Raw genomic sequence first — 118,760 nt, 5'->3', positions numbered from 1 at the left:
CCCCAATGAATTTTTGTAATATCATAGTTTTTAACTTTGTATTAACGGCTCATTTTTGATCCTTTTTTCTTTTATTCACCATAGTGTTTCCTAATTGTAATGATTTTAAATAATCAAATAATAACCTTTTTTTAACTAATGCTTACCCCACCACTTCATTCCATTGTTTTTTATTTTTGTTTCATGCTTCTCTTCCATCCCCATCTCAACCCCACCTGTATCTCCCCCGCCCCTTCCCTAATCCCTGTTCTTCTCTCCTGTTGACTCTGCACTCGTTCCTCCATCGCTCCCTCGCTCCCCCTCTTGCAGTTTGGCATTCTTTTCAACAGTAATGTTTTTTTTTTTTTACTGTTGAGGAGTCCCGGCAGCTGCAAACATTGCTGCCAGGCCAGGTCAGGCCGCTCCTTTTTTAAACACACTTTCACCAACATTTATCTTTTTATTTGCCTCTTCAAGAGTGCCGTCTGCCATTCTGGAATGGTAAATAAAAGCAAAAGGGCCACCACGTTGGGCTGCCCGAGCGTCATGACGCACATGCGTGTGTGCGTCATCATGCATACACACACATACAAGTCATCGTGCTTCTTTCTTTCCATGTTTTCCCATTCACAAGTGAAGGGGAAACAAGCATTGGCAACGTCAGATGTTTTGTTTGCTGCCAGCTTTTTGGCTTTATCAATGCTTGTTTTTTTTTAATCATGGTTTATAGTTGTTGGAGAAGTTGTCAAGCTCTCGTCAATCTAACAAAAAATGACTACAAGTAAAAACAAATTTTTGGTTTCACAAAAGGAGATATTGACATGGTTTTCCCTAGCACCGAAGGGAACTACTTTGTGTGTTGATGCGCTCCTTGAGAAAGGGGAGAAAGGGCAGAATAGTCACTCACTGTGAAGTTAGCCAACGGCTGGATAGGGCTGACCACTTTCCCCATGATGTATGCTGCAGTGGGAGGGATTTATTTCTGACATTTATTGAGCGCGAACGAATACCCGTAGGCGTCTCGGCGCTAGACTATAGCAGCTATCTCTCCCAAGGAATGGAAACATCAGAGGATAATGGGCAATGTTACTGGTTAAACAGCCAGGTTTTCAGTTTCTTCCGAAAATGAGAAAGTGATGGGCTGGTTCTAATATGTTGTGGTAAAGTATTCCATATTTTAGGAGCCGAAACTGAAAAGCGGCGATCACCCCAGGAGACTGTTTTGGAGCGTGGAACCACTAGTTGGTTAAGAGTTATGGATCGAAGCTGTCTGGCCGGTCGATAGAGGGTAAGCTGGTCCTTAATAGGACGTGGTCCTTGATCGTGAATTGCCTTGTAGACTATACAAAGAGATTTAAACTTGATCCTGTTTTGGATCGTCAACCAGTGGTATGTCCTGCTGGTGTCAGAAATGGGGGCAAACTTGGGTGTTCTCGACAGCAGACGTGCTGCTGCGTTCTGTATTGTCTGCAGTTTTTTTGTTACTCTGATTTGGGCATTTAAAAAGAGTGCATTGCAGTAGTCTAAGGAAGAAAGTACTAAGGAAGTGACCAGTGTTTTAGCAGCAGCATCCGGTAGAAAAGGAATAATTTTCCTTATCATTCTAAGTTTATGATGGGCTGTGGCTGCTACTTTGTTAGCGTGTGCCATGAAATTAAGATGATCATCAAAAATTACTCCCAAATTCCTGACCTTAGGGGTCGGGCTAGGAGGGGTACCGAAGGCTGGTGGCCACCAGGATGCAGGCCAAATTGGAGAGAGGGATCCAAAGATGACCACCTCCGTTTTATCGGAGTTAAGCTTCAGGCAGTTGCCTGACATCCACTCGCCGATCGCCCTCATTCCATTTTGGAAGCGCTCTGCCACTTCCAGCCCGTCTCCTTTAATGGCCAACACCAGTTGCGTGTCATCAGCATATGAGGTTAGGCTCTTCCCGTATGCTTTGATTACACATGCAAGGTCCGACACATAGATGTTAAATAGTGTCGGACTAAGGGAGGAGCCTTGAGGAACCCCACACGGAAGTGACAGCTTGGTCGATTGATATGGCCCCAGTGAGACCACCTGCATTCTATCGGCCAGGAAGGAAGAGAGCAGGTCTCTTGCAGTGTGGTGAATGCCCATCCTTCCGACACGGTCCACCAAGATCTTGTGGGCGACCGTGTCGAAAGCTGCAGAGAGATCTAACAATACCAGTAATGCTGTCCCTCCTTGGTCCCGGATAATTCTGATGTCGTCTGCTGCCTTGATGAGGGCGGTTTCCGTACCGTGATTCTTACGGAAGCCAAACTGTGTGTCGTCCAGTAGCTGATGTTTCTCTATATGCTCTGATAGCTGCTGGTTCATGGCTTTTTCCGCCACTTTAGCTAGGAAAGGGAGGCTTGCTATGGGTCTATAATTCTTGAGTTCCTCCTTATCCAGACTAGGTTTCTTCAGCAGGGGTTTAACCAGTGTGTTTTTTAAGGAATCTGGATAAGTCCCAGAACTCAATATTATATTGCAAATATGAGTGATGACCGGAGCAGTTGTGTCCATCACCATAGAGAAGACTGAAGAAGGACACGGGTCCAGAGCCGATCCGGATTTAATAGACATAATGATGATTTTTGTTTGATCCATAGTAAGAGCTTTAAAACTGGACAAGATGTTTCCTGAGGACATGTGAGAGGGAGAGGTATCCAAGTTTGTACAGGGGTCGGTCCAACCAGGAGACAGTTGCTGGTATTACGGAAGCTATACGAGTATGGGAGTCTAAGCATCAATAAAGGGAGAAATAGTGGCTCACGTTATTAAACATTTGCAAGATTTTCAAAAGACATGATCCAAGGAAGTTCTGGGCTTATATAGACACAAAACATAATGGATACGCCTTTAAAACAAGGCAATAGTATGTAATTGTGCACCTGGGAAGCACACGTCTCAGCTCTCTACCGCCAAGTTCAGCAAACAAACACAGTCATCAAGTCTTGTAGAAAAACCCAGTTTTGTTGTGTGTGTCCCGGGTGCATTGTAATTCCGGCCGAATGGGTAATGACTCTGCTCTCTACGGGCCACATTACAACATTGGTAATTCTGATGCCCTAATGACGTGCCTAAAATGAGTGCATCCGCCAGCATGAGAAATTGGCGGGGATTTACAGAAGACGTTCTCTGCGTGCACTTGGTGGATATGTCGATACCATGACTGCACACTGTGTACTGCTTGAAGATGCACCATTTGGGCACTATTTTTTTCAAAATGTTCTGGAGGAGAGATCCCTGTCCCCCCTTTATGACAGTCGGGCTCGTTGGCTAAGTCACTCAACACCTGGCACAGACCACAAACATTTACGCCCTACTTCTTTCAAATGTCACCAGCCGCCACTGCACGCAAGGCTCCAGAAGAGGCCGGATTGATGCCCTTTCTGCTTCGGACCCCTGTCACACACAAGGCTTCAGAAGAGGCTGGATTGATGCCCTTTCTGCATCTGAGCGACACTTGTCACACACAAGGTTTCAGAAGAGGCCGGATTGATGCTCTTTCTGCATCAGAGCGACCCCTGTCACTCATAAGGCTTCAGAAGAGACAGGATTGATGCCCTTTCTGCTTCAGAGCGACCCCCGTCACACACAAGGCTCCTGAAGAGGCCAGATTGATGCTCTTTCTGCATCTGAGCGACCCCTGTCACTCACAAGGCTTCAGAAGAGGCAGGATTGATTCCCTTTCTGCATCTGAGCGACCCTTGTCACACACAACGTTTCAGAAGAGGCCGGGTTGATGCCCTTTCTGCATCTGAGCGACCCCTGTCACACGCGAGGCTTCGGAAGAGGCCGATTGATGCTCTTTCTGCATCTGAGCGACCCTTGTCACACACGAGGCTTCAGAAGAGGCCGGATTGATGCCCTTTCTGCTTCTGAGTGACCCCTGTCACTCACAATGATACAGAAGAGGCAGGATTTATGCCCTTTCTACATCTGAGTGACCCTTGTCACACACGAGGCTTCAGAAGAGGCCGGTTTGATGCCTTTTCTGCATCTGAGCGGCCCTTGTCACACATGATGCTTCAGAAGAGGCCGGATTCATGCCCTTTCTGCATCTGAGTGACCCCTGTCACACACAAGGCTTCGGAAGAGGCCGATTGATGCTCTTTCTGCATCTGAGCGACCCTTGTCACACACGATACTTCCGAAGAGGCAGGATTGATGCCCTTTCTGCTTCGGAGTGACCCCCGTCACACACAAGGCTTCTGAAGAGGCCAGATTGATGCCTATTCTGCATCTGAGCTGCTACCCTTGTCACACACAAGGCTTCAGAAGAGGCCGGATTGATGCCCTTTCTGCATCTTAGCAACCCTTGTCACACACGAGGCTTCAGACGAGGCCGGATTGATGCCCTTTCTGCATCTGAGCGACCCCTGTCACACACAAGGCTTCGGAAGAGGCCGGATTGATGCCCTATCTGCATCTGAGCGACCCCTGTCACACACAAGGCTTTGGAAGAGGCCGGATTGATGCCCTTTCTGCATCTGAGTGACCCCTGTCACTCACAAGGCTTCAGAAGAGGCTGGATTGATGCCCTTTGTGCATCTGAGCAACTCTTGTCACACACAAGGCTTCGGAAGAGGCCAGATTGATGCCATTTCTGCTTCGGAGCGACCCCTGTCACTCACAATGCTTCGGAAGAGGCAGGATTGATGCCCTTTCTGCATCTGAGCGACCCTTGTCACACACGAGGCTTCAGAAGAGGCCGGATTGATGCCCTTTCTGCATCTGAGCGACCCCTGTCACACACAAGGCTACGGAAGAGGCCGATTGATGCTCTTTCTGCATCTGAGCGACCCTTGTTACACACGAGGCTTCAGAAGAGTCCAAATTTATGCCCTTTCTGCATCTGAGCGACCCCTGTCACACACGAGGCTTCGGAAGAACGCGATTGATGCCCTTTCGGCATGTGAGCGACCCCTGTCACACACAAGGCTTTGGAAGAGGCCAGATTGATGCCCTTTCTGCATCTGAGCGACCCCTGTCACACACGAGGGTTCAGAAGAGGCCGATTGATGCCCTTTTTGCATGTGAGCGACCTCAGTCACTCACGAGGCTTTGGAAGAGCCCGATTGATGCCCTTTCTGCGTCTGAGTGACCCTTGTCACACACAAGGCTTCTGAAGAGGCCAGATTGATGCCCTTTCTGCAGTGGACTCATACTTCAGGACACTGTCAATGACCAGAACCCTGAATCACCAGGCCTAAGAGAGGACCCCTCATCAGGTTGCTCGGTCACAGAGACAGCAATGTTATTGTCATGCGACTAACGGGTAACATGGCCCCAAGTATGTACTATGATAACGCATCCTCTCTTCACCACTGACAATATATTGTACATGAATAGGACTTATATTTGAATTATAATAATGTCTTGATCAAGCTCACGGCCTATTATTCAGAGTGAAACGTGTGTCGACGGCAAGTGTACATTTTCAGTAAGTATAAAAGTACATTTATCACCACTAAAGTAGAACTGAATCGGATTATTGCATCTGAATGCAAACAATACTTGCAGGTGTGCGTGCCCCCAACAGAGACGTTGTTTACAGACCCCCACACCACGCTCCAGGATCTCATGATCCCACCTGGGATGCATCACAGGCCCCTGCAGACTCTGCGGTGCAGCGGAGGGGGGGGTTACCCTTCTAGGGCCATACATCCTTCTGGACCTCCTATTCAGCTCAAAGCCAATGAATATCTGTGAGACATGGAAGACGTAGGGGACCCTCAGTCCTGCAGGGGGCATTTTGCTTTACATTACACCACTGGCTCCCACAGGACTTCAAGATTCTTTCCAAGAACAGAGGCGCTAGCTCGGTGAAGGTGCAGCTCTGGCCCACACCAAGATGGCCTTCATGGGTCTGATCATGTCACGTGGGTCATGGTCAGGAGGAGATTAAAGAAACAGCCAAACATTCTAACTACCTCACCCATGCTCGTGATTGGGTCACCAAAGTGTTCGATGGCTCAAGCTCAACCAATCATAGAAAGAAAGCAAAAGACACACAATTGATGGACGGAATGCAGAACAAATCAAAACATTCACCCCCAGTCAAGAGATCTGGGTTAAATCCATGATTCTTTTGCTCACTATGCCACCCCAGTTTAGACCTGGCCATATGCAGATCAGTCTTGACCCTGTGCCTTATGGGAACAGTCCAGCCCGAACTGCCAAGCCAGGTCCTCCCTGGACCGGAAACAAGCTTCCTAGGACCAGTTTCGGGGTTTCACCTGTTGTTTTTGCATTAATCATAGAAAGAAAGCATGTTTATTGGCCAACATGGCACGGTCCAATGGAATCATCCATATATAGGAGTGACCTTTGACTCACTGGCATACACCAGGCCCCATCGGCCCTAATGCAAGCAAACTCTCCTGTTTTGGTGGCATTAAAACAGCTACTAATTCGGTGAAGTTAGCCCCCAGGGATTCTTCCACCCCAGTGCCAGTGCACCTGCTGCAGCGCGGACAACTATGCCATTACTTTGCTAGAACTAGGGACAGGTCTGCTATTTTTGGAGCCCCCGGTAAAATGGTGTATGAGAGGCCCCTCTAATTTGCATACAACCTGACACATTCAGATCTGTTTGCATCTCTATAGATGACCCTGCTCCTGCAGCTGCTTTATGCAGACCCCTCCTGGTCTGCAGCCCCTCCCTCTCAGCACCTCTTGTACAGCTCCTAAGGGGCTGAAGGTGGGAGGTTTGCTTGTAGGCTGAGAACGTGTCTGTGTGGGCAGCGGGCAGGAGGCTTGATTACAGGAGAAACCTGAAGAATGTGTCTGCTTCAACTAGGACCCTGGGGGATGGGAGGGGACTTTTATTTTGAAGAGAGTTTACCATATTTGACTTGATGTTTGATGTATGATTTACATAGCTCATGGTTCGGCTTGTGCATGAGCTCTAAGATCCGAGCCACACCCTTGGCTCGGCTCTGGCTCAAGTCTCCCTGTTAATTTGCTGGCTCGCCCACCTCCAGGCCCCCAGCAGCACCTTCTGCTGCTCAGTACAGGTGCGCCAGTGCTTGGTGTTCGTCACAGGATGGACGTTGTGCACTCACTGATACTTCCAAGTCCAGAGTCCTGCAACAGCATGTACACGGGCCTCCCAAAGGTACAATAGTAAGCACCACGTGTGACCTTGGGCAACACAAAAACACAGTGCATCACACCTGCTTTCCCTTCCTTACCATAGTGCCAATATTGGCAACAGTCCCCAATTTTCGTACAGCAAAATACATAAATAAACCACACGACACCTTGTTAGTGGAGAAAATTGCTGCAGGTTTATTTGCATAACAAATATGCCAACATTATGGGTTATCTTACGGGCGATCCAAGGGCAGGGAAGCCCCGCTACGCCGCCTGCCCGCCTGCAGAGCCAAATTACACCGTGGCCGTCACCAATCGGTGGTTACCAATTTTGGGAGGGGCCACCCCCCCAGCGGTGGACCGCCAGTTCACGCCCTTACTCACGCCCCAAAGGGGACGGAGCGTTCTAGGCAGCCCCCGGTTGCTCAGGCCCACAACCGCCCATAGGACTAACGGGGCGCCGTCGCTCTTCCAGGGGACAACGCCAGGACATCCCTGGGTACACTTGGCGTTGCACCCTTGTTGTGCTCCTGCATAGAGTACCCTTCTGTACCTTACAGTCTCTGGATCGCCCTGTAACTCCTCCTGCAACACAAAACAATAAGTTAGAATATTCGCCCCCCCCTCTACCATCCCTTGCCCGTCTGCAGGGTAAGCGGTAGGGCGGGAAACAGCGAGACGGGCAACAAACAAGAGGACGCACCGTGGGCGAGGGAAAGTATATATACTTCCTGCCCTCCCCCACCACTGCCGGAAGTGACGCAGCCCACTGGCCCTTCTGGCCACTAGACGGGGGAACCACTAGCAGATGACTCGTGTGCCCTCATGTGGCACTAACGAGGCCGCCCTCTGAGGAGGGTCCCCTTCGTGGACCACGGGCAGCCCACATGTCTGCTGGTGGGACAAGGTGTAACGTTCAGAATGTACTACAATAAACCCACTAGAGGTACCGATGCAACAAATCTGTCAGTAAGGCCTCACAGCACCTGAGATCAGGAAACCGAGTACCCCAGGAAGGATGCTGGCAGCCACCCTGGGAACATAGCGCCTGGAAACCTGGCAGCTGGCACTACTGGAAGCAGAGCAGAGGTAAAAGTAGGACCACAGCCGCTGCCGGAGGGACCTGGAGGCTGTCCTGTTCCACCAGGCCCTCCCTGACCTAACATCACAAACAAACTTTGGACAGGGCAAGTCTGTGGATGAGGAACCTGTACAGGATCGAGGGGCCTGACATTTTACTAACATATCCTGGGCAACCTCAGAGGGCACCACTGGCCACGTCTCCCTTAGTTGCCACATATGGCGCCCCATATGGCCTCACGAGGGGAGGAGGGACTGGCGTGTAATTAACTGAGAGCTGTGAAAGATGTTATATGTTGCTGTTTGAGCGCTCTTTTTGGATGTATCTCACAGTCTGACGTCCTTTTATGACTCTTTACGGCAGTGTCGTAAGTAGGCCTGGGCGAAGCGCTACGCTCGCGTAGTTTGCGAAGTTCACGCTACTTCGCACTACGCGAACTGCACGTAGCACAGTGCTTACACGCGTAGCGTAGTGTTGCGTAGTGCTGCGGTCATTTTTTGCTTGCTCGCGGTCCTCAACGTCAAGTTGGCGACCGCGAGCAAGCAAAATGACATCCCGGCGAGACTTTTTCCTTGTTCGCGATCAGCAACATCAAGTTGGCGATCGCGAGCATGGAAAATAAACCTCCTGGCGAGATTCCCAACGCGAGGAGGTCAGGTTTCTCATTGCGAGGGGTCGCGTATGCTCGCGACTGCTCGCGATGAGAAACTACCAGTTCGCGTTGAGAAAGCTGCCGCTCGAGTAAAAATCTACTCGAGCAGCAGAGAACTACAGCTCGCACTGTGCAAGATGCCATTTTCAATGATTGCACAGTGCCGGTTGCTTGTCCGCACTGTGCAATCATTGAAAACAACATCTTGCACAGTGCGAACATGTTACTACGCAGTTCGCGAAGTGCTACGCGTAGCTCGCGTAGTGCGAACTTCACTTTGCGTAGCTTCGCGAAGTGCTACTTCGCGAACTACGCCCACCCTTAGTCGTAAGGCGCGGAGGGGCCTACAGCAAAGCAGTGGAGGCAGCCAGAACTCAGAGCTGGCCGAGGGCAGGCTCAGTAACAAGGGTTAGCCAAAGGCTCTTTTCAGGGGGCTTACTTTATAAATGTCATGTTATATGAAACGGATGGAGCGCGCGTGGACCAACGAGTGTCTGACAGGCTCGAACTAGACGACATTTATTAGTACAATGAAGAGAAAGACTCTACAGGATTTTGCTCCTGAACGTTATTTTTCAAGCCCAGGTGTCAGAATGATTCGTGAAAACAATAAGCAACATAAAGCATTGGCAAAGCCAAACATCTCCCTCTTGACTTTGCCAATGAAGACCGGTTGCATTGCCTGTGCCGACGCTGTTCATCGACAGACAAGGCACACGTATGCTCACATTCATATGAGATATGGTGGCAGATTGATGCATTGACGTCATTCAGGGGTCGCAGCTACGACCCAGGTATAGCCCCTTGCGACCCCTGCGCTGCCTTTGTAACCCCTGGCCTCAATGGTGGCAAAGGAAGTGCCAAGGACAGAAGGCGCACAGTGCTGTGTCGTGCAGTGGCGCACAGTGCTGTGTCGTGCAGTGTGTACTGTCTGCAGCGCTTGGGGAGATGCGAAGCGTTACACACGCAGCAAAACAAATACACGGGACAGCGCAATGTGCGCTCTGCCGAGTAACATATACAAATACACATTTTTAAACAAGGTGTTGCTGGTTTTTATTATTGTGAGCACATGGAAAATGATGTCTCTGAATAAAAAACACGTAATACCCTCCAAGCCAAGGCAATCAAAATGTATTAAGAATGTGAAGGAACACGGCTCACATTCAATTAATAATCTCTATTAAATATTTTTTTCGTATTTCTATATTTTACCAATATTCTTTACGATTGGTATATACACTACGGAAGCCGTTAAATCATGACAATATGGTGTGTAAATAATGAGACTTCCCAGCGTTGTTATATATTTTTTATGGCACTATATTCTCATCTTCCAACAAAACATATTTTTTATGCAATAAAAAAGAGAAATCTGCAATGATTCTATTATGTACAGATCACTACTTAAAATGTAAGTGGTTTGCAAAAATGAACAGTTGTCTGTGTTAGTAATGTGTTTGTAAATAAGTGTGCACTTAAGAGGCACTTATCTGCAGCAATGTCTGTTATTATGATGTCATCAGGTTTTAGGTCATGTTATATCACTTTCTGAGAGGATTTAGTGTCAAAGATCGTATAATGCTACTGCTTGTGATGTCATTGGGTCAAAGGGTGATTATGTAAAGTTGCTTCCGCTTCCCCAGACATTTTGGTGAATAGACGCCTATTTACCCAGGGTGCTGCGCAGGGCCGGACTGGGAACCAAAACTGGCCCTGGCAAAGTGCTCGGCAGGCCCACCGTGGGTTTGGGCATGCCGCCGAGCTATTTGCCAGGGTCGATTTTCTGCCGATTTTGTTACAGGGACGAGCCCGGTGCCTGCTACGGCCAGTCCGGCCCTGGTGCTGCGTGATGAAATGTAAGTGTGTCTGCGTCAAAACACATTTACGCACATTTGTCGTGAATTAGTGGCCACTTTGGTTTTTGATTTACTGTTCCAAGATGGCAGACACTTGGTGTTAGACCTAGCTTCCTTGGTGTGCCTTTCCCTGTTTTTTTACTTCTGCCTCCTATTTTCTGACTGTGTGCTGGACTTTGTTTTTGCTGGTTCTAGTTCTCTGGGCACTTTACCATCGGTGATCAGTGCTAAAGTGCAAGTGCTCCATGCCTAATTTGTGATTATATTTGGTTCACCATGGTTGGCATATTTGATTTACTGGTAAGTCCCTAGTAAACTGTACTGTGTGTTCCCAGGGCCTGTAAATCAAATGCTACTAGTGGGCCTGGAGCACTGATTGTGCCACCCACATGAGTAGCCCTGCAACCATGCGTCAGTTCTGCCACTGCAGTGTGTATCTGTGTGCCGGATCTGGTGGCTCAGTGGACTAATACATCCATCGCAGGGGCCTGTGTTCGACCTCATGGTCACAGGTTCAGATCCCGGCGTGCCCACTCAGCCTTTCCTCCATCTGAGGTTGATAAAATGAGTACCATTGAGTTGGGTAACAATAAACATCTGTTATTCAGCGCCAAGATACCCTTGTGGGTGAATGTGCACTTTATAACTACACATGTTATGTTATGGGCAGTTTTAAACTGCCATACCGATCTGGCAAGTGAACCCACTTGCCAGGCCCAAACCTTCCCTTTTACCACATGTAAGGCGCCCCTAATGTAGGTCCAAGTTTGCCCCATGGGCAGAGAGCAGTGTATTTAAAAGGCAGGATATGTACTGGTGTGTTTTACATGCCCTGATAGTTCTGCTAATTTCGTTTTTCACTATTGCAAGGGCTGTCTCTCCCATAGGTTATCATTGGAACTGCCTTGCAACATCTTACAAGTGTACCTTTCAATTGGGAAGAGATGGAGATTTAGAGTTTAGGGTCCCTGAATTCAGAATTTCAAAATACATGTTTTATTGAAGTTGTTTTTTAAATTAAATGTTTGAAAATTTCACTTTTAGAAAGTGGGCATTTTTCTTGCTTTACCGTTCTGTGTCCCTGCCTGCCTGTGGAATCAGTGTCTTGTTTAGATGGACAGGGCCCGTTTGTGCATTCACTCCAGACAGTCACATAATGGGGGCTATGGTGTGCCCTGCATATCCTGATGGGCCATCACCAGGCTGATGGTTTTTCCTGAGCTAGAGCAGTGATAGGAGTTGTCATTGACACATGAATAGGGCTGTGCCTGTCTTCACACAAAACTGTCTCCACCCCCTGTAGTGTGTCTGGAGCCAGGTCAAGGAAGCCAGTGTCTTGTGCACTACAGAGACTTTCATTTGAAGTTTGCCTTCTTCAAAGGCAGAAACTAGTATAAGTACTGGAGCTGTGACACCATAACTTCAGAACACTTCTGGGCTGAGAGGACATTCTGCCAGGAAGAAGAGCAGCCACTGTAAGAGGGGAACTGCCACTCTGCTTCTTACTTTGCTGTGCTGGCCTACTACTTGCTGCTTCTGTCTTGGGCAGTGAAAGAACTGGACTTTGCTTTCCAGAATCCTGCTTTCCAAATTCTCCAAGCTCTTGTGTGTGCTTGCGTCCTGTTGAGCCATAAAATACTTCATCTACAGCACCTGGACTCTATTGCTGGAAGTCCTGAACCTGCCAAGTGGTGCCAATTCCAGTTCTGGGCCACTGGAGGTGTTTGCTGGGCTGTAACCTCAAGAAAATAATTCCCGACGCTGTCACCAACGCTACCACCTGCACCGAAGCTGTGGTCACCGCTCGCTGGGTGACCGCATCACTGACCTCGACGACACTGCAGGCCTGGTCTCACTGACGACGATGCTTTACATTGTCATTGACACCGCTGCCTGCACCGTGGCCATGGACACCAACTTCAACAACACCACAGCTTTGTACTTACCACCGCTGCTGTTCCACGCTGCCACCAACTCCACTGCTTGCACCATAGACGTGACCAACAGCCTCGACGACCCCACAACCTCTGATCTACTGACGACGGAGCCATCAACTTCACTATCGTCAACCGACATCGCTGCCTGCACCAAAGCCACAGGCACGTCTCGTGATGAACATGACACACCACTCACGACTACACCGGAGTCCCCGGTCTACCGATGACAGCACTTTGCGCTGCCTGCACGGAAGTCATGATACCGCATTGTGAAGTCCATGACGCATCGCCCATGACGACACTGCAGCCCCAGCACTGCCGACATCAGCGCTCGCACGGAGTTCGACCCGCACCACGTGTGACTTCAAGTACTCACTGACTCTGCACCGACCTTCGACACCGACACCTGTGACGCCCGCGACGCCAGCAACACCAGCGACTCCTCCCCACCGCACTTCACTGCAAGGTGTCTGAAGGTTTGAGAGGTGGAGGGGGGTATGAAGACTAAAAGAAAACAAGCACACCACTGCCTTTCTCCGAGGCGAAGCAGAAATGCCTCGGAGAAACGCAGCGGCGGTTTTCAGATTCGGGGGCGTGGCTAAAAAGTGGAAAGAAGAGCAGGGAACACGCCCTCGAATCTGAAAAAGACGGAGCCTATTTGGAGGGACGGCTCTCTCCTCCAATGGCTGGCCTCCGTTTAGGAGGCCAGCCAATGGAGGAGAAGCAAAAAGAGAGGCGGGCTAAATAGCCACTCTAAGAATCATTAAATCTCCGGACTTCCGGTTCTGCCTTCGGCAGACCGGATGGTCCCTCGACCTAAAAAGGGCAGCAAGAGAAACAAAGGTGTAACTATGCGGGAGTGGGAAGCATCACATTGAACAAGGGGGATTTGAGGCAGTTGTAGAAGATTGGTGAAGCACAAGTGTGCAAAAGGTGTAGAAAGAGTTTTATATTGCTTTATGACGTGTTTTGTTTAATAAATACATCAACATGCATTTGTTTAATCTCTAGTTCTGTATGTTCATACATCTTTCATAAACTGCAGTTTTGTGAATCCGGTTGCTGATTCCTGTTGAGCTTTTTCTGAACCCCTGACACTGTGAAACGTGAGCATCATAAGCCGGGCCATCTTGCTTGAAAAGGTCTCCCTGTTTATCTAACCCTATCCAATGTTCATGGGAGTCCATCGCTGGACACTGCCCATCTTCGGCTAAGGCAGTCTTTACAGGTGAGAAGACGATCTTGGAAGCCACACATTAGTGAAATTGGGCAAAGATTTACACCTTTGCACAGTTGTCCCACCCAAGGGGCATGCTAGAGGTGGTTAAGGGTGGGCAGGGACAGACCAAGTGCGGATGCTTGGACAGGGGACTTCTGCGGAGTAGCCAGTCCAGCTACAACTGCACTATCCATATGTTTATAAAGCAAATCTTGATTCCCAAAGTCTTTGGCCATCATACACTGTTTCCCACCAAATCGGGTCTTAAAACCCTGAGACATACTTTCATATTACATCAAGAAACACCACCACAGTCACCATTAAAAAAAAGCAGCCGCGAAGAAGTATTGTTAACAATTCTTTGAACTATACACAGGGCCACTGGAATTATGCGATTGTGCGGCCACTGCGGTTTTCATTTATGGATTTGCTGCCTTTGCCACATAAGCCATCAACTGCTGCATAATCTGCAGATTATAACAAAAGAAATTGTTTACAGCTCAAATGGTTCAAAAGTTACTAAAAGTGCAGTGAAATGTGTTGCTGTGCAGCAGAAGGCCCTTTTCAAATGTTGTTCATTGCTGTATTTGGGTATTAAATTGGTTCAAATGAGGCTCAACCAATGCCCAGACAGTGATTACCAAGTGTCAAAATGTTAAAATAATGAAGTAACACAATTACAAAATGTGCCCCATTATGCTGCATAATTAGCTTTTTCATGCTGCGTAATTTACTCAACCCTGCCACATAATGCGACCCTTTCCAGCCGCATAATTCCAGTGGCCCATAGAGTTGTCTTTGACTGCACGCAGGGACGTATTCCTTTCCCACCTCATGGCATTGGCTATCTGTGAAGGATTTCAATCTCCAGGAAGTACTTCCATTGAGAAGCAGGTGGGACTATTTTACTCCTGAAAAGTACTGTCAATTATCACGCTGGTTTTCACATTCCATTCTTTATCTTGTATTTACATTCTATAGAAAAATCCTTCAGTTTTGCCACTTTCTCCCCCAGCATTTCCAAAGGTAACAGGGGAGCCTTTAATGTGGTAAACAGCACTTGTGCATTCAGTACATGTAAACAGTATTAGTGCCTGTCCATGTTTACATGGGTTGGCACTTTAAAGACAGGCCTTTTGGCTTTGCCAGTGCTTGTTGCACTGGTTACTGCACCCATTTTAGCAGCAGTTTATAGTGGGGAGGAATAAAATAGGAGTAACAACTACGTAAAACATTTTTCACTTTCTTAGGCACAGGTGTAAGTGTAGGTAACAAACATTATTGTGTGTTTTTAGGTCAAGCCCACCAGACAGCGCATGTGTCTGGTTTGCTAACTCCATCTTGGGGACATTCAGAAAGCATCAGTGTGAACGCATTCCGCCCGTTGCTCACTATTTTGGTGGTTTACCACTCACATTTTCTGGCTTCCTGTTTGCTGGTTTTATATGTTTTAGGCTGTCCAGGGTGAGTTTGTCCCTCCCATGGAAGAAGGCCTTATCACACCACCCCTCCTTATATTCTTCCACGTGTGCTCCTTTCTGTAAACAGGTGGTTACATCCAACAGGGGCAGCCCTATTACCCGAACCTGGGGCAAATAAATATTGTGACTACTACAATGGTTCGAAGAAACAATTACATAAAAAACAAAAAACGATTACAGTTACACATAAATGCAGGAAAATTGAATTGTAAACAATATATTTATAAACTACAAAAATCATACAAGATTGACAAAATCATGAAAAGGTATCCATAATCAATAAAAAAGAAATTTTTATTGAAAAAACGTCCTTTACTAAAGATTCAACTACACAAAATGAGAATTGAACAATACACAAAAAGTGCTCACACAGTTATATACTATATAACAATGAAAACACCATATACAGTGTAAAGAGACAACCAATCTTAAATGTCCAACAGGTCACAGGAACAGCTATTGCAATGAATGCTTGCTCATCCAAGTATGCTAAGTACAGGCGTCAACAGCGTTTCAACCTATGTACTTTATAAGGTCATCATCAGGACAAACAACAACATGATTGAGCAACCAATCAAAATAATTTGTACAGTCTGAGCCAAACGTATTCAGACATAATTAGAACATGGAAGCCACAAAAACAATATTACAAGATCGAAAATCCAGTCGCAAAAGTTCAGGCGCACACGAATAAATGACCGTGCCCCCGGAGGACCAGGGGAAGTGTTAAAGCTGGCCTCCTCAAAATTCACAATGTACAAAGCTTAACGCTGCTGAATCAATCAAGCATGCAGGACCATCGATACGGTGTTGACTGGAATTGACGGGCCTGCATGCTTGATATATTTGTTAAGCTTTGTACATTGTGAATTTTGAGGCTGCCGGCTTTAAGACTGCGCCTGGTCCTCCAGGGGCATGCTGATTTGTTTGTGTTTCTACAGTAATAATTGCTTTTTGATTGATTATGGGTACCTTTTCATGATTTCGTCAATCTTGTATGATTTTTGTAGTTTACAATTGTATTGTTTTTTAATTCAATTTTCCTGTATTTACGCTAATAGTTTTTTGTTTTATATGTGTTTCTTCAAACCTTTCTGTAAACAGGCCTGTAAATATTGTTCTTATCTTGTCACATTTGCTGTGCATTCAAAGACAGAGGTCAAATGTCAGGCTCTGTCTTCCGAGGGAGCTTGGTGTTTACTTTTCTTTCTCTAACTTCAAAGAGAGAGGATATGTGTGACAATCTTGCTGGATACTGGTGTTAGAGGAAAGGGGCATTTTTTCTACCACACAACAACATTTAAAATAACTGCAAACATTTCAGAATATATCAGAATTAGGAACACAGAAATGAAGCACATTTTATTGTTATTTCTGAAGTCTGTTGGTAACAAACACTTTAATATGTTCAAAACAAATCAATACACTAGGGGATGCCGTTTCCACACATTATTTCTGTGCTGTACAGGTTTATTAGTAAAACTGTATGTCTGTGCAAACTAATGGTCATTTCAATTGAAAATGCATTGTCTGTAATGTCAAGTCAAGTCAAGTCAAGTCAAGTCAAAATCCACTTTATTCGATTAATTAAAATCATAAAAGTATTCTACAATAAATAACTTACAATTCATATAAAACAGTATTAAACAATTGGCAAATTTAAAAAGCAGGTTAAAAAAAAACATTTATACACAAAATTCATTACAGATTGCTCTCAACATAGCGATAAACGTGGAATCAGGTATCTGTCCTCATCTGTGCTTCCGATCTTAACCTTGTTCTCTTACATCTGACAGATGCGGCCAGAAAACTAGCAGTACAGTACATGATTATAGGGGAAAGCAACATCTGTAGGTAAAACAACGCAGGTTTGTACTGAATAAAACCCAGCTCCTTCAAAATTGGTTTAAGATATCTGGTACGAGGTTCATGATAAAAGGAACAAAAGAACAGAAAATGGGCATTATCCTGGATAGAGAAACCATCGCATTTACATGGAGACGATTCCTCAAGCTTGCACCAATCTTTCTCGTCCCACAGTACCATATACATTTGGTTAAACCGAAATTTGGATAGTAACCATCTATGAAAAGAATTGGTAACCACTGTTAGATAAGGAGCCAGCCCACAAAATGGGGTAATCAGTACATGAGCCCTCACAGAGGGTTTACATAAATCATCCGATTCACGCTCGGCCATACGTATTCTATAAAAATTGGTCTTCACCCACAGCAAGTCAGCTTTACACAGAGTTTCTGGGCTAGTAAAAATTTCAGGACGCCCCAGAAGTGCGGCCGTAGATTCAATATAAGACAGCCACTGAATTTCCCTCCTGTGATCTAGTGCAAGACAATCTTTAATGATCCGATGGTTAAGGCTAAGGTTCGGGTTAAGCCAGAGCTTAATCCACATCAAAAGTGGAGCTAAATTGATTACATCTAGAATGTAGCCCATACCCAACTCAAGATGTACAGAATAGGTGGCAGTAGACTGGGGTAGACCCAACAAGGAACGGAGAAATTTATTTTCCTCTATCTGGATGTTTTTAGAATTAACATAACCCCAGACGGCTGCCCCATATCTAGCGATCGCGACTGTCTTGGCTTTGTAGACAGCCAGGATAGCCTCCATGGGTTTCCCCCCCAATCTTTTGGAAAACCCCAGGATTGCAGAATATGAGCTTCTCACCGCATTCACTTTAGATGTTAGCTGTGGTATCCACGTTCCCCTTTGATCAAAAATCACACCCAGGTATGTAAAGACTTTCACGCTTTTAATCACCTCTCCCTCGCAAAAGAAAGTTTTTTCTTTACGGTTACCATATCCTACTGACATGGTGTGTGATTTATTTTTATTGATCACCAGATCGAGACTAGACATAAAATTACCAAAGGAGTCGAGTAACTTTTGTAGGGCGACTGGAGTCCTGGCTATTAGCACCGCATCATCGGCGTATAGGAGCACCGGAATTGGTGCACCCCCCATACTTGGGATATCCTTAGTTGCAGCCGTTAGGTCACCCTCCAAAGAGTTCACGTAAAGCGTGAACAACATTGGCGCCAGGATGCATCCCTGACGGACGCCTCTAGTTGATCTAAAGCTCTCGGTACACTTTCCGTCGGTGGACATTCTAATGCGGGCCCTCAGATCTTTGTGGAGCTCCGCCAGAAAGTGTACCAAGGAACTGTCGAGGCCCATCTTCAGGAGCATTGCCCACAGCTTGGACCTGTTGACAAGATCAAAAGCTGTGGACAAGTCCATGAAGCCAAGGAATAAACTACCCTCTTTTGCTCTGGTGTATTTAGAGAGTATGAGGTGGAGATTGAGGCATTGGTCCTCAGTACTCCTTCCTGACCTAAATCCAAATTGTGCCTCGGACAGGATGTTATTCCCCTTTGCCCACGTGGAAATTCTCGCCAGGACAGCTTTTCCTAGGATTTTTACCGAGGAGTCCAGCAGCGATATTGGTCTATAGCATTTTGGATCCCCTCTCTGCCCTTTTTTGAATATTGGCACAATTGTGGCTAAAGACCAGGTCTGAGGAAAACCCACTACAGCAGCGGCATTGAAAACTCTTGTTAGAATATTGGCCCAAAACAGCGGATTAGCCCTGAACATATCCGCTGGCACTCCGTCGGGGCCCGGGGCCTTGCGTCCTGCTGTCGCCTCTATAGCTCTAAGTACCTCACAAGTGTCAAAACTCACAGGCTCCAGGGGAATCTCATTAGTAGGGATAATGAAGGGTTCCGACTCCCTATTACTGTCATAGATTTTTCCAAAATGTTGAAGCCAGTCTTCCTCTGGTATGTTTAATTCCAGCACTGAGTTTTGGACACCTGAAAGTAATGGGGAATTAATTATTCTCCAAAACTCGGCACTGTTTTTTAGGGTGGCTTTGTCCCTTAAATCCTCCCAGGCTTTGCTTTTTAATTCATTTTTACGCTGAGAGGTGGCCATATTAAAATCTTTTCTACATCGCGCCACTAACGCCTTGTCTCTTGGTCGAATATTGAGGGCTTTTTTAAGGCGGTTATGAGCTTTACTACAATTATTGTCGAACCAGCCTTTAGCCGGTTTATGTTTACACCCCTGCCCTTTGGCTGTAAGACTAATAGACGCGAACCGGCATATCTCTTCGAACGATGATATAACCTCCTTACACCCAGCTGACGGATTGGCACACACGTTTAGCTCTTCAGCGACTGAGGAGGATAAAGTTAGGAAGAAATTGTCCGGTACGACCATCTCCCATTTAATTCTTCTCCCCTGATTCTTATCCTTGACAGGCAATATAATCCGGTGGGAAACAACTGATTTAGACAAGAAGGAGCTATTCGCTAGCTCCAAACCCACAGGATTATGGTCACTCATAGGCATAGCAATTGCATTATATGAAATCACATAATTGAGAAAACCTCTTGAAACAAAGATGAAATCAATTATCGAATCGCTAGCCCTTCCCGTATAAGTGGCGACCCGTGTGCTTATATCATAAAATTCTGATTCATATAGCTCGTGTTCCCGCAATACATTTTCAAGCACCCGGCCCTTCTGTGTATGTTCTAGGTGAGGGGGGGACACGCTATCTGGCCCGTCTTCTTCCGCTAAAACACAATGTGAGCACAGATGAACATTAAAATCACCCATTAAAACAAATCGACACAAAGTGGATTGCTTGTCTCTATAGAGATTTAAAAAGTCTGAAAGCCATGTAAAATGCATAGATTCTGGATGGCTGTTTGGGGCATTGTAACAGTTAACCAAAAGCAATTTACAACCATCCTCTAATGTTAGCTCCAGAATAATAAAACTATGGGAGGCACAGTCTATCTGGATAGTTTTGCCCTTTATGTTTACCGATACCAGCGTCATAAGACCTCCTTTGTTCCGGCCTGCGGGGGAAGGCAAAGCAGGTACAAAGTAAGATGAAAAACCATCTAACCAGTAATCACACTCCACATCCCAAGTCTCTTGCATAGCGATGATGTCGTAGCCCTTTATAAATTTTTCCCAAATAGGGTCTCCCTTCTTGGACCGCAACCCAGCAATGTTCCAGGATAACAGTCTAACCATGTCCCCTTTTTCAGTTATGATCTCTGTTAAACTGTTATTGATCACCTCAGAAGAAGGTACAAGGACCGTTGATGTTTGGTCCACTACGGTATTGTCCATTGTACCCTCTCCCTCACCCCGTCAATCGCAGAGGTCGAGGCCTGAGAGCGCATTAAATCTGTTGTAAGTTGAAATGGGGGGACCAAAGGTAAAGAGGTTATCACGACCCTGCGCCGAACTATGATGAGCCATTCTGGGCCCAACCGGGGTAAATGGATTTAGTCTTTGTCTGGGCAAAGGGGGTAAATTAAGATGGTTGTAGAAATACCCAAGCGGGCGCACTCGAATACCATTACTATCCTCCATCAAGGAAGCTGCCCGTAGGAGGACTGTGGCCACGTGATGAGGGTATTTAAAATTCACAACCACACAATCCCCTCTACATGTTTTCCTCGAGGGGCCAATCCAATACACTCTCCTCGTCGTGATAATGTCTCCAGCATGTTTAGTGGGGAAACCGCATTTAGCACCTAACCAAGCCACCACTTTATTTTTGAGGGAATCATGCGCTTCCTCTTGTGGCTCGGAAGTGCCTGGGTTATACATTGGAACATTGGCTAACACAACGACGTAGGGGGCGCAATCAGGGGGCAGATTAATAGAATTATTTCGCCTACCTTGTATGGCATTAATATTATATAAGTGATCAGATCTCTGATGGCACCCAACCTGATCGACATCCGAGGCTACTGCTGGGGGGCGGATGACTGGGGGGACAGTAAGGTTATTTACCGTACAATTTACCTGAGGAATCAAATGAGGTGGGTTGGGGGCTGTTGAGGTATTTGTCCCTATAACATCGGTACTCACTGAGCTAGTTGGAGGGAGTGGGGGGTTCGCCTTAGGTAGTGTGGCCAACTGTTGATCCAATAGACCTCCTAGTCTTTTGAGCTCCGCATTCGCGGTATCCAATTTGACTGCAAGACAGTCAATGGAAGCCTTAAGTTTTAGGTCAAAAGCTGCCTCTATACGTTTAATTAGCAAACCAAACTGCTCGGAGCTCAGTGTTATACTGGATTCCTTTGTATATGCTACTTTAGCTTTGGTTTTAGGGGAAATGTGACTATCAGGCAAGTGGCTATCCCCTCTTCTCTTGTGGATGATCTTACCCCCTCTCTTGCTTTGCTGCTGCTTTCTGCAAGTTCTTACTGGTCTCTTTCCTATACTTTCTTCGGATGCATCTACCTCTTCCTCAGAATCAGAACATACTTTATCAAGCATTGTAGGAACGGTCGTTATAATATCAGGGTCCCGATGGATCGAAGCTACTATTACGCTGGGTGAATGGCTAGCATCCTGATCTCCTAACCTACCAGCAACGCTATTTACGCCCTCTTGTGAAGCCTCCAAAGTAGCTGCTCTTGCTGGAAGGGGGTCATGGTCTAGAGAATCTACTTTGCCCAAGGATGCCCTTCTATCGTCATTAATTTTATTCACCCTTTTGACAAGGAAATTGTTCATGGAGCCTGCCCCCGTGACCACCTTGTCTTTCTTAGAGCCTGACATAGTAGAAAATTGAACGTAGTTGGTTATCAACTTTGACTAATACCTAGCTGCCAGCAGAATCAGATTACCAAGATACCAGGGTTTAAGCCTGTAAAGTCTCACAGCCTTTAGCCAACACTACTCCGGGTCATGAGGCACGGATTATCACTTACAGAGTCTTGGTGCAGTTGGCGTCACTGAGGATATATGGGAATTAACAACAGTCGGGCCAAATGGAAATCCCAACCGCCGGCAGACGAAAGGTGTGTCGTGGCAACCGCCAAACAGCATCCAGATTACGACCAATATGCACCAACACCGACCAAATCCACAGCAAAACGCAAGGAACAATATGAATAAATCAGCAACAGTACCTGGTATAGGGCAGATACCCTGGTGCCAGCTTTCAGAGGGGGGGCCCAGCCCTGCCTCCTCCTGCCCCGGACGGCCACAGACGGCCCGCCCTTTGCCCGGGCTTAGCCCGGCGCCCGCCCGCGCGCGTCCCGCGAAGCGGGAGGCGCGAGTTGCTTTTAAACAGCTGCCCGGTCACAGGGGGCGGTAACGCTGCTGCTGGGCCGGGCGCTTGGACTTCTGGAGCTAGTAGTGTGCTCCTGGCGGCTCCTGGCGGCTCCTTGTCGTCCCCGGTAATGGCGCTGCGTCTGTAATGTCAATGCTCTACCATACCATGCGTTCTCCACTCTGCTCTGCACCATTCCACACCACTGCACTCTACTCAACACCACTCCACTTTACACAACTCCATGCCACTGCACTCTGCACCACTGCACTCTACACCACAGCACTTAACTCTGCACCACTTAACTCTATGCCAATGCACTCTACGCCACTCTAGTCTACACCACTACACTCATTGCCACTGCACTCTACACCACAGCACTTAACTCTGCACCACTTAACTCTGTGCCAATGCACTCTACGCCACTCTAGTCTACACTACTACACTCTTTGCCACTGCACTCTACACCACTCCAGGCCCTTCCAGTCTACTCTACACACCTCCACTCTACGCCACTGTACTCTACGCCACACCCCTCTACCCCGTTCTGCAACTCTGCACTTGACGTCAATACACTCAATACCAATGCACTTTACTCTGTAACACTCAACTCTATGCCCCTGCACTCTACGCCAATTTACTTTATGCCACTCTAATCTACTCTGCACCACTGTACTCTGCCTCTGCACTCTACGTCACTATACACTATGCCAGTCCACTCTATGCCATTGCACTCTGCCCTGCACCACTCCACTCTATGCCACTTTACTCTACTCTGAAACATTTTACGCTGCACCACAGCACTCTACGCACTGCACTCTACTCCACTCTGCTCCACTCCATCTATGGCACTGCACTCTATCACTCTACTCTAAACCACTGCACTCTATGCCAATGCACTCTTCACAATTGCACTCTACATCAATGCATTCTACTCTGCACCACTGAACTCTACACCACTGCCTTGTACAGCACTCTACTCTATGCCACTGCACTCTACGTCACTCTACATCATTGCACTCTATGACACTCTACTCTGAACTACTACACTTCATGCCAATACACTTTACACCAGTCTACTCTGTATCACTGCACTCTATGCCACTGCACTCTACATCACTCGACTCTACACCATGTCTCACTGCACCACTGTACACCACTGCACTCTCTGCCACTCTACTCCTCTCTGCTCTACACCACGGCTGTCTATGCCACTGCACTCTATGCCACTTTACTCTGTGCTACTACACTCTGCACCACTGCATTCTACGATGCTGCATTGTACGCTGCTGAATTCTATGCTGCTGCACTAGACACCACTGCACTCTACACCACTGCACTCTGCAACACTCTACGTCAACGCGCTCTACACCATCCCACTGTACACCCCCCACTGTACTGCCACTCTGCCACTCTATTCGACTCCACTCTAACGCTACTCCATTACACGACACCCTATGCCCTTCCACTCTACAACACTCTACTGCACTCTTTGCCATGCCACCCTATAACACTCCACACCACTCTCCTCTATGCCACTGACTTTTAGCCGTGCTGAACAGCAGCCACACTGGTGTACAACATGGATAAAACAACCAATAGCTCTTGTATAGGTGAGACCTTTGGCTTTGCCAATGCTTGTTCCACTTTGAGTTGCGCTCTAAATGAGGCCTCCGGTGCAGCTGGGTGAGAGAGGGCAGAGTGAGAACCTATTCCTTAAAGAGGGGATGTTCGTGTGGGGGGGCGTCAAAGGGAGCCTTTAACGATTGCTTGGTCTTCAGGTGAGTTAGAAGATAGTCTTAATAGATAATAAAAGGAAGGCATGAGCCTTCCTTTGTATATCTCAATATTTCTGGCCGCACCCAGAATTCCTATTCACGTGCACGAGCTCAGATATGCAACGCCCAAGAGGAACGTGTAGGGGACTGTCAGAGATATCAACCTATGGTAAACAAAATAGGAAAAGGAGTGCATATTTTAAAAAAAAGCTTTACAAAAACAAAAATTGTGGTTGTAGAGGCAGAGTGGCCTAGAATCCGATGCCAGAAAGAATAATGTGCGCAGCCCAGGGTCCTTCCACGCGCGTGCACGTGCACACGTGAACAGCTCTACGTCACTGACAAGGCCCCACAAGGCTGGGACCAGCCTGAGATGCCTGTCTTCCCACTGAGAGGGGTCTGGACTGGCAGTGCCGGCTGTCCCTGCTGGAGCAGGACGCGCCGGATTGTACGTTGGTGGACCCTGACATTAGCGGCAGAGTGAGCTACAAAATGATGGACTGGAAGACAGTCCAGAGTAAGTGTATAACAACAGTATGTCATTCAAGCACCCCCAGTGGTTTGTTTTGTTTCAAGCACAACATTAAAATCTTAGTTTCCCCCAAAGCAGTGAGTTGCAAAAGCAAACGTCATCACTTGCCTTCTGAGGGGAGAAGTGGACACAGTTTGGAAAACACAAAGAACATCACAATGTATAACCATTTCAAAGTACATTTCCACCAGGTTTTACAAAACAAAAATATAAGCTAACTGTGCAACTTAGCGAGAGCTGTGGGTGCTTGGAGCCTCCAGGGGGCAGTCTTGAGTCACTGGGTGAATCCTGAGCTCACAAGGGTCCCCAGCACCACAGCAGGAACCCACAGCCACTGGTGGTTGGCCATGGAGTCCACCAGGGAGAAGCCACCACCACAGCAGGAACCCACAGCCACTGGTGGTTGGCCATGGAGTCCACCAGGGAGAAGCCACCACCACAGCAGGAACCCACAGCCACTGGTGCTTGGTCATGAAGTCCACCAGCGAGAAGCCACCACCACAACAGAACCCCACATTCACCAGTGCTGGGTCATGGAGTCCACCAGCGAGTTGCTGCCATCACAACAGAACCCCACAGCCATTGGTGGTTGGACATGGAGTCCACCAGCGAGGCGCCATGGCCCACTGGGTTGGGTTCCTCGATGTCATAGGTGTCCTGTTCGCCCTGTGTGTCCAACTCCGACAGCATCCCCAGCGTGGTGTGAGCCATGGGCTGCTCGGCCTCCGTGGTCACCTTCCGGATCCAGGCCAGGTAGTTTGAGACCAGGGTGTAGATGCCAGGACTCCTCTTCCGGCCACAGCCTTTGCCCCAGCTGACGATTCCCACCTGGTACCACGTCTTGTGCTGCAACCGCCTGCACATCAGGGGGCCCCCACTGTCCCCCTGCGAAGAAGAGCACACAAGTGTGAGTGACAAGAGGGCTACTGAACTGTAGCAAGGCGTTGGGAGGAACTTGGTAACAGTGGGAGGGGCCTGAGTGCCAGATATGGAAACTGCCCCCTCTTAAGGCAGACACATATATAGTATACTCACTAACAATGCAAGCCCCCCTGGACCCTCCATTTAATGCTATTGTATCCACAACCATTTCTCATAGGACAGCCTTACTAGGGTGGAGTACCAACAAGTCAGTGTCATACACTACGCAAATATGCAATATTAGCTGTGTAATATACACATTATCACTTTATGTGAAGAACTGGGGGACACGATGAATAAAGACGGAAGCAATTTCCTGAAATTTGCGCCGATTGTTAGAGAATTTATTGTATTAAAAGGAAACTCAAATCCTGGAAAACAGGCACCCTTTCAAGAAAGTTATCCTAACTTCCTTGATAGAAAAAAATACTTTCTACTTGTGCTCTGTGCTTGTCTTTACACCCCTCGTGTTTATTGTTTAGGACGGAACGTTCACCCTGCGCTCCCTCTTTGGACCGGTGAAACACCGACCAGTTGTCAAGCATTCCAGATCTACCGGAAATGGATCACCACGTGGAGGACGTGCTACGTCAGACGCATGGTATGGAAGAGGTAGAGCGTGAGAAGGTGCGTCGGGATTCAGAGGAACCGTGTCTGAAATGGAGGTGAAGACCTGTTCGGCTGCAAGAAAGGTCCATGAGATGAAGAGGTGTGACTGATGTGGAGTAGGAGTTCATGAGGTGGGGGTAAGTACCTGAGGTGAAGACAGGGATGTTTGAAGTGCAAGACTGGTTCATGAGATGCAGGAGACAGGAGATGAAGAGGACAGTGCCTGAAGTGGAGGAGGGACTCCAGGATAGAGGGGGAAGTACATGAGATGAAGGAAGTGTTTGAAGGATATTAGGGGCTTATGGGAAAGAGGGGTTCATGAGATGCAGGAGTAAATACATGAGATGAAGAATGTGTTTGAAGGATATCAGGGGCTTATGGGAAAGAGGGGTTCATGAGATGCAGGAGTAAATACATGAGATGAAGAATGTGTTTGAAGGATATTAGGGGCTTTTGGGAAAGAGGGATTCATGAGATGCAGGAGTAAATACATGAGATGAAGAATGTGTTTGAAGGATATTAGGGGCTTATGGGAAAGAGGGGTTCATGAGATGCAGGAGTAAATACATGAGATGAAGAATGTGTTTGAAGGGTTTTAGGGGCTTATGGGAAAGAGGGGTTCATGAGATGCAGGAGTAAATACATGAGATGAAGAATGTGTTTAAGGATATTAGGGGCTTATGGGAAAGAGGGGTTCATGAGATGCAGGAGTAAATACATGAGATGAAGAATGTGTTTGAAGGATATTAGGGGCTTATGGGAAAGAGGGGTTCATGAGGTGCAGGAGTAAATACATGAGATGAAGAATGTGTTTGAGGGATATTAGGGGCTTATGGGAAAGAGGGGTTCATGAGATGCAGGAGTAAATACATGAGATGAAGGAAGTGTTTGAAGGATATTAGGGGCTTATGGGAAAGAGGGGTTCATGAGGTGCAGGAGTAAATACATGAGATGAAGAATGTGTTTGAAGGATATTAGGGGCTTTTGGGAAAGAGGGATTAGTACATGAATATAAGGCAGTGTTGTAAGCGGAAGGGTGCTCCATGAGGTATAGGGGTAAGCACATTAGATGAAGAAGGCGGCATCTGAAGTGGAGTAGGGGCTCATGGGATGGAGAGGTAAATGCATGAGATGAAGATAGGGGTTTTCTGGTTCATGAGATACGGTAGTAAATCCATGAAATGAAGAAAGAAACAAATTAAGTAGAGAAGAGGTTCATGAGGTCCCTCACAGTCGCTCTGTGAATGATCGTCCATGCTGGTCATCAATGACCAATCAGCTGCTGAGGGGAGGTCCACACAGAGCTGAGGCAGCAGGGGACCCCCTAACACCTCCCTCCAGTGGGAGACAAGAGAGGGACCTCACAAGGGCAACAGGCAGATGACCACCATGTAAGGGTCAGGATGAACTATGCCATTGATGGTGGACTCCAGGCATCTGACCATGATGCTGGATCATGGACACCACACCTGTAACCATGATGATGGATCCTGGATTACAATCACTTGACCATGATGCTGGATCTTGAACTTAAAGCACGTGACCATGATGCTGGATCCTGGAATCCACGCATGTGATCCTGATGCTGGATCCTGGAATCCACGCATGTAACCATGATGATGGATCCTGCACTACACGCATGTGATCCTGATGCTGGATCCTGGAATCCATGCATGTAACCATGATGATGGATCCTGGATTACAATCACTTGACCATGATGCTGGATCTTGAACTTAAAGCACGTGACCATGATGCTGGATCCTGGACTCCACGCATGTGACCATGATGCTGGGTCCTGGAATCCACGCACATAACCATGATGATGGATCCTGGACTCCACGCATGTGACCATGATTATGGATCCTGGACTCCACGCATGTGACCATGATGCTGGGTCCTGGACTCCATGGCCGTGACCCTGATGCTGGATCCTGGACTCCAAGCATGTGATCATAATGCTGGATCCTAGACACCACACATGTAACCATGATGCTGGATCCTGGAATCCACGCATGTAACCATGATGATGGATCCTGCACTACACGCTGTGACCATGATGCTGGATCCTGGAATCCACGCATGTAACCATGATGATGGATCCTGCACTACACGCTTTGACCATGATGCTGGATCCTGGAATCCACGCATGTAACCATGAAGCTGGGTCCTGCACTCCACGCTGTGACCATGATGCTGGGTCCTGGACTCCACACCCGTGACCCTGATGCTGGATCCTGGACTCCAAGCATGTGATCATAATGCTGGATCCTAGACACCACACATGTAACCATGATGCTGGATCCTGGAATCCACGCATGTAACCATGATGCTGGATCCTGGAATCCACGCATGTAACCATGATGATGGATCCTGCACTACACGCTGTGACCATGATGCTGGATCCTGGAATCCACGCATGTAACCTTGATGATGGATCCTGCACTACACGCTGTGACCATGATGCTGGATCCTGGAATCCACGCATGTAACCATGATGATGGATCCTGCACTACACGCTGTGACCATGATGCTGGATCCTGGAATCCACGCATGTAACCTTGATGATGGATCCTGCACTACACGCTGTGACCATGATGCTGGATCCTGGAATCCACGCATGTAACCATGATGCCGGATCCTGCACTCCACGCTGTGACCATGATGCTGGGTCCTGGACTCCATGCCCGTGACCATGATGATGGATCCTGGACTCCACGCATGTGACTATGATGCTGGGTCCTGGACTCCATGCCCGTGACCATGATGCTGGGTCCTGGAATCCACGCATGTAACCATGATGATGGATCCTGCACTACACGCTGTGACCATGATGCTGGATCCTGGAATCCACGCATGTAACCATGATGCTGGCTCCTGCACTCCACGCCGTGACCATGATGCTGGGTCCTGGACTCCATGCCCGTGACCATGATGCTGGGTCCTGGAATCCACGCATGTAACCATGATGATGGATCCAGCACTACACGCTGTGACCATGATGCTGGATACTGGAATCCACGCATGTAACCATGATGATGGATCCTGCACTACACGCTGTGACCATGATGCTGGATCCTGGAATCCACGCATGTAACCTTGATGATGGATCCTGCACTACATGCTGTGACCATGATGCTGGGTCCTGGACTCCACACCCGTGACCCTGATGCTGGATCCTGGACTCCAAGCATGTGATCATAATGCTGGATCCTGGACACCACACATGTAACCATGATGCTGGATCCTGGAATCCACGCATGTAACCATGATGATGGATCCTGCACTACACGCTGTGACCATGATGCTGGATCCTAGAATCCATGCATGTAACCTTGATGATGGATCCTGCACTACACGCTGTGACCATGATGCTGGATCCTGGAATCCACGCATGTAACCTAGATGATGGATCCTGCACTACACGCTGTGACCATGATGCTGGATCCCGGAATCCACGCATGTAACCATGATGATGGATCCTGCACTACACGCTGTGACCATGATGCTGGATCCTGGAATCCATGCATGTAACCATGATGATGGATCCTGCACTACACGCTGTGACCATGATGCTGGATCCTGGAATCCACGCATGTAACCATGATGCTGGATCCTGCACTCCACACTGTGACCATGATGCTGGGTCCTGGACTCCATGCCCGTGACCATGATGCTGGATCCTGGAATCCACGCATGTGACTATGATGCTGGCTCCTGGCCTTCCTCGTAGACCAGATGAAGACAGTCACTGATGCAAGCGCGGCTGCAGAAGACACAGTCAGCCATTTCATTGAACACTGAGGGTAAAATATGAAAAATGTAACGAAGGAACTGATTGGAAATCAGATGTAGTTCTCTCAAGAGCCGACTTATCCTCGAGCAGGCAGGATGCCATGGATGGTGTCACTGCAGGAGGGGATAGCCAGGTGCATTCTGGGGGACATTTGCTGCAGGCGCCACTGGCACGGCTCTGCGTGGCCTACCTACACCAGTGATTCCAGCTACTGTGAGATTACTCTTGTGAAGGAAAGACTTCAGAGGCAAGACTCAGGAAGAACCAGCTCCATGGACAGGGCTGGCCAAGGTGTCTCCATGCCTAAAGCGATGACTCTTCCCACAAGGGGTGTCAGGAGTTAAAGGGCCTAAGGCACCCTGGAGCAGGGACCCCCTCGGCTACACCCTGCGTAAGATCTCAGGAACTGGGCCAGAGAGGAGACCACTGGAGACAAATCCATCTAGAACACGTGAAGATGTCTCAGGTGAGGAATCAGAGTGACTCTAGGTAAATGTGATCTCTGCATTAGTGGATCTGTGGTCTGCTGTACCTCTCCCCACTATAATGAAGGTAAGCCATCCAGCAGTGACAGCATCGGCCATCAAATTCCAGCTGACAACTAGGGAGGTGAAAAGTTTTTATGCTTTTTGCCAGTGTAGTTTTCGAAGTTCCTGTTTTTGCTGGCAGTGTGTGAAGTCACATAGTGGTTTACCAAAGAAGTGCACATACGTCTCACAAAAAGTGATAATTACCCCTGGTTATGCCTAAGGGATACTCCAAAGCGCTATCTGGGACTTTTGCAAGCATGTGGCACACAAGTGTCACTGGTGCTCAGTCAGGGGAAAAGCTAGCCATGGCTTGAACTTTCATTTAATGTTACTACAAGTTACCAGTGTTTTCAGAGTGCCCGTGAGCTAAGTGAGGTAAGTAATCAATCAGTCAGGGGGTTTATAGAGCACGCTACTCACCCATGAGGGTCTCAAGGCGCTGGGAGGGGCGGGGGGAGGCAGCTCCTACTCAGTTGAAGAGCCAGGTCTTGAGGTCCTTCCTGAAGGCGTGCAGGTTCGGGGAGCATCTGGTGCTGATTGGGAGCTCGTTCCAGGTCCTGGCTGCGATGTAGGCGAACGCCCTTCCTCCTGCTCTGCTTCTGCGGATGTGGGGGATTTCTGCTAGGGCGAGGTCAGCAGACCGGAGATTCCTTTTGGGTGCGTGGAAGCAGACTCTTTCGTTGAGGTATTTGGATCCAATGTTGTGGAGGGATTTGTAGGTGTGTGTGAGAAGCTTGAAGGTTATGCTCATCTCTACGGGAAGCCAGTGTAGGTCGCGGTGGGGTTGCGTCATGTGTTCGTGCCGAGGAGTCCTGAGCATGAGTCTGGCCGCGGAGTCTGGCCGTGGCGTTCTGGATGGTTTGGAGCTTGTGTAGGAGGGTCTTGTTGATGCCGGCGTAGAGGGCGTTTCTGTAGTCCAGTCTGCTGGTTATGAGTGCGTGGGTGATGGTTTTTCTGTGCTCAGGGGGATCCATTTGAAGGTCTTTCGGAGGATGCAGAGGCAGTTGCAGCTGTTGGAGGCGACCAGGGTGTAGATGCCAGGACTCCTCTTCCGGCCACAGCCTTTGCCCCAGCTGACGATTCCCACCTGGTACCACGTCTTGTGCTGCAACCGCCTGCACATCAGGGGGCCCCCACTGTCCCCCTGCGAAGAAGAGCACACAAGTGTGAGTGACAAGAGGGCTACTGAACTGTAGCAAGGCGTTGGGAGGAACTTGGTAACAGTGGGTGGGGCCTGAGTGCCAGATATGGAAACTGCCCCCTCTTAAGGCAGACACATATATAGTATACTCACTAACAATGCAAGCCCCCCTGGACCCTCCATTTAATGCTATTGTATCCACAACCATTTCTCATAGGACAGCCTTACTAGGGTGGAGTACCAACAAGTCAGTGTCATACACTACGCAAATATGCAATATTAGCTGTGTAATATACACATTATCACTTTATGTGAAGAACTGGGGGACACGATGAATAAAGACGGAAGCAATTTCCTGAAATTTGCGCCGATTGTTAGAGAATTTATTGTATTAAAAGGAAACTCAAATCCTGGAAAACAGGCACCCTTTCAAGAAAGTTATCCTAACTTCCTTGATAGAAAAAAATACTTTCTATTTGTGCTCTGTGCTTGTCTTTACACCCCTCGTGTTTATTGTTTAGGACGGAACGTTCACCCTGCGCTCCCTCTTTGGACCGGTGAAACACCGACCAGTTGTCAAGCATTCCAGATCTACCGGAAATGGATCACCACGTGGAGGACGTGCTACGTCAGACGCATGGTATGGAAGAGGTAGAGCGTGAGAAGGTGCGCCGGGATTCAGAGGAACCGTGTCTGAAATGGAGGTGAAGACCTGTTCGGCTGCAAGAAAGGTCCATGAGATGAAGAGGTGTGACTGATGTGGAGTAGGAGTTCATGAGGTGGGGGTAAGTACCTGAGGTGAAGACAGGGATGTTTGAAGTGCAAGACTGGTTCATGAGATGCAGGAGACAGGAGATGAAGAGGACAGTGCCTGAAGTGGAGGAGGGACTCCAGGATGGAGGGGGGAGTACATGAGATGAAGAATGTGTTTGAAGGATATTAGGGGCTTATGGGAAAGAGGGGTTCATGAGATGCAGGAGTAAATACATGAGATGAAGAATGTGTTTGAAGGATATTAGGGGCTTTTGGGAAAGAGGGATTAGTACATGAATATAAGGCAGTGTTGTAAGCGGAAGGGTGCTCCATGAGGTATAGGGGTAAGCACATTAGATGAAGAAGGCGGCATCTGAAGTGGAGTAGGGGCTCATGGGATGGAGAGGTAAATGCATGAGATGAAGATAGGGGTTTTCTGGTTCATGAGATACGGTAGTAAATCCATGAAATGAAGAAAGAAACAAATTAAGTAGAGAAGAGGTTCATGAGGTCCCTCACAGTCGCTCTGTGAATGATCGTCCATGCTGGTCATCAATGACCAATCAGCTGCTGAGGGGAGGTCCACACAGAGCTGAGGCAGCAGGGGACCCCCTAACACCTCCCTCCAGTGGGAGACAAGAGAGGGACCTCACAAGGGCAACAGGCAGATGACCACCATGTAAGGGTCAGGATGAACTATGCCATTGATGGTGGACTCCAGGCATCTGACCATGATGCTGGATCATGGACACCACACCTGTAACCATGATGATGGATCCTGGATTACAATCACTTGACCATGATGCTGGATCTTGAACTTAAAGCACGTGACCATGATGCTGGATCCTGGAATCCACGCATGTGATCCTGATGCTGGATCCTGGAATCCACGCATGTAACCATGATGATGGATCCTGCACTACACGCATGTGATCCTGATGCTGGATCCTGGAATCCATGCATGTAACCATGATGATGGATCCTGGATTACAATCACTTGACCATGATGCTGGATCTTGAACTTAAAGCACGTGACCATGATGCTGGATCCTGGAATCCACGCATGTGACCATGATGCTGGGTCCTGGAATCCACGCACATAACCATGATGATGGATCCTGGACTCCACGCATGTGACCATGATGATGGATCCTGGACTCCACGCATGTGACCATGATGCTGGGTCCTGGACTCCATGGCCGTGACCCTGATGCTGGATCCTGGACTCCAAGCATGTGATCATAATGCTGGATCCTAGACACCACACATGTAACCATGATGCTGGATCCTGGAATCCACGCATGTAACCATGATGATGGATCCTGCACTACACGCTGTGACCATGATGCTGGATCCTGGAATCCACGCATGTAACCATGATGATGGATCCTGCACTACACGCTGTGACCATGATGCTGGATCCTGGAATCCACGCATGTAACCATGAAGCTGGGTCCTGCACTCCACGCTGTGACAATGATGCTGGGTCCTGGACTCCACACCCGTGACCCTGATGCTGGATCCTGGACTCCAAGCATGTGATCATAATGCTGGATCCTAGACACCACACATGTAACCATGATGCTGGATCCTGGAATCCACACATGTAACCATGATGCTGGATCCTGGAATCCACGCATGTAACCATGATGATGGATCCTGCACTACACGCTGTGACCATGATGCTGGATCCTGGAATCCACGCATGTAACCTTGATGATGGATCCTGCACTACACGCTGTGACCATGATGCTGGATCCTGGAATCCACGCATGTAACCATGATGATGGATCCTGCACTACACGCTGTGACCATGATGCTGGATCCTGGAATCCACGCATGTAACCTTGATGATGGATCCTGCACTACACGCTGTGACCATGATGCTGGATCCTGGAATCCACGCATGTAACCATGATGCCGGATCCTGCACTCCACGCTGTGACCATGATGCTGGGTCCTGGACTCCATGCCCGTGACCATGATGATGGATCCTGGACTCCACGCATGTGACTATGATGCTGGGTCCTGGACTCCATGCCCGTGACCATGATGCTGGGTCCTGGAATCCACGCATGTAACCATGATGATGGATCCTGCACTACACGCTGTGACCATGATGCTGGATCCTGGAATCCACGCATGTAACCATGATGCTGGCTCCTGCACTCCACGCCGTGACCATGATGCTGGGTCCTGGACTCCATGCCCGTGACCATGATGCTGGGTCCTGGAATCCACGCATGTAACCATGATGATGGATCCTGCACTACATGCTGTGACCATGATGCTGGATCCTGGAATCCACGCATGTAACCTTGATGATGGATCCTGCACTACATGCTGTGACCATGATGCTGGGTCCTGGACTCCACACCCGTGACCCTGATGCTGGATCCTGGACTCCAAGCATGTGATCATAATACTGGATCCTGGACACCACACATGTAACCATGATGCTGGATCCTGGAATCCATGCATGTAACCATGATGATGGATCCTGCACTACACGCTGTGACCATGATGCTGGATCCTAGAATCCACGCATGTAACCTTGATGATGGATCCTGCACTACACGCTGTGACCATGATGCTGGATCCTGGAATCCACGCATGTAACCATGATGATGGATCCTGCACTACACGCTGTGACCATGATGCTGGATCCTGGAATCCACGCATGTAACCTTGATGATGGATCCTGCACTACATGCTGTGACCATGATGCTGGGTCCTGGACTCCACACCCGTGACCCTGATGCTGGATCCTGGACTCCAAGCATGTGATCATAATGCTGGATCCTGGACACCACACATGTAACCATGATGCTGGATCCTGGAATCCACGCATGTAACCATGATGATGGATCCTGCACTACACGCTGTGACCATGATGCTGGATCCTAGAATCCACGCATGTAACCTTGATGATGGATCCTGCACTACACGCTGTGACCATGATGCTGGATCCCGGAATCCACGCATGTAACCATGATGATGGATCCTGCACTACACGCTGTGACCATGATGCTGGATCCTGGAATCCATGCATGTAACCATGATGATGGATCCTGCACTACACGCTGTGACCATGATGCTGGATCCTGGAATCCACGCATGTAACCATGATGCTGGATCCTGCACTCCACACTGTGACCATGATGCTGGGTCCTGGACTCCATGCCCGTGACCATGATGCTGGATCCTGGAATCCACGCATGTGACTATGATGCTGGGTCCTGGCCTTCCTCGTAGGCCAGATGAAGACAGTCACTGATGCAAGCGCGGCTGCAGAAGACACAGGCAGCCATTTCATTGAACACTGAGGGTAAAATATGAAAAATGTAACGAAGGAACTGATTGGAAATCAGATGTAGTTCTCTCAAGAGCCGACTTATCCTCGAGCAGGCAGGATGCCATGGATGGTGTCACTGCAGGAGGGGATAGCCAGGTGCATTCTGGGGGACATTTGCTGCAGGCGCCACTGGCACGGCTCTGCGTGGCCTACCTACACCAGTGATTCCAGCTACTGTGAGATTACTCTTGTGAAGGAAAGACTTCAGAGGCAAGACTCAGGAAGAACCAGCTCCATGGACAGGGCTGGCCAAGGTGTCTCCATGCCTAAAGCGATGACTCTTCCCACAAGGGGTGTCAGGAGTTAAAGGGCCTAAGGCACCCTGGAGCAGGGACCCCCTCGGCTACACCCTGCGTAAGATCTCAGGTACTGGGCCAGAGAGGAGACCACTGGAGACAAATCCATCTAGAACACGTGAAGATGTCTCAGGTGAGGAATCAGAGTGACTCTAGGTAAATGTGATCTCTGCATTAGTGGATCTGTGGTCTGCTGTACCTCTCCCCACTATAATGAAGGTAAGCCATCCAGCAGTGACAGCATCGGCCATCAAATTCCAGCTGACAACTAGGGAGGTGAAAAGTTTTTATGCTTTTTGCCAGTGTAGTTTTCGAAGTTCCTGTTTTTGCTGGCAGTGTGTGAAGTCACATAGTGGTTTACCAAAGAAGTGCACATACGTCTCACAAAAAGTGATAATTACCCCTGGTTATGCCTAAGGGATACTCCAAAGCGCTATCTGGGACTTTTGCAAGCATGTGGCACACAAGTGTCACTGGTGCTCAGTCAGGGGAAAAGCTAGCCATGGCTTGAACTTTCATTTAATGTTACTACAAGTTACCAGTGTTTTCAGAGTGCCCGTGAGCTAAGTGAGGTAAGTAATCAATCAGTCAGGGGGTTTATAGAGCACGCTACTCACCCATGAGGGTCTCAAGGCGCTGGGAGGGGCGGGGGGAGGCAGCTCCTACTCAGTTGAAGAGCCAGGTCTTGAGGTCCTTCCTGAAGGCGTGCAGGTTCGGGGAGCATCTGGTGCTGATTGGGAGCTCGTTCCAGGTCCTGGCTGCGATGTAGGCGAACGCCCTTCCTCCTGCTCTGCTTCTGCGGATGTGGGGGATTTCTGCTAGGGCGAGGTCAGCAGACCGGAGATTCCTTTTGGGTGCGTGGAAGCAGACTCTTTCGTTGAGGTATTTGGATCCAATGTTGTGGAGGGATTTGTAGGTGTGTGTGAGAAGCTTGAAGGTTATGCTCATCTCTACGGGAAGCCAGTGTAGGTCGCGGTGGGGTTGCGTCATGTGTTCGTGCCGAGGAGTCCTGAGCATGAGTCTGGCCGCGGAGTCTGGCCGTGGCGTTCTGGATGGTTTGGAGCTTGTGTAGGAGGGTCTTGTTGATGCCGGCGTAGAGGGCGTTTCTGTAGTCCAGTCTGCTGGTTATGAGTGCGTGGGTGATGGTTTTTCTGTGCTCAGGGGGATCCATTTGAAGGTCTTTCGGAGGATGCAGAGGCAGTTGCAGCTGTTGGAGGCGACCAGGGTGTAGATGCCAGGACTCCTCTTCCGGCCACAGCCTTTGCCCCAGCTGACGATTCCCACCTGGTACCACGTCTTGTGCTGCAACCGCCTGCACATCAGGGGGCCCCCACTGTCCCCCTGCGAAGAAGAGCACACAAGTGTGAGTGACAAGAGGGCTACTGAACTGTAGCAAGGCGTTGGGAGGAACTTGGTAACAGTGGGTGGGGCCTGAGTGCCAGATATGGAAACTGCCCCCTCTTAAGGCAGACACATATATAGTATACTCACTAACAATGCAAGCCCCCCTGGACCCTCCATTTAATGCTATTGTATCCACAACCATTTCTCATAGGACAGCCTTACTAGGGTGGAGTACCAACAAGTCAGTGTCATACACTACGCAAATATGCAATATTAGCTGTGTAATATACACATTATCACTTTATGTGAAGAACTGGGGGACACGATGAATAAAGACGGAAGCAATTTCCTGAAATTTGCGCCGATTGTTAGAGAATTTATTGTATTAAAAGGAAACTCAAATCCTGGAAAACAGGCACCCTTTCAAGAAAGTTATCCTAACTTCCTTGATAGAAAAAAATACTTTCTATTTGTGCTCTGTGCTTGTCTTTACACCCCTCGTGTTTATTGTTTAGGACGGAACGTTCACCCTGCGCTCCCTCTTTGGACCGGTGAAACACCGACCAGTTGTCAAGCATTCCAGATCTACCGGAAATGGATCACCACGTGGAGGACGTGCTACGTCAGACGCATGGTATGGAAGAGGTAGAGCGTGAGAAGGTGCGCCGGGATTCAGAGGAACCGTGTCTGAAATGGAGGTGAAGACCTGTTCGGCTGCAAGAAAGGTCCATGAGATGAAGAGGTGTGACTGATGTGGAGTAGGAGTTCATGAGGTGGGGGTAAGTACCTGAGGTGAAGACAGGGATGTTTGAAGTGCAAGACTGGTTCATGAGATGCAGGAGACAGGAGATGAAGAGGACAGTGCCTGAAGTGGAGGAGGGACTCCAGGATGGAGGGGGGAGTACATGAGATGAAGAATGTGTTTGAAGGATATTAGGGGCTTATGGGAAAGAGGGGTTCATGAGATGCAGGAGTAAATACATGAGATGAAGAATGTGTTTGAAGGATATTAGGGGCTTTTGGGAAAGAGGGATTAGTACATGAATATAAGGCAGTGTTGTAAGCGGAAGGGTGCTCCATGAGGTATAGGGGTAAGCACATTAGATGAAGAAGGCGGCATCTGAAGTGGAGTAGGGGCTCATGGGATGGAGAGGTAAATGCATGAGATGAAGATAGGGGTTTTCTGGTTCATGAGATACGGTAGTAAATCCATGAAATGAAGAAAGAAACAAATTAAGTAGAGAAGAGGTTCATGAGGTCCCTCACAGTCGCTCTGTGAATGATCGTCCATGCTGGTCATCAATGACCAATCAGCTGCTGAGGGGAGGTCCACACAGAGCTGAGGCAGCAGGGGACCCCCTAACACCTCCCTCCAGTGGGAGACAAGAGAGGGACCTCACAAGGGCAACAGGCAGATGACCACCATGTAAGGGTCAGGATGAACTATGCCATTGATGGTGGACTCCAGGCATCTGACCATGATGCTGGATCATGGACACCACACCTGTAACCATGATGATGGATCCTGGATTACAATCACTTGACCATGATGCTGGATCTTGAACTTAAAGCACGTGACCATGATGCTGGATCCTGGAATCCACGCATGTGATCCTGATGCTGGATCCTGGAATCCACGCATGTAACCATGATGATGGATCCTGCACTACACGCATGTGATCCTGATGCTGGATCCTGGAATCCATGCATGTAACCATGATGATGGATCCTGGATTACAATCACTTGACCATGATGCTGGATCTTGAACTTAAAGCACGTGACCATGATGCTGGATCCTGGAATCCACGCATGTGACCATGATGCTGGGTCCTGGAATCCACGCACATAACCATGATGATGGATCCTGGACTCCACGCATGTGACCATGATGATGGATCCTGGACTCCACGCATGTGACCATGATGCTGGGTCCTGGACTCCATGGCCGTGACCCTGATGCTGGATCCTGGACTCCAAGCATGTGATCATAATGCTGGATCCTAGACACCACACATGTAACCATGATGCTGGATCCTGGAATCCACGCATGTAACCATGATGATGGATCCTGCACTACACGCTGTGACCATGATGCTGGATCCTGGAATCCACGCATGTAACCATGATGATGGATCCTGCACTACACGCTGTGACCATGATGCTGGATCCTGGAATCCACGCATGTAACCATGAAGCTGGGTCCTGCACTCCACGCTGTGACAATGATGCTGGGTCCTGGACTCCACACCCGTGACCCTGATGCTGGATCCTGGACTCCAAGCATGTGATCATAATGCTGGATCCTAGACACCACACATGTAACCATGATGCTGGATCCTGGAATCCACACATGTAACCATGATGCTGGATCCTGGAATCCACGCATGTAACCATGATGATGGATCCTGCACTACACGCTGTGACCATGATGCTGGATCCTGGAATCCACGCATGTAACCTTGATGATGGATCCTGCACTACACGCTGTGACCATGATGCTGGATCCTGGAATCCACGCATGTAACCATGATGATGGATCCTGCACTACACGCTGTGACCATGATGCTGGATCCTGGAATCCACGCATGTAACCTTGATGATGGATCCTGCACTACACGCTGTGACCATGATGCTGGATCCTGGAATCCACGCATGTAACCATGATGCCGGATCCTGCACTCCACGCTGTGACCATGATGCTGGGTCCTGGACTCCATGCCCGTGACCATGATGATGGATCCTGGACTCCACGCATGTGACTATGATGCTGGGTCCTGGACTCCATGCCCGTGACCATGATGCTGGGTCCTGGAATCCACGCATGTAACCATGATGATGGATCCTGCACTACACGCTGTGACCATGATGCTGGATCCTGGAATCCACGCATGTAACCATGATGCTGGCTCCTGCACTCCACGCCGTGACCATGATGCTGGGTCCTGGACTCCATGCCCGTGACCATGATGCTGGGTCCTGGAATCCACGCATGTAACCATGATGATGGATCCTGCACTACATGCTGTGACCATGATGCTGGATCCTGGAATCCACGCATGTAACCTTGATGATGGATCCTGCACTACATGCTGTGACCATGATGCTGGGTCCTGGACTCCACACCCGTGACCCTGATGCTGGATCCTGGACTCCAAGCATGTGATCATAATACTGGATCCTGGACACCACACATGTAACCATGATGCTGGATCCTGGAATCCACGCATGTAACCATGATGATGGATCCTGCACTACACGCTGTGACCATGATGCTGGATCCTAGAATCCACGCATGTAACCTTGATGATGGATCCTGCACTACACGCTGTGACCATGATGCTGGATCCTGGAATCCACGCATGTAACCATGATGATGGATCCTGCACTACACGCTGTGACCATGATGCTGGATCCTGGAATCCACGCATGTAACCTTGATGATGGATCCTGCACTACATGCTGTGACCATGATGCTGGGTCCTGGACTCCACACCCGTGACCCTGATGCTGGATCCTGGACTCCAAGCATGTGATCATAATGCTGGATCCTGGACACCACACATGTAACCATGATGCTGGATCCTGGAATCCACGCATGTAACCATGATGATGGATCCTGCACTACACGCTGTGACCATGATGCTGGATCCTAGAATCCACGCATGTAACCTTGATGATGGATCCTGCACTACACGCTGTGACCATGATGCTGGATCCCGGAATCCACGCATGTAACCATGATGATGGATCCTGCACTACACGCTGTGACCATGATGCTGGATCCTGGAATCCATGCATGTAACCATGATGATGGATCCTGCACTACACGCTGTGACCATGATGCTGGATCCTGGAATCCACGCATGTAACCATGATGCTGGATCCTGCACTCCACACTGTGACCATGATGCTGGGTCCTGGACTCCATGCCCGTGACCATGATGCTGGATCCTGGAATCCACGCATGTGACTATGATGCTGAGTCCTGGCCTTCCTCGTAGGCCAGATGAAGACAGTCACTGATGCAAGCGCGGCTGCAGAAGACACAGGCAGCCATTTCATTGAACACTGAGGGTAAAATATGAAAAATGTAACGAAGGAACTGATTGGAAATCAGATGTAGTTCTCTCAAGAGCCGACTTATCCTCGAGCAGGCAGGATGCCATGGATGGTGTCACTGCAGGAGGGGATAGCCAGGTGCATTCTGGGGGACATTTGCTGCAGGCGCCACTGGCACGGCTCTGCGTGGCCTACCTACACCAGTGATTCCAGCTACTGTGAGATTACTCTTGTGAAGGAAAGACTTCAGAGGCAAGACTCAGGAAGAACCAGCTCCATGGACAGGGCTGGCCAAGGTGTCTCCATGCCTAAAGCGATGACTCTTCCCACAAGGGGTGTCAGGAGTTAAAGGGCCTAAGGCACCCTGGAGCAGGGACCCCCTCGGCTACACCCTGCGTAAGATCTCAGGAACTGGGCCAGAGAGGAGACCACTGGAGACAAATCCATCTAGAACACGTGAAGATGTCTCAGGTGAGGAATCAGAGTGACTCTAGGTAAATGTGATCTCTGCATTAGTGGATCTGTGGTCTGCTGTACCTCTCCCCACTATAATGAAGGTAAGCCATCCAGCAGTGACAGCATCGGCCATCAAATTCCAGCTGACAACTAGGGAGTTGAAAAGTTTTTATGCTTTTTGCCAGTGTAGTTTTCGAAGTTCCTGTTTTTGCTGGCAGTGTGTGAAGTCACATAGTGGTTTACCAAAGAAGTGCACATACGTCTCACAAAAAGTGATAATTACCCCTGGTTATGCCTAAGGGATACTCCAAAGCGCTATCTGGGACTTTTGCAAGCATGTGGCACACAAGTGTCACTGGTGCTCAGTCAGGGGAAAAGCTAGCCATGGCTTGAACTTTCATTTAATGTTACTACAAGTTACCAGTGTTTTCAGAGTGCCCGTGAGCTAAGTGAGGTAAGTAATCAATCAGTCAGGGGGTTTATAGAGCACGCTACTCACCCATGAGGGTCTCAAGGCGCTGGGAGGGGCGGGGGGAGGCAGCTCCTACTCAGTTGAAGAGCCAGGTCTTGAGGTCCTTCCTGAAGGCGTGCAGGTTCGGGGAGCATCTGGTGCTGATTGGGAGCTCGTTCCAGGTCCTGGCTGCGATGTAGGCGAACGCCCTTCCTCCTGCTCTGCTTCTGCGGATGTGGGGGATTTCTGCTAGGGCGAGGTCAGCAGACCGGAGATTCCTTTTGGTGCGTGGAAGCAGACTCTTTCGTTGAGGTATTTGGATCCAATGTTGTGGAGGGATTTGTAGGTGTGTGTGAGAAGCTTGAAGGTTATGCTCATCTCTACGGGAAGCCAGTGTAGGTCGCGGTGGGGTTGCGTCATGTGTTCGTGCCGAGGAGTCCTGAGCATGAGTCTGGCCGCGGAGTCTGGCCGTGGCGTTCTGGATGGTTTGGAGCTTGTGTAGGAGGGTCTTGTTGATGCCGGCGTAGAGGGCGTTTCTGTAGTCCAGTCTGCTGGTTATGAGTGCGTGGGTGATGGTTTTTCTGTGCTCAGGGGGATCCATTTGAAGGTCTTTCGGAGGATGCAGAGGCAGTTGCAGCTGTTGGAGGCGACCAGGGTGTAGATGCCAGGACTCCTCTTCCGGCCACAGCCTTTGCCCCAGCTGACGATTCCCACCTGGTACCACGTCTTGTGCTGCAACCGCCTGCACATCAGGGGGCCCCCACTGTCCCCCTGCGAAGAAGAGCACACAAGTGTGAGTGACAAGAGGGCTACTGAACTGTAGCAAGGCGTTGGGAGGAACTTGGTAACAGTGGGTGGGGCCTGAGTGCCAGATATGGAAACTGCCCCCTCTTAAGGCAGACACATATATAGTATACTCACTAACAATGCAAGCCCCCCTGGACCCTCCATTTAATGCTATTGTATCCAAAACCATTTCTCATAGGACAGCCTTACTAGGGTGGAGTACCAACAAGTCAGTGTCATACACTACGCAAATATGCAATATTAGCTGTGTAATATACACATTATCACTTTATGTGAAGAACTGGGGGACACGATGAATAAAGACGGAAGCAATTTCCTGAAATTTGCGCCGATTGTTAGAGAATTTATTGTATTAAAAGGAAACTCAAATCCTGGAAAACAGGCACCCTTTCAAGAAAGTTATCCTAACTTCCTTGATAGAAAAAAATACTTTCTACTTGTGCTCTGTGCTTGTCTTTACACCCCTCGTGTTTATTGTTTAGGACGGAACGTTCACCCTGCGCTCCCTCTTTGGACCGGTGAAACACCGACCAGTTGTCAAGCATTCCAGATCTACCGGAAATGGATCACCACGTGGAGGACGTGCTACGTCAGACGCATGGTATGGAAGAGGTAGAGCGTGAGAAGGTGCGTCGGGATTCAGAGGAACCGTGTCTGAAATGGAGGTGAAGACCTGTTCGGCTGCAAGAAAGGTCCATGAGATGAAGAGGTGTGACTGATGTGGAGTAGGAGTTCATGAGGTGGGGGTAAGTACCTGAGGTGAAGACAGGGATGTTTGAAGTGCAAGACTGGTTCATGAGATGCAGGAGACAGGAGATGAAGAGGACAGTGCCTGAAGTGGAGGAGGGACTCCAGGATAGAGGGGGAAGTACATGAGATGAAGAATGTGTTTGAAGGATATTAGGGGCTTTTGGGAAAGAGGGGTTCATGAGATGCAGGAGTAAATACATGAGATGAAGAATGTGTTTGAAGGATATTAGAGGCTTATGGGAAAGAGGGGTTCATGAGATGCAGGAGTAAATACATGAGATGAAGAATGTGTTTGAAGGATATTAGGGGCTTTTGGGAAAGAGGGATTCATGAGATGCAGGAGTAAATACATGAGATGAAGAATGTGTTTGAAGGATATTAGGGGCTTATGGGAAAGAGGGGTTCATGAGATGCAGGAGTAAATACATGAGATGAAGAATGTGTTTGAAGGATATTAGGGGCTTATGGGAAAGAGGGGTTCATGAGATGCAGGAGTAAATACATGAGATGAAGAATGTGTTTGAAGGATATTAGGGGCTTATGCGAAAGAGGGGTTCATGAGATGCAGGAGTAAATACATGAGATGAAGAATGTGTTTGAAGGATATTAGGGGCTTTTGGGAAAGAGGGATTCATGAGATGCAGGAGTAAATACATGAGATGAAGAATGTGTTTGAAGGATATTAGGGGCTTTTGGGAAAGAGGGATTAGTACATGAATATAAGGAAGTGTTGTAAGCGGAAGGGTGCTCCATGAGGTGTAGGAGTAAGCACATTAGATGAAGAAGGCGGCATCTGGAGTGGAGTAGGGGCTCATGGGATGGAGAGGTAAATGCATGAGATGAAGATAGGGGTTTTCTGGTTCATGAGATACGGTAGTAAATCCATGAAATGAAGAAAGAAACAAATTAAGTAGAGAAGAGGTTCATGAGGTCCCTCACAGTCGCTCTGTGAATGATCGTCCATGCTGGTCATCAATGACCAATCAGCTGCTGAGGGGAGGTCCACACAGAGCTGAGGCAGCAGGGGACCCCCTAACACCTCCCTCCAGTGGGAGACAAGAGAGGGACCTCACAAGGGCAACAGGCAGATGACCACCATGTAAGGGTCAGGATGAACTATGCCATTGATGGTGGACTCCAGGCATCTGACCATGATGCTGGATCATGGACACCACACCTGTAACCATGATGATGGATCCTGGATTACAATCACTTGACCATGATGCTGGATCTTGAACTTAAAGCACGTGACCATGATGCTGGATCCTGGAATCCACGCATGTGATCCTGATGCTGGATCCTGGAATCCACGCATGTAACCATGATGATGGATCCTGCACTACACGCATGTGATCCTGATGCTGGATCCTGGAATCCATGCATGTAACCATGATGATGGATCCTGGATTACAATCACTTGACCATGATGCTGGATCTTGAACTTAAAGCACGTGACCATGATGCTGGATCCTGGAATCCACGCATGTGACCATGATGCTGGGTCCTGGAATCCACGCACATAACCATGATGATGGATCCTGGACTCCACGCATGTGACCATGATGATGGATCCTGGACTCCACGCATGTGACCATGATGCTGGGTCCTGGACTCCATGGCCGTGACCCTGATGCTGGATCCTGGACTCCAAGCATGTGATCATAATGCTGGATCCTAGACACCACACATGTAACCATGATGCTGGATCCTGGAATCCACGCATGTAACCATGATGATGGATCCTGCACTACACGCTGTGACCATGATGCTGGATCCTGGAATCCACGCATGTAACCATGATGATGGATCCTGCACTACACGCTTTGACCATGATGCTGGATCCTGGAATCCACGCATGTAACCATGAAGCTGGGTCCTGCACTCCACGCTGTGACCATGATGCTGGGTCCTGGACTCCACACCCGTGACCCTGATGCTGGATCCTGGACTCCAAGCATGTGATCATAATGCTGGATCCTAGACACCACACATGTAACCATGATGCTGGATCCTGGAATCCACGCATGTAACCATGATGCTGGATCCTGGAATCCACGCATGTAACCATGATGATGGATCCTGCACTACACGCTGTGACCATGATGCTGGATCCTGGAATCCACGCATGTAACCTTGATGATGGATCCTGCACTACACGCTGTGACCATGATGCTGGATCCTGGAATCCACGCATGTAACCATGATGATGGATCCTGCACTACACGCTGTGACCATGATGCTGGATCCTGGAATCCACGCATGTAACCTTGATGATGGATCCTGCACTACACGCTGTGTCCATGAAGCTGGATCCTGGAATCCACGCATGTAACCATGATGCCGGATCCTGCACTCCACGCTGTGACCATAATGCTGGGTCCTGGACTCCATGCCCGTGACCATGATGATGGATCCTGGACTCCACGCATGTGACTATGATGCTGGGTCCTGGACTCCATGCCCGTGACCATGATGCTGGGTCCTGGAATCCACGCATGTAACCATGATGATGGATCCTGCACTACACGCTGTGACCCTGATGCTGGATCCTGGACTCCAAGCATGTGATCATAATGCTGGATCCTAGACACCACACATGTAACCATGATGCTGGATCCTGGAATCCACGCATGTAACCATGATGATGGATCCTGCACTACACGCTGTGACCATGATGCTGGATCCTGGAATCCACGCATGTAACCTTGATGATGGATCCTGCACTACACGCTGTGACCATGATGCTGGATCCTGGAATCCACGCATGTAACCATGATGATGGATCCTGCACTACACGCTGTGACCATGATGCTGGATCCTGGAATCCACGCATGTAACCTTGATGATGGATCCTGCACTACACGCTGTGACCATGATGCTGGATCCTGGAATCCACGCATGTAACCATGATGCCGGATCCTGCACTCCACGCTGTGACCATGATGCTGGGTCCTGGACTCCATGCCCGTGACCATGATGATGGATCCTGGACTCCACGCATGTGACTATGATGCTGGGTCCTGGACTCCATGCCCGTGACCATGATGCTGGGTCCTGGAATCCACGCATGTAACCATGATGATGGATCCTGCACTACACGCTGTGACCATGATGCTGGATCCTGGAATCCACGCATGTAACCATGATGCTGGCTCCTGCACTCCACGCCGTGACCATGATGCTGGGTCCTGGACTCCATGCCCGTGACCATGATGCTGGGTCCTGGAATCCACGCATGTAACCATGATGATGGATCCAGCACTACACGCTGTGACCATGATGCTGGATACTGGAATCCACGCATGTAACCATGATGATGGATCCTGCACTACACGCTGTGACCATGATGCTGGATCCTGGAATCCACGCATGTAACCTTGATGATGGATCCTGCACTACATGCTGTGACCATGATGCTGGGTCCTGGACTCCACACCCGTGACCCTGATGCTGGATCCTGGACTCCAAGCATGTGATCATAATGCTGGATCCTGGACACCACACATGTAACCATGATGCTGGATCCTGGAATCCACGCATGTAACCATGATGATGGATCCTGCACTACACGCTGTGACCATGATGCTGGATCCTAGAATCCACGCATGTAACCTTGATGATGGATCCTGCACTACACGCTGTGACCATGATGCTGGATCCTGGAATCCACGCATGTAACCTAGATGATGGATCCTGCACTACACGCTGTGACCATGATGCTGGATCCCGGAATCCACGCATGTAACCATGATGATGGATCCTGCACTACACGCTGTGACCATGATGCTGGATCCTGGAATCCATGCATGTAACCATGATGATGGATCCTGTACTACACGCTGTGACCATGATGCTGGATCCTGGAATCCACGCATGTAACCATGATGCTGGATCCTGCACTCCACACTGTGATCATGATGCTGGGTCCTGGACTCCATGCCCGTGACCATGATGCTGGATCCTGGAATCCACGCATGTGACTATGATGCTGGCTCCTGGCCTTCCTCGTAGACCAGATGAAGACAGTCACTGATGCAAGCGCGGCTGCAGAAGACACAGGCAGCCATTTCATTGAACACTGAGGGTAAAATATGAAAAATGTAACGAAGGAACTGATTGGAAATCAGATGTAGTTCTCTCAAGAGCCGACTTATCCTCGAGCAGGCAGGATGCCATGGATGGTGTCACTGCAGGAGGGGATAGCCAGGTGCATTCTGGGGGACATTTGCTGCAGGCGCCACTGGCACAGCTCTGCGTGGCCTACCTACACCAGTGATTCCAGCTACTGTGAGATTACTCTTGTGAAGGAAAGACTTCAGAGGCAAGACTCAGGAAGAACCAGCTCCATGGACAGGGCTGGCCAAGGTGTCTCCATGCCTAAAGCGATGACTCTTCCCACAAGGGGTGTCAGGAGTTAAAGGGCCTAAGGCACCCTGGAGCAGGGACCCCCTCGGCTACACCCTGCGTAAGATCTCAGGAACTGGGCCAGAGAGGAGACCACTGGAGACAAATCCATCTAGAACACGTGAAGATGTCTCAGGTGAGGAATCAGAGTGACTCTAGGTAAATGTGATCTCTGCATTAGTGGATCTGTGGTCTGCTGTACCTCTCCCCACTATAATGAAGGTAAGCCATCCAGCAGTGACAGCATCGGCCATCAAATTCCAGCTGACAACTAGGGAGGTGAAAAGTTTTTATGCTTTTTGCCAGTGTAGTTTTCGAAGTTCCTGTTTTTGCTGGCAGTGTGTGAAGTCACATAGTGGTTTACCAAAGAAGTGCACATACGTCTCACAAAAAGTGATAATTACCCCTGGTTATGCCTAAGGGATACTCCAAAGCGCTATCTGGGACTTTTGCAAGCATGTGGCACACAAGTGTCACTGGTGCTCAGTCAGGGGAAAAGCTAGCCATGGCTTGAACTTTCATTTAATGTTACTACAAGTTACCAGTGTTTTCAGAGTGCCCGTGAGCTAAGTGAGGTAAGTAATCAATCAGTCAGGGGGTTTATAGAGCAAGCTACTCACCCATGAGGGTCTCAAGGCGCTGGGAGGGGCGGGGGGAGGCAGCTCCTACTCAGTTGAAGAGCCAGGTCTTGAGGTCCTTCCTGAAGGCGTGCAGGTTCGGGGAGCATCTGGTGCTGATTGGGAGCTCGTTCCAGGTCCTGGCTGCGATGTAGGCGAACGCCCTTCCTCCTGCTCTGCTTCTGCGGATGTGGGGGATTTCTGCTAGGGCGAGGTCAGCAGACCGGAGATTCCTTTTGGGTGCGTGGAAGCAGACTCTTTCGTTGAGGTATTTGGATCCAATGTTGTGGAGGGATTTGTAGGTGTGTGTGAGAAGCTTGAAGGTTATGCTCATCTCTACAGGAAGCCAGTGTAGGTCGCGGTGGGGTTGCGTCATGTGTTCGTGCCGAGGAGTCCTGAGCATGAGTCTGGCCGCGGAGTCTGGCCGTGGCGTTCTGGATGGTTTGGAGCTTGTGTAGGAGGGTCTTGTTGATGCCGGCGTAGAGGGCGTTTCTGTAGTCCAGTCTGCTGGTTATGAGTGCGTGGGTGATGGTTTTTCTGTGCTCAGGGGGATCCATTTGAAGGTCTTTCGGAGGATGCAGAGGCAGTTGCAGCTGTTGGAGGCGACAGCGTTGATCTGGTGGGTCATGGAGAGGGAGGAGTCCAGGATGATGCCAAAGTTCCATGCGTGGTCTGTCGGGGTGGGGGGCTCCCGAGGGCAGAGGGCCACCCTGTGTTGTCCCAGGCGGAGGTCGAGGGTCCCAGGATGAGGACCTATGTTTTCTCAGTGTTGAGCTTCAGGCAGCTGTCCTTCATCCAGGCCGCGACGTCCTTCATTCCTTCCTGGAAGCTAATCCTGGTGTCATCGGGATCCTTTGTGAGGGAGAGGATGAGCTGGGTGTCATTGGCTTAAGATACTATGTTAAGTCCGTGCTGTCTGACGATGGCGGCGAAGGGGCCATGTAGATGTTGAACCGTGTGGGGCTGAGCGATGATCCCTGTGGAACTCCGCAGTAGATCTGTGGATTCGGAGATGAAGGGGGGAGTCTGATCCTCTGGATTCTGCCAAGGAGAAAGGAACGGATCCGGTTGAGGGTGGTTCCCTGTATCCCGGTGTCGTGCAGTCTGGCTTTGAGGGTGGGGTGTGAGACGGTGTCGAACGCTGCGGAGAGGTCCAGTAGGATGAGGGCTGCGGTGTGTCCCTGGTCGAGTAGCATGCGGATGTCGTCGGTGGCGGCGAGGAGGGGGGTCTTGGTGCTGTGGTTGCTGGAGAATCCGGACTGGGAGGTGTCTAGGATGGCGTTTTCTTTGATGAACGCGGTCAGCTGGGCATTCATGAGTCTTTCGGTGACTGGCAGTGAAAGGAAGCAGGGAGATGGGCCGGCAGTTCTTTTGGTCCGTGGGGTCGGCTGTGGGTTTCTTGAGGAGGGGCTTGACTTCCACTTGCTTCCAAATGTCAGGGAAGATGCCGGATTGGAGGGAGGCGTTGATGGTCAGTTGTAGTTCAGGGGCGATGGTGGTGGCGGCCCACTGGTAGATGTGCGGTAAGCAGGAGTCCATTGGGACTCCAGACCGGGTTTTCATCATGGTCGTGGTGATGATTTCAACCGTGGCGGGAGACCAGGTGGTGATGGTTGGCTGGTGGTCATCGGCGGGGGTAGGGGTGGTGAAAATCGCCTGGTCGCTGAAATGGTTGTAGATGGCCCTGATTTTCTGATGGAAGTAGGAGCTGAGCTTGTTGCAGAGTTCCTGGGATGGTGTGATGTCTGTGGCCTCACTGGGGGGGTTTGGTGAATTGCTGTATGACGTTGAAGAGTTTCTTGGCGTTGGTTGCGTTGGCATCGATTTTGCTCTTAATGAAGGTCCGTTTGGTGTCCCTTATGACCTGGTGGTACTTCTTCAGGGCTCTCCTGTGGTTGTTAAAGTCTTCTGTGGTTTTCCGGCTTCGCCAGGTCTTCTTGAGGCGTCTGCAGGTGCGACTGGCGACTTTGAGTTTGGTGGTGAACCAGGCGGCCTTCGGGGGGCGTGGTTTGGCCAGGTGGCAGAGGGGGGCGATCTTGTTGGGGCATCTGGAGATCCAACTGTGGAGTTCAGTGGCTGCGGAGTTGGCGTCTGTTGGACAGGCCACCCGAAGGGCTTGCTCCCTCCCCGCATGGCAGGGCCCAAGCCCCGGCCCGCCAGGCGTGACCCACAAGAATCACCCGCACCCCGTCTCCCGACGGAACTCCTGCCCCCGGACCTCCATGTATCACGGGACCGAGCCACCACCGGCTCCCCCGGCCGGATCAAGCCGCCATCTTGGGCCCTGCGCCACGAGGCCGCGTGGCCTCCACCCGACCCTAACCCTGGGCCTGGCCGGCCCCGACATCCCGGCACCACCATCCACCCAGGAGGTGAGCGGACCACTTGGCAGGTCAATGGGAGAACGAAGCGTCAAGGGCTCTCCCCCGCCAGGTGCCGATCGCCTCCAGCTCCCCCATGCGCTGGCTCCACCCCCTGCTGGGTGTCTGGACACCTTCATCTCGGACCCTCCGACCTCCAAGTGCGAGGGTCCGGACATCAAAGGGCGCCAGACCTATAACTAGGGCAGCTCCGGAGCAGGACGGTAGTTGTATCCTGGAGTCGAGAGACACCGAGAGAACTCAGCCTTGACGGACTACTGGCGCTGCCGTAGCCCTACCTTGTGAACTATCGTCCTGCCTGCTGGCGCTGCCGCGGCCTTCTGCAACATCCATCCTCGTCGGGACCTGCTGGCGCTGCCGCGGTCCGTTGTAACGACCATCTTCACCGGGACCTGCTGGCGCTGCCGCGGACCGTGTATCGACCATCCTCACCGGGACCTGCTGGCGCTGCCGCGGCCCGTCCCAGCTAGAACACCGAGCTCGAGGATTGTGAGCTATCCACCATACCACCTCAACTACCAGACTGGTAACCAGACTGTCCCGCTACCCCCTTTTCCCCATCTTGAGAGACTTGAATCGAGGGGACCCCTGAGTCCAGACCTCCTTGTACCATTTCATCGTACCTTAAGAAACTGCCTATAAAGAACGCTGAATCTTCTCCTTGTGTGGTGTCTGTCTGTGGGGGGGGGGGAAGTTATTTATCTGTACGATCGCTGGAGACGGCTCTCCCCGGAGACCTCTCCCCTTGTCCTCGGCCGACCCTCCCGGTCCGTCTAACATTGGTGGCCAGCGGCGCGATCCGAATCAACGCGTAATCGTACAGAGAGTAGCTCACCCCACGACAAAACCACGATGTCAGCCAAAGATAGCGGTTCCACTGAAAAGTTCCAAATGGATAAGTTGGAAGAATATAGCCACCGCGAACTTAAACAATTCTGCATGGAACTAGGCATTGCTACCACCGGCCTGAGTACCAAAGACGATTTGAAGCACGCCCTTGAGTCGTGGGCAGAAACTGGGGTCACCGGATCCCCCGACCAAAACAGTGTCGCACCAGAGGGGAACGCCACGGCTCCCGAGGAGTGGAGAACGGGCCTCTCGCAGGAGGAGATCCAAGAAAGAGAAAGAACCAGATTACATGAGTTAGAAATGGCACGACTCAAGATGGACGGTGAACTAAAGTTAGCCGAGCAGAAACTAAATCTAGAACATCTGCGGCTCCGAGAAGAGCGAGAAGAAAAACAGAGACAAAGAGAGCTCGAGGAAAAAAGAATAACACTTGAACACGAGCGCAAACTGGCGGAAATAGAACTTCGGAAACAGAATAAAGAACCGGGGGTGCCTGAGCGACCGCACACCCCGGGAGCAACCGAGAAAAAAGTCCACATCCCCAAGGATGTTGTCCGAGAGTATGTCCGAGAAGACGACATACAACAGTGGTTCAAAGCCTACGAGATCGCCATGACCTCCCACCGGATCGACCGGAGTGATTGGGGAGCCGGACTATGGGGGAGGTTCGTCAACGAAGGCCGCGATGCCCTATTGCAGCTCCCAGATCACCAGATGTCGTCCTACGACCACATGAAGGCTGCCCTCCTCACCCGCTACGGCCTCACACCCGAGATGTACCGCCAGAGGTTCAGAGACTGCACCCGGATCCCGGGTACAACTTGGGTGGAGTACGTCAACTACTTCATCCGAGCCTTCGAGGGTTGGATCAAGGGGAGCCATGTAACGACCTACGAGCAACTCTTTAACCTTATGGTATGGGAGCACCTGTCGAACAACTGTTTCGTCGAGCTCAGGCAGCACCTCCTCGACAGTAAATTGACTGACCCCCGGCAACTCGCCGCCGAAGCTGACCGATGGGAAAGCACCCGAGTGGGCCGGAGAGGACCACACGAGCAAAACCGAAACAACCAAGGCCAGCACCGTCCCCGGGGAGGAGGAGGAGGCCAGGGGCGGGGGAGAGACACCATCCCGGCAACCCCCGTGGCCAGCGCCCCGCCCCCGGCCGGCCGGGGCAACCCCCCGATGCGCCCGGGGTTCCGAGCCAACGTCACGTGCCACCGATGCCAGCGAGTCGGCCACTACGCCAATGACCCGAGCTGCCCGCAGAACCAAACACCAAAGCCCCGCCAGGTAGCTGCCGCCGCCCTGGGGGAAGAACGACTATCAGAGGAACAGGAAGAATATGAGCCGGCCCAGCAAGAGTGGGAACCGGCCGCCATGGTTCTAGCGTGCCTAGGGGGAAAAGACATGGTCCCGCGGGCTCCCCTACCCGCCAACACCCGGAAATACGGCCAGTGGGTGACCATTAATGGGCGTCGGGCCGAGGCCTTACGTGACACAGGCGCCAGTGTGACGGCCGTCCGCTGTCACCTGGTGAAGCCCGAGCAGATCCTGCCGAACATTCTCTGCCCCGTCCGCTCAGCCGACAATTCCGAAAATCTGTGTCAAATGGCCTGCGTCCCCTTCGAATGGGGAGGGGTCTCCGGCCTGTTGAAAGTGACGGTCCGGGATGATGCCCCCGTGGACTGCCTCCTGGGGAATGACCTTGAGAGTTCCCCATGGGCCACCGTCGAAAGAAGAGAGCACCTGGGGATGCTGGGCCTCCCGGACTGGGCCTGCGTAACCACCCGGTCCATGGTCGCCCGTGCCGTCCCCCGATCAGAAGAACCAGAATGGCCAGCACCTCCACCCCCGGTCGCCCCAGTAGAGGACAACGACGAGGCCAACCCCCCAGAACCAACGGCCGAAGGGGTCGCGCAACCCCAGGACCTTCCCGGCCTGGCTCAGTGGCGTCAAGAAGGGGGGCCCACCCAAGAACAGTTCCGCCAGGAGCAAAAGACCTGCCCCTCCCTCGAGGGACTCCGCCAGCAAGCCAGCGCCCAGAGCGCAGGGGACTCCACCGGAACTCATTGGGTCTATTGGGATAACGACCTGCTATACAGCGAACAAAGAATCGCAGAGCTAGGGGCCAGTCGAGTGCTGGTGGTACCTCTCCGCTTCAGAGACTTCCTACTAACTCTGGCCCACGATGTCCCCCTGGCTGGACACCTGGGCCAGGACAAAACCTACAGTCGCCTAGTGACTCACTTTTTTTGGCCGAAGATGCGGAACGACGTCCTTAACCACTGCCGGTCCTGCCCCACGTGCCAGGCCAGTGGGAAGAGCGGCCGTAAGCTGAAAGCCCCTCTGCAACCCTTCCCAGTGGTCACCACCCCGTTCGAGAGGGTAGGAATAGACATTGTGGGGCCCCTGGACCCCCGCACGGCACAAGGACATAGGTTCATCCTGGTACTGGTGGACCACGCCACCCGCTACCCCGAGGCGGTACCCCTACGAACTGTAACAGCTCCGGTGGTTGGCCGGGCCCTAATGGGGATCTTCTCCCGGGTGGGCTTCCCCCGGGAAGTCGTCAGCGACCGAGGCACGAACTTTATCTCAAAATATATGAAGTCCCTCTGGCAACAGTGCGGGGTCACCTACCGATTCACGACCCCCTATCACCCCCAGGGGAACGGACTAGTGGAGCGATTCAACCGCACCCTCAAGGGGATGATTGGGGGATTAGAAGAACCCCTCCGTCGCCAGTGGGATGTACTACTCCCGTGCCTCCTCTTCGCCTATCGAGAAGTTCCCCAGAAGTCCCTCGGCTTTAGCCCTTTCGAACTCCTGTACGGGCACCCTGTGCGAGGGCCCCTCAGCCTCGTCAAAGAAGGTTGGGAGATGGCCCCCCTAAAGACCCCTCCAGACATCTTCAAGTACCTCCTGGCCCTACGCAATCAGACCCGGCGCTTCAGGGAGATGGCCAAGGCGAACCTCGAGGCCAGTCAGGAGGACATGAAAAAATGGTACGATCACAATGCCTCCTCCGTCGAGTTCGAACCTGGTCAACAAGTGTGGGTGATGTCCCCCACCGAACCATGTGCCTTGCAAGATAAGTGGACGGGGCCCTTCAAAGTGGTCGAGCGCAAAAGCCCCGTCACTTACCTCATCGACATGGGGACCCCCCGGAACCCCCTTCGGGTCCTCCACACCAACAGACTCAAACCACACTTTGTGCGCTCAGAACTCAGCCTCCTGATGGCTACGGACAGTGGGGCGGAGGAGGACTCCGAACCCCTCCCGGATCTCCTGAAGACTCAGGAGAACGACGGTTCCGTGGACGGGGTCCGGCTCTCCGATGCCCTCACCCCAGAGCAACGCCAGGGCTGCCGGGACCTCCTGCTGCGGTTCGCTACACTGTTCTCCCTCACCCCCGGGATCACCCCTTGGTGCTTGCACGACGTGGACACCGGGGACAGTCCCCCTATCCGACACCGGGCCTACCGCGTGCCAGATCGGGTACGGGCCTGCATCCAGGAGGAAGTGGCCAAAATGCTCACGATCGGGGTCATCGAGCCCTCGGACAGCCCCTGGGCCAGCCCGGTTGTACTGGTCCCCAAAACCGCTGCCCCCGGCACCACACCTGAACTGAGATTCTGCGTCGACTACCAGGGCTTGAACGCTGTCACCCGGACCGACGCTCATCCTATCCCCCGAGCGGATGAATTGATCGACCGGCTGGGGGCCGCCCGCTACCTCAGCATCTTCGACCTAACAGCAGGCTACTGGCAGATCGGTCTCACACCCCAGGCTCAGGAACGGTCCGCCTTCTCTACCCCCGATGGCCACTACCACTTCAAGGTCATGCCCTTCGGCATGAAGAATGCCCCCGCTACTTTTCAACGTCTAGTGAACCAGGTCTTGGCGGGGCTCGAAGAGTTCAGCGCCGCCTACCTGGACGATATCGCTGTGTACAGCCGCCACTGGTCCGACCACCTCCTCCACCTCCAAGAGGTCCTGCAGGCCCTCCAGCGGGCCGGCCTCACGATTAAGGCCGGCAAATGCCAAATTGGTCAAGGGTCCGTGACCTACCTCGGGCACCAGGTGGGAAGCGGGCTGGTGGCCCCGCTGCAACTTAAAATTGCTGCCATCCAGTCCTGGCAGCCCCCCGTCACCCAGACCGAGGTCCGAGCCTTCTTGGGGCTCACCGGCTACTACCGGCGGTTCGTGAGGGACTACGGCAGCATTGTGGGGCCCCTCACGGGTCTCACGTCCAAAAACCAGCCGAAGCGGATCAACTGAACCCCCGACTGTCAAGCGGCCTTCGAAAAGCTGAAGGCCGCCCTGTGCACCGCCCCTGTGCTCCAGGCCCCCGATTACAGTCGGGAATTCATTGTACAGACGGACGCCTCCGATCACGGCATCGGAGCGGTTCTTTCCCAACTGAACCCCGAGGGTCGTGACCAGCCGGTGGCCTTCATCAGCAGACGTCTCCTGGCCCGAGAACAGCGCTGGAGCACACTCGAGAGGGAGGCCTTCGCAGTGGTGTGGGCCCTCAAAAAGCTCCGGCCCTATCTCTTCGGTACCCACTTCCGGGTACAAACCGACCATCGACCCCTGCAGTGGCTGATGCAGATGCGGGGGGAGAACCCAAAACTATTGCGCTGGTCCATCTCCCTGCAGGGAATGGACTTCACCGTGGAACATCGACCGGGCCAAGACCACGCCAACGCAGATGGCCTGTCACGCTTTTTCCGCCTCGACGAGGAGAGTCCCCAGGAAGATGGGTGACTCTCCCCGCCTTCAGCTGGGGGGGACGCATGTTGGACAGGCCACCCGAAGGGCTTGCTCCCTCCCCGCATGGCAGGGCCCAAGCCCCGGCCCGCCAGGCGTGACCCACAAGAATCACCCGCACCCCGTCTCCCGACGGAACTCCTGCCCCCGGACCTCCATGTATCACGGGACCGAGCCACCACCGGCTCCCCCGGCCGGATCAAGCCGCCATCTTGGGCCCTGCACCACGAGGCCGTGTGGCCTCCACCCGACCCTAACCCTGGGCCTGGCCGGCCCCGACATCCCGGCACCACCATCCACCCAGGAGGTGAGCGGACCACTTGGCAGGTCAATGGGAGAACGAAGCGTCAAGGGCTCTCCCCCGCCAGGTGCCGATCGCCTCCAGCTCCCCCAGGCGCTGGCTCCACCCCCTGCTGGGTGTCTGGACACCTTCATCCCGGACCCTCCGACCTCCAAGTGCGAGGGTCCGGACATCAAAGGGTGCCAGACCGATAACTAGGGCAGCTCCGGAGCAGGACGGTAGTTGTATCCTGGAGTCGAGAGACACCGAGAGAACTCAGCCTTGACGGACTACTGGCGCTGCCGTAGCCCTACCTTGTGAACTATCGTCCTGCCTGCTGGCGCTGCCGCGGCCTTCTGCAACATCCATCCTCGTCGGGACCTGCTGGCGCTGCCGCGGTCCGTTGTAACGACCATCTTCACCGGGACCTGCTGGCGCTGCCGCGGACCGTGTATCGACCATCCTCACCGGGACCTGCTGGCGCTGCCGCGGCCCGTCCCAGCTAGAACACCGAGCTCGAGGATTGTGAGCTATCCACCATACCACCTAAACTACCAGACTGGTAACCAGACTGTCCCGCTACCCCCTTTTCCCCATCTTGAGAGACTTGAATCGAGGGGACCCCTGAGTCCAGACCTCCTTGTACCATTTCATCGTACCTTAAGAAACTGCCTATAAAGAACGCTGAATCTTCTCCTTGTGTGGTGTCTGTCTGTGGGGGGGGGAAGTTATTTATCTGTACGATCGCTGGAGACGGCTCTCCCCGGAGACCTCTCCCCTTGTCCTCGGCCGACCCTCCCGGTCCGTCTAACAGCGTCGGTCGCGGTGATGGGGGTGTCTAGGAGGAGAGTGGCGTTGAGGAGTTCTTCAGTGATTTTGCTTCAGTTCCTCTGTGGCGGGTGGGGGGCCAATGTGGGTGTGGCGGCGGTGTTGAAGGAGAAGTGCACGCAGTGGTCAGTCCAGGGAGGCTGCGTGGTGTGGTTGAAGTGGATGTTTGATCGATGAGTCGAGGGTGTGTCCTGCTCTGTGACGAGCTGCTTCAGTCCGAGGTTGGAGAGGTTGTCGAGGAGGGTGGTGGAGTCGGGATCGCTGAGGTTGTCGAGGTGGAAATTCAGGTCTCCGAGTAGGATGTAGTCCGTGGAGGTGATGGCATGGGGTTCGACAAGGTCGGTGATAGCTGTTGTTGCCGGGGAGCGGGGTCCCGGGGGTCTGTAGACGAGTGTGCCGCGTAGCATGGCCCTGGGGGAGATCTGGATCTGGAAGGGGAGGTGTTCTGTGTTGGAGTGGAGGTTGCTCGTGCTGGAGGTGGAGAGTCGGAGACAGGTCTTGTGTGCGATGGCAAGTCCTCCTCCTGGGCGGTCCTTTCTCTGGATTTTGTAGCCTTCGGGAATTGCGGTGGCGATGACGGGGCCGGAGGAGGTGGTAGTCCAGGTTTCCATGAAGAAGGTGACGTCGGGTGTCGATCAGGTCCCAAATCTCTACGGCGTGTCTGTGGAGAGAGCGCATGTTGAGGAGGATGTACGTCAGGGCTTCGGTGGCGTGGGCATCCCGTGAGCCTGCGGTGAACGTGGGGGTGTTGTAGGTGGAGCAGGAGTGTTGGCAGTATCTGCAGGAAAAAGGTCCGTGCGTGGTGTTTGGAGAGAAGCTCTGGCAGTCAGGGTGTCTTCCAGGGTTGAGAGCGAGGAGGGTGGTGGCGTCATATTGGCAGGGCCCTGGGGATCCAGGGTTCCTGGCGCTGGCCACGGTCGGGTCGCGCACGGGCACAGACAGGCTTGCCAAGGCGCACCAGTGACGCGACCGCACAGCGGTCATCATTACGGGACGTTCAGCTGGGAGGTGGGAAACGGGCAAGGGCAGGGGGGAGAAGCTGCGGCCCGGGTCAGCAGCAGCGGGAACGGCAAGGGGAAGAGAGAGGGGCAGGGATTTCTGTTGTTTAATTCCGCCCCGATTTCTGTTCTTTAATTCTGCCCCGATTTCTGTTGGTTCAATTGGGCCCCGATTTCTGTTTGTTCAATTGTGCCCCGATTCCTGTTGTTTAACTGTGCCCAGTTTCCTGTTGTTTAATTTGTGGCCCGCAGCACTTCTAAACAAAGTGCTCAGAAATAACCAGCATGACGTGGCTTCAGAGTAGTCAAGAGTAAAATATAAGTAAGTTACGTACTTCCATATAAAGTGCTCACAAGGAGCCAGAATTACATGGTTTCAGAGAACTCAAGAATAAAAGATAAGTAAGGTAAGAACTCCTATACAAAGGGCTCGCTAGGGACTACATGACACGGTTTCAGAGTACTAAAGAGTAAAAGATAGATGAGGTAAGTACTTCCACACAAAGTGCTCACAATGAACCAGCATGACACAGTTTCAGAGTCTCTGGGATAGGTTCGCTATTAGAACCACTGAGCAAATTCAGTGATTTTTTCCTCCGACCTATGGTACAAGCAACTCCGGCATACCTAAAAGACACCAGGGACGTCTTGAACCTGATTCAAGAGATCAACGAGAACAATACCGAGCCGATTGACCTCCTCCTAACTCTAGACGTAGAGGCATTATACACAAACATTCCACAAGATGCAACAATCGAAGTAGTGGAACAACTCCTACTCGAAACAGAATTACCTACCAACACCCCTGCGAGCTTCATCACGGAACTGATCATGCTGGCCCTGAAGAACAACTTCTTTATGTATAAAACCACCATTTACCATCAGATACAAGGGACCAGCATGGGGAGCACATTCGCGCCGAGCTTAGCAGGGCTGTACATGGCGCATTTTGAGGCTATGAACATCTTCACTGAGAATAACCCCTACAGAAAGAACATGATCACATGGAAACGTTACATCGATGACGTGCTCATCCTATGGAAGGGTGGTACGGAGACCTGCCAAGAATTCTATACATGGATTAACAACCTGAACCCTCACCTACGTTTTACCAAAACGGAGAGTATTAAGGAGATCCCTTTCCTGGATCTTCTCATCACCCTCGAGAGGGGTAAACTCAACACTACCATCTACAAAAAAATGACTGATTGCAACAGTCTTCTTGATTTTCACAGTCATCACCCCAAAGCACTGAGGGAAAACCTGCCCTTTGGACAGTTCCTGCGGATCCGCAGGAATTGCAGTGACACCCAGGAATATGACACTCAAGCTAACTCCCTCACATCAAATCTGAAAGAGAGACATTACCCAAACAGGGTCATACAACGTGCATACAAACGAGCCAGGAACAACAACCGCCAGGCACTCCTAGAAGAAAAGACCAAGGAAGCCGACAATACCATCACCTGTGTCACAACCTTCACGCCTCTATCAAACCAAATAAAGAACATCGTGAACCATAACTGGAGAATTCTGAATACAGGTAATCTCATGCTGGAGCGCCCCAGATTTGCTTTCAAGAGGACCACCAACCTACGGGACCAACTGATCAACACGAGACCACGCGTGAAGACCATACGGCAGGAACCCACCCTATGGTCCCTCCCTGCTGTTAAAGGCCACTATCCATGTGGCAATTGTAGTGCATGTCCCATGACAAAACATACTACACACTTGGAGCTGGACAAAATCAGGTGGGACCAACGGAACCACACGAATTGCAACACCAAAAACTGTGTGTACCTTATCACCTGCCCCTGTACACTGCGCTACGTGGGGATGACCACGAGACAGGTGAAACTAAGGATAGGCGAACATAGAAGCACGATCCGACGGGGGAGAACAGCAACCAGACTCACTAATCATTTCATGGAAAAAGGACATACATGTGACGACATCAAGTGGACAATATTGGAGAACAATCAACATTGGAACAATAACACCCTTCTACGTAGAGAACAACGCTGGGTACATCGCCTCCGGACCAATGAGGTGGGCCTGAACGACGATATACCATGGACTGAACTATAACCTAACATAAGGGTCTGACAGCGAAATCAGTATTATACACCCATGACTACCTTACTATGAGGTCCCACGGCACAACATCCATGTCCAGGGTCCCCCTCTCCTCTATGAGCATTGTTATGAGATGAGAGGATCAAGAGTAGTTTTCCCTGGACCACTTGCCACATAATAAAACTCCCCTCTGACCTCCGTTTCTCCCCACCTCCCCTGATCCCCACTTTAACTCAGGGAATCTATCATAAACTCTCTCCCGAGTCCACCATTGACTACACGTGGATGGTACCATGAGCCGCTTACAGTTATACGAGTCACTCATACTATTACCGCTCGTTTATCACACCAGATGGGTTTTTCCGATCCCCCCTAGACTCACGTATTCTATCGTAACTCTCTCTCGAGCTCACTATTGATTGCACGTCGATGGCCCCTTGAGACACTTACAATTATACGAGTCACTTATACAATTACCGCTCATTTATGACACTGGATGGGTCTTTTCGAAGCGTGGTTAATAGTTTACGAGCACTATTTAGCCGTTTATTAATAACTCTTAGTGCTTCACAGACACATAACCATGGCAACAACAAGACGTGAGCCGACACCACGTTTTCTAGATACACGCAGGCGCCTAGCTCAGCTGTCCACACTCTGCGCATGCGCGGCTGATAGACACGAGCGAGAACACAGCTGCTCCTCGTTTGAAGACCGGACACAGCGCCCGCCCTAATTAAGTCAACTCGGACAGTATTTAAGAAAAGCGGAGTTATCTTCGGCTCCATTCCAGGTAGGAGGACGACTGGGGTAGGTGATACAGAGGCCACGCCGGAGCAAAACTGTGAGTAATAACGCTCGTTTGAGCACTCAGGAAACTGTCTATTAATTTAAATACAGCGTACTAGACTGCCCAGACCAGCTTGGATTCAATAGGAGTTGGACTGACTAGCAGCTGCCTGTTATTTTTATTCCTTTGTTCACAGCACTAGAAGGTGTGTACGCTCATCCCCTAACCTTTGGAGCACTATTCTCCGTGCCTTTAGGTGAGTGCTTGGAACATTTAAAAATAAGAATCGTTATGAAAGACCCATAGAGTATATGCCACTTCAGTTTGTGGACGTTTGGTTCTACCTCTATCACGGTGAGTGCCTGCATATATGGGTGACTCCGGTCGGCGACGGACTGTCTTTTTCCCAGGCCCCCCCCTTTTTTCCTGGCCTAGGCACCTGTCAGCTTACCGTTGAGACCCCATTACGCCACCACCCGTGGGTGGAGGTGACATCCCCTTTTTTGTATATATCTTGTATATACTCTGATGCTGCACTCTTGTTCTGAATATCTTGAAAAGGTGAACATTCTTTAATAGGTAGGATGTTCTCCTTTCTTCTTTTTTCTTTGTTCTCCTAGGCTGTCTATCCCGGTGCGACCTGACTCTCACACAGAGAGCAGTGCTACTTCGGAGTGTTCGCCCGGATAGTAAACTGAGGGTAGTATCCCTTAGAGCACACTCACTTTCACGTTCTTTTTGGTCCTGAAGAAGCGCCAGGGATCCTTTTTGGACCGTTGGGGCGCGAAACATGTCGACCGCTTGACCACACACAAGTTACCCATTGATACATTATTTTCGATAAGGTAACACCCAACCTACGGGTTTTTTATTATGTCAAGGGTGCTATTCACATTAAACTTTATCTCAGTAACCCTTAGACATTTTTAGGATACCACTTCACTAACACACTCCACCACCACGCAGCTCTTTTTTATTAGGACCCAAACCACACACCCGCATGCACCAAACGGCGTTTTCTCAAAAAGATCTCCGCTAAAGTGACCCTTCGGGGGACCCGTAGGGCATTGCAGCGCCGGCCCGACGAGGAGCAAACGCCCAATGATGAAGCATGACATCCTTCGGGGTGTGTGAGGGCAACATGAGAAACTAAGGAGTGCCCCCCTATCCTTAGATAGTTGGGCCTAATATTAGCCTAGACTTTTTCGTTTCTTTTCTCCCTTTGTCTCTCTAGGAACAGTGTCTCCATTTGAATACTACAGTTTCAGAGTACCCAAGTGTAAAAGATAAGTGAGGTAAGTACATGCATACAAAGCGCTCACAAGGAACCAGTATGACACAGTTTCAGAGTACCCAAGTGTAAAAGATAAGTGAGGTAAGTACATACATGCAAAGTGTTTACAAGGAGCCAGCAGGACATGGCTTCAGAGTACTCAAGAGTAAAAGATAGATGAGGTAAGTACTGCTATACAAAGTATTCTCAAGGAACCAGCATGACACAGTTTCAGAGTACCCAAGCATAATAGATAAGTAAGGTAAGTACTTCCACACAAAGTGCTCAGAAGGAAATAGTATGACACAGTTTCAGAGTACCCAAGTGTAAAAGATAAGTTAAGTAAATACATGCATACAAAGTGTTCACAAGGAGCCAGCATGACAGGGCTTCAGAGTACTCAAGAGTAAAAGATAAGTGAGGTAAGTACATGCATACAAAGTGCTCACAAGGGACCTGCGTGACACAGTTTCAGAGTACCGAAGAGTAAAAGATAAGTGAGGTAAGTACATCCACACAAAGTGCTCACAAGGAACCAGCATGACACAGTTTCAGAGTACCCAAGTGTAAAAGATAAGTGAGGTAAGTACATGCATACAAAGTGTTCACAAGGAGCCATCATGACATGGCTTCAGAGTAATCAAGAGTAAAAGATAAGTGAGGTAAGTACATGCATACAAAGTGCTCACAAGGGACCAGCGTGACACAGCTTCAGAGTACCCAAGTGTAAAAGATAAGTGAGGTAAGTACATGCATACAAAGTGCTCACAAGGAACCAGCATGACACAGTTTCAGAGTACCCATGTGCAAAAGATAAGTGAGGTAAGTACATGCATACAAAGTGTTCACAAGGAGCCATCATGACATGGCTTCAGAGTAATCAAGAGTAAAAGATAAGTGAGGTAAGTACATGCATACAAAGTGCTCACAAGGAACCAGCATGACACAGTTTAAGAGTACCCAAGTGGAAAAGATAAGTGAGGTAAGTACATCCACACAAAGTGCTCACAAGGAACCAGCATGATATGGCTTCAGAGTACTGAAGAGTAAAAGATAAGTGAGGTAAGTGCTTCTACACAAAGTGCTCACAAGGAACCAGCATGATATGGCTTCAGAGTACTGAAGAGTAAAAGATAAGTGAGGTAAGTGCTTCTACACAAAGTGCTCACAAGGAACCGGCATGACACAGTTTCAGAGTACCCAGGTGTAAAAGATAAGTGAGGTAAGTACATGCATACAAAGTGCTCACAAGGCGCCAGCATGACATGGCTTCAGAGTACCCAAGTGTAAAAGATAAGTGAGGTAAGTACATGCATACAAAGTGCTCACAAGGAACCAGCATGACACAGTTTCAGAGTACCCAAGTGTAAAAGATAAGTGAGGTAAGTACATGCATACAAAGTGCTCACAAGGAGCCAGCATGACATGGCTTCAGAGTACCCAAGTGTAAAAGATAAGTGAGGTAAGTACATGCATACAAAGTGCTCACAAGGAGCCAGCATGACATGGCTTCAGAGTACCCAAGTGTAAAAGATAAGTGAGGGAAATACATCCACACAAAGTGCTCACAAGGAACCAGCATGACACAGTTTCAGAGTACCCAAGTGTAAAAGATAAGTGAGGTAAGTACATGCATGCAAAGTGTTTACAAGGAGCCAGCAGGACATGGCTTCAGAGTACTCAAGAGTAAAAGATAGATGAGGTAAGTACTGCTATACAAAGTATTCTCAAGGAACCAGCATGACACAGTTTCAGAGTACCCAAGCATAATAGATAAGGAAAGTAAGTACTTCCACACAAAGTGCTCAGAAGGAAATAGTATGACACAGCTTCAGAGTACCCAAGTGTAAAAGATAAGTTAAGTAAATACATGCATACAAAGTGTTCACAAGGAGCCAGCATGGCATGGCTTCAGAGTACTCATGAGTAAAAGATAAGTGAGGTAAGTACATGCATACAAAGTGCTCACAAGGGACCAGCGTGACACAGTTTCAGAGTACCGAAGAGTAAAAGATAAGTGAGGTAAGTACTTCCACACAAAGTGCTCACAAGGAACCAGCATGACACAGTTTCAGAGTACCCAAGTGCAAAAGATAAGTGAGGTAAGTACTTCCACACAAAGTGCTCACAAGGAACCAGCACGACTTGGCTTCAGAGTACTGAAGAGTTAAAGATAAGTGAGGTAAGTGCTTCTACACAAAGTGCTCACAAGGAACCAGCATGACACAGTTTCAGAGTACCAAAGTGCAAAAGATAAGTGAGGTAAGTACATGCATACAAAGCGCTCACAAGGAACCAGTATGTCACAGTTTCAGAGTGCCCAAGTGTAAAAGATAAGTGAGGGAAGTACATCCACACAAAGCGCTCACAAGGAACCAGCATGATATGGCTTCAGAGTACCCAAGTGTAAAAGATGAGTGAGGTAAGTACTTCCATACAAAGTGCTCACAAGGGACCAGCATGACACAGTTTCAGAGTACCCAAGTGTAAAAGATAAGTGAGGGAAGTACATCCACACAAAGTGCTCACAAGGAGCCAGCATGACACAGTTTCAGAGTACCCAAGTGTAAAAGATAAGTGAGGGAAGTACATGCATACAAAGTGCTCACAAGGAACCAGCATGACACAGTTTCAGAGTACCCAAGTGTAAAAGATAAGTGAGGTAAGTACATGCATACAAAGTGCTCACAAGGAACCAGCATGACACAGTTTCAGAGTACCCAAGTGTAAAAGATAAGTGAGGTACGTACATGCATGCAAAGTGCTCACAAGGAACCAGCATGACACAGTTTCAGAGTACCCAAGTGTAAAAGATAAGTGAGGTAAGTACATGCATACAAAGTGCTCACAAGGAGCCAGCATGACATGGCTTCAGAGTACCCAAGTGTAAAAGATAAGTGAGGTAAGTACATGCATGCAAAGTGTTCACAAGGAACCAGCATGACACAGTTTCAGAGTACCCAAGTGTAAAAGATAAGTGAGGTAAGTACATGCATACAAAGTGCTCACAAGGAGCCAGCATGACATGGCTTCAGAGTACCCAAGAGTAAAAGATAAGTGAGGTAAGTACATGCATACAAAGTGCTCACAAGGAGCCAGCATGACATGGCTTCAGAGTACTCAAGAGTAAAAGATAAGTGAGGTAAGTACATGCATACAAAGTGCTCACAAGGAACCAGCATGACACCGTTTCAGAGTACCCAAGTGTAAAAGATAAGTGAGGTAAGTACATGCATACAAAGTGCTCACAAGGAGCCAGCATGACACAGTTTCAGAGTACCCAAGTGTAAAAGATAAGTGAGGTAAGTACATGCATACAAAGTGCTCACAAGGAACCAGCATGACACAGTTTCAGAGTACCCAAGTGTAAAAGATAAGTGAGGTAAGTACATGCATACAAAGTGCTCACAAGGAGCCAGCATGACACCGTTTCAGAGTACCCAAGTGTAAAAGATAAGTGAGGTAAGTACATGCATACAAAGTGCTCACAAGGAGCCAGCATGACATGGCTTCAGAGTACTCAAGAGTAAAAGATAAGTGAGGTAAGTACATGCATACAAAGTGCTCACAAGGAACCAGCATGACACAGTTTCAGAGTACCCAAGTGTAAAAGATAAGTGAGGTAAGTACATGCATACAAAGTGCTCACAAGGAGCCAGCATGACATGGCTTCAGAGTACTCAAGAGTAAAAGATAAGTGCGGTAAGGACTTCCACACAACGCACTCACGAGAAACCAGCAACGCACACCGAGCATAGGCATCTACCTGGAGCTAAATCAAGATATGTGTTTTTTTCTACCAGAAATTAAGAAAAAAGTGCACAAGTGCCACACAAGCACAATTTGCTAGTTCAGGTCTGGCTAGTGTCAAGACTGGACTCCTGTAATGCCCTATATCGTGGAGTGGCAGAGGGCAGGATCAACAGATACAAAGAGTGCAGAATGCGCGGCCAGGCTCACATTGACTCTGCCAAAGGCTGCTTGAGGAAGGCTGCACTCAAGCAGCTCCATGGGCTCCCGGTGAGACGGCGATCCTCATTCAAAGGCTTGTGCTAGTGTTACAAAGCCCCGAATCACAAAGGTACATGATATTGCTAACTGTGTATCAGACCTCATGTACCACCGAGGCACCTTAGATCGTCAGGGGAGGTACGTATGGGCGGGGGCGCGTCTGGCCTCCTTGTGGAATCTCTGCCCCGAGCAGTTCATCAGGTCCAGACGGAAGGCCCGTTCAGGAAAAACTTAAACCTGTGTTTTTAGCTAAGGATGTAGGGGGGCTTGATAACTGCTTTGGAGCTGGTGGACTCTTGTACCTAGTGCTGGGACTCATCAATTGAGGTAGCTATGTGCTGTAGAAATCTTACAATAATTATTGTTATATTTCGAATGAGACCTTCTGTTGTTATTTTTTATTTATTGAATTTTTACAAAGTATACTCAGTAATGATAGAAAAAGTATTCAGAAATAAATGAGATGAGAGAATAATCGAAAAGAAACAAAAAAGGCAGGATGCACACACCATCGTTGTCTGGACACAGTTCAACAACTTTAATTCGTGCATCGATTATGGCACGCGATATGACCGTATTAATCTCGGTATTGGTCTGGAATGAATTAGCATGCAGGGGGTCAATCAGTGTCACTGGAGGGGGTCTCAACAGGCACAAGTTGTGCACTGCCTCCATGCAGTGCAGCCAAAACAGCATATTCATGTTAGAAAGAGACCTTCTTCCTCCTGGCTATTTTCAACAAAGACAGTTGTAGGAAAGGTCGAAGAAAGGGAGAGGAGAAAGGATCTCCCCTAGATCCAGAGGGGGTGAGATATCAAGGTGGCACCTGCTGGGAGCTTCATGGGATTGGACTGAAGAAGGCAAGAGCAGCAGCCTGGCCGAAGCTCTGGCACCACTGAGGTGGCATAGATAAGCCCCTCCCCCCCCCCGGGCAGAGGACCACAGATGGGCAAGAGGTTGGCCGGGCAGAGTATCCCTCTCCAGCGATGGTGTCCCCTTCAGTTGACACAAGGGAGATCACATGGTGGAGGGAGTCTGCTAACAGGAGCTGGACTAGATAGAAAGCCCCCCCCCCTCCCGGGCAGAGGACCACAGATGGGCAAGAGGTTGGCCGGGCAGAGTATCCCTCTCCAGCGATGGTGTCCCCTTCAGCGGACACAAGTGAGATCACATGGTGGAGGGAGTCTGCTAACAGGAGCTGGACTAGATAGAAAGCCCCCCCCCTCCCGGGCAGAGGACCACAGATGGGCAAGAGGTTGGCCGGGCAGAGCATCCCTCTCCAGCGATGGTGTCCCCTTCAGTGTACACAAGTGAGATCACATGGTGGAGGGGGTCTGCTAACAGGAGCTGGACTAGATAGAAAGGCAGCCCCACGTGTAGCACATGTACTAATACAATATTATCACATAGCAGCGGCGAAGATAGTATATTTTCACGATGAGCCTTATCGTGCTAATGAGTGGTAAAAAGAGGAACAAATCGATGACATTGCAGGAAAGATTCGCCAAAAATAACTCCAGAATGAAAAGTCATGAATGCCCCATGATGGAAGAATGGCCAAGAAGAGACAACCATCCCGACTGCCTGCGAGTCTCTGGACCTCTGAGGAAACATTAAGTAATGCATGAATTACATTCAGTCCAATCCATTTATGGTACATTGTCCAGGGAGCGACGCAGATGAACTCGTTCTTGGATGGCATTCACCTACCGTCCCTCTCAGAGGACGGCCGACAGCTGCTTCAGGGCTCGATTACTAAGGAGGAGATTGCGCAGGCCATCCCGGACCTACCCTACCGCAAAGCCCCAGGTGAGGGGAGTGTCCCGGCAGAATTCTACAAGTGGACCAAAGCCGAGGTCATGGGCCTTCTCCATGAGGCCTTTGCTGATGCTGACCGCTCGTGCTCCTTGGGTTTAATGTCCAACAGAGCGCTGATTTTGATTCCCCTCAAACCAGGAAAGGACCCTCTCCTCTGTGGCAGTTTTCATCCCATATCCTGCTGAATGGGGACATCAAGATTTTGGCCAGCATTCTAGCTGCCCGCCTCAAGCGAGTCCTCCCTCTCTTATTCACCATTCATAAGTGGAGGTTGTCCCAGGTTACTCGTCGTGCAGCCATCTCATACGTTGGCCCATACGGTCTGGCTTGCAGCGAACCTTCTGGACGAGGCCTTGACACTGTCGTTGGATGCCAAGAAGGCCTTAGACATGATAGACTATGACTACCTGTTTGCTGTGCTCTGGAAATTCCACCTTGATGATGACTTTGTCTCCAGAGTGAGATGGCTCTATGATTCCCCCTCAGCGCTGGACAATTGTGGGGGCTTTCTTCCTGACCCCTTCTTGGTCTGTAGGGGTACCCGTAAGGGTTGCCTTGTCTCCCCCCAGTTATTTCTCCTTGCGATGGAGCCTGTGGCAGTGTACCTGTGCAAATCGGATCTGATTGTAGGTATTCCTACGCCCGGAGGTCCCTCAGCACTGTATATATACGTGGATGACATCTTGCTAACCCTATCGGCCAGACCCTCCTCCATCCTAGTGGTTCTGGAGACGATTGACTCCTTTGCGGCAATATCCACCAACAAGGAAAACTGGGCAAAGAGCGAGACTTGCCGCTGTCGCTGATCACCGATCACCATTCGCTCCAGGCCCCTGTTAACTAAGATACCCAGATACCTGCGGCTGGAACTCTTCCACTGGAATGGGAAACCAGCGATGGTGGTTCATGTGGTGGGCAGCGGCAAGCGTCACCTGGAGCACACAACCTGGATTGACTCATGGAGCGAATGCGATTAAACTTCGCAAAATGGTCCCACCTGAACCTCTCTCTCTCTGGGGACGGATTCAAATGGTGAAAATGGCTACCCTCCCCGTTTCATGTATTTGTTAGGCATGCTTCCTCAATTAATACCCCTCTCAACCCTTCGTCAGATAGACAGAAAAATTAAGGGGTTTAGCGAGACCTCACCAGGCGATCCAGAAGCTTTTCACTCATAGAGCAGCAGGGGGCTAGGATTGCCATCTGTGGAGCATTACTGCCTGGCTCTTCATCTGGCCCAATGGTGTGCATGAACCTATGGGTCCAAGATCCCCGTTATGGGTTGTGACTGAACGTAGATTCCAGGAGGGCTCGTTGGAACTACACACCCTCTATCTTTCTGTCCCCGACACAGTCGGGACCCATAACCCCAATGCTGAAAGCCATGTATGCCCACCTGGATGTGGACCCACAAGCAACTCTCGGTGGATGCGCATCTCCATGACAAAGCTCTACTCTGGGAGAGTACTGGTATCCATGTAGGAGAGGTATGCTTGACTGGGGCCCCTGGCATAGAGCTGGAATTCCAACCCTCATACACCTGGTCTCCAGAAGCAAACTCAAATCCTTGAGATGCTGTGGGACAAATTTGGTCCTTTGCATACTCAACAATGACGCTACACACAACTGCTTTACTGTCTGCTGAGCAAACTGAGTCCCCAACCATGGACCATCCCCTGTTCTTTGATACTCTTATATTAACACCTGAGGCCAATTTAAGGGCGTAAAGTTTGGATTCCACAACCTCCCGATCTGCCACCGCTTCTCCCGGCCGCAATTGGCTACACTCAGGACAACCTGGCAGGCTCGCCTGCATGTGCAATATGATGAGGAGGGCCTGGCAGAACTATTGGAGGCCCTGGAATGGGGAGTCCAAGAGGGCCAGATGAAGCTCAGTCTTTTTCAGACCCTTCAGGGTTGGCATTGGACCCCGGCGCGGCGCTCTGCCTGCTAGCTATGATCTCACGCACCCTGAGATATCGTTCATATCTTACTGGATTGTCCTGCCATCCACCCCTTCTGGACGGCAGTGGGTTCTATGCTTGGGGAATCTATGGATCTGCCCTCTCCACTTCCGGACCCCCTGATTATCTTCCATGACATTGGTGGACCTCTCCCAGCTGACCCGCCACGCTTGACGCCTGCTCATCTCTGCCCTCATGGCTGCCGAGATCTCTCTCCTGCGACACTGGCATTCCTACAACGGCTATTGCATGAGGAATGGCTCACCGAGAGGTACACGACCGCCTCCGATTCAATGGTCATTTACAATCTAATGGAGAAAGCAGACCTTTTTCTTCTCACATGGTCCCCCTTTCTGCAGGATGACCCCTCCCCAATTTGCCTTGACTCTTGATTCTTCCTCAACACTGCCCCCCAGACTGTCATTACCCCCCCTCCACTCCCCTCCTCCACTCTGCAGCTTTAATATACTCAGAGTTTGCCTGACCGGCCCATATCCCCGCCTTCTCTTCCCTGCTTCGTAGTTCCATCTTCCCTCCCTTGTTTTCTTTCTCCCCTTCTTCCCTTCTCTTTTCTTTCCTCCTTCTGTAGCTTATTTTCTGCCCCTCCCGTTCTCCCTTTCCTATATATACGTATTGTTTGGTATTGGTGCATGTACCGCAATCAACATTTTTATCTCAATATGAGTCTGTGCTGGACTTACTTGCTCCAGTGTTAACTGTTGTTTCTCAGTACTTTATTCAAGGCAATCAAAATAATTGCTACACAAAAGTGACACACAACTAAGTAACCTTTTAGTAAGAAGTGTTACTCATTGAGCAACAGACATGCAATCTGACAAATGAGACAAGAGCGAGGGCTTGAATTGTGTTGAGAAAACTGGAGCAGGAGGTGTCTGAAAAGGAGCAAGTGTCTGAAGCGGAGAAGGAGGTGCCTGGTTGGAGAAGAAAAGTGTAAGAAATGATGAAGAATCATGTAATGAGGGGGCTTCCTGAGAGGGATCAGGTGTCTGATAACTTGTTCCACCATGAGACCAGAGAGATGCTCAAGCGAGAGAACCAGGTGACTGAGAGTGGGAGGAGGAGACTGGGATGAATGCACTTGAGACAGAGAAGAAGTAGCTGAAGTCAGACGAGGATGAGGTGTCTGATATAGATCATGGCCTCTTGGTCTGCAGCCCATGCTGAGCATGTGCTCGGTTGGTACCCGCAAACATCCATGGAGGATTAGGAGGCGTCAGTGATGGAGGAGAAGGTGCTGCCATTGAGCAGGTGGGGATGAGATGTGTGAGAAGGTACCTGCGATGGGGAAGACTGTGCCTGAGAAGGACCTGGGTCGTGTACTCCAGGGTGTCTCTGCTATGAAGAGGAAGGCACCAGAGGCAAGTGCGGAGATGCCTGACAGGGAAGAGGAGGGACCTGATATAGAAGAAGACAAGCCCAGGAGGGATGAGATGGTGTCTGGGATGGAAAGGGAAGCTTCAGTGATGAAGGTGCTCAAGAAGAAAGAGGGTGTGCCTGGGACTGAGAGGAAACAATGTGCCTGGTTCACAAAGGTAAACTTAGACCAAAAGTCTAAGTTTAGACTTAACATGTAACTTTACTAGTAGTAAAGTTGGTCTAAGTTTAGACCAAAAGTCTAACTTAGAACAAAAGTCTCACTTTACTGCTAGCAAAGTTAGACTTTAGAACTAAACGTAGTCTTCAGGTCTAAACTTCGACTTTTGATCTAAGTGTATCTTTGTGAATCGAGCCCTATGCCTGATGTGGAGATGATGGTCCTGAGATGAAGAGGTGAAGAGGACTGAGTCGGGGAGAGAAGAGACGTGAGGCAGAGGACAAGGTGGAGTTGGGAGGGTGAAGAGGTCTACGATGAAGAAAGAAGAGCATGTGATGAAGGAGTAGGTAAGTGAGGTGAGTAGGTGAGAACCATCCACGACGGCTGCCTGAAATGGGGTGGAGGTGAACCCTCAGATGACTAGTCCTGAGTAATGTTTAAATTACACTTATGTAATTCGTACCATTTTGGGGATTTCAGATTACACTTGTTAATTTCCGAAATTAAGCCATTAAGCCACTTTGCGGAATTAGGCAACATTTAGGGTAAAAATTTACCACGAGTGCTCGGGAACAACTGAATGCATGGGGTTGTTTTTGCGGTGCTTTTGTTTTGCACAATTTCTTAGCGCATGATGCATTCTTGTGTCAGAAATTGATACACGGAGGTATTTCACGCTCGAATCACAAGATTTAGATTTTGGGAAATCATTCAGAATGCTGAAATGTCAAGTAATTACATGAGAGCAAATTACTATTATTGTACAGGATTGGAAATGAATGGAGTTGTGTGCGTCACACTTCTATGCCATTTATTGATATTTTTGTGTGACATTTTTGAGCACCGAGCGCAATTCTCTCATTGATACTCTCTTATTATTTCTGTTTGACTCATTTTTTGAACTCATGTTTATGTTTTTTTCTACAATGTTATTAAAGCCTTTTTATATGAACATTTCTTCTTATCATATTTAAACTATGCATCACTGTTGTTTTGACCATGTACATTTACCCCAGGTCCGTGCGATTTCAGGGTCACCCTTGTATGTCTTTGATAAGGTTTTATGCAGCAGGCACATTAACCCGCTGCACTGCTTTGACAGCAGGCACATCCTTAATGGTACAGTCCTAGGATTCGCTCTTGTTGCTTAGTCGTGCACTGGGGCTGGTGGCCAAGGCTTGCATTAGCCCAGCACCAAGAGACCCTCATGGGTGACTTTCTGCGCTTTATAAATGTTTGATCGAGCGATCGACTTCTACCTGTCTCACACAAGAGTGTGCTATACGTACGCCTCACCTGGCACGCATCGCGACCTCCTTGCTCGTAGCCAGCGCACAGCATATTCTCCGTTAGGACCCACAGCCAATCCATGCACCGGTTCCAGTCGATCAGGACGAGTTTAATCTTCTGTAAAACGCTGGAGCTGCGACTGCTTCCTGCAACGACACACAGAGGGATCAATCTGGGTGGAGAAGCATATCAACGTTTTAAAGAATATATATTGGATTTTTTCTACATCAAAAGCAAAGTGTGTTTACATTGGATGGATACATAGGACATTCTTCTCATGTATGGTGATGCAATGCATCTCAAGCAGAGCAGACAGTAGACACCAAGTCATCTAAGCAAATCTTTCTACCTTCATTGCCCAGCAACATATGCTGGTGTTCACTGAAGCCCAAAAGGGCCTCCAGCCACAGTTTCTAACCCCATCCTGCGCTACCACCAGTGGGAGCAGTGAGGGAAAACCACTACTGTGTTACAATTTGAGTACTTAACTCACAACATGTTAATTCACTTGTCATGGGAGCCTTGTGTCATCCTTTTCATCGAAGTACATGTGGAGCCCAAGACAGACAATCACCTTAACACTGTCACTCAGCTTCTGAGCAGCTCATGCATTCAGGAAAAACAGTACAGCAAGTGCAATCCGAGTGTTAGGTAACCAGAGTGGTTATACACTGCGGACGTAAACATACACAAGCCAGGCACGGAATACTGGTGGCCACGCAGGGATGTACCGGCTACGAGTGTTAGGTAACCAGAGTGGTTATACACTGCGGACGTAAACATTCACAAGCCAGGCACGGAATACTGGTGGCCACACAGGGATGTACCGGCTACGAGTGTTAGGTAACCAGAGTGGTTATACACTGCGGACGTAAACATACACAAGCCAGGTACGGAATACTGGTGGCCACGCAGGGATGTACCGGATACGAGAGGGATCTGAGAGTGAAAACAGGTGTGAAGCCACTTATGACTCCACAGTGTCACGAGGCTGCCAGCAAAGCAGAGTGTGGCTTGTGCTGCACTGAAAGGGAAGGCGAGATGCATTTATAACCACCACTGTTTTGTGTAAGTGATATCTGTTCCACTGTCTTAAAGCCTCTATACATACATCTATATACATCTGTAAGAAGAATCAGATCCCGACATTGTATATCTATATGTCGTGCTTCTATGAGGTGATCCTAACCAAAAGGCAGTAAAGAGCTTTACATGGTCAAGAATAAAGTCAAGGAGCAACTCGAGAGGTAGGCGGATTGTGGACTATTAGTGTCTTGTGATGAAGTGTTCTTTATTGAGGTGCGCCTTCACCTCCCTCCTACATTGGAGCAGCTTTGGTGTGGGGTTGATGGATACAAGATGTTGTTCCAGATCCGGGGTGCATAGATTGGAGACCAGTTGTCTTGTTTTTGTTTTTTATTTTTCACACTTGTTAGTCTGTAGTCTGATTGTGTCCTGGCTGCGGGTGTGCAGGGCACCACCAGAGATGCTGAGCTTGTCTGCAAGATAAGCGAGGGCGCTGGTCATGATGGCTTTGTAAATGATGCAGCTGGTTTTGAAGATGGTGCTAGGCGGCAAGTGGTGCCAATCGAGCTCCATCAGGTAAGGGCTGATGTGATCATATTCCTTCAGGCCCTGGACAAGGCATGCTGCGGCACGTAGGTGGCCGCCGAGGGGTGCAAATGGAAGTCTGGACGAGGGCGTGAACTGCAGTTCTGAAGTCGCTTTCTGGAATAAGAGAGTTTTTTTCAGAAGATAGAATTGGTACCAGGTTATCTGTTTGTTTGACAATGTGTTCCTTGGGGGTGAGGTTGGTGTCCAGGGTAAATTCAAGGAACTTGGTACTCAGTGAAAGTTGGGGTTCAAGTCCATTAAGGTTTGTGTCTTTTAGACAGGTGTGTACGGTTTCTTGTTCTTGGCAAATAACAGGTATTTTCTCTTCATTGGGCTGTGATTCAGATAAGAGCCTTACATCCGGCTCCGGATGATGTGCTAGCAGTGTTTGAGGTGTTGGATGTCGGAAGCAAAGGAGACTTTCAGGAAAAGTTGTATATAGCTGTCTTTTGGGTGAGTCTTGATGCTGTTATCTGTAAGGAGGGTACGACAAAGCTACCCTTGGGGGGCTGAAGATTACAGAGGAGAATTTGGAACACTAGGGTATTCGCAGGTGAGAGGGATCTTGTGCGACACGGAGGTGCCCATGTGAACAAACTGGTGTCAGTTGGAAAGGTAGGAGGAGAAACAGTAAAGGGCAATGCCAGTGAACCCCATGTGTGACTCCAGGGAGCAAATTAGGATGTGATAGTCAGCTGTGTGGAAGGCAACTGAGAAGCCCAGCCGTATCAAGAGGTAGGGCCGCTCGTCATTTGTGGTCAAGCGGACGCTGTCTACAATGTGCAACATAGCGGCCTCTGTGCTACAGCTGGATCCGAAGCCAGACTGGTAGCCGTACAGGAGATGTTAGCAGTAATGTGATCTTGGAGTTGAATATAAACTGCTGTTTCAATAATGTTGCAGATGAAAGGTAGGTGAGTGATGGGCTGGGAATTGGAGACATCCTCAGGGTCTACTGTAGGTTTCTTTATGAGTGAGGGGATTTGCCCTGTCTTGAGAGCTTCTGGGAAGATGCCATGAGTGAGGGACCCATTGACACTGGGTACTAGGGGTGAGAGATGTCCTCAGAGAGAACTTGTATGCAGGATGAGGGTAAGACATCATCTTCATAAGCGGTGGCTTTGAGGGACTCGAGTATGTAGGCGAGTCTTGGATGAATCTGAAGGATCCAGGCTCCGTATTTAATGAAAGGATAGGGATTGTGCGTGTTCGTCCTCTAGGTACCCTTTAGTCTAAGAAGGTTCTAGACAGTGCCAGACCTTCCACTGTAAGATGCTCATTCAAGTTAGTGTTCTCTCCCGAAGCGCCACCTTTTCTTGCATCTGCCTGGGTCCTATTAAATACCATGAAAATCAATGACACATATAAATTATTATTACTTTCATGCGTAACCTTTGGGGTGTACTCTAGAAGTTTTCAAAATTATGAAGACGTTAAGAATGCTGCAAATAGATTGATTATGATGGAATTAGCATCAAAGCAGTAGTGTATAACAGGATGAGCATGGAACACAACATTTGAGTCATTTAACTTTAATAAACATGTACTTTGGCATTTATTTACGTTACTTGGCATGGCTGGTCAATGCAAATAATTTAGAGATGATATTATCTAGTCAATCTGCAGAAAGTGCAATTAGGTGACATGCTCTCTACCGCAACCTCGATCACTTGCGGAGTCCCACAAGGGTCTGCTCTGTCACCCCTATTGTTCAACATATACCTACAGCCTTTGATTCGAATGCTTAATCAAATGGACTGTCAGGTATATAACTACGCAGACGACACCCAGATCATTATCCAGCTGGAGGATAGCCAGAATGCCTTTACCAGACTGCAAAACATTTTGAGAAGTACAGCTAACTGGATGTCCGGCAACTCCCTAAAAATCAACCCGGACAAAACCGAGGTGTTGCCGATTACCATCGCTGGCAACCCTTGGTGTGACCGTTTCTGGCCTGGGGAGTTGGGCACGCCTCCAGAACCGGCTGAGGTGGTTAAGAGCCTGGGCATCCAGGTGGACAGCAAGCTGTCCATGAAAAAGCAAGTCACAGCTGTGGTGGGCTGCTGCGTCGGCCTCCTTCGCCAACTCAGGAAAGTTTCCCCGCTGCTCTCTTTTTCCACCCTAAGGAGCGCGGTTTCTGCAATGATTTTGGCTAGGCTGGACTATGGCAATTCATTGTATATAGGACTCCCACAGGGCCTCTTAAACAGAATGCAGACGGTCATGAATGATGCTGCCAGGCTCATTTTCAAGAAACCAAGGAGTACCCAGGCATCCCCCCTCCTGTGGGAACTCCATTGGTTGCCAGTTAGGCAGAGGCTAATGTTCAAGGGGCTCTGCATTGTACACAAAGCGCTTCATGGCAGAGCACCCACCTATCTGAAATCTCGCCTGTCCCTTTACAAACCAGGGAGGGTGCTTAGATCTGCTGATTCCATATGTCTGGTTCAGCCACGCTGTAGACTGACCACTGTGGGTGGGCGTGCTTTCTCCCATACTTTGCCAGCTATGTGGAATAAACTACCGCTGAAACTCCGCAATGAAAAGAAACTAATGCCCTTCCGCAAGCAATTAAAAACTGTGCTTTTCCAGCAAGCGTGGGGTGGCCGCTAAATTTTAATCTGATGCATCTTTTTATTGTATAGCTGATCCTAACAAAGCGCTTAGAGACCCCTGGGTTATAGTGCGCTATACAAGTCACAAGAAATAAATAAATAAATAAATAAATAAATAAATTCTATTTTCAAAAATGTTATTTGTAAATATCTACCTTTCAGGTTGTCAGGACTCAGTGTTGTACACTTACTATGTGAGAAGAAACAGACTTGTCCACACTATCCTTGCTGATTTACATCAATAAGGAAGGGAAGGAGATAGAGGCTTTGGAGGACAGGAATAAACGTGCTAGATAGCCAACCAGCTTTGAGGCAGTCACGTCTGAGATGGGCATTTGCCTCCAGGTTGATTACGGCTACATTCGTTTTTAAACCCTTCATCGTGATAGCAAGGTCTCTGGCAATGAATCTGCAGGTCTCTGGCAATGAATCTGCAGTTGTGTGGCTCCTCTGCTGGCCAGCTAGCTTGTCAACCAGACCACTGGTCCAGTCACTTTTTTTTTCCTTACTTCAGTTCCCTCTGTCCCTTGAGTTTGGGCCTCTGTGCCTATCACTCCATGTTTATGTATGTCTGTGTACCCAGCAGGTTCAGCAAGTCCCTTACTGGTCCTTGGTGTCCTGGGGTTGTCTGCCAGCTCCCAGTAGATGCAATAAGTAAGCAGTCCTTGAATGGCCCAGTCTGCCTGCTGTTCAGGAGGTCCAAACATTTATTGGAGTTCAGAACTTGAAATACTTTCTACTGAGTTCTTTTTACAATCATCCCACCCAACAAGAAGGGGTAGCTGTTCCACTGGGGAGAGAAGGAAGTACTGGCCTTTCAGACGCTAAGCTTGGGTTAATGACGAGTTGACGTGTGGAGTGTAATGTCCCCAGGTGGAACGAGGCGATTTCTCCCTCTTCAGCCAGAAAAGGTGGTGATATTTGAAGCCTTGATCAATGGGGGGAGAGCATGAAGTCCTGCAGCGGCACGCTCTCGTCAGTCCTGGCAGTTCCACCTGCACCCTCATCCCCCTGGTGATCTTAGCCATCGCTATAGGTTCTCAGGGCTTGTGGCAATCACCACAGACATTTCACACACAGGCTCATTATCACAGAAGCCCCCAGAGCAGGAAGCGCAGCCTTACATGGAACTCCTTGGACCCATTTCAGAATCAGACTTATTTTGAGTCTCTGTAGCGGGAGTCCTAACCACAAGCTATGAAAAACAAAGGGCCAGATGTATCAAGCGTTTTTCCCGTTCGCAAACAGGCCGATTCGCAGAATCTGCCCGTTTGCGAACGGGAAAAGGCCTTTTGGGATGTATCATCTCAAAAGGCATTCGCAAAATAGGGAATCGCCAAAATTGTGATTCCCTATTTTGCAAATGCATTTAACGAATCGCAATTTGCGATTCCTTAAATGAAATGCAGGAAGCCCAAAAAAATTGAGACCTGTCTTTAAGGAATCGCAAATTACCACCAACTTCAAGTTGGTGGTAATATGTGGTTTCCATGAAAAATGCACTTTTTTGAATTTTTCATGGTGCCATTTGGCGTACATACATGCCCTTAGGGCATGTATGTGCTCCACATGTGCACGCTTACCTTTTAGGGGGTGCAACAGGGTGGTCTTTTGGCCCCCCATCACCCTTGAAATTGCATTCGCAATTTCCAAGTAATTATTTGGTACTTGCAATTTGCGAATGTCTTCCCATTCATTCCTACCTCTAGGCCCATAGGAATGAATGGGAAGGTATTCCTTAATAGCAAATCACAATTTGTGATTCGCAATTAAGGAATATGTAGGAATTGCAATTATTATTGCGAAACCTACATACATTGCATTTTGCGATTCCACAATAGCAAATCGGTAAAATTCGCTATTATGGAGTCGCAAAATCCAATATTGATACATCTGGCCCATAGTTTGGTGATATTTTTTATTTTTCTGGTATGTTGGGTCCTTCATGCCTTGAGTATTTCTGTAGGTTGTGTGATTTACACACTAATCATGTTTGGTCCTTCGTCACTCCATGTTTGGTCTCACCACAGCAGGTGATGCCTGCATCTTGAAAGATTGTGTGCAGTTTGAAGTTTACAAAGGTATTGTTTCTTGTTATTTTATTTTTGCATGTATTAAAGCGTGCTTGCCCTTGTTCTCTTGAGTTTTGTGAAGAGAATCCTTGTACCCCTCACAGCTGGAAGAAGTAAGAGGTTCATTGACTTTTGGCTGCGTCATACCCTGGGTAGGTCAGTCTACAGTGGGGTCTTCAAACAGGGGGGCGGGCCTCAAGTGATCTGGGGGGTGGGGAGGCAGCAAGCTCTGGCCAAAAGAAGCAATATCTTGACAACATTACTTTGTCTTCAGCAGAAAAAACAATGTCCAGCCGTAAGCCGCTCGGTTATGGGCATCACTAACATCTTTTGTCATTTATATCCTGGCTGGGAGAAGGTGTCGAAAGGGAAAATACTTCAATACCCCCTCCCCCCCGCCATTTCTAATAATCCCACTGCGGATACTTTGACACGTCAGTGAGGCCAGAACAGCATGTTTGGCGGTCATGTATTTGGTCGCAATTTTAAAACTGTAACAGAACTTACCTGCAATGTTTAACTAAGCATTGCCAATTGAATAGACTAATTGTGAAAACATTTTGAGGGGGGGGGCGTTATTAATAAGTTTGAAGACCACAGGTCTAAAGCCAGCATCGTCTCTGCAGCTCCTTGGACAAAGGGCTAAAGTTCCTGCGTTAGCCCCATGGCTGGTGTCCTTGGCAGGGTAGGCGTGTCTCACACGTGACCGAAGCCAGCTGGTAGGAGGTTGATGACGCAGCAGGCCCCATCCTCACAACGGTCGGAGCCTTTGCAGTGCTTCCGGTCTGTGGCCATCTTCAGGTAGGGGATTCTGTGCAAACACCTACAGGTTTTGACGCAAAGCCCAATCTACTAAGATACACCTACTGGAAGAAGGCGCCAAGAAGGGAGACTGGATTTCCCCCGGAGGCGCATTTCTGCTTAGCACAGCACATATCGAATACACTGAAACCTTATGTACTTGTCTACGCATAGAGATTTCTACTGGGAGGGCAGTGCTTGGCTGCAGTTCTGCCCCTCCCCCACTGTGCTGCAGGCCTAGAGCCTCCTTCCAGAGCAGGATGGGCTTCCATGACGCACGCCCTGCCCCATGACCCCATTCTAGTTGCAGTACGGGCTGGTTTGAGTATTTTGCTAGGACTGAATTTGGTTTCTTGTCCAGCCTGAGGAACGTATGCACTCAGTACAAATCCTGCACTGCACACAAGCCACCATGGTGGGAAGCTCTGTGTCATGCAAGGCAGCCTGTTTGCGTACTGGCACTGGGGGTGGCACCAGCGGCAGGGGGATCTTTGTACGTAGGGCCTGCACTGTTTTCCCTATCATGCAACACAACACAACACAACAAATGTTTAGGCTGCAGTGAACTGCGCAAAATCTCTGTTAATCTGGGCCTATGTTTATGTTTATGTTTCAATCAATCAATCACCATTTTTATTGCGCACCTTTAGGAGCCCTAGAGGTATCTGGTTGCTGAAGGTACCAAGTCTCCGTCGAAAAGCCAGGTCTTGAATTTCTTTCCGAAGTCTGCTAGAATAGGTGCTGTTTTCAGGTCATGCGGCGATGTAGGAGAAGGAGTGACCCCCTCTATGGATGCGGAGGTATGAGCACAGGCAAGTGAGGAGGAGCGCAGGTGTCTTGTGGGTAGGTGGGGGTTCAGTCCATAATTGATGTAGGCCGCGCTTGATCATGTAGAGCTCTGTAGGCGTGCGGGAGGATCTTGAACTGGCATCTCTTCTGGCTATGGGGCCGGTGGAGGTTTCTGACGTGGGGCTGATGTGGGACCGTTTGGGGACGTCCAGGATGAGTCTGGCTGCAGCTTTCTGTATGGTCTGGAGTTTTCTGAGAGCTGGGTGGAGAGACAGGCGTAGAGAATGTTGCTGTAGTTGAGGAAGCTGGTGACGGGTGCCTGAGTGACGGTCTTTCTGGTGTTAACTGGGTTCCATCTGAAGATTCTACAGCGCATGAGGCGGGTGTGGAAGCAGGAGATTGTGACTGCGTTGACTTGTCATTTCATAGTTGGTTATCAAGGATGATGCCCAGGTTGCGTGTATGGTCTGTTGGTGTGGGTGTTGGTCCTAGTTCTACTGGCCACCAACTGTGGTTACATATGGGGGTGTTCTTCCTGAAGATCAGTACTTCAGTTTTGTCGGAGTAGAGTTTGAGGCAGTTGCCTCTCATCTATTTTGCTACGTTGGTCATGGTGCCGCAGAAGTTGGTTTGGGCGTGGGAGGATTCCTCAGTGAGTGAGAGGATTAGTTGAGTGTCATCTGCGCAGGAGATTATGTTGAGGCCATGGGCTCTGACGACGTCTGCGAGGGGTCATGTAGATGTTAAACAGGGTGGGGCTGAGTGATGATCCTTGGGGTACGCTGCATATGATGTCCCTGGGTTTGGAAGTGAAGGGAGGCAACCAAACGCTCTCTATGCTGGCATCTCCACCCAGCTCCTCAGAAGACTCCAGACCATACAGAACACTGCAGCCAGACTCATCCTGGACCTTCCCAAATGGACCCACATCACACCCCCCCCCCCCCCCCACACCCCCACCTCAGAAACCTGCACTGGCTCCTCATCCAGAAGAGATGCCAGTTCAAGATCCTCTGGCCATAACTAGAGTGAGTCTTGATAGCTCACTGAGACTCAGTCTCAATGACACAACTAGACTGAGTCGTGATAGGTTAACTAGACTGAGTCTTGATGCTTCACTTACACTGAGTCTCAATGGCTCACTTACACTGAGTCTCAATGGCTCACTTACACTGAGTTTCAATGGTTCACTCACACTGAGTCTCGATGGCTCAACTCGACTGGGGTCTGGATGGCTCAAATAGAATAAGTCATACTGGCTCAACTAGACTGAGTCTCAATGCCTCAGCCAGACTCAGTCTTTACGGCTAAAGCAGACTGAGGCTTGGTAGCTCAATTACACTGAGTCTTGCTGGCTCAACTAGACTGAGGTCCTGATTTAATGTTTGGCTGACGTCCTGTCCTCTGCCAGAAGGAGTAACTTGCTCTTTCGCCCTAACGGAGGTGCCGCCCGCCCACTGGCCCAGGCTTACGGCAGTTCCTGTCAATGCATTGTACGTTTGACGGACAGATCTGTTAACATGACAGAGCCGTACATCAAAGGTTTCAGAAAGAAATCCCAAAGAAAGATATTCTTTTTGAAAATCAGAAAAACAATGGCCACCCCTCGCCATGAGAGAAGACTCCCATGGTGAGGGGGGCATTGAGCACTTTTCAGTGCCCCTTACCCCCAGGTGTTTCCTGGCAGTAATGGGCATTGAAAAGCGGCTGTATGTCCACCCATCTAAGTTAGGTGGGCAGACAGAGCGAAACCTCTGACGCCCCTCACTCCGTTGGGCCATTGAAGGGGTTTGACCATGGCAGAGACGGAGTAGTCGCCACTCCCATCAAACTGTGATCTGCCCAAATTTAAACCGGCCAGGCAAGCCATTATGTTGGCGGAAAGGGAATTCTGTGGCCGTTGTGACAGAGTTCTCTCTCCAACAACATATAAATTGGGCACTGAGTCTCAATAATTCAACTAAACTGAGTTTCGATGGGTCAACTAGACTGAGTCTCAATAGTTCAAGTAGACTGAGTCTCGACGGCTTAACTAGACTGAGTCTCAATAGTTCAAGTAGACTGATTCTCGACGGCTTAACTAGACTGAGTCTCAATAATTCAAGTAGACTGATTCTCGACGGCTTAACTAGACTGAGTCTCAATAGTTCAAGTACACTGAGTTTCGATGGGTCAACTAGACTGAGTCTCAATAGTGCAAGTAGACTGAGTCTCGACGGCTTAACTAGACTGAGTCTCAATAGTTCAAGTAGACTGATTCTCAACGGTTTAACTAGACTGAGTCTCAATAGTGCAAGTAGACTGAGTCTCGACGGCTTAACTAGACTGAGTCTCAATAGTTCAAGTAGACTGATTCTCGACGGCTTAACTAGACTGAGTCTCAATAGTTCAAGTACACTGAGTCTCGACGGCTTAACTAGACTGAGTCTCAATAGTGCAAATAGACAGTCTCGACGGCTTAACTAGACTGAGTCTCAATAGTTCAAGTAGACTGAGTCTCGACGACTCAACTAGACTGAGTCTCAATAGTTCAAGTAGACTGAGTATAGATGGATTAACTAGACTGAGGAGTAATGGCTCAACTAGTCTTAAGTCTTGATGACTCAACAAGACTTGGTCTCAATTGCTCAAGTAGACTGAGTCTAGATGGATTAACTAGTCTGAGTCTTGACGACTCAACTAGACTGAGTCGCAATTGCTCAAGTAGACTGAGTCAGGACTAAGGTTCTTCACAGTTAGAGCCAGGCACTCACCTTCAGTCTGACTTCCCCAGCCAGCCACATGGCAGGACCTCCAGTCCTTCATGTCAAAGGTCTCAGGGGGCGGCAAGCAGATAGGGATGGTGGCACTGCTGACCTCGATGGGGGATGACAGCAGCAGAAGGGCGATGTCGTTGTCGGCGGTGTACTTGCTGAAGTGCTCGTGGCTGATGATCCGCTGCACTTTGTGGATCTTTTTGGGTGTGGACCGCAGGATGGTGGCACCCACCTGCACTCTTAGGTCTTCAGCACTGAAACGAGAAACAAAATAATGGTTCTAAAATCTGCACAAAAGCCATGTATCTACCGCAGGCTTGAACATGTGTAGATCAAAGTGAAACAGGCAGATGTACCACTGCATGCAAGAGCAGGCTCTTTCACAAGCTAAGCATGTGCACTCAGACGTGTGGTACAAAACATACATTGACTTGGTTATAATGTACAGATGCATGTAATGAGATATCCTGAGCACCGTAATAGGTGTTCTGTGGACGTTCCTGCCAGTGCTTGAGTGTGCTGTGGAATGTACGTGCAGGTAGGTACCGCGCCATGGGACAAACATGTAGAGACTAGGCTGGTCTTGTAGGAGAGTGGAAGGTCGTATAATAGGTTCTGGACTGAGCAGAGTGAAATGCTTTATTCTGAAAGAAGAAGAGAAAGACACACTTGTCTCACTGGCCATCCGCTGGCAGGAAACACTCAAAAATAGCAGCCCTCGTTAAAGTACACAAGTAGCCACGCTCTCAGCTAGGGCTCCTAGAGAAGGTGCATTCAAGTAGTTAGCAGTGACTGAAACACAGCTTGGCTAGTAAACAGAAACTGATGTCCAGTGGGAAGTTCTAAGGTTTCTGGGGAAATGGGCAGTGGAGGATTGGTTTGTGTAAGTTGTGTTATTTGTGGGTTTTGTAAAGTTCTCGATTACCAGATGGTGTCCTGCTACTGAGGCTGAGCGAGAGAAGATGGGAAGAAGTCACTGTAAGTTATTGTCTAGGAAACACCCATGGTTTTAGGTGTTTTTTAAATGAGAGAGGGGGGGAGTCTGCATTTTTATTCTGAGAGGAAATTTTAGAGTTGAATTAAAGGATTTATTGGCCAGCCGGGTCGGAATTGTAACCGGCGGAGGGGCGAGATCCACCTTTTGATATGACTACTGAGTGTTGCACAGTGCTGACTTCTAGAGTTATGGTCTGTCAAGAAATAAACTATAAGTATACTTATACCCATATTTAGGTACTGAAATTAAATTATAACGAGCCAGGCAGGTAGGATCCCTACATGAATTGTATTCAGTGTGAACGGAATGTTCCACAGAGATTGCATGATTAAGTTTGACACAAAGCCATGATGAATGAACAATGACCCTAGAATCTTGGGCTTATTTACGTGAGGGGTCTGAAAAGTTTAGAATCACTTATGAGAGTACACTGCGCACCCCACATCTCACTCACCTTGACATAATATTATGTAGGAGCTATTGTCACCCTTTACTTTGTTTTCAAGCACATGGGCCATTATTTTGTTTGAATGGCTCCACAATTTTGTGAATGTACAGTCACATATAATGTTTATTGCAAGCTTGCTACAGGTTTTTACGATAAGGTGATATGTGGTCACCATTATTGTACTTGTGTTTAATAACATGATGTTTATACAGACCTTTGTTGTATTATTTCCAGCCCTGAAGAAGTCGGGGGTAGTCCCCATACGACGAAACACGTGCTTTGGAACACTAGGAGTTTTAAAGTTGAATACAGGATTTATTGACCTGCCAGGTCAGAATTATAACCAGCGGGGAGGTACTGAAATTAAATTATAAGGAGGCAGACAGCCCTGAAAAAGTCAATGGGAAGTCCCCATACGACGAAACACATGTTGGCTGGGCTTTGTTTGAATTAAAGACAAAGAAAAGACTAAAAGAGACATTATTCATTTTCGTTCTTTTGCTCTTACTATTTAACGAACTTTGATTGTATATTGAGGGTGTGTGCATAGGATAGGAGTTAATGGTTTGACTAACCCTTGGGTCTAGCATTTGGGGGTCTAGGATGTTTTCCCTCACCTGTTGTACAGCATAAATACATAGAAGAATACACTGACGCTAACTGGATAGGCGTCAAATTTCCTAATCAATGACACCCCCACTGCACTGGGACCTAGGAGTAGTCAGCAGCCTGGCCCTAGAAGATCTCAGTGTGACAGAAGGAATGTAAAGTTTAAACTTTGAGAAAGTTGTCCAGGCCCTAGAAGGTGATGTCCTTGAGCACCAACTAGATAGACTTAACAAGGACTCTTTCGGAGATGGGAAGCCTGTGAGGGGGTCCAAGGTGAGTAGGAGGGCAACTCATGCACTAGTCTTCTGTAGCCACCGCAGGCACTGAAGAATGTAATCAGGAGCGCCCTGGAAAAGAGAACTGCAATTGTCCAGGCTGCGTTCAATTAGCCTCCAAAGACACCTATCAGAGGTTGACCTTCAAAGACACCAATCAGGATTGACCTTCGAAGACACCAATGAGGGTTGACCTTCGAAAACACCAATCAGGGTTGACCTTCGAAGACACCAATCAGAGTTGACCTTCAAAGACACCAATAAGGATTGACCTCTTCACTGGGGCAAGCCACCTGGCAAGAAACAGAGAAAAAAACAACTCCTCCAGATCCCCTAGTCCCTCCCAGCTCAAGCTTCCCTCCCTGGCATCTGGACTAAGGAAGATAGAGGGGCAAGGGCTACAAGGTCCCTGTCAGGAAACACTGACCCTAGTGCCCAGATACCCCTAGGGGTGACAGTGCTGTGATATACACATGCTGATGGATTGATTGATTGATTGATGGATCGATTCAACCTCAAGTCCCTCAAAAATATTGCCTGACAGGAAGCCAATCAAGAGATCTTCTTGCTTCTCATAGGTAGTCTCACCTACCCAGGTGTGATAACGCTGACACTGTCACGTGTCCCACTTAGGCCTGGGAGTAAACTCTGCTGTTTTACATGTACACAGGTCTTTCCTAAAGTTTCCATCACTTTTACACATCGACTTTTGACACACATTTCAATTCATGACGGTTGGGATTTGTTTCCTGAAAAACTAACCTTGCTTACAGAATCAACTTCGCAAGAACACAATCATGCTGCCTTGACACTATGTACAAGGTTTACACATGTGTTGTGCAAATGTGCTTATTGTTTTATGGCGTCATAGCTCTCTATAACACACAAACAATGGCAGCCTGATCAAGATCTCGGCCCAAGGCAGGTATGCCTTTTTTTTAAACATGAGTTTCTGGGTGTTGGCAGAGAAGCACTTCTGCTGTCATTGCGAGGTCCCTACAGGCTGACGCTTTGGCCCAGCAGCTTGCTGATATCTCTGAGAGGGGTGTCCGGCTTGCGGCCAAGAAACAGTCCTACATTCTTTCCCAACAGTTAATGGGGTTGGATCATCCAGTACGGGGATTCTTGGCAGAACACACACACCCTAGATGCTTAGGTTAGGGAACGCATGGTAGGAGTACGCCAGATTGTTACATTGTTTATATGCCTGCATGAATTCTTTCGCTCAGAACAATGGTGGAACTTTTTATTCTGTTCACTGTCCTGATACTTCTAATAACCTTCATTTGCTTCTGTCTATTGATCATCTCAACACATATATTTTATACAATAATCCTGCATAAACATTGAAAACGTCCCTCTATGTATACTTGTATATTACTCTGAGCACAAGAGAGCACGGGTGTGTGAGCAGAAGGGTTCTCGATCTGTTATCACGGTTCCTGAGGGATCAGGGTTGTCATGTTCAGTGGTTGCCAGAACTGTTTGCTCCCTGTCTAGGTTTAGGGGGCTGATGGTGGCACTGTGAGCTCTCTGATCTAGGGGACAACATATCCTAAGGGGGTGCTCGGAATCAGTCTGGCTCCATCCCAACGTTGATGCTTTCCACAAACGTGCAGCTCCTACTGTTTAGTGGAAACTACACGACAACACCTGCATCGTGGACACCATGAAGGGCACGAGAACTGTTAGAAATGGGATCTCTGGTTGGCTAAGGCGTGCGCCAAAGCCAGGTAGAAACCACCACTCTAGTCAGGGCAAGGGAGTTACACACCAAAGATAACCCCTGCTCACCCCCTTGGTAGCTTGGCACGAGCAGTCAGGCTTATCCCGGAGGCAATGTGTAAAGCATTTGCGCACGCACCCAGCAACAACATCCCAGGCACACCACAAAAGAAACTCCACACAAGGTTATATATAAAAATAGCCTTTGTATTATCATAACACATTAGAATAGTAAGCACATATTATACACTGTGCCAACTGGCACTGGACAATATTTACAAGGGATTATTTACACCTGACTGGACCCACTGGACCACTGTCAGTACCATCACAAAGTGAACTTAGTAAATGTAGAACTTATCATACACAGAGAACACAACCAGTAACTACTGGTAATCACTGTACTTAGCATCGGCCTGTAACATAAACTACACTAGGCTCAGCATCCTACCAGGTGCGAATTACCTTCTGCGCCAACCTCCCCATCATAAACACATGAGACAATCATCTCACCAGTCTAAACGCATTAGACCCTAACCTCCTAAGTATAACTACATTAGGGAATAACTCTCACTAGCATAAACCATAATATGCGAACCAACCTCACAATCATAAACACATCTAGAGGGATCAACACAGGTGCGTAAATCATTCTACAGGAATCACATTTCCTAGCACCCAAAATACTGTTAGCACATAAATCACATTAGGGCCTGGCGCCCTATAAATCTAACCGTCCCCCTGGCCAACTGGCTATCCAAAGAGGGGGCTCAAATGCCCTATGTCCACAAAGTCAGGGCTGGTGCCTAGGCAGCGAAAGTCAAGGGTGCGCCACTGCGCAAAACCTAAACGTTGCAGCTGGCACTAAGTGCTGCGTAGCTGTGTAGGAAGAGATGGGGGCGAAGGAGTGCGTCTCACTCCTGGATTCAGCATGTGCCCCTAAAGAAAAGAAAAGACCTAAACGGTGCAGCTGCCCACTACTTGCTGGGCAGCCCGAAAAGTTAAAATGCGGCATGGGCTCTCCATGGCCCTTGAAACAAATGTGCCAAACGGTGGAGCCACACACGGGCTCTAAAAATACACATGTCCCCAAGGAGCGCACTGGCTCCTGAAATAATCATGCCCCTCAAGTGTTGCAGCCCCTCGTTGGAGCGGCACGGGGCTCTGCAACAACTAATGCCTCCAAGCCACCACGGGGACTTTGAAAACCAATGGTGGCCATGTTGGAGCGGCCCGCTGCCATCCGGGGCCGCTCTGACTCTGTCCTGCCATCAGGGTGCCATGATCGGCACCAACATTGTGCCCCCTGGAGCCACCTAGGCTCTAAGAACAATTATGCCCGCAACGGTGGAGCGGCCCGCTCTCCTAGCGGGACCGCTCAGATTCCTGGAAAAGCCCCTACTCACCGGGCTCACTGGGAGTCCTCGGGTCTCCTCTTCACCCGGTCCCTCTTCTGGGACCGGGGCTTTTGCCAGCGCCGCACGTCTCGCTCTTCCCCCGGGGCTCCCATGGCTCCCAGCCGCTCAAGGGAGCCCCGCTGGGACGCGATGCAACTTCCTGCTACCGGCGAGGCCCCTCCCCTGTCCGGGCGTCTCTTGCCTGGCTTCTGGGCCGCTTCCTCTTCAGCAGCATTGAGGGGTGGGCTCCCTCGTAAGTTTAAATTAAAGCAAATGGAGCAGGCAGCATGCGGGGTGGGCACCCACCATTGACGGGTAGCGGGAGAGCGGGGTGGGCACCCGCTCTCCCTAAAATGGAACAAATCCACTGCGGTCATGACGCGGGGTGGGCACCCGCCAGGAAATCGGGAAAAGCAGGGGAATCCCTATGTCGGGATTCCCTCGACGATGATCGCAGCCCAGCGCTGCCAGGAGGAAATAAAGCGCTCAGTAGAGAGTGAAATAAAGCGCTCACCAGGCGCTAGGGGTAGAGGCACAAAGTCCTTATGAACACCTGAATAAAGAAAAAGGTTCCAGGCAAAGAAATCCTCAAAGGTGCTGGAGGATCCCTAAGCAAGGCAAAAAGGGTCCCAATAAGTCCTCCAGGCATCCAGGGGCAGGGCCCAGGGAGGCAAGCCTTCCCTTGAGCCCCAGCCGCAGCACGCCCCTGATAGATTCAAGTCCACAAACAAGAACATTTTCATGGGGTCACAGCCCCTTCTTTTATACAGCATTTTCCTTTGTTCTGCAACTGTAGGGCAAGGGGAGAACCAGATACAACTGGTTCAGGAGCACTTTGTTTTGCTCAGCTCCCCTCTCTATTCACAGGACAGGCCAGGGACATCAGACGCACCACAGGAGGTGGAGCCAGCATTGTGAATGGAAGGCCCAGCCCCATTCAGGTCCCAGGTGCAACTCCTCCCTCCCATCTACATGCAGATCTCTCTATTCACCACTGGGCAGACTCACCCTGTCTCCTGGAATTCCCCCGCCCTCTCAGCTCCTGTCAATCACAAGCCAGACAGGCAATTCACATCACACAGCACATAGACATGCCAACTTCTAGAAGTGGCACTTCTCCACCAGTCACAATAAATCTGCGCACACTATTGCGCAGCATTTATTCTCACGAGTTCGCACATACCAAACTTGCCCCTGCACTCCGCTCACATCAGGAACTACCGTGGATGCACATATCCCCCATGCATTCCTATGGGAGGGCACGCCAGTCTCACTAAATGTAACACAGAGCGCACGCACTTTACACTGGGACACAGTGCTAAAGTGCCTAGAGGCCTAAAACTACTAACACTACATAGGGAAAAAGGCCAGGATAAATGCAAAACGTTTAGGGGTGAACCTGCCAAAAGGGCCAGGTCCAACAAGAACGCATCAGGAACACTATTATATTCTGGATATGAGGAGCAGGTGAGGTGTGCATTGGTCTAATGTAAGAAAACATCTGTCCACTACCGGCCCTCCCACATGCATCGAGGGCATGGTATCGGCTTTAAAGGTAGTGCCTAGGCTTTTTACTTTGATGCAGACCACTATCACCGGAGACAGGTGTGAATTCTATGTTGGTTTTTTTTTAAGTTTGTGATAATTACTTCACATCTAACACTCTTCTTGCCACTCAGAGCTCACTGGAGCTTAGACACCCAGGTGGTATCTTGGGTGAATTGTATTTACGCCTGTATGTCGTCAGTCTAGGATTGTACACCTGTAGGAGAGGAGTGACCAATGGCCACCACCCTGCAGGTCACCATGGATACTGGTTCTAGTCCTGGACGTTTGAGTGTTGGCCTAATGCATTCGGGGTGTTGTAATCTTGTTTTGCTTCCTTTGAATTGATTATAGTAACACCTGAAATCCGTGATTTGTAGGAGAAAAGTTCAAGGGTGGAGAAAATGTTCGTAATGACTGAAAGTGAAGAGGTCATCTGTGAGAAGTTGGCCTGGCATATGCTGTCTCCTAGTTACAGGGACACCTTGCACCAGTCCAATTCGACTCTTATTGATGATAGGTTTAAGACAACATTTAAAGAAAGCTATCCTAGTGGTAGCTGTGGAGAGCAGCCTTCAGGCTAAGTCTTGAAGGAGTGTTAAGCTTATTGTTTTACCATAATAACCTCTTGAATAACCAAATGAAAGAGTAGCCCACACAGGTATATATATAAAATATATGTATTTATTCTAGACAGAATCCCACAGTCTCTTTATGAAGCTGTGGCAAAGTTACAATATCAAACAAGCATTGATAGACACAATAAATAGCACTATTAACATTGGGCCCCAGGGGGGGACCAAACCATATATTACAAAAGTGGTATAAGAACCACAACATTTCTACAGGCAATGCCTAGGGCATTCAGGATCGCTGGCCCCTTAAGAATCCACCCTAGGTTATGAGGAAGGGGACCCACGGGAGGCGCGTGCAGTGCAAGTAGCTGCTATCGGGATCTCTTTTACAGCCTATGGAGAATGTCGCGGTTGGAAATAAACAGTTTAAAAATACTTCTAGCAGGAGTACAAAGTTAAAACTTTAGACTTAAGCTTTTGAAGAGCCCACTACCACGAGAGTACCGAGGTACCACTGTTACCTGCCCCAGGGAAGCCGGGTGCATAGGTCGTTTCTGCTGTCGGGTCGCGGGCTGATTTTCAATGGGAAAATAGTCAAACGTTCTGCTAGCCAAAAGTGTCGATGATGCCGTGAAGATCAAAGATGTGAAGATTGTAGAGAAGAACCTGAAAGCAGAGGGGACAGAGTCTGGGTCACGGCAAAGTGACCAGGAGGCTCAAAGCAAAGAGTCCTTCGATGTCGGGTGCTTCAGGTGGAAAGTAGTGTAGCTTGGATCTGCAGCCACGGGCTCCGGGAGGCTTCAAGGAAGGCCAGCTTCAGGAGGGCAACTGTCCCACGTCGGATGAGGGTCGCTGCGGTGTTAGTGTCCGGATTGGATCCACTAAGCCTTGGCAACTGCAACCCACGAAGAATGAACAAATCTGCTACAGTGCAGACCCACAAGGTCTGGGAGAGGTCTCCTTCAAGGAGGCTGTAGAGCAGGCCTGGAGCAACCAGGGGAACTCTTATTTGTAGAGATAGACATCCGCTAGGGCCCACAAGTCGAGAGACAAGGGACCGCGGGAGGCGGCAATTTGGAGTGCGTAAAAGGGCACCCACGGGCCACCGGAGGGGGCTAGGGCGCGGGTCTTTGGCACAATTGCTGTAGAGTGGTTGGCTCGAAAACGGGCTAAAGCACAACTTCCCCACTGGTCAGGGTTGTGTGCTACGCAAGAGGTGGCTGGTGTCCTGGGGTATTGGGGATCTCGGCACCCACGCGGTCCACGGTGCCCAAACTCGTTGAGCACACTCACTGGCCTCTGGGATGCGCTGGAAACCCACCTCAAGGTTTCTGGAAGTCGTCGAAGTTCGTGAGAGCAGCGAAGTTCCAACCGGGTCACTTGCAGTGTTTCAGGTGCCTGCCAAGCAGGGGGATAACTCCTTTATCCCAAGGGATATTTCTTCCGTCAGCTGGGCAGCAGCAAGTCGAAGGTCAAGACTGTAAAGTTCAAGATTAATCTGAGGCTCTGGGGCCACGTTATTCACCTTTATCCCCAAGATTAGGGGAGTGTCCAGAGTAATGTCCACCAATGGTAGGTGAGGCGGGAACGGGTGGCTACACCCTCTCCCCTTTGTGTGTTTCCCGCATGGGCGAGGGGCAGGATGCCCCTGAACCGGTTCCAAGCGGTGTATGCAGAATGAGGCTTCTGCAGCTGCCTACGTGCAACTCTGAAAGGACATTTGGTGCACCCACCCTGTTCCAATCCACATTATCCTGTCTGGGGTGATGCTAGCACCTCCCTGCCACAGGAGCCCTATTGTCCAGCTGGCGAGGCTGGGGTTTTCCCCAGCAACAGCCAGCCAGGGTCGTGTAGGTGGCGGGCAGTAGCCATTTTGTGTTACTTGTGCACTTTTAAATTGGTGTCTAAATTCTACCGCTTTTCCCATATCGCCCCTCTAGCAGGGGGGAATCGTACCCTCATGCCCATGGCTGGACAGGGGGTATGATTCCTACATGTTTGACACCATCGCGATGGGCTTATAATGCGGTTAAGAGTATATGGTATGGCTACACTACAAACAACCCAGCAATGATTTTACGAAGGTTGCAGAGAGGCCCTACTCATGTAGGGGTCCTCCCTCACACATACCTCAGCACCCTGCCTTGTAGTATTACCAAGGCCTGCTATAGGGGTGACCTATGAGAGTATATGTGTTGTAATGGGGTGGGATATAGGTTACCTATATCCCTGTAAGGGGTGCAAGCACCACCTTACCCAGACTACAGTAGTGGTCTGGTGGTGTTAGTTTGTATGGCTGTCCCAGGGTGGCACAATAAGTGCTGCAGCCCTGGTAGGCCTACTGGGGGACCCATGCCCTGGGTACCTAGGGTACCATCTACAAGGGACTGTCAGGGCATCCTCAGCATCCAATTAGTTTGTACCTAGGGTACTTCACATTAGTTTTTAGGGAGAAAGCAGATAGGCTGGGGTCCTGGATAGCAGGATCCCAGCCAGACTAGTCAAAAATCACTCAAATACCAGGCAAAAAGTTGGGGGCAACCATTAGTCAGATTCCACCTTCCTACATCATCCCACACTAGAGCGCTCTTAAAAATAGCAACAACCATTGGCAAAGGCAATGTGGTTCACTATTTTTAAGAGCCCGCAGTCAACTGCTAACAAACCAAATGTGCAGAGAATCATTAGCAGAAGTCTCAAGTTTCTGTGACAAATGGGTCATCCAAGCATGTTCTTTGTATTGTGGAACTTGTAGTCATCATTTTATAATGGATTTATTAGGACTACAAACCCCAAGATGCAAAGAAAGAGTCTGGGATGGGAGATCAACACAAAAACGGACCTGAGAAACAGGAGAGCTCTGCTTTTTCATTCTGGTCTGAAGGAGCAGGCCTAAAACAGAGTTACCAGATGACTTCATAGTACACGGACACTTTATATTGAGTAATAGTATTTGCTACAAAGGCATTCTAGGAATTGTAGTCCTTGCTTTATGATTACAAACCATTGTATCTCACATGGAAAAAGAATGATTTATCAGGCACATTTTGATGCCGTGGTACTCAAAATATGCCCGGGGGCCTCTTGCAGCCCTCCTGACCTTCATATGTGGCCCCCAGCTCAATGACTTCACTGGGCTGCTGTTTACTTAAGAAAGCACTAACATTAAGATGTTGCATAAACGGGAAAGTATTTTTTTCTTTGGCTAACTGAAGTAAAAGAAAAGAAACAGCTAAGGTGTCCTGCAAAACTTAACTTTAGCAACACCTTCATTTTTTTGTGTACATTTTGCAACAAACGTGTAAAAATATGATACAATCTCTTCAAAATTCAAAAAGTGCATTGCATTAACATGTAGAAGTGTTACACCTTGGTACATCAGAATAGATAAATGCATTTGTAAGCATTTTATTAAAAACTGATCGTTTTTTAAAATGAGTGTAGAAATATTCATGCCCCCTCACACCCTGACAGCAATGCTGATAGTGAACTAAGAGACGAGTCAGATGTCTCGTGGAACCCTGTGGGCGCTCAGGGCTGTTAATATATATGGACAGCACTGTAGTTTATTAAATCAAACTCAAGAGGTTGGTACAGCGTATACCCTGAGCTCGTATTTCAAGATGCTCTTATATGTCATAAAGAAAGAGGAGGTAAAGTGAAATTAGGTAATGTTCTAGGATCAAACAATTGGGTCAAGTGGGGAAGCCGGGATTGATCCTAGGTTTTCTGGTTTCACATTGTGCAATTCTATTTCACTTCAAATCAAATCAATAATCAAGTTGTTTTTTTTTTTACACTTGACTCTCTCTAAGGTAGCGACAGCGAGCAGAGGAGTCTCACCCAAGGTGTGGTAGAGGGACAGGGATCCAGATACAGCATAACCTAGTATCGTCAGATCTGTGACTCTTCTGGAGACGAGGGGCTTAATTCACAGGGCAGTATGTAAAGAAACCCTCAAAATAACTCCATGACTCACTGAACACATCGTGCATATGATTTCCTTCTCCTGTGCCCACCTAAACCCCCCCCCCACACACACACACAAAGCCCCACTCCCATGGTGCTGGCATTAAAGCGGCCCTTGGGAACACCACAGACTGCAGTTTGTGGCCCTTGGGGAAGTGTTTGTGAGTACCCATATTTTGGGGCATGTTCAAAATGGGCAATTGCCCAGGGTCCCCATTTTCCAAGGGGCCTCCTGGGAAAGTGACATTTCTCTCTCTAGCTCACATTCGTTTGTTTCTACATCTCAACCTCTCACCTTCTCTCTGCCTCACGCTATCTCTGCATCTGGCTTCATCAGGCATGGGCTAAGCCGGGCGAACGCCAAAGCTTATGTGGTCAAAGTTGGGGTACACCTGGCACAGGTGGGCTTGGATCTGTTCTTACCGGAAATGAATGAGGTCCGGGAAATTGCAGGTGGCAGGTGAGAATACAGCCGTGTTGGTGGGGGGGCTCTTAAGGCGACGGGGGCCGCCTCCAGAGCTGTGGCGGAGTTACAGGGCGATCTGGAAGCATATGGGTACAGAAGGGTACCTCTGCAAGAGCACAATAAGGGTGCCAGAGCTAAATCTCAGGAGCCTCATGGGAGGGTCCTGGAACAATTACGTCGGCGCCCCGTTAGTCCTTCGGGCGGTTGTGGGCCTGAACAACCGGGGGCTTGCCTTGCTACGCTCCGCCCTGAAAGGGGCGTGAGTAATAATGGACCAATGTTTCACGTGATCCAGTAAGGGGATCACCCCCATAAGGGTAGCGCAGATTGGGTTCTCCACAGTGCTTGGCTCATCAGGCGAGCAGGGCAGCATAGGTTGGTTACGGCGGCCTGCCCTTGGATCGCCCGTAAGGTAACCCACCATATTGCATACTTTTGTATGAAATAAACCTGCAGCAATATTTTTCCGAAACAGTTGTGTTGTGTGTTTATTTATGCATGCATACTGTGTTGTGGTGGGTGGGGCGTGTTGCCAATAATGGGACTATTACTCCATCTGCTTCAGTGAATGGGAATCGCATGGGAAATTTGGGCTGTGGTAGTGAAATGTGTAATGTGAATTGTGTATCGCTTCTGCTTTGTCACGGGCTGCTTGGAAAACACACAAGTCCCACAAACAGCCGTGAAAGCCCCAGGTGACTGGGGCGCGACCAGACGGTGAGAACGCAGAGTGTTGAACTCACACCAAATGGAGAAAGACCAAAATGCTGAATGAAAAGACGGCTGGTCAATACACATTTATAACATGGGAGCGGCTCATAGTTCAGCTGATGTGCACACTGCTTCGTTCACATAAATGAGTGAACAGTGTGTCCCTTGCGGGGTGCTTGCCACAGCACGTGTTTACATCAACAGAACTCGCTGAGAGCGAGCGCCAGGGCGTTGTAAGGGTACGTGGGGCAATGGCGCCATCTGCTGCTTCAAAGCCTGTACTGCTGAAGGGCCGCAGGCGATGGAGCACTGCCCCTCGTTCACCAGCAGCACTGCACCAGGGACAGGGCTGATCTACACAGAGGAAACAGGAAAAGAAACTACAGGCCATACAAAATATATTCTATAGCTCTCGTTGATGGGGCGGAACGTAAAGAAGTGATGACCGGTGAGGGAGGGGTGTTGGGCTTAAAACACCTAGAGGAGCCGTCACGGCCGTGAACATTAAAGAAATGACCGAATGCAATCTTGTGTGTGCGCTACTTTCAGGTCGGAGCCCGCCAGGCAGCACCATCAAAGATGTATGGGTGGCAGACATGTCGACCGCGGGCGGGTGCAAAGCAACGCCACCCTTGCTTTCCATTGGCTTTTTATTTTGGCGCGCTTACTTCCTTGCTGCCTACTGATGGCTTTATTTGTTTCAGCCTGCCGCTCTGGTCTTCACCCCTCCCGTGGAGCATCTCATGTTTATGAGGGATCCGTTCCAGAGAGCACCCGGGTATCTTCAGGGCCATGGTGCGGGTCACTCGCCACCAGATTATAAAGCAGATATTTAAACACCTATGTGACTCCAAATACTTCTAAAGTTGACATACTTATGTTTTCTCCAAGATTGTAGCCAAAAAGAAAGTGTGCGGCAAACTGTTTGCCAACGGTTTACAGTTCAAACTCCCTGTTGGTTCCAGGTGAGTTATTATTAAGAGAGGGACACACGGCACATTTTCAGGAGGCTCAGGACACAGCCCTCCAGAGAGAATAAACTCTGGTACTTTTGTCTCTAAAACACGCCTTTAGGTCTTGCGAGCGCTGAAAGAACCACTCCAGAGGAGCTGCCCTCGGGCTTTGGCGGTGCTCACTCACCTGGAAGGTTCCTCAGGGCTTCTCCAACTGCAGCAGTGTGGCCTGTGAACACCTGAGTGCAGAGCAGGTCATCGGGCTCGTGCTGACGCCTCCTGCACGTGGCTTCCATCCCATGATTACCCTGCTTCACAGAGTGACGCTTAAGGTTAGGCCAGGTGCATGATGGGACTCAACTCTCAGGGTAGGGGCACAGGGAGAGGGGGTGTCAATACTAGTCATGGGAGAGGGAAAGAGCCGGGTCCGTTAGAGGACACGCCCTCATGGGTGGCTGTGACTGGTACAACTCGGTGATAGGGTCACGAAGATGGCCCTCTAGAGATAAGTGTTCAGATCAAATATATAATCAAAGTACAAAAATCCCAAACGTGAATACCAGTTTGTTCCTCCCACCGTGCAAACGCCCAGATGATGCGCTGTGACGTGGCTGGAAGAGTGTTACAAGTTTTAAACCAAGCTCATTTGTGAAAGGCCAGACTTCCCATCACTGCAACAAGTATCTGTGAAACTCCTGTCTCCCAGGACCAGCAGCTTCTACTGACACTGGACTTACCCCGGAGCCTGCAGCAGCCTGGAGAGACATGTAGTAGGCACAGAAGCATGCTGGCTGCTGTCCCAGGAACAGGTCGTTGGCTCTGGTGAAGCCCTGCTGCTGCGGCCTTTCCTTAAGTAAGACAAAGCTGAGTGACCCAGTGTGGTGACAAGAACTGACTCCTGACCAGGAGGACAAGGGTAAGGCCCTTTGGACTGACGCTTGCACAGAGAACACTGTGAAACCGGAGCAGCCCAGGGGCCAATAAGATATTTGAATGTAGCTAGCCAGATCTCACCGAAGCATCATTAGCGTGAGCTGAGATCATGCCAGAACTGTGAGCGTCGAAAACCTTCAGCGCCCTCAGCCACACACCATTATACCTGACTCTGGGAGAACGTATACCTGCCCATCCTACCTCCACTGGGGCACAGAGAGCTCCTTTCTCACCTTGGGCCTCCGGGAGGAGTCCTGGAAGCTGTGTCTGGGGATGATTATGAGTCTGAGTGTATCCCTTGGCTACTGGAGAAATCCCTCTTTTTTCCTAGTTGGCTACTGACCCTAAACTCCAGTTTCCAGGTCCACATAAACACCTCATACACATTTGTAAGAAAGTCTGCCTTGCTGCTCATGCCAAGTTACCAAACGTGAGCCAAGGATGTCCTTCCAGAAAGCTTGCTCTTCATTGTGGGTCAGAAACTGTGCTCTTGCGGGAGACCAGCCACAGCTTATCCCAAGACCCCCTCATGATAGCCCGCCGGTGGATGCTGGTGGGTTACTAAACACAGACTTACGCCACTTGATGAAAGCAGTGAGCCGCAGTGAGGATCCATACAGGGCTTAGGATGGAGCCACCACAGAAGTGGCCTCCATCCTTCTGCAGGCTCACTGTCCACGGCCACTCTGCCGACAGCGCGTCTTTACCCCCAATGATGCGCGACTCAATGCGGCTCTTGGTGGCAGCCTCGGAGGGTTCATCATACGGAGTGCGAAGTCCGCAACCTGCAAACAAACGAAGAAAGGATATAAGAATAAGGTGATGTGTGGCCTTATTGACAAGAGGATTGCAGAAAGCTGTCCCATTTAAATGGATGACTACAGTTGATTACTGGCAGAAACACAGTATATTATTGCTTGAATTCATTTTAATATAACTGACAAAAATGACCTGTCCTCATCAAGATGAAAATTAGGTATTTAGAAAAATATTATTGAGACAAGCACTCTCAAATGGTATAATTCATGGCACAATGACGGCTCAGGTGGCATGACTACCATAAAATAGCTCAAGGGGTCTGGCTACTGGAAAATACTTGTTGAGCTGAGCATGAGTGCCAGCTCCATGACTGTCAAATAGGGTTATGATAAGCGGCACCATAACAGTCTGCTGGGGGCATGACTGCTGGTAAAATGGACATCAAGCTGAGCATGTCTGCTGGCAAAATGGACATCAAGCTGAGCATGACTGCTGGTAAAATGGACGTCAAGCTGAGCATGTCTGCTGGTAAAATGGACGTCAAGCTGAGCATGACTGTTGGCAAAATGGACATCAAGCTGAGCATGTCTGCTGGTAAAATGGATATCAAACTGAGCATGACTGCTGGTAAAATGGATGTCAAGCTGAGCATGACTGCTGGCATAATACATATCAAACTGAGCATGAGTGCTAGCATAATGAATGTCAAACTGAGCATGACTGCTCGCATAATGAATGTCAAACTGAGCATGACTGCTCGCATAATGAATGTCAAACTGAGCATGACTGCTGGCATAATAAATATCAAACTGAGCATAACTGCTGGCATAATACAAATCAAACTGAACATGACTGCTGGCATAATGAATATCAAACTAAGCATGACTGCTGGCATAATGAATATCAAACTGAGCATGACTGCTGGCATAATGAACGTCAAACTGAGCATGACTGCTGGCATAATGGACATCAACATGAGCGTAACTGCTGGCATAATGGACATCAAACTGAGCATGACTGCTACCATAATAAATATCATACTGAGCATGACTGCTGGCATAATGAATATCATACTGAGCATGACTGCTGGCATTATGAACATTAAACTGAGTATGACTGCTGGCATAATGAATATCAAACTGAGCATGACTGATGGCATAATTAATGTCAAACTGAGCATGACTGCTGGCATAAAGGACGTCAAACTGAGCATGACTACTACCATAATTAATATCAAACTGAGCATGACTGCTGGCATAATAAATATCAAACTGAGCATGCCTGCTGGCATAATGAATATTAAACTAAGCATAACTGCTGGCATAATGAATATCAAACTGAGCATGACTGCTGGCATAATGAATATCAAACTGAGCATGACTGCTGGCATAATGAACATTAAACTCAGGATGACTCCTGGCAGAATGAATGTCAAACTGATCATGACTGCTGTCATAATGGACGTCAAACTTAGCATGACTGCTGGCATAATGGACGTCAAACTTAGCATGACTGCTGCCATAATAAATATCAAACAGAGCATGACTGCTGGCATAATAAATATCAAACTGAGCATGCCTGCTGGCATAATGAATATTAAACTAAGCATAACTGCTGGCATAATGAATATCAAACTGAGCATGACTGCTGGCATAATGAACATTAAACTCAGGATGACTCCTGGCAGAATGAATGTCAAACTGATCATGACTGCTGTCATAATGGACGTCAAACTTAGCATGACTGCTGGCATAATTAATATCAAACTGAGCATGACTGCTGGCATGATTACTATTAGAAGTTCATGATTCTTTGCATGATCACTTACAGGTGTTACCTGATTGGTGTCACATTTGGTGTCATGTGCGACGTTATATTTAAAATGTAGGAGCGATGGCTGATGGAAGATCTATGCAGAGCGGGATGAAGAGATTGCACCAAAACGCGCCTAACTTATAGGGCTCTGAGTGACATCACTCAGAGTGTTCATAACCTTAGGAGTGAGCAGTGGCCGCTGACTGAGCTCAGACAAATGAGTGTGAAATGCGATGAGGTGGGAACTTTTAAATCAGTTCCCTGGAGAAGTCCACAGTATTGATTTCAGTGAAGAAGTCCCTTCTGTCACATTCATGCTTAAAGGCCTGGCTCCCTATATGGACAGTCACTTCATCGACAATATGTATTCCACAGTTAGGCGTTGTAGCGAGGAATGGGTTGGTGCCACTCAGAACACACTTTCACTGTCCAGCATTGGGAGGATAGTGCCCACGTGTCTGTGGGGCAAGGCGTGAGCCAAAGACAACCCTTTGCATAGGATGTTCTGAGACGTCAGATGGTCATCTGCATAATGTACCAAGATATAGTAGACATTAGTCGAATAACTATTTCATTTTTTCAGTGTGAAGCATAGGAAATGTACACCGTGAAGTATGTGTTTTTTGGTGTGGAAGTACAAAAACCCTTTCTGAGTGAAAATTTTACATAGTCCACTTTTCCTCAAAAGTTTATGTTCTTAGAGGCTGGGGAGGACCTAAAACAGTGGAAAGAGTCTAGATTTTCGTGCACTCAGATAGCCGAAGAAATTGCTGATTTGCAGACTTCGGGACCGATGTACGAAAATGCAAAATGATAGGTTTGAAATTACCGATGTCCTAATAGGGATTCCTACAGGGTAGCAATGGGCCGGTTTTGCATTTCCAAAATATCGATTTCCTATTAGGATATCATTATTTTGGAAATGCTAAGCCAAGGATGGCTAGGGGTATAAGGCCCCTAGGGGCATGCGTGCGATCTGTCGCATGTCATTAAAAGCATCTTGGGGTGCTTTTCAAAAATTGCACATGGTTACCATCGACTTTGAGTCGCTGGTAATTGCATCTCCTAAATGCTCATTTGGCATTTAGGAAATGCTTTGTACATGTGCTAAGTAATCGCAAATAGGAAATACCGATTTGCGATTTCCTCTTTAGGGAAACGCAAAATATGATTAAAACCGTAGTGCTTTATGAGGCTTGATTGCCATATATTTAGTTTTTGATGTATTTATCTCAAGACCTCGCAAGTCACAGAAAACTTCAAACTGATTCAATAATAATTGGAAGCCACCTGGGGATTTTGACACCAAAAGGGTGTCATCAGAAAACAGGAGTGTAGTAATTTTCTACCTATTTAGTGATGGGGCATCTGCAGGTTTTGTAGAAGGAAGTAGACAACATCGTTCAAATAGAGAGAAAAAAGGGTGGGGGCCAAGATGCATCCTTGACGAACACCCTTAGACACACTAAAAGGTTCTGGAAGCTGACCCTGATTTCCCCACCTTACTCTTACACAGCTGTCTTCATGGAGACGTACCACGAGTGTTAGAATCTCCAGGGGCCTGTCCGTATTGTGCAACACACGCCAAAGATTGACTCTGGGCACTAAATCAAATGCAGATTTTAAATCGATGAAAGTGACATACAGGCTCCCATTCCCGATGACCATCACATTCCAGAATAGGAGGAGAAAGCGAAATACCTGATCAATAGTACTTATCATCCAGCCTGGAGAGGTGACAATATGGTCCGCTCATCTATCCAGTCCTCGATCTACAACAGCAAAGCCCGGGAGAAGACTTTCTGGGCTGAATCGATGAGACTGATGGACCTATAGTTCATAGGGTTGTGTTCTTGTCACTTTTCTTATATATTGGTATCACCTCTGCCTCTTTCCAAGACTCCGAAATTGGGGCACCGCCAGTTTTGGCGTTTGAAAGTATCTCAATATATTCCACCCAGCTATCCCATTCAAGTAAAAATAGGTCGCCAGGGATACCATCAGACCCTGGTGCTTGATGGTGCACCATTGCATCAATAGAAGTTCAGATATCTCCCAGACCAAATAAGTTACCATCATATACTGGCTTGAATGGCAGTGCAATAGAGGTAGTGGTCAAAAGTGGGCATGCCACTCCCCTACTGCTACGTAATTCTCAATTGCTAATTCTACTCTGGTACTACCCTGTGAGCTCAAGGACCAAAATGTACTACGGTCCCCATCTTTACCGGCTTCTTTTGAAAGACACCCCCTTCCTTCATCCTACTCTTTCTCTGCCTTTGCCTGTGTCTGCTTAGAGAGGTTCCTTAGCGTTCTTACTAGAGAGACATCATTTAAAGTCTTCCATGCTCGTGACGGCCGGGAGCCGTCATGCGTCACGGTGGGCGTGTGTGCAGGACGGCCCCCAGCCGTCCAAATCCCGCCCACTAATGGAAACGCCCGCACAGCGCAGAAATTCCGCACGCACGGAAGGGGTTAACTTAATGGGCTGAAAAAGGTGTGCTTGCACTAATCTGTATTCTCTACTGAACCAGGTACTTGTGGCCCTTGGGTATTTCAATGGTTTGGTTCCAGCCGGGCAAAGAAACTAGAATTTGTATGCGCGACCAAACCTAGGCCCCCTTCCTCCTTGTTCCAGGCTAGGATCTCTGTGGAGCTTTCTATCAGATCCTTCTCATAGTCTGTAGGATCGCGGCCCGTGGCACTATAAGATGCCACTTTAGTTGTTGTTTATCGTTGGACAGGGCCAGATCTCGCAATAGTACATTTTGCCTGGCCTGGTCGGGCAAAGAAGTCCGCGGAGCCGACTAGCTTAAACATAAGGGATTATGATGACTTTCGGTTCTTAACGTTATTTCCATATCATCAACTAGGTGCCCCAGCCTTAGGTCCAGTCAAATGTAGTCCAAATGACTCAAGCTATGAATCCTGCCAAAAGTGTGTGCCCCCTGCTCGTCAGATGTGGTTCTTCCGTTGAGGGCTCTGACCCCATACTCAAGGGACATTGCTTTAGACTCTCTAGCAGCGTTTGTCCACTTTTTACCAGGAGATGGCACCAGCCTCAGCATGTGCCACATTTCATCTTCCTGCCCCACAAACATCATCCCGAGTCAGGTGTTCGAAGGTGACATTGAGGTCACCTGCTAAGATCAGGAAGTGAGAAGGATTCTCTCCTGTCCAATGACTCCTCTAACTTCTGCACGGTGCCTCCCTGTGTTCCTCGCGAGTAGATGTTGTAAATATCAATGATGGGATTAGAATTTGAGTTCCCCCTAATTTGAATTCCCAGAATGTTAATGCTGCCAGTCTGAAGCTGGATAACATCATATCTTAATGCGATCTTCACCCAAATTAGCACTTCCCCAGCTGGACGCCCAAACTTATTTGATGTTGCAGGTATTTGGAAACCCAAAACCCAGCTCTATGAATGGGCTGAACACTCCAAGTTTCCCGAAAAATGCCTGCGAGTTCCACAAACAAATTCCAGTGGAGTATTGCCATTTTTAATTTAACACCATCTATATTCCAGGAAACCAAGGAGATTGTGGGAGTGCCTTTAACATGTGTGGCTGTGAAGCTAACAACATATCGATGGGGTATTGGAGAGCATGGGTACTAGGGCTAACCAGATTTGATAGCAGAGTCGGACTTAGAGTCAGACTACCTTGCCTCACTAGCTGGTCTGTGGGTGTTAGACCTGGCACCTTGGCGTGAGTTTCCCTTCCACTTTTTGCTGATGTGCCTCATGTGTTTTGTTGGTGTTAGCTGCTCAGGGCACTGTGCCACTGCTAATCAGTGCCACAGTGCAAGTGCTCCCTATGAAAAGTGTATACATTGATTGGTGTCCATGTTTGGCTTATTTGGTTTACTATCAGCCCCTAGTAAAGTGCACCAGGAGTGCCAGGGCTTGTGAATGCAAATGCTGCTGGTGGGCTTGCAGCACTGGTTGTGCCACCCACAGAAGCGGCCTAGTAAAATGTGTCTAAGGTCTGCCATTGCAGAACCTGCGTGCAGTCTGGTACTGTCATGCTGACTGCGCAAGTGCACCTACTTGCCAGTCCCTAAACCTTCCCTTAACTACATATTAGTCACCCCTATGGTAGGCCCAAGGGCAGGGTGCATTGTAGGCATAAGGTAGGACATGCCCTGATGTGTGTGGCATGTCCTAATAGTGAATTACAGCCATTTTCGTTTTTCACTATTGAAGGCTACCTGCTCTCCATAGGCCAGAATGGGCTGCTGGAATTACTACACGCTGTAATCTCGGTGGACTCAGAGAGCATGGTAGAAAGTCAAGTTTAGTATGCCTGAACTCAGAATAATAAAATACTTCTTTTAGTAAAGTTTATTTTAATATCCTGTGTTTGTAAATACTACTTTTAGAAAGTTAGTATTTACTGACCTGGCCATTTCAGTCCGCCTCTGCTGGGTGCGTGTGTTCTGCCTAGTAACAGTAAAGGAGCAGGGCTGGGGAATTCCAGGAGACAGGCTGGCTGCCAGGTGGTGGGTAGAGAGATTACACCAGGATGGGTGGGAGGAGTACACCTTGACTCTGAATAGACCTGTGCTCTGCCACCACAATGCCGGCTCCGCCCCCTGTGGAGCGGCTGATGTCCCTGCCCTCTGCACTGAAAGGAAAGAGCAGAGTCACCACAACAAAGGGCTCCAGAACCGGACTGAGCCAGGCCCAGGCCCCCTGGCGCTAAAGAACAAAAGAAACTTGCTATAAAAGAAGGAGCCCTGCTCCTAAGAAATCAGATCCTGTTTATGCCAAGAAGAACCTCTGCCCGAAGAGAAGGAACTGGGAAAGCTGCATGGAGGAGTACTGTCTCTAAGCCTGAGAGACTGGCCTGTGGTGGGTGCCTTGCTGCAAGAAGGAGAGGAAAAGACTGAGAAAGACTTTATTTTCAACTTGTGCTTTGTGAACAATCTCCAAGGGCTTGCTTGTGAACTTGCCCCCTGAACTGCGTCCCAGGAACTGTGGACGCTACCCCTCCCTGGAAGAAGGAAAGCTGCTGCTGGTGAATTGCCCTTCTACGCTGACTCCAGAGACCTGAGTGCAACGGGGAACTGTCCCGCACTCTGAGAACCTGTGTGCCCCCATCCCGCTGAGCAACGCGACTCCTGCACGACTGTGCCGCTGTGAGCACCGTGACGGCCTGCCCCGCCTGGCCTGAACATCGTAAGCTGCTGCCCCCTCGAGCCGAAGCTCGCATCGTAAGGAAGGATTGTCCGGTCTAAGTATCGAGCCTCTGTGGCCCCCGAGCCGTACAGCCCATCGCAAGGACCGACGGCATCCAAGTTCGCCGATCCTGGACGACGCCTACAGCGCCTCGCCGCTGACTTCACCCCCGAGCCGCCCCTCCTTCCGCCAACATCGTGACGAGCATCGGAGTCCCGAGGCGCCCCACAACACATCACTGTCCTCTGCCAAAAGGGACTGCACCGCGACGTGGGACGCCCCCCCTATGACTGCCGAGGCCACCCCGAACTCGCCATCAAGCAACAAGGTACTGTGTGCCCCGAACACCTCAACGTACTTGCAGCGTACGGCTGCATCCCCCGGAGCGGTACGCGTCCTCGTGGGCCAACTGTACGGCCCGTACTGTCTTAGAGACTATCGTCCCCGTACGCTGACCCCCGCGGGAAGCGTGAGCCATCAAAGGGATCGTCCCAAAGAGCGCACGCCCCGGTGCGACGCGTACCATCACCTGTACGGCCCGTACCGCCCTGTACGCCATCATCCCCGTACGCCTGCTCACGCGGGAAGCGTGAGGCGTAGTGGGGAGGCGTCCCGAGGAGTGTACGGCCCGTACTAACATCGGTACGGCACGTACCAACAGCGGAACGACCCGTACTGACGGTGTTTCGACGCACACTGACCCCCAAGAGGTGCAGATTGCACCTGACCGTGCATTTTGAAAAACTGTGGCATCCTTAAACCTTAACAAACAAGTAACTGGAACAGTATTGAAAAGTTAAAGACTGTAACTAAAGCCTGCTTGAAGAGTCCATATAAAGAGCTTTATTTTTCTAAATACAGTCTGGTGTCTCTGTGTGGTGGGTTGGTGGGTTGGTGGTTGTTGTGGGACCTCATAAATGCTTAACCTTATGTACTCTGGAGACTAGCCTGACTGCTCGCGCCACACTACCTAGAGGGTGAGCAGGAGTTATTCGCTGAGGGTAATCCTTTGCCCTGACTTAGAGGAGAGGGTCCCTGCTTGTCGCAAGTGCATACCTGCGGCAACCAGAGACCCCCGATTCGAACCGTGGGCATATCACTGGTGGTATGGCGATTTTGGATGGGATAGACACAAGGATATTCCATCTGTGAGTTCTTATCAATACCATCTGAGGGGGACACCTCCCCCCCTCCCTCCTGGCCTCCTTGCTATTGTAGTCAGTCAACCAGGCCCAACACCGACACGTCCCCATACTTTGGATCTGAGGGGTGACTGCCATGTGCCAGCCCACTATATACTCGACTGTGCTTGAGTTAGTTGAATATTGGTCCCTGGTGGAGGAGTAAATATGTGATCTAAAGCCACCAAATTGTCGACCAGACTCCTGTTTGTTACAACAATTCAATACAATCGGTCGCACGATAAGGATTCGTACACATTTTAGCCCCAACAATATCCTCCCTAGTAACGGATCTGCAGCCCTTGACATGGCGAATCCAATGGATGGCCTTGTTCCTCAACGAATCCTCATCCTCCCATCGTGGGTTCGTTGAGATCGTTGGTACGTTTACCATAAGGACTTTGCAGTCCGCTGGACCCTCCTTGTTCTCTAGGGCAGTCGGTGTGGATGCGTAGAGAAGAGTTTTATTGGTGCCCAGCTATGGATTCCAGGTCCCCTTGCACTGCAGGGAGTAACATTACCTATCTAAAGAGAGCTGAACACACAAAGGAGGGACTTTTACAGGAATGCACCAATAAGAAGCCAGCATTTCTGAATGCCACAGACAGTAACCAATGGCAATCAGTGGGTTTGCCAAACCCCACAGAAGAGAAATAACAGGTTGATCAAAGCTCGACCTAAAAAAACACCCTCTTTGGGTAGTATGCTATTGGGCGCTGTCTGTTTCTTTCTCGGTTTCTTAAACATTTTAGGGATACATTTCTGTTTGCCAACATCCATCCTAGGCAATGATGACCTATTGTCTGTGGGTAAAGCAGCAACGTCTGAGGTCAGTATCTCTTCACATTCAGCAACAATGTCATCTAATCTGTCCTTTACGCAGTTGTCCCCTAGGTGCTTTAATAGTTTTTTTGCCCTCTTTTTGGTGGAGTAATGTTTTGCTCTGTAGCAGTGGAGCTCTGGGACTTGCCCAAAAGTGGACATGCATCTGTGGTCTGCTGCCCTGACGCTACAAATGTGTACTCTTCTTCAAAACATACCTGTCATACACCCGCTACTTCCATGTTCACAAAGAGTGCGTGTTAGAAGGGCGACCTCCGGGGAGTCAGATGGTGTCGGACTGACCACCCCGAGAGGCACCGTTCCGTAAGGAAGTAGCCGAGCGCCGCTGAGAAGCCTCCTGGGCGAGGTCCTTCTCCTAGGATCGTATAGCCAAGTAATCCCCCCACCACAAAGGGACACAACCAGGGTATCAATGCTCACAAGTCTTTTATCAGGATTAAGGGTAGGTCTCCGTGGCAATATTTACAGGTGGATCAAGGGATCCAAAAGAGTCTCAGGGTTGGGTTAGGAATGGGGGTAGCGGGACAGTCTCAGTATCAGCCCGGGACGTCGTCTGCAGGGCTCGAGGGGTCGCTTTGGTGAGGTCGAGCCGCGACGAGGTCAGCAGGGCTCCGGTGGTTGTTTCTGCGAGGTCGGGCTGCGACAAGGTCAGCAGGGCTCTGATAGTTAGTTCAGCGAGGTCGGGCCGCGACGATGTCAGCAGGGCCCGGATGTTCCGTGAGGGTCTTCTTCTCAGCAAGGGGGAGCCGCGACGCAGTCAGCAGGGCTCGAGTTTCTCAGTTCCAGGTAATGAGTCTCTCTCCGTAGGGTCAGCCGCGATCCAATCAGCAGGGCTCTGGACTCCAGGATACAACTGCCGTCCTGGTTTTGGGCTGCCCCAGATATAGGTCTGGAGCCCTTTGATGTCCGGACCCTCGCACCTGGGGAGGTCGGCGGGGCCGGGAGAAGAGCGTCCAGACACCCAGCGGGGGGTGGAGCCAGCACCCAGGGAGGCCGGAGGCCGATCGCAACCAGGCGTCGGGGGGACGGCGGGAGGCCCCATCGAAACTCTCCTCCTCCGGAATCTGTGGAGGGGCCACTCGACCCCCCTCCGGTCAGGTCTTGGCGCCTTGAGGTCAGGGCTTCGTGGGGACCGAGGCCGGGGGCGGGTCGCGTCGTGACGGCTGGAGGGTAGCGGAGTACAATCCAGGGGGACCCCGAAGGGTTCGGGTAGCCCCCGTTTAGTCTGGCCGGAGGGTTCGGGTCCACGCCACGAGGCCGGGTCCAACAGGCGTCCCCCCCAGCTGAAGGCAGGGAGAGTCACCCATCTTCTTGGGTGTTCTCCTCGCCGAGGTGGAAGAAGCGGGACAGGCCGTCGGCGTTGGCGTGGTCGTTGCCGGGCCGATGGTCTACAGTGAAGTCCATCCCCTGCAGAGAGATGGACCAACGCAACAACTTCGGGTTCTCGCCTCTCATCTGCATTAACCACCGCAAGGGCCGGTGGTCGGTTTGGACCCGGAAGTGGGTGCCGAAGAGGTAGGGCCGGAGCTTCTTGAGGGCCCACACCACGGCGAAGGCCTCCCGTTCAATGGTGCTCCATTTTTGCTCCCGGGGCAGCAGGCGCCGGCTGATGAAGGCCACTGGCTGGTCAATCCCCTCAGAGTTCACTTGGGACAAGACAGCCCCGACTCCGTATTCCGAGGCATCAGTCTGTACCACAAACTCTTTGCTGTAGTCGGGAGCTTGTAGCACGGGGGCGGTACACATTGCTGTCTTGAGGGTCTCGAAGGCCGCCTGACAGAGGGGCGTCCAGTGCACCTTCTTGGGTTGTTTCTTTGAGGTGAGCTCTGTGAGGGGGCCCACAATGCTTCCGTAGTTCTTAATGAACCGCCGGTAATAGCCCGTGAGTCCCAGGAAGGCCCTCACAGCAGTTTGGGTGGCTGGGGGCTCCCAGGCCATGATGGCGTCGATCTTTGGCTGGAGGGGAGCCACATGGCCGCTCCCCACTTGATGTCCCAGATAGGTTACGGATCCTTGGCCTATCTGACATTTGCTGGCTTTTATTGTGAGCCCGGCCCTTTGGAGGGCGGTCAGAACCTCCCAGAGGTGCCTCAGGTGTTCGGCCCAGTGGCTGCTGAACACCGCAATATCGTCCAGGTAGGCGGCGCTGAACGCCTCTAGGCCGGCCAGTACCTTGTTCACTAGTCTTTGGAAGGTCGCCGGGGTATTCTTCATGCCGAAGGGCATCACTCGGAAGTGGTAGTGGCCATCGGGGGTGGAGAAAGCCGAACGCTCTTGGGCGCCCGGGGTGAGCCTGATCTGCCAGTATCCGGCGGTGAGGTCAAAGGTGCTAAGGTAGCGGGCTGCCCCTAGGCGGTCGATCAGTTCATCTGCCCGAGGGATGAGATGGGCATCGGTTTTGGTGACGGCATTTAATCCCCGATAGTCCACGCAAAACCGGAGCTCCGGGGTGGTGCCCGGGGCGGCAGCTTTCGGCACCAGGACCACAGGGCTGGCCCAGGGACTGCCGGAGGGCTCGATGACCCCCAGGGCCAACATCTTGGAGACCTCGGCGTGGATGCAGGCCCGCACCCGGTCGGGGACTCGGTAGGCTCGGTGTCGCACGGGGGGACTGTCCCCGGTGTCGACGTCGTGGACGCACCATCGGGTGACTCCGGGAGTGAAGGAGAAGAGAGCAGCGAAGTGATGCAGCAGTCCTTGACATTCTTGGCGCTGCTCTGCAGTCAGGGTGGTGGAGAGGATGACTCCCTCTACGGAGCCGTCCTTTTCGGAGGTTCTCAGGAGGTCGGGTAGGGGCTCAGAGTCGTCCTCGGCCCCCTCGTCCGAAGCCATCAGCAGGCTAAGTTCCGTTTGGGCAAAGTGGGGTTTGAGCCTGTTGGCGTGGAGAACCCGGAGGGGGTTCCTGGGGGACTCCATGTCGACCAGGTAGATGACGGGGCTCTTTTTCTCTACCACCTTGAAGGGCCCGGTCCATTTGTCCTGGAGAGCACAAGGGTCAACGGGCGACATGACCCAGACCTGCTGGCCTGGCTCGAACTCGATGGAGGAGGCGTTCTGGTCATACCAGCGTTTCATTTCCTTCTGGCTGGCCTCGAGGTTGGCTTCGGCCAGTTCCCTGAATTTCCGGGTTTGATTTCGCAGGGTCAGGAGTTACCGGTAGACGTCGGGCGGAGCATCCTGGACGGTAGTCTCCCAGCCTTCTTTGACCAGGCTGAGGGGGCCCCGGACAGAGTGTCCGTACAAGAGTTCGAAGGGGCTGAACCCCAGAGACTTCTGCGGGACCTCCCGATAGGCAAACAGGAGGCAGGGCAGCAGGACGTCCCATTTGTGTTTTAGGGGCTCCTCCAGGCCCTTGATCATTCCTTTCAATGTACGGTTAAATTGTTCGACTAGTCCGTTCCCCTGGGGGTGGTACGGGGTGGTGAACTTGTAGGTGACCCCGCATTGTTGCCACAGGGACCGCATATACTTTGAGATGAAGTTCGTGCCTCGGTCGCTCACGACCTCCCGGGGGAAACCCACTCTGGAGAAGATTCCCATTAAGGCCCGGCCCACTACGGGGGCCGTCACTGTTCGGAGAGGGATGGCCTCAGGGTATCGGGTGGCATGATCGACCAGGACGAGGATGAAGCGATGTCCTTGGGAGGTTCGGGGGTCCAGGGGCCCTACGATGTCGATCCCCACCCGCTCGAACGGGGTGTTTACTATTGGAAAGGGCTGGAGCGGGGCTTTGACTTTTCCCCCACTCTTCCCGCTGGCTTGGCAGGTCGGGCAGGTGCGGCAATGGTTGTCCACGTCCTTCCGCATTCGGGGCCAGTAGAAGTGGGTCACCAAGCGGCTGTAGGTTTTGTCTTGCCCCAGGTGCCCGGCGAGGGGCACATCATGCGCCAGATTGAGGAGGAAGTCTCGGAATCGGAGGGGGACCACCAGCACTCGGCTGGTCCCAGTTCTGCGGTCTTCTGCTCGCTGTAGAGGAGGTCATTGTCCTAATAGACCCAGTGGGTCCCCGTTTGTTCTCCGGTGGCCTGGGCGGCTGCTTGCTGTCGGGTCCCTTCGAGGGAGGGGCAGGTTTTCTGTTCTTGGCGGAACAGCTCCCTGGTGGGGCCACCTTCTTGGCGCCATTGGGCGAGTTCGGGTAGGTCGCCGAGCGCGGCGACCTCGTCCGGGGGGACTTCTGGCGGCCCGGACTGAGCGCGGCTTCTTCTTCGACGGAGGGGGGTGGCGGTTCGGGCCACTCCGGCTCTTCGGGGGGAGCAGATGTGCTCGGCTGGATGGCCCGGGCGGTCGTGGACCGGGTGGTTGCGCAAACCCACTCGGGCAGTCCCAGCATTCCTAGATGCTCTCGGTGCTCGACGTGGGCCCAGGGGGAACTTTCCAGGTCGTTCCCCAGGAGGCAGTCTACGGGGGCGTCATCGCGGATGGTCACTTTCAGCATGCCCGACACACCCCCCCACTCGAAGGGAATCCGGGCCATCTGGCACAAGCTCTCGGTGTTGTCTGCCGACCGGACGGGACACAGTACATTAGGCATGATCTGTTCGGAGGTCACCAAGTGGCAGCGGACGGCTGTCACGCTGGCTCCGGTGTCGCGGAGGGCTTCGGCCCGGCGTCCATTAATGGTGACCCACTGTTGATACTTCTGGGTGTTGCTCGGGATGGGAGCCCGGGGCACCATTTCCCGGCTGCCCAGGCATACCAAGGTCATGGCGGCGGGTTCCCATTCGGTTGGCTCTGCGTCGTCGTTCTCTTCATCTTCTCTCCCTTCTCCCAGGGCCGCGGCCGCCAACTGGCGGGGGGGTGGCCCGGTGGTCCCAGCTCATCGGTTCACGGGGCAGGTCGGGTCACTGGCATAGTGCCCTGGCTGTTGGCAGTTGTAGCACGTTACCGTCGGTCGAGGCCCTGGTCGGGCTAGGGGGGGCCCCTCTTCGGGCGAGGGACGGGTACGTGCGGTTCGGGGGCAGTCCCCGGGGAGGACTCCGGGGCGGCCCTGCTGGAAAGTCTCTGTTCCGGTTCGATCCCCCTCCTCCGCCGCGCTGGCGGGGGGGCCCCGGGTTGTTCCGTTGGTACTCCCCCATCGAGTTCCGAGGGACCCGGGTGTTCACCCATCGATCGGCCTCGGCGGCGAGCTTCCGCGGCTCGGTCAGCTTGCTGTCGAGGAGGTGCTGCCTCAGCTCGATGAAGCAGTTGTTGGAGAGGTGTTCCCATACAATGAGGTCGAACAGCTGTTCGTATGAGGTGACTTTGCTGCCCTTGATCCACCCTTCCAGGGCTCTGCTGAAAAAGTCTACGTATTCCACCCAGGTGGTACCGGGGAGCTTCCTGCAGTCCCGAAGCGCTGGCGGTACATCTCTGCGGTGAGACCATAGCGGGTGAGCAGGGCCTCCTTCATATGGTCATAAGAGGTCATCACTGCGTCTGGGAGCTGTAGCAGGGTGTCTCTGCCTTCGCTGAGGAACCGTCCCCATAGGCCAGCACCCCAATCTTTCCGGGGTACCCGATGGGCGGTCATGGCTACCTCGTAGGCCTTGAACCATTGTTGGATGTCGTCGTTCTTGTAGTACTCTTTGACGACATCCTTGGGGATATGTACTTTCGCCTCGGCCGTCGGAGGGTTGTCCCTGTTCCTGGGGTGCCGGTCTCTCCATTTTTGGACTTAATATCAAGTTCTTTAAGGCCCCGCTCATGCTCGAGGGTTAGCCTCCTCTCTTCCAGTTCTCGGTGCCGCTTTTTCTCCTCTATTTCTTCTTGCAACCGCAGTTGCTCTAGGGCCAATTTCTTTTCTGCTAGTAGGAGTTTGCCGTCCAGGCGGAGTGGGGCGAGCTCTAACTCGTGGGTCCGGACCCTCTCCCGTTCTCGCATCTCTTCCGGGGAGAGGCCGGTCTCCATGCTAGTTCTTCTCCCATCTGCTGGGGCTGCGGCTGGTTGCTGGTGCACGCTTGGCACCGGGTTTTCTTCGGTTTTGGGGGAAGCCGCTTTGGGCTTTACCCAAGCCCTTAGGGCTTTTTGCAGGTCTTCTTTTGTGTTTAATCCGGTGGTCGCGATGCCTTTGTCTTTACAAAACTGTTTTAGTTCCTTATGGGTATATTCCTCCAACCGTTCTTGTTGGAACTCCGCGGTTGGGGTTGTCTCTTGGTTGCTCATAGTTACTCTGTGTCTGGGTAGGTAGTGGGTGAATTACTCGCTGTACGATTTGCGTCGGGCTCGGATCGCACCGCTGGCCACCAATGTTAGAAGGGCGACCTCCGGGGAGTCAGATGGTGTCGGACTGACCACCCCGAGAGGCACCGTTCCGTAAGGAAGTAGCCGAGCGCCGCTGAGAAGCCTCCTGGGCGAGGTCCTTCTCCTAGGATCGTATAGCCAAGTAATCCCCCCACCACAAAGGGACACAACCAGGGTATCAATGCTCACAAGTCTTTTATCAGGATTAAGGGTAGGTCTCCGTGGCAATATTTACAGGTGGATCAAGGGATCCAAAAGAGTCTCAGGGTTGGGTTAGGAATGGGGGTAGCGGGACAGTCTCAGTATCAGCCCGGGACGTCGTCTGCAGGGCTCGAGGGGTCGCTTTGGTGAGGTCGAGCCGCGACGAGGTCAGCAGGGCTCCGGTGGTTGTTTCTGCGAGGTCGGGCCGCGACAAGGTCAGCAGGGCTCTGATAGTTAGTTCAGCGAGGTCGGGCCGCGACGATGTCAGCAGGGCCCGGATGTTCCGTGAGGGTCTTCTTCTCAGCAAGGGGGAGCCGCGACGCAGTCAGCAGGGCTCGAGTTTCTCAGTTCCAGGTAATGAGTCTCTCTCCGTAGGGTCAGCCGCGATCCGATCAGCAGGGCTCTGGACTCGAGGATACAACTGCCGTCCTGGTTTTGGGCTGCCCCAGATATAGGTCTGGATCCCTTTGATGTCCGGACCCTCGCGCCTGGGGAGGTCGGAGGGGCTGGGAGAAGAGCGTCCAGACACCCAGCGGGGGGTGGAGCCAGCACCCAGGGAGGCCGGAGGCCGATCGCAACCAGGCGTCGGGGGGACGGCGGGAGGCCCCATCGAAACTCTCCTCCTCCGGAATCTGTGGAGGGGCCACTCGACCCCCCTCCGGTCAGGTCTTGGCGCCTTGAGGTCAGGGCTTCGTGGGGACCGAGGCCGGGGGCGGGTCGCGTCGTGACGGCTGGAGGGTAGCGGAGTACAATCCAGGGGGACCCCGAAGGGTTCGGGTAGCCCCCGTTTAGTCTGGCCGGAGGGTTCGGGTCCACGCCACGAGGCCGGGTCCAACAGGCGTCCCCCCCAGCTGAAGGCAGGGAGAGTCACCCATCTTCTTGGGTGTTCTCCTCGCCGAGGCGGAAGAAGCGGGACAGGCCGTCGGCGTTGGCGTGGTCGTTGCCGGGCCGATGGTCTACAGTGAAGTCCATCCCCTGCAGAGAGATGGACCAACGCAACAACTTCGGGTTCTCGCCTCTCATCTGCATTAACCACCGCAAGGGCCGGTGGTCGGTTTGGACCCGGAAGTGGGTGCCGAAGAGGTAGGGCCGGAGCTTCTTGAGGGCCCACACCACGGCGAAGGCCTCCCGTTCAATGGTGCTCCATTTTTGCTCCCGGGGCAGCAGGCGCCGGCTGATGAAGGCCACTGGCTGGTCAATCCCCTCAGAGTTCACTTGGGACAAGACAGCCCCGACTCCGTATTCCGAGGCATCAGTCTGTACCACAAACTCTTTGCTGTAGTCGGGAGCTTGTAGCACGGGGGCGGTACACATTGCTGTCTTGAGGGTCTCGAAGGCCGCCTGACAGAGGGGCGTCCAGTGCACCTTCTTGGGTTGTTTCTTTGAGGTGAGCTCTGTGAGGGGGCCCACAATGCTTCCGTAGTTCTTAATGAACCGCCGGTAATAGCCCGTGAGTCCCAGGAAGGCCCTCACAGCAGTTTGGGTGGCTGGGGGCTCCCAGGCCACGATGGCGTCGATCTTTGGCTGGAGGGGAGCCACATGGCCGCTCCCCACTTGATGTCCCAGATAGGTTACGGATCCTTGGCCTATCTGACATTTGCTGGCTTTTATTGTGAGCCCGGCCCTTTGGAGGGCGGTCAGAACCTCCCAGAGGTGCCTCAGGTGTTCGGCCCAGTGGCTGCTGAACACCGCAATATCATCCAGGTAGGCGGCGCTGAACGCCTCTAGGCCGGCCAGTACCTTGTTCACTAGTCTTTGGAAGGTCGCCGGGGTATTCTTCATGCCGAAGGGCATCACTCGGAAGTGGTAGTGGCCATCGGGGGTGGAGAAAGCCGAACGCTCTTGGGCGCCCGGGGTGAGCCTGATCTGCCAGTATCCGGCGGTGAGGTCAAAGGTGCTAAGGTAGCGGGCTGCCCCTAGGCGGTCGATCAGTTCATCTGCCCGAGGGATGGGATGGGCATCGGTTTTGGTGACGGCATTTAATCCCCGATAGTCCACGCAAAACCGGAGCTCCGGGGTGGTGCCCGGGGCGGCAGCTTTCGGCACCAGGACCACAGGGCTGGCCCAGGGACTGCCGGAGGGCTCGATGACCCCCAGGGCCAACATCTTGGAGACCTCGGCGTGGATGCAGGCCCGCACCCGGTCGGGGACTCGGTAGGCTCGGTGTCGCACGGGGGGACTGTCCCCGGTGTCGACGTCGTGGACGCACCATCGGGTGACTCCGGGAGTGAAGGAGAAGAGAGCAGCGAAGTGATGCAGCAGTCCTTGACATTCTTGGCGCTGCTCTGCAGTCAGGGTGGCGGAGAGGATGACTCCCTCTACGGAGCCGTCCTTTTCGGAGGTTCTCAGGAGGTCGGGTAGGGGCTCAGAGTCGTCCTCGGCCCCCTCGTCCGAAGCCATCAGCAGGCTAAGTTCCGTTTGGGCAAAGTGGGGTTTGAGCCTGTTGGCGTGGAGAACCCGGAGGGGGTTCCGGGGGACTCCATGTCGACCAGGTAGGTGACGGGGCTCTTTTTCTCTACCACCTTGAAGGGCCCGGTCCATTTGTCCTGGAGAGCACAAGGGTCAACGGGCGACATGACCCAGACCTGCTGGCCTGGCTCGAACTCGATGGAGGAGGCGTTCTGGTCATACCAGCGTTTCATTTCCTTCTGGCTGGCCTCGAGGTTGGCTTCGGCCAGTTCCCTGAATTTCCAGGTTTGATTTCGCAGGGTCAGGAGTTACCGGTAGACGTCGGGCGGAGCATCCTGGACGGTAGTCTCCCAGCCTTCTTTGACCAGGCTGAGGGGGCCCCGGACAGAGTGTCCGTACAAGAGTTCGAAGGGGCTGAACCCCAGAGACTTCTGCGGGACCTCCCGATAGGCAAACAGGAGGCAGGGCAGCAGGACGTCCCATTTGTGTTTTAGGGGCTCCTCCAGGCCCTTGATCATTCCTTTCAATGTACGGTTAAATTGTTCGACTAGTCCGTTCCCCTGGGGGTGGTACGGGGTGGTGAACTTGTAGGTGACCCCGCATTGTTGCCACAGGGACCGCATATATTTTGAGATGGAGTTCGTGCCTCGGTCGCTCACGACCTCCCGGGGGAAACCCACTCTGGAGAAGATTCCCATTAAGGCCCGGCCCACTACGGGGGCCGTCACTGTTCGGAGAGGGATGGCCTCAGGGTATCGGGTGGCATGATCGACCAGGACGAGGATGAAGCGATGTCCTTGGGAGGTTCGGGGGTCCAGGGGCCCTACGATGTCGATCCCCACCCGCTCGAACGGGGTGTTTACTATTGGAAAGGGCTGGAGCGGGGCTTTGACTTTTCCCCCACTCTTCCCGCTGGCTTGGCAGGTCGGGCAGGTGCGGCAATGGTTGTCCACGTCCTTCCGCATTCGGGGCC

General features: G+C 50.3%; 1 protein-coding gene across 1 annotated transcript; it reads right to left on the bottom strand.

Moving 5' to 3' along the window:
- Nucleotides 1-25,276: 25,276 nt before the first annotated feature.
- LOC146783025 (serine protease 55-like) lies at nucleotides 25,277-100,305 on the bottom strand. Its single transcript, XM_085637268.1, has 6 exons — nucleotides 100,275-100,305; nucleotides 99,756-99,963; nucleotides 84,573-84,829; nucleotides 73,932-74,071; nucleotides 43,107-43,226; nucleotides 25,277-25,630 (listed from the first exon to the last, which is right to left on the bottom strand). Exons 1-6 carry the CDS (start codon nucleotides 100,303-100,305, stop codon nucleotides 25,277-25,279), a joined length of 1,110 nt encoding a protein of 369 aa, XP_085493394.1.
- Nucleotides 100,306-118,760: the final 18,455 nt, after the last annotated feature.

Source organism: Triturus cristatus, chromosome 12, assembly GCF_964204655.1.
Source record: "Triturus cristatus chromosome 12, aTriCri1.1, whole genome shotgun sequence".
NCBI lineage: Eukaryota > Metazoa > Chordata > Amphibia > Caudata > Salamandridae > Triturus > Triturus cristatus.
The sequence above is the reverse complement of the archived record's forward strand: the minus strand, read 5'-3'. Positions and strand labels throughout refer to the sequence as shown.

Excerpts from the sequence above, each read along its gene's own strand:
- LOC146783025 (XM_085637268.1), bottom strand. The coding sequence starts at position 100,305 with ATGGAGCTGGCACTCATGCTCAGCTCAACAA. Across the intron at positions 43,227-73,931 it reads GAGGTCGCGATGCGTGCCAG|GGGGACAGTGGGGGCCCCCT; the intron begins GTGAGGCGTACG and ends TCTTCTTCGCAG. Across the intron at positions 25,631-43,106 it reads GTCCTGGCATCTACACCCTG|GGGGACAGTGGGGGCCCCCT; the intron begins GTCGCCTCCAAC and ends TCTTCTTCGCAG.